Source organism: Marmota flaviventris, chromosome 17 (genome assembly GCF_047511675.1).
Source record: "Marmota flaviventris isolate mMarFla1 chromosome 17, mMarFla1.hap1, whole genome shotgun sequence".
In the NCBI taxonomy this organism is placed as follows: domain Eukaryota; kingdom Metazoa; phylum Chordata; class Mammalia; order Rodentia; family Sciuridae; genus Marmota; species Marmota flaviventris.
In genome coordinates, this window is record NC_092514.1 from 28,494,295 (window position 1) to 28,603,572 (window position 109,278).

Below are 109,278 nucleotides of genomic sequence, written 5' to 3' on the forward strand. Positions count from 1 at the left end.
GCTGCGGCCCGGAAGACACAGGAAACCTTCCTTTGCTTGACTCAGGCCCTTACTCTTGCCTTTCAGCCTCCTTCACCCACTTCCCATGCCCACCCACCCACCTCAGGGAGGCAGGGACTGAGTACGGAAGGGAGAGGAGTGAGAAGGGAGTTGGAATTACAAAGGCAGCAGAACCTTGGCAATGGGACCCATATCCTCATAGACAGCATTGTGTCAGGGTCACACAAAGTCAGCAAATTTCTGTGGACCATACTGAGCCCCTGTGCAATCTTGATCCCTTCTTTCATTAATTCAAAAGAATCCGCTGAGCACCAACCACATGCTAGGCAGAGTCCCCCTGCCCTAAAGGACCTAAATACTCTGGAGGCGAGTAGGGAAATCAGTAAAGCCCAATGTGACCAGGGCCGGGATACTGCTCAGGTCTTCTCCCACCAAGTGGGATCCAAGCAGCAGTGCTGAAAGATATGTACACATTTTAGTACCTCTATAAACTGGGGACAGTCCGTTCAACACTAAAGTACTAAATTCATATATGACCCTTTCTGAAAATAGGAAATAAACGGGTCATGAGAAAACTGAAGGGGATTAGAAAATGACCTATACGTGCCCAATGCTTGTGAATGAAGCAAACATCGCTGGAGGTCTGGGATAGTCAGAGGGCTGTAAATAGAAAAATTTATAAAGATTCAACTTCCATTTTCAAATAAAGGTTTTGTACTTTTTGCCGTTCGTTCTGTGTTGGTGAATGGTTTGCCTGCAGTGTTTTACCATGGGCCAGGGCGAGGGAGTAGCAGCTGGATCGAGAGGCAGGTAAGAGCCCCACACATGAGGCAGAGGCCAGAAGTTATCTGGTGCAGGAGAGACTCTCAAACAAGGCAAGTCGGTGGGACCAGACCCTTCAGAACACAGGCTGAAGCAGGAAGCGTTCAGCAAAGGGAACTAGAGGACAGTATCTAGGACATGCTGAGTGGGGAGGACAAGCAGGAGCATGCACTCAAGTGAACATTTCAAATTGCTACAATTATCTTTATGGGAATAAATGAATCCATGACCCTAGCATGGAAAACAGGCTTGTTTGAACAAAGTATCCCCTCTGTGCCTCAGTGCAGTCATCTGTAAAATGGGAATAATAATAAGCACTGAGAGCGATGTTCTAGTATGTGCTCAACAAAGGTTAGCATTTATTATAATTTATTTTTTTCTGTGGGAGAGGAAGGGGTGGCAGATAGTCCACTATTCTCATAGCAGACACAAAAGTATTCTCAATGGTTCTGTAAATCACATTGTGTTTTGCCTGTCGGGGGAAAAAAAGAAGATGTAAATTATTTCAAATAGACATGCACATACTTTAAAATACTGAGTTTATTTTTTAAAAAATCAGCACAGTAAAAATTGTCACACAAATTACTTCATACTACCAATAACAGGTCCTCCCATCCATTCAAGTGCATACATTTAACTCTCCAGATTACAGACCTGTAATTCCCTTGAAGCTCTTTACATTCTGAAGTTACATAAAATTGAGGAAAATGTTAACATTAAATGAAAATCAATTTTGCACAAATAAGTGTGATTGAGCAGCTTAAATCATCACCTGAAAGACTTGCACTTCAAAAACAGTCCTGGATGACAGCACTGAGCAGCACTGAGTGTGTGATAACAGGAGTCACATTATTCCCTGGGGTGTGGCTCACCCCGCTTGTTCTTCACATTTCTTTCACCAGGCCTCGGGCAAATAATTGAGGGAAACTTTTTCTAGGCAGTGGCCTTATTTTTAATGCACCTCCTTTCCTTTTTCTGAATTTGGTTTCTAAAATAACAGAGGCTTTTCCCTTGGTACCACGACCCGAGACACTGGAGGACCAAGCTGTTAGGTTTCTTACACGTCTTCCTTCCTCTGGGGAGACCCAGAGTCTTCACGCTGTCCAGCTCTGTCCCCTCTTCCCACACAGGGCTCCTCTGCAATGTGGACACAGAGAGAGTTCCGACCTTCTCAGAGGTAGTGGGCTCCACACCTTTACCAATCCCGGGAGAAGACCCGGTCCTTTCCTGATATCCTCAAACTTCCTCTGAATTCAGAGAAAGCTTTTTATACCAGAATGTGTCAAGACAGAGCAATAAAAAGACTTTGAGGAACTGAAAATGTAAAAAATTACCTAGGGATTGAACCTTAAAGAGAGGTGTGTTTATCACTATTCACTGGCAGATTCCTATTTTTAGCTGCACAAGCGCAGAGGTTTGGCAGCATAACCTAACTCTGTGTTCCACATCAGTCTGTGATCCAGGAAGGACAGGTGTCCTGTAAGGGCACAGCCAAAAATGAAAAACATGAGCCAGGTGCTGGGACTCGGCCTCAATGCTGATGCCACCTGGGGGTTCAACAGTAGCTTGAATCCCTGCCTGAATCATATTTATTTATCCATTACCTTTCAAAACATTGTGATCACCAAACTGAGCCAGATGAATGAATATAATACCTCCACAGGAAAATTATACATTCTGAAAATATTATATTGTCATAATTCATGTTTCCTGAGCACTGATAAATTTAACACATTCCATCATAAACTTCTAGAACCACTGATATGACAATGAGAGAACTGAAGTGAGGCTGAGCTCACTGGCATCTCCTTCCCTGCGGTGGGTAGCACCTTCTGTGCCTGGATGTACAGCTGAGGATAAAGGTTTCTTGTAGCCTAAAACACAGTGCAGTGCCCTCTCTTCTCCAGTGTGGCACAGGGGGGCCTCGCCTTGGGAACCTTTATGGAGCAGCTTCTAGGAATTCCGAGGTGAACACGGCCTCTGCATAGTCTTCACACATATCCTGAAGTTCTGCAGCCACGGCCCCCAGAGCTTCATCTACCAGCTCTTCTGAAAAGCTGGAAGACAAACAACAGAGCTAAAGGTATGGACGGCCAGACCTGGAGCCATTCTGGTGCTCAGCTGGGGAACTTAACAAGTCAATTCTAAAATTTAAATAGAAATTCAAAAGGCTAAGAGGTAGTTTTGAAGAAGAAAAACAAGATAAAAGGCATCTCTCTCCTAGATATTAAGATGATGGAGTGCAGATCCCAAAGTCGTGTTAGAGGCCTATGACAGAATGGACCTCCACCTCCAGAGGGCTGAAACCAGAGGTGACTGGAAAATAACTAGTGCAACCCAGTTTAGATCCACCTGGGACTAACCACCTGATAGAAGAGAGGCTGTGTGTCTTCTCTAATAGGGAGGGGGCAGGAGATTCCAAATTGTGTCCCCCCCCCCCCCGCCCTTGCACATCCTTTTTTTACTCTGAACTGTTTCAAGAGGTAAACTGAAGACGTGATATCCCCGAAGTACTCAGTGTGTCCTAGAGACAAGGACATGCTCTTAGACAACCACGGTGCAGTGATAGAATCCGTAAAATTAACATCCATACAAAACCATCACCTAATCTTACCTACAGACCTTATTCAAAATTTGCCAAATGTCCAAACAATGCCCTTTATTCAGTGTTTTCTAGTCCAGCATTCAGTCCAGGATCAGGGGCTGCATTTACTTGTTGAGTCTCTTTTAGTCTGAAATAGTTCCTCCGTCTCTTCATATTTTTAAAGGAATAAAGGCCTGTTTTTGCAGAATGTTTACGGGCTTGTCTGCTGTTTATTTATGATCAGCATCAGGCTATACATTTCTGGAACAGATGCCACAGGAGGAGACTGTGTCCCCTCAGTACTCCACGGCATCTATTGGTCCCATTACTATGAATGGTGATTCTGAACACCTGGTTTCTCCCCTGTAAAGCTGCCGCCCCCCCCCCGCCCCGTAAATTAATATTTACAAAGTGTATTGTTGGGAGGCACGCCAAGACCATGTAAAAAATACCCCTTTCTCATCAAATTTGCCTAAATCAAGTACTACAGGGTTTCCAAACAATGATTTCTTAATCTTATCATTCCTTTTCCATTCCATACTTGGCATTTCCTTATAATGAAAAGCTTTCCCTTCTCCCTTATTTGTGTATTCATTCATTCATCAGTTTGGCCTTATAGACTCCTACTTGTGGGTGTTCACTATAGATTCATTTTTAGAATCCATTACTATTACCTAATTTGATACTTAGAAATGTCTCAAGTCTGAGAATGTAGCTGGTGGCAGAATACTTGCCCAGCATGCACACTGCCCTGGGTTTGAGCTCCAGGATCATGAAAACAAAACAAAACAAATTTCCCAGATTTGGACAGTCAAAGCCCCTTAGAGTTGGCTGACTGTCCTCTTGACATGTTTCCATCATTCTTTGAGCACTTCCTGTCTGACACAACATGATACTTCAGGATTATCTTACATTTCCCAGACCCAACCCTGGTCCTGAAATCAGGAGCCTTGGAGTGCAGTATTGAGAAACCAAGCTCTAGGTACCAGGTGTGCTCACTGCTACTGTGCCTCTACTCCTAGGCCCTCTCAGCAACACACACACACACACACACACACACACACACAGACACATACACCCTCTATTTTTCTTTTTTCGGTATTAGAGATTGAACCCAGGGGCATTTAACCACTGAACCACATCCCCAACACTTTTTCTTTTTTTTTTGGGGGGGGGGGGAGGACAGGGTCTCACTAAATTGCTGAGGCTGGTCTCAAACTTTTGATCTTCCTGCATAAGCCAAGTTGCTAGGATTACAGGCAGTACCATTCCTAGCTCCTAACCCTTGTTTTTAATTTTCATCTTTTGTGCATGTGTGTTGTCTCCATGCATTATTCTGCATATTTTCTTCCTTCCTATGTTCTAAGCCTCTAATTTTCTCTTCTGTTGTGTCTAATCTGCTACTGAGTCCATCCAATGAATTCATTTCAGAAATTAAATCTTTCATTCTAGGATGTATTTTTATATTTTCTTTATTTCCCAATTCTCTGCCAAAATTCTAAGTTGTACCTTTTATTTCTGTGAACATACTCGGCACAGTTATTTTAATGTCCATGAAATAGCTCTAATATATGGACCTGCTGTGGACCTGTTCTTGTTATTGTCTTATCTCTTTATTAACTTGTTATTTTTCACCATATGCCAGACATTGCATATGAAAATTGTAGAAAAAAGTTGAGTCCTAAAATGATGTCATCTTCCTCCAAGGAAAATTTGTTTGCTTATGCCTAGAGACTGGGAGGCAATAATAATCTAGAGTCACTCCACTCCAAACTCAGGAAATGAGATATTTTGTTGCTACTTAGCAGGCCAATTTATATCTGGCCACCCATACTTGCAAAGTATAACATTTTTGGGTCCCAATCAAAAATGAAGAAAGTTTACCAGGGCAATTGCCTTACTGTGGCAACCCCTGGATTCTGGCTATCAAAAGTGCTACTTTTCTCCCTCCAGAATTAACTATCCAGTGTCACGTGATGGGCTATCTTCTCTGGGTCTCTTCTGTTCTCCATGATTCTGTCCTAGTTATTCCTCATTGCCTAGTTAACTTCTTGGTGCCTTTAAGTGTGTATGTTTTATTTTTAATACAGCTGTTCTATTAACAGTTATCCTCAGTGGGAGAAGAGGTCTAAATTACCAAGTGTGTCACTGCTAGAAGCAGAGGTGGTCTCCTTGTTTTTACATTTGCTTTGCTTTTATATTCCTACCACCAATTCATCACCAAATTATGAAAGAAATACAAAGGTACTCTCAATACTTCCAACATAGCAGGTAATGTATCTGTTTTCTTCTTCTTTTTTTTTTAACCTTTTTCACTCTGCCTTCCCTCGCTCCTGGGGTCCTCTGCCCTCTACTCCAATGTGGACCAGTAACTTTCTATGCTTGCTGAAAAATTCTCCTAGAAATGGCTTTTGTCATTTTTCTGGAAGTTCCATGGTGGAATCTAAGCTTCCTAAACCCCAACCTTCTTTTTTTCTTAATGTACATTTTGTTTTGGTGTCATTCATCCTCTAGTATGCAGTAATGCAGGGAAACTAAATTTTTGGACATTTTCAATGCTTAACAATGTTTTTATTCTACCCTTAATTGATAATTTAGCTGAGCACAGAACTCTAGGTTACACTTTGGAACTGTGTTCAAATATCTTCTAACTTCCAGTGTTGCTATGGAAAACAATATGTCATTCTCTTTTCCGATTATTTGAAGGGGTCCAGTTTTAACTCTCAGGTATCTTTTGTCATCTTCTTAAGCTGGGATGCTTCCTTTTCATAGTGATGTGCCATGGTGGATTTTTATTCCTTCCATCCATCCATTTCTTCATTCCATTTTTCCCTCACAGTGAACAACTGATGAACCCTTTGAATTTAAAGACTATAGTCTTCTGGGAAATTTTCTTATAGTATTTCTTTAGTAATTTCCCATTTCTCCTTTCCCACATTTTAGAACTCCTATTATTCAGATATTGGTTGTCTCACAGGACAATCCTCTAATTTTTTTTTTTATTGTTGTTATTTAGCTCCTTGATTTTTTATTTGACGGCCTTATTTTTTTTCTTTGAATTCTTCTAGTGAATTTGTTTCGACTATCATATTTTTCTGTCTTTCTCTTTTCTTTCTTTTTTTTTTTTTTTTTTTTCACTAGTCACATTTTGGTGGGGAGACTGGGGATTAACTCGGGCACTTTAGCCCTGAGCTATGACCTCAATGTTGTTTTTTTCTTTTTAATTTTCTGAGACAGGGTCTTGCTAAATTGCTGAGGCTGGCCTTGAACTTGTGATCCTCATGCTTCAGTTTCCAAAGTCATTGGGATTACAGTTGTGTGCCACCACACCTGGCTATGTTTCTAAGAAATTTTTCATTCTTGGAAAGTTCATTTTTTATACTAGCCTGTTCTTGTTTCATGATATAACAGCTTCATTTAGTTCTCTGAGAATATTAATTCTAGTTTGTTTTTAATATTTTACTCAGTTCATTGCATTGTCTCCACCTCATTAGAGTTCTCTTTATCAGTTATCTCACTTTTCAGTATTGTTTTCATCAAATGTCTGCTCATTTTCAAGAATAAGAATTTGAACCAAACCTCCTATTTTCTGGCTCACCTACAACCACGCCTTCACAAGCACATCTGGTGCTTCTAGTTTCTAAGTCTTACCGAGGTTCTTCTGTACAGATAAACTCGGTTCTTCACCTACTAGGTATTTTTCTTTTCCTGGTCTGCTAAATCATTTGTCATTTATCTTAACTGCTTTAAGGCTTCCAAATTCTTTTTGATATTCTTGCTTGCTATCATTTATAATTTTATACTTTTTTTCTTTGTTGTTTTAGTGACAAACAGTGAGAGAGACAAAGGAAGTAGAGATAAATACATATATTCAATTTGTCCTTTTCACCTAGAAATCTCATTTTTTTAAAGCCCGTAAATCTTTAAGAATTTGCTTTTATCAAAATCACTATCACAACTGGATGCAATGACATATGCCTGTAATCCCAGTGACTTGGGAGGCTAAGGCAAGAGGATCGAGATTCAAAGCCAGCATCAGCAACTTAGTGAGACCCTGTCTCAAAATAAAAAAATAAAGAAGGGCTGGGGATGTGGCTCAGTGGTTGAGTGTCCCTGGGCTCAATCCCTAGTACCAAAAACCAAACCAAAACAAAACAACAACAACAACAAAAAAAAAAAAAAACCCACAAATACCTTCATCTTTCCCTTTTACTTATTTACTTGTATCCAGTTTATATCATATTCTCCCTCTGAGCACTGGAACACTGTCTTTCTTCAGGAATAAGGAAGAATAGACATACAGAAAAGAAATTCTTTGCTAGAAGAATTTCTTACCCTAGAGACTACTACCAGATGAAGTCAACTGCCTTTGGATGCTTTTTTCATGATTTGATCAATACAAAACTCTCATCTTTGGAACATTCAGAAGTTAAAACAGGATAAATTAAAAATAATAATAAAACAACAGAACTAGAATGTTCAGATACACTGTCACTTGGTGCCAAAGGATGCCAGAGGAAAGCATCTGTAAAAATCCAGTCAGATTTTTTAATTAGTTCCGTCCTTTATATTTTAACCTATTATCCTTATAGACTGGGAGAATTTTGCCTACACCTACAAAAACAACTATGAACAAAATATATCATTTTACTATGGTGTAAAAACAAACAAGGAATAGTCTATCTTCCTAGGCTTGCTTCTGGATTTCCCAATACGGTGGTTAGCCTAAGGGATCCTGACAGGTTATGGAAAAATGAGTATGTATGCTACAGAACTATAAGTGAACACATGGAAGCAAGTTGAGTTAACTTCTCTCCCCACAGAAAATCCTCAGAGCACATGTCACAACAGATGTGCATCTGAAGAGTCACCCAGAACAAAGGGTTTTATAAGCTTCAAAGGCTACCATATACTAAAGAGCAGTGTTAAATCTTAACATAAGGCTTGAATGTGAGTGATTATCCCTGATTCTGCCTAAATCCCACTAAAATAAAAAGAAATATACAAACAAATACATACACATACAAGGAAAAAAAAAAAGAGAGAGAGAGAGAGAGACACAAAGTATATGAGAAACGTCCAAAATTTTCAGAAGGCAAAAAACACATGAAAAATCATGACTGATTTAGCAGTACAGAGGAAATATGGAGGAAACTGAAACCGAAGTCTTTGAGGGAGACACCAGGCAAAAGTAAGCTGACTATCCCACCAGACATCAGAAAGGCTCAGGAAGTAAGAGTACCTGAAATCAGGAAGATATAATGTGGTAGGGGATAGAAAAACAAGAAAAAGGGTTGAAATTTAGAGAACAAAAACAAATTTTCTAGAACAAGAATAAGAAAATTTGTTTTTGTTCTCTAAGAAAATCTGCAGATCTATCAGCAGTTAGGCTGATAGATTTCCACTCCTACTCTTGCAGTGAACTGACAATCCCTTCTCCAACCCCCACAAAAAAATGAAGGTATATTCTTTGGAAAAAAGGAACCAGTAGGGGCTGGGCTGTGGCTCAGCAGTAGAGCACTCGCCTACCTCTTGCGAGGCTCTGGGTTCAATTCTCAGCACCACATAAAAATAAATAAATAAATAAAATAAAGGTATTGTGTCCAACTACAACTTAAATAAATAAATAAATAAATAAATAAATAAGCAAGCAAAAGTATCAATCACATATGAAGGTATATATTTTCAAACTTGTAAGTCTCAAGAAATTGCCTCCAATACACAAAGCAGGATAAGTTCCATCAAAACGAGAGAGTAAAATACAAGGGCACGAGGACATCAGGAGGGGGCTAATTCAACACTCAGGCTGCTGATGAAGTTCCAGGACAAAAGCCACAGAGCAGAGCTGCAGAACAGCTGGGCCAGATTAGGGCAGGAGGAAAGGGAGTCCAAGCAGAAAATGGAGGGCTGAGGCTGGGAAGCAGGGGTCAAATGCTACTTCTGTTCATCAGGAAAATTATATTGAGAGATTGTTGGTAGCGTGTACAGAAAGATGATAAATATATAAAGCACAGGCAAATAAAGAGGTGATTATTAATTCCTGAAACATGTTTAAAACCTGTTTAAGAAAAAAATATAATAATCATAGTATAATATTTATTCTTAATGACAAAAAATAACCTTGCATGTCTATAATAAAGCGATACCCATGAGAAATTTAAATTTTGGTCCTTTTTCAAAAGAATGAATCTACACATATCTTTTAAGTGTGGTATACATAAACAAAAGAAGGCTATCCAACCTTCTAACTTTAGTAGCTGCAGGGTCTTGTTTTATGAGTCATAAAACTACTTTTCCCAGGTGAGACGACCTGGAGGAGGACAAGGGTTAATAACAATGTGGAGTCAGAACTTGCTGCTTGCAAAGGCAAGCATGTCCCGACCATGCAGATTTCATAATTATGATATTTCCTGCCTAGCCATATTTTGTGTTCTCGGATGGGACACCACCCTCACTAGTTGCAACAGGAAACCAGCCCCGACTGTACTCCTGAATACTGTATCTGCTGTTAGGGGCTGAATGTTTGTGTCCCCACCTAAATTCATGTGTCAATGCCCTAATTTCCCATCTGATGGTAGGACCTTTGGAAGGTAATTAGGTTTAGATAAGATCATGAAGGTGGAGCCCTCAGGATGGGGTTAGTACCTTTATAAGAGGTGGAAGAGAGACCACAGCTCCTTTCTCTGCCATAAGAGGACACAGCAAGCAGGCCACCATCTGCAAGCCAGGAAGAGGATGCTCACCAGACACCTTGATCTTAGGTTTCCAAGCCTCTAGAACTATGAGAAATAAATTCCTGTTGTTTTAAGTCCCCCAGACTGCAGCATTTTATGGCAGCCTGAGCTGGCTAGGATACTCGCATCAGAAGAGGCAGCAGCAGAGCAGTAGTAAAGCCTGTGCAGTTTTAGTCTCCTGCATCTGAAAAAAGGCAGTCAGCAGGGAAAGCCTGTCCACTAGCAACAATTGGAATCCTAGGGCCCAAAAGCACAGTATGAGACCTTGGCTGGCCCTCTCTCCAGCTTTTCAATGAGTCTAAAATTTGGCACTTGGTTCCTAAACACAGGCACATACATTTTACTGACCTTTCAGCTATCAGCCATGGGTTGAAGGAGCCTACGGCCTCATGAGCTATGATTCGGAGGTACTGTTCAAAACGGTTACAGTAGTCGCCAATGCTATGCTGCATACCAGGTGGGACAAAGAGGGGAGTCTGGCCTTCTCTCTGTTGGGAATCTTCTGCAAGAGAGGGAAGGGAAGCCTCTCTTTTCTCTGATCTCTCCTCTGTTCCCACACTTTCATCCAAGGAACTGAGAAGAAATAAAGAGGATGAAGGCATTCAAACTTCATTGGCAAGCAAGGGTGAACTGTTAATTTATCCTAGTGGTTTCATAACCAAAGGCTCACCTTCATTTCTCTTTCTCACACTAAACAAAGCTCAATATCCTATCACCAGACACTGTTCTCCTTCTCAGTGTACTAACCCTCGACACCGCAGGCATTAGTTAGTGTTCCTTACACAAAGCAGTTCTGTGAGCAAATCTTGCAGTAAGTATCAGCACAACCCATATACACTAAAGTAATGCTCTCAACATGAAAAACCAGATGCATGGTATGGTGTGCTGAAGGGCTCAAGATACAACATGCTCAATGGCCTTTCTATAACCATGCTGTTTTACTTAGTCATCTTGGAGTTTGCAAGATCTTGCTCAAAAGAACTTCTTTGTTGCTGGGCGTGGTGGCACACGCCTATAATCCCAGCAGCTCCAGAGGTTGAGACAGGATAACTGTGAGTTCAAAGCCAGCCTCAGCAACAGCGAGGTGCTAAGCAAATCAGCGAGACCCTGTCTCTAAATAAAATACAAAATTGGGCTGGGGATGTGCATCGCTCAGTGGTTCAATCCCTGCTTACCATCCTCCCCACCTCCCCCAACCCCTGCCCCTCCAAAAAAACCTTCTTTGTCAAGTGGGAACTGAAGAAACTTGGACTTTAATGACGTCAAAGGCAGCCGACCACCATGGAGACTAACAGCATCCTGGCACTTACTTGCCATTGCAGGGCTTTTCTAACATGATGTTCACAGCTGGATCCTTGCGAGCTGCTGTCTTTGTGATCCTGATTGGATGGGGAGACAGAGGAGGAGACAGAGGACTTTCACTTACTGTTGGGATTTTCTGATCTAGAAAAGGAGAAGCATAAAATGACGGCATGTAAGGAAAAGTTGATGTCCATATTAGAGCCGTCCTAGTGCCAATAACCTGTGAAGATGTCACATCACCTCTCTTAAGCATAAAGCGCACAGAGAGCATGCAAAGGGAAAGAATGCTCATTTTACATGCAAAGGTAAATTTTAAAAGTTACAGAGAAACAGATGAAAAATCAGTCTTAAGAAATATTAAGCTCCTTCAGAAATCTCTGCCAGCTCTGAGGAAGACTTCTTGACAAGGCGTGTGGGGGCCCCAGGCTATGCAGGTTCCATTAGGACCCAGTAAGTCATTCAAGGAGTCTGAAGCGGTTGTTTTTTAACCTTTAAATGCTTTGATTATTAAAGAAGAAGAAGGGAAGGAAAAAAAAAAAAAAACACTCGAACACTTAATTAGCTAATTTGTTTCTGGGCAATGCTGGAGAAAAATCTACATGATGATAGTCAAAACATTAATTTATTAACCACAACTTGCAGGCTTGACAGCTCTTTTGAGTTTAAGATTATTTCTAATTTTAAATGTGTTGCAAGTATAGGAAGAAAATCTGTCCTTTTCTTAGGTAGGAAGCATCTGTATGTTAAGTAACTTTCTCTGACTCTCATTTTTAATCCTTATGGTTTCTTACTGTCAAAACAAAGACTAAACAAGTCAGCTTTTGAAAAATATTATTTAGATTATTAAATCAATTTTCCAATGGTCACAGAGAGGATAAGAGGTATAGATACCGCACAATCCAAAGAGCACTTTAAATTTGGTTCTGTGATACATTTCATCAAACAAGCAGAACAAAATAAACTGAAAACAGGATTCTTCTTACAATTTCATAATTCTGGAATTACAAGTATGCAAAAACTAATTTTTTACTATTCTAAAGAGGTCCTTTTCAATGCATACCTAGATTTTATGCAGAGTCAGATAGTGATAATTCAAATCATCCTTGAAAAGAAGTCCTCCCAAGACTGTCTTCAACATGATGCAACCTAATTTAGTGGCCAAGGGCCAATCGTAAGTAAAACAAATTGCCCTTCGTTTCTCTTTACTCTGTTTCCTGAAAAGAAGCTAAAATGACCACTGATTGACTAGATAATAATTAGAAAGGTCTTGCTGTGCTAGCACAGTAGAAGGCAAAAAGGGAAACATGATAAACCCTGAGAAACTCTCCAGCCTCAAATAATTGGTAGCATAGTTGGGAGAGATAAGACACCTTACCAAACAGTTCTAACACATGATAGAGCATGCTAGAATGTGTTATGTGAATTCATCAGCAATAAATGGGAGGAAGGGAGCACAGTTCTAATACAGAGATAGAGGTTGAATGTCCATTGTCCTAAATGCTTGGGATAAGAAGCGTTTGAGATTTTGGAATATCTGCATAGACTTTACCAGTTAAGCTTTCCCTAATCTGAAAATTCAAAACTTTAAAACTTTGACAGCATTTTGGACTTCAGATTTTTGGCTTAGGGATGCTCAACCTGTATGAGGAAAATCACTTTATAAGTAAGGTCACATGAGCCGGGTCTTGAAGGGTCACTGAATTGGTATGCGATGATACAAACGGAGGCTGGAGGACTGTTAGAAAAAGAGAATAACTTCAACAAAAACCAGTACTTAAAATCTACATAAAACAAAAAGAATTCTTTAATATTTTGTTTGGATGGCTCATCTTTCTGTCAGAACAAAACTGACACAGAGGGGGAAAAATGACATGGAAATTATTTTTTCTTAAGACAATACCCCAAACACATATTTTAAAATAATTATGTATGACATATGCTGTTGTAAACCTTCTTTACACCCAATTTCCTTTATGTCTCTTAGTAAGCGTAGACAAATAGTACTTAGATTCCTTTAAAGGTAATACTTAACCACATTTTATTCTCCTCCTTTCACTGAGTAAGGCAGTAACTGACAAGTGTGAGTCAAAGAGAATTTGATTAACATTTCCCAGCCAAAATTGTGATAGCAACCTAGCAATTGAGGCCAAAATGTGTATGTATGAATTCCAAAAAGTGGAAGAGAAAAACAAACGTCTTCATGACAAATGGTGCTAGAACAAGTAGCAATCCACTGGGATAAAAAATAAATGAGCCTTGATTTCTACCCTCAAACCACAGGCAAATTTTATCCAACAAAGATCACAGACCTTAATATAAAAGATAAAACCCAAAAGCTTCTAGAAGAAAACAAGAGAACATCTTCTAACCTCAGAGATAGAAAAAGGTTCCTCAGACCACAGAAAGCAAAAATCACAGAAGAAAAAAATTAGTAAGTTAGACTTTATCAAAATTAAAAATGTAATGCCTTTGAGAAAATACTCAGATAAACCACTTACAGGGAAAAATATTTGCAAAATATCTAGCTGACTGCCAGGACAGAGGGAGGGAGAACGGGGAGGGAGGACTAACAGATACAGGGATTTTGGGGGGTGATGAAAATGTTCTGGAATTCAGAAAGTAGTGATGGTTTGTACAACTTTGTGAACATATTAAAAACTAATGAATTGTATACTTTAAAAAGGGTGCATTTATGTGAACTATATCTCTTTAAAGCTATTAAATTAAAAAACAAAAACAGAGATGAAGATGTAGCTCAGTGGTAGAGTAGCTGCTCAGCATGTACAAGGCCCTGGGTTCAATCCTCAGCACCACCAAAAACAAAGTAAAACACGTAAAAAACAAAAACTAAAAAACAAACAAAACATATTTGACAAGAGCTTGTATCCAGAACACAAGAATTTCTACAATTAAAAATAAAAAGACAATTTAAAAAATTGGATAAAAGATATTGGATACTTCACAAAGGATGCTATACCAATGGTTAATAATCCCTTGAAAAGGTTCTGTATTTATTTATTCATTGGGAAAATGAAATTAGAGTCACAATGAGAAACCACTATTCCCCTACAAGAATGGTTACAATTTAAAAAACTGACAAACACCAAATGCTGGCAAGGACATGGAACAACTGGAGCTCAGTGTAAATGAAAAGGTTAACAGAGTGTAAAATGGTACAGCCTCTTTGGCAAAAGTCTGGCTGTTTTTTATAAAGTTAAATACACCTATCATATGACTTGGCAAGTGTACTCTTAGGTTATTTATCCAAGAAAAATAAAAACTCATATTCATACAAAGGCTACCCATGTATTCATAGCAGATTTACTCCTAATAGCAGCAGATTTACTCTTAATAACTCCAAACTGGAAGCAATCAAATGCAGATTCACAGGTAAATGCATAAACCAGACGTAGTACCTTCATACCACAGGATACTACTCAGCAATACAAGAGAATACAATAGAGTAGCAGGATGAATAAAGCCCCTCAAGACATCTACAACCTGATATCTGGAACCTGTGAATGTTACCTTCTATGCCAAAAGGACTTCAATTAGGCTGAAGACCATCCCCCACCCCCCGTACCAGGGATTGAACCCAAGGAAACTTACCTCTGAGCCACATCCCCAGCCCTTTTTTTTGTATTTTATTTTGAGACAGGGTCTCAATGAGTTGCTTAGGGCCTCGCTAAATTGCTGAGGGTAGCTTTGAACTTGCAATCCTCCCGCCTCAGCCTCCTGAGCCACTGGGATTACATCTATGTGCCACCAGACCCAGCAAGCTAAAAATCTTGAGATGAGGAAAGAATCCTGGATTACTGGAGCCTTAAATGTGACCAGAAGGGTCCTTATAATAGACAAACAGAGAAAGATCTGATTACAGAAGAAAAAAAGACAACGTGGGAATGAAAACAGAGGCTGCACTACAAAGGCCACAGATGAAGGAATGCCAACAATCTTAGAAACTGCAAGAAACTTAAGGAAAAGATCTTCCCCTGGAGCCTTCAGAAGGAATTAGCCCTCCCATCTCCCACTTTAGACTTCTGACTTCCAGAACCAGACGAGGATAAACCTGTTTTAAGTCACTAAATTTATGGATTAAACTTGTTAAAAACTTCAATTTGCTCCAGTGGCAACAAGAGAATAAGCAACATAAATCTTTAAAACACTTAGCTGAATGAAAGGAATCTAGACAAGAGTATATACTATGATTACATTTATATAAAATTCTAGAAAAGTCAAAACTAATTTAAAAAGCACAGTGGTTGCCTGGTGGTGGGGAGCTGACTGGGAAGGGCATGAGGGGACTTCCTGAGATGACGATGTGTGCTATGTCTGGACAGTGGTTGGGTAACAAACATGTACCCATTTGTCAAAACTCATCAAATGACAATTAAGATCTATATATTTTATTATATTTAAATATTAAATCACAAAAGAAAAAGACTATAAATAAATATTAAATTCTAGCTGATTATATATATGCTACAAAATTAGGGATAAACTACTGATATCTGGCAACACTGAAATGTGAAAATGCATCTGAAATGCAAAGACAAGATGAACTGATAGACAGAGGGATAAACACATGGATAGACAATCAGCAAAATGTTCATTTTATAGTCTCAAAGGTGGGTATACAAATATTCTCTGTATAATTTTTCTAAGCTTTTCTGGGTGTTTGAAACTTTTTAGAATAAAATGTTGGGGGAAGGAGTGGGGGGAATACCTACCATTTCCTACTTCCTGAATCCATAAATGAGGATCGGCATATACAATTTTATTATATCTTTGGCGAACCGTCTCCTGGTATTTCTTAAAAAAAAAAAAAAAAAGTTTAATTTATGAGAAGAGATGAGTTTCATTGTAAACAGAACTAGTAGGGATGGAAAAGTTCTTCAGACATGATTAATACAGACACAGGGCCAGGAATAGGTGGTTGCCAGGATAGGAAGTGATTAGCTCATGAAGTGAAGAAGTGATTAGCTCATGAGGTGAAGTAAAATAAAACAAGGTGATTAACATGACTGCAATCTAGACCAGTACTGCCCACTAAAACTTGCTGTGATGACAGAAACATTGCTTATGTGCCCTGTCTAATACAGTAGCTACTAACTATTGAGCACTTGTAGTGCATTTTAATTTTAATTATTTAATATTTCTAGGCACATGCAGCTAGTGGCCATTGTTTGGGATGGCTTAGGTCTGGAAAGTTATCCTCAACAAGGGAAAATCAGTTCCAAGACCAGAATAAAGTATATATCTTAGAATTTTCAAAAATCAACAAAAAATTGTGTTCCTTATAATGCTTCTTTTAGGCAGCAAAGGTCAATTGAAATTTAATCATGGCACAATGAAAAGAAAATGCTGAACTTGCTGCCAGGAGAGCTGAATTCTCATCCAAGCTCTCCCTGTAATTTTTTGTTATTCCCTTACTGGATCTCAACTTATTCCCTTACTGGATCTCAATTTCCTGCTCTGAATAATCCAGGGAATGGGTTAAATTTTTGAGAAAAGCATAAGTAATAGTATAGCAAGTAAAGGTAAAATTATCTGTGATTTGATATGATCATACTACAGAAGAGCAGAAGAGACAAAACTTATAAGCTAATGGATGAAAAAGTCTATGGTCCCAGTGTTTAGGGAATCACAAATCATTACTATTAAGAGGATAATAATAGTTATCACTTAATGCGTTATGCATCAGACTATATGCTGAATGCTTTATACCTCATCTTATTCATTAGACAGGGTAACTGACCATAACAAAGTCATACACTTAATTGGCAATATAGCTGGGACTTAAAAGAAGGACCACATGACTCTGGCTTATTAAGCTCCAGAGGCACACAAGGAGGAAGAGGTGAGCCCAAGCAGCAAACCAGACCAGCAGCCCTAGACCTTACTTCCATTTCCTCCATTCGGAGCATCATGATCTCCAGATTTGGGATGTCCTTGCTGTCCCTCAAGGTGGGTGAGGTTTCTGAACCAAATATCTTAGCATGAGTCATAGCCCAGAGCTCATGAGCAGTATCTTCCAAAAAGTAATCCAACTGATGAATATTGATAGATTCAGAATTAACAGCTGTAGCCTACAAAATAAGGAAAGGGTAGAAAAGTGATTAAAAACTTAAAGATTATTGCTGATAATAATAAACCAAAAGCATAATGATCAAACTGGTAGAGTTTCTATGTTAAAACTTCTAAGTCACTAAACATCAAAAGCACTAACATCAGTACAATTTTTATCATAGTTATTTAAATGATGGCATTAATCAAGTAATAGCATTATTGTCCATATAAATTAGATAATTTAGATATTTTGCCCATTAGTAGAACAATCTCCTCCTTCTGCTATATTCAGGAGAAGGTATCATATTGTACACATTATAATAATGTACACATACATTGTACAATATGGTACCTTCTCCTGAATATAATAATAATGTATACAATATGGTACCTTCTTTTGGGTCAATAGTTTTATACTATATAAAAGACTCAAAACATCACAAAGTTCAGAATTCTTTATATTTGCTTGAGATTCTGTAGTTGTAATCTGGGAGCATTTCACCAGCCTTTCTTTACCATGTATCCTTAACATGTACAAAGCATTTCTACATGCATTATATTGCTCTTGATCCTAATATATGTCTTGCAAGAATGTCTGCTGGGTAAAGAATGAGACGCTCTTGGGACTAAAGCTTGGTGCAGCCCACTCATCAGCTTGCAACTTTGGACAAGTTTATTCAATCTCTCTGGGCCTCAATCTTCTCATCTGTTCTATGGAAATAATAATCTTGTATTTCAGAGGTGAAAGGTTTCAGAAGAGCTTGGGTATTGGGACACTTAGCACAGTGCTTGGCATGAAATAAGACACCCAGCAAAAGGTTACAGCTATAGCATTTAAAAAAAAATCTTCTAACAGAAGAAACTATATTAATGGCCAATAAAGAAAAAATGCCCAACTTTAATCAAAGTTAAAAAAACAAAAATCAGGGGAATAAATGCAACAAAATTACCAAAAAAAAAAAAACAACCCAACAACTAGAAATAACCAACAACACAAACATGGTTAATTAAGGTGTGTGTGTGTGTGTGTGATATGTGTGTGTGTGTGGTATATATGTGTGTGGTGTGGTGTGTGTGCATGTGTGTTGTATATGTAATATTTTCCATCTATAAAGAATGGAATACCAAGAACACCATGTTCTATTAAAAAAGATAAGGACAGCCAGATGTGGTGGTGCATGCCTGTAATCCCAGCAGCTCAGGAGATAGAGGCAGGAGGATTGAGAGGTCAAAGCCAGCCTCAGCAACTTAGCGAGGAGCTAAGCAACTCAATGAGAATACAAAATAGGGCTAGGGATGTGGCTCAGTGGTCAAGTGCCCCTGAGTTCAATCTTTGTTACCCCCTCCCCCCCACCACCTCCACCAAAAAAAAACGATAAGGGAAATCTCAATGTGCTGTCATGGAAAGAGTGACAAAATATAAAGAAAGCAGCATGGTACAGAAAAGCACATGGTCTGTCTTTGCGGAAGTTTTATTTTTCATACTATATTTATTCTTTCCTAATTTGAATTTTTGATGACAAGCATATACAAGTTTAAATTCTAAAACAAAAACCTCACATATTTTATAAAAATAAATTTCAAATGCATGTTTAATGAAAACAGTAACTGTAAGAGAAATATATTATCATGGTCCCCTTTTAAGAGCTTTTTCCTGATATAGAGATCATCTGGTTTATAGGTAAATCTACTGAGAGCTAAATCTATTTACAAGTGAAAGGGGGCAAACTATCTTCTCCATTTTAAAGAAAATTACTCTGAGAATTTGTGTTTAAGGTCCTACAGCTCTTCATAAGTTAACATAGTAAAAGAAAATTCTACTTTTATCATGACAACTTGCATGAATTTGTTTGTGTTTATTTTTGTCCAGTTATTTATAAACAATGACTGTTGATAGTACTAACTGGAAAACTCTTAGCAATGCTGCTGCTGTTTATAACAGCCCAGAATTCACTGGGTGTGGTGATGCACGCCTATAATCCCAAAGGCTCAGAAGTGTGAGGCAGGAGGATCACAAGTTCAAAGCTAGACTCAGCAACTCAGCAAGGCCCTAAGCAACTCAGCGAGATCCTGTCTCTAAATAAAATACAAAAAAAGCTGGGGGTGCTGAGGCTGTAGCTCAATGGTAAAGTGCTTGCCTCACATGTGTGAGGCACTAGGTTCAATCCTCAACCCCACATAAAAATAAATAGATACTGTGTGTTCATCTACAACTAAATTAAAAAATATTTTAAGGGGGGAGGCTTGGGGATATACCTCAATTGGTAGAGTGCTTGCCTCGCATGCACATCACATCCAAACATGATGGTTTCTATTTGTATAGTGAATCTACAGGACCTATAGAATTTAGCTCACTGTTTAGGGGAGGATGGCACAACCTCTTGGTGGTGCTACATATTATTTCATCTTCAGGAAAGTACTGGTTTGTGCAGAGAAGTGTCATACTCTCCCTCTCCTAAAGCCAAATTTAGCTCTCAGTAGATTCAATTCCCAGCACCACAAAAAAAAAAAAAAAAAAAAAAAAAAAAGGGCTGGGGATGTGGCTCAATGGTTAAGTGCCCCTGGGTTCAATCCCTGGTACAAAAAAAAAAAAAAAAAGCCCAGAATTCTAAATACTCTCTTTCAATAAACTGTATTGGAGATTATTTAATGCCTACAGAATAGTTCAAGGCTGATCATTCCTAGCAATATTCAGACATGTCTATTCCACTGTCAGCATTTATAATCACTATACTTTTCCTTCAAGTTAAAATGCAGTACAGAGAAAAAAAAAATACAGAACAGAGTTGCCTCCCTAAGTTAGATATGAGCACATTATTTTGCTAGGAGAAAAATCATTTAGTGGCTATGCTGCACAAAACACCAACCAGAGCATAAATGATTTTGTAATGACCAAATGTGGTTTTAGCTTCCAGTCTTAGGAGTCTCACCTCACATGAGATTTGGTCATACGATAGTGGTACAAGAGAATTATGATCACAAAGATTATGAAAATATGGTGCAGCTAAAATATTGCTTAATAATTAGAATAGGATGGATATCTTCTCCAAACCTTTCTTCCTGTTCCTGAGGTCATTGGCTGATGATGTCAGTTCAACTTCCTTCTAACTCTGAAGTCTTTATACTTGCCTTGCCCTTTACTTGTTCTGAGTTAACTGAAGCAATAAATATCTTTCCAACCTCTGCAAAGATTAAAAGGATGCAACTTGCACTTTCTAAGCCTATGCAAGGAAGGAGCATTCCCCCCAAAGATGTTTTTATTTTTCTCAACTGTTTTTATTTCTTTCCTAGACTTTTTTTTCTCTCTGCCAGACTAGACATTGGTCACATGCTAGGTACTCAAAACATGCTTGCCTAACAAAAATATTAGGCCCTAAGTATAAAGGAAATTAGGCCAGCAATGAGCACAACAAAGCTGAATGAAAGGAAATGAGGGCAGCCATTCTTCTGCTACAGCCATCAACATTCAGGGCCACATGCACCCGCATTCTGTCATCAGGAGGAGAGATGAAAGATCCACTGACAAAAACCTGTGGCTCCTGAGAGGTCTGTGTGCTGTTTGCAAGGGTGATCTAAGCCATAATGCTAAATATACAATGTAAGAATTAACATGCCAGATACGAAAAATAATTTCACCCTCCTTGAATAGGATAATGTAGTGTTTGCAAAGTAATCTGCATATCATTTTCCTTCGACTGGAGACATCATCATGTAATAATACCAGAACACTACAACACGCACCTGCTCTGCAGGCTGGGCTGCTGCTGTGTTAAATGATGGATGATCCTTCAAATGAGTATTTGCTTCCGTAGAAGAATTAACTCTCTATTAAAACAGACAAATACATTCATGGATTATAAAAACTTACAACTCATATTAGTACAAATGGATGCTGTTACCAGAATAACTTCAGCTGTAGCAGTACTAGGTTTTTTGCAGCAATTAAAGTACTTTGTCTTCATGAAAATAAATGCCATGTGTTGCTCTTGGCTCACCATGCTTTTTCCTCCCTCATCTTTGTAAATACTGCCACAGTAGCTGTGTCCTTTTATGCAAATCATTCAACTTCTATGTTCCACAGTTTCCTCAATGATAAAATGAGGAGGCTAGATGATTCGATCACTAAGAGCCCATTAGTTCACTACTCCTGAAGTTTCCATGGACTTGAATAATAATTTAACATTCCTTAACTTAAAAACACAGAAGTTTAGTGGTCTGTGCAGGGACCCAGATGGTATTCATCCTATTTAAGCTTCATCTATTCATCCAAACATGATGGCTTCTATTTGTACAGTGAGTCTACAGGACCTGTAGAATTTAGCTCACTGTTTAGGGGAGGATGGCACAACCTCTTGGTGGTGCTACATATTATTTCATCTTCAGGAAAGTACTGGTTTGTGCAGAGAAGTGTCATACTCTCCCTCTCCTAAAGCCAAATTTAGCTCTCAGTAGATTCAATTCCCAGCACCACAAAAAAAAAAAAAAAAAAAAAAAAAAAAGGGCTGGGGATGTGGCTCAATGGTTAAGTGCCCCTGGGTTCAATCCCTGGTACAAAAAAAAAAAAAAAAGCCCAGAATTCTAAATACTCTCTTTCAATAAACTGTATTGGAGATTATTTAATGCCTACAGAATAGTTCAAGGCTGATCATTCCTAGCAATATTCAGACATGTCTATTCCACTGTCAGCATTTATAATCACTATACTTTTCCTTCAAGTTAAAATGCAGTACAGAGAAAAAAAAAATACAGAACAGAGTTGCCTCCCTAAGTTAGATATGAGCACATTATTTTGCTAGGAGAAAAATCATTTAGTGGCTATGCTGCACAAAACACCAACCAGAGCATAAATGATTTTGTAATGACCAAATGTGGTTTTAGCTTCCAGTCTTAGGAGTCTCACCTCACATGAGATTTGGTCATACGATAGTGGTACAAGAGAATTATGATCACAAAGATTATGAAAATATGGTGCAGCTAAAATATTGCTTAATAATTAGAATAGGATGGATATCTTCTCCAAACCTTTCTTCCTGTTCCTGAGGTCATTGGCTGATGATGTCAGTTCAACTTCCTTCTAACTCTGAAGTCTTTATACTTGCCTTGCCCTTTACTTGTTCTGAGTTAACTGAAGCAATAAATATCTTTCCAACCTCTGCAAAGATTAAAAGGATGCAACTTGCACTTTCTAAGCCTATGCAAGGAAGGAGCATTCCCCCCAAAGATGTTTTTATTTTTCTCAACTGTTTTTATTTCTTTCCTAGACTTTTTTTTCTCTCTGCCAGACTAGACATTGGTCACATGCTAGGTACTCAAAACATGCTTGCCTAACAAAAATATTAGGCCCTAAGTATAAAGGAAATTAGGCCAGCAATGAGCACAACAAAGCTGAATGAAAGGAAATGAGGGCAGCCATTCTTCTGCTACAGCCATCAACATTCAGGGCCACATGCACCCGCATTCTGTCATCAGGAGGAGAGATGAAAGATCCACTGACAAAAACCTGTGGCTCCTGAGAGGTCTGTGTGCTGTTTGCAAGGGTGATCTAAGCCATAATGCTAAATATACAATGTAAGAATTAACATGCCAGATACGAAAAATAATTTCACCCTCCTTGAATAGGATAATGTAGTGTTTGCAAAGTAATCTGCATATCATTTTCCTTCGACTGGAGACATCATCATGTAATAATACCAGAACACTACAACACGCACCTGCTCTGCAGGCTGGGCTGCTGCTGTGTTAAATGATGGATGATCCTTCAAATGAGTATTTGCTTCCGTAGAAGAATTAACTCTCTATTAAAACAGACAAATACATTCATGGATTATAAAAACTTACAACTCATATTAGTACAAATGGATGCTGTTACCAGAATAACTTCAGCTGTAGCAGTACTAGGTTTTTTGCAGCAATTAAAGTACTTTGTCTTCATGAAAATAAATGCCATGTGTTGCTCTTGGCTCACCATGCTTTTTCCTCCCTCATCTTTGTAAATACTGCCACAGTAGCTGTGTCCTTTTATGCAAATCATTCAACTTCTATGTTCCACAGTTTCCTCAATGATAAAATGAGGAGGCTAGATGATTCGATCACTAAGAGCCCATTAGTTCACTACTCCTGAAGTTTCCATGGACTTGAATAATAATTTAACATTCCTTAACTTAAAAACACAGAAGTTTAGTGGTCTGTGCAGGGACCCAGATGGTATTCATCCTATTTAAGCTTCATCTATTCATCCAAACATGATGGCTTCTATTTGTACAGTGAGTCTACAGGACCTGTAGAATTTAGCTCACTGTTTAGGGGAGGATGGCACAACCTCTTGGTGGTGCTACATATTATTTCATCTTCAGGAAAGTACTGGTTTGTGCAGAGAAGTGTCATACTCTCCCTCTCCTAAAGCCAAGCATTCCAAATCGCTGTGGTGAGAGAGGACAGCATTAGAGTGGAAGCAGGAAACTAAATAAATTTTCGGGGTTAGGAATGGAAACTGCAATCAAAGCTTGTTCCCCAAATTAAAATCTCACTTCTCTCAAAAGCAAGTCTTTCCTTTCTTCCCCCTATCTGTTTCCCTTCCCCGTAACACAGGACATACCAATATAGTGTGCAGTGGTCTGCAGGTGTCTAGAGAGGGCTGTGCTGTGCAATGCAGCTTCAGGCTAAAGAGACACTTGACCCAACAAAGGGTCAGTACGACCTCTGTGGCAACTCTTTTTATTCTAGAACTTCCAAAGACAAGCAGAGGAGATGAACTAGATTACCTGGGCCTTGACCAAGAGGGGTTTCAAACGTTCCAGAACTGCCTCCTCTACCTTGTCCGCTAACTGGCTGGCAGAAATGCTATTTAGAAATAAAATTGAAAATTCATGTCAAAAGCAAGAAAATGTCCTGTTTTGCATACCCACCCACTCTAGGTGAAACTAAATCTAATGATTATAAGACCCAGAGTACTTCTCTAACCACAATGACCATACAAATTCCTGGAGATGTTATTAAAATGTAGACTCTGATTTAATTGGTGGAATGAGGACACATTTCTGCATTCCCAAAAGCTCCCAGGTGAGGCAACACTGCTGGTTCTAGGCCCCACTTTGTGCACAAGGGCTTAGATAACATCTAAGGAAGTGTGTCAGAACTGGGGACATTGAAGACAAATTAATTTCCTCTAAATAGCTAAAGAGGGTAGTAGTTAAACTGTTCCCTTTTAAAATCTCACTGAAAACAATAGAAGAGATAGATATACACACTCAAACACGAGGAGGAAAAACAATGGTTCTGGAAGACAAAGGACAAAATGATAATTAACTGAGCTGACCTGTGAATGCCAAAATCTAGGCCAGTGATAGAGAAACTAAGAACACACATAATTTGCACTTCTGACTTAAACAGGCATGCAACTAGTGGTGCAAGGTATGTCTAAGTCTGAGGAAAGTGGGAAAGGGTAACTTAAAAATGGAAGAGTTTAATGATATCTGAGAAGTCAGATCCCCAGGTCCCCGTCCTACTTCACACAACTGGACAACTGCCTCTCTAAGAGAAACTCTAACAGAAGGTCAGTTTGCTCATTCTCCAGAGTCTCCAGACTAGTGGTGGCCAATCACAGTTGTATAGGTGCCATACTCAAAAGAGGGGAGCAAGTGTGCGAGCTAAATGCTGAGTATGAGACCCTCAGCCCCCTCCTCCAACTGAGCTCTTGGGACACCCACATCCAGATCCTTACCCTCCAGGCAGAAGATCAAAAACCCCTTTTCTGGGCAGGCTGACCCCATCCCAAAGGAAAGACTTCAAGACCAATACAGGGGTCAATTCACATGGCCCCAGAAGAAAGCTCAAGTTCAATAATCCTTTCATCAGATGGTGCTGGAATAGCCAGATATCCATAAGAAATAAAATGTAACTGTGATCAGTATCTCATTTCAAATACAAAAATTAATTCAAAATGAATCACAGACACAAACATAAAAATTAAAAAGTTATAGGCATTTAGAAGAAAATATCTTTGATATCTTAATTTGGGCAATGATTTCTTAGTTCACCAAAAAAAAAAAAAAAAAAAAAAACCACGCAAAAGAAAAATTGATAAAAATGGTCTTAATCAGAATTTAAAACTTTAATCACCATTCGAATAACATTAAAAGATACTTAGGAAAGCCAGAGTATTGAGAGGAAATATTTGTTGCACATATATCTGGCAAGAGGCTTATATCCAAAAACTATGTATAAAGAAGTCCAACCAATAATTGAAAACAATGGTGACCAAAAACAATGGGCAACTTATTTGAACTGACATTTCACCTAATAAACACTAGGAAAGGTGCTCATCACCATTAATCATCAAGGACATGCAAATCAAAACCACAAGGAAAGATCACCACAACCTCACCAGAAGGGCTAAAATGAGAAAGATCGCAAAGACAACAGGTAAGCAAGGAAACAGGACAACTAGAAAAACACTCTTGTGTACTGCAGATAGGAGTACAAAAGGTTACAACTACTCTGGAAAGTTTGTACGATAGTTTTATAAACAACTGCCTATCTTACAACCCAGAAATTCTACTCCTAAATATTTACCCAATAGAAATGGAAGCATGTCTACAAAAAAAAAAAAAAAAAAAAAAAAATGTGTAAGAATGTTTATAAAAACTTTATTTAAACTAACTAAAAATGGGAAACACTGCCAATGTTAAATTGCAGAAGAATGGATAAAGAATATGTGGTACATTCACCCAGTGGAATACCACTCAGCAATACAATGGAATCAACTACACTGATATAGGCACCATGTGGCTGAATCCCAAATACCTTTTTCTTTCTTTTTTTAATTTAAGGCAAGGTCTCACTAAGGTACTTAGAGCCTCACTGATTTGCTGAAGCTGGCTTTGAACTTGCAATCCTCCTGCCTCAGCCTCCTGAGCCACTGGGATTTACATGCCCAACTCAAATATCTTGTTAAACAAAAGAAGCCAGAAACAAAGGAATGGACTGTGAAGATTCTACCAGAGTTCAAGAATAGGCAAAAACTAGGCCTGGGGTTGTAGCTCACGGGTAGAGCACCTGCCTGGCCACATGGGAGACAGTGGGTTCAATCCTCAGCACCACACATAAATAAGCAAAATAAAGGTATTGTGTCCATCTACAACTAAAAAATAAAATAAAATAAAAATAAATAATAGTCAAAACTGGTCTATGGGGCAAAACATCAGAAAGTGGCTGCCTCTGTGAGGGATTTGGTCATGTGGGGGTAGGGAATGACCAGAAAGAACACCTAGGAATAGTCTAGATTGATGGACATTTTCTTTATCTTGATTAGGGTTTTGGTCACCCAGATATATACATCTGTCAAAACTCACTGAAGTATAAATCACTGAGTTCTTTGCATCTTACTACATGTAAAGTATACCACAAAAAAACAATTTTTTTAAAAACCCTAAAACTAAATACAAATTCTAATTCAAATGGCAGAGTTTTCAATCAGTAATCAGTCCCCTCCATTTAAACACTAGAAGATAGCCAAGGATTACCAGCTGAGAAAGGAAAAGATTATGTAGAGCAGTAAGGAAAAACTATTGTTAATGTACTCAAAGAGAAGAAAAATAGCATAAAAGGAGACTAAGAGACAGAAATTTGGAAAATATAATAGAACTCTTAAAATTTAAAAACACTGTAGCAGAAATAACAAATCTAATAACAGGTTAAATGCTAAGTATGAGGAAATTGCCTCCTGGGGTGCAAGGAGGAAATAGGAAAAACAGATAAAAAAAATTTGAGGACCAATCCAGGAAGCCCAACATCCAAGAACAGAAGTTACAGAATAGGAGAAGAGAAAACAGACAAAGAAAACAAGTGCAAAATAAAGCAAGAACATTTGTCAGAACTGAAGGAAATAAACTGCCAGATTGAAAAAGGTCCACTGATAAATGAAAACACATGCACAGCAAGTTCTGTGAAATTTCAGAACACTGCGGGGAGAAAAATGGTTGCTTCTAGAGAATTAAAAAGCAAGATTCTGATTTCTCATTGAAAACAAGACAATGAAATAATACTTTAAAAAAATTCTGGTTAGATTTCTGCTTTGGGACAGGAGGAATATATGTTCTTTTCCCATTTTTTTTTTTTTTTTTATTAAGTACAACTAAGAATCTTAGACATTAAATGTAAACTAAAGAAAAGGACTAGAAAAGGTAGAGCAAAGATAGATCAGCAAGGGACTCTGGGAACCAAAAAAAGACAAGGTTGCGAGTTCCCTGGGTTTCCTTTTTGCCTCGGATATCCCAGAATCAGACACTGGAGAAGCCAGCAATCAGAAATGCCAATAGGTACAGACATACTTATGCACATAAATGTATAAGATTAAGTAAGATATAATAAAGGCCCACTCTCTCTAGCCAAAGGGACAGTTGAGGAAGATGGAAAATTGTCAGAAAATAACTCCCCAACTACAGCCAAACACCACAAAAGAAACCTGTGCCATTAAAGAGAGTAGAGAGCAAATAAGTACATGAAAGGATGTTCACCATGTATTAAACACTTATCACAACATCAAAAAGAAAACAGTGAACCAATTGATGCTAGCAGAATTACAGAGCGACTGGACCCCTCAATCCTGCTGGTGGGGGTAGGGAGCCACTCTAGAGAACAGCTTGGCAGTTTTATATTAACCCAAACACAACTGCATATGACCCAGTAATTGCACTCTGGCATTTATTCTAGAGAAAAGAAAACTGTTCTTGAGTGTTTACAGAAAACTTTATTCATAACAGTCACAAACTAGAAATAACCTAGATGTTCCTCAGATGTTTAACCAGTGAACAATTTAAAAAACAGTGGTATATCCATAACATGGAGTGTATTTAACAACAAAAAGAATGAACAAATGAAACATGCACAACCTGGATCAATTTCCAGAGAAGGATGTATGGGTAAAAAACAGTCAATTCCAAAAGGTTAGGCAACTATGTTTTCATTTATATAAGACTTGAAATAACAAAATCATACACAGGGAGAACAGATTAGTGGTTGCCAAGGGTTACAAGCAGGTGTGCTATAGATGGACAAACATGAGGGAACTTTGTGGTGATGGAAATGTTCTTGACTATATCACTGCCCATCAGGTGCTCCTTGACCGTGTCAAGGTCAATATCCTGGTTGTAGCACTATGCTATCGTTCACTAAAATATTGTACTAGGGAAACTGGGTAAAGGGTTCCAAAGACTTCTTTGTATTATTACAACTTTGATGTGAATGTATAATTATCTCATAATAAAAAGTTTAATTTAAAAATTGTCAAAAATAATCTTCAATTAAGAGTTCTATACACATTAAGAAGACTATTAGCAAATATAAGAGTAGAATGAAGACATTTTTAAGCTTGACAGGATTAAGAAGATTTACTTTCTATTCATCCTTTCTCAAGAAGCTAATTTAGGATTAAGGAAGCTAAATTTTCTATCAAAACAAGTAAGTAAACAGAAAAAAAAGTACAAGATGTGAAAAACCATACAAGCTAAACTGGCCTAGATGCTTGGCTCATCTTGCCCTGAAACTGATAAAATTCCCAATCCTCGTGCCCTAGTGTCTGCTGAGGATCCTCGTTTTACCCCCATTAAAGCTGTCAGAGGAGCTGAGAAGCAGAGTGTGACAGGGCAGCCTACGCCCCTGGTGAGGCTTCTTTCGAAAGCCCAGCAGATCCGGTTCACCTGTAGCCCAGACATGGTGAGCACGATCCCTGCCAGAACTCATTCATGATCTTGCTCACTGATTTCCTGGGACAAGGCTCCTAAAAATTCTCAGGGAAGTGCATGTCAGATTATGATCCAGACTCCATGCAACCTCTTTTCCCGAGAGCCTTCATCTAATGCCAGCAACACTGTTACCTTGGTTTAGCTAGATTAGTTATTCTCAGTTTTCGAAATTAAATAATATATTGGTAGGAATGCATACACAGGTGGTAGATTTATTTTTAAAAAAGGATAATGAAAAGATTAATACAGGAATCAGAAAAGTGGCTACCTCTGGGGGAAAAGAGGATGCAACTGAGGAGGGGGTCATTAGAAGCTTCTCCATTAGTGGCAATGACCTATTTCTTGGGTTGGATTGCAAAGGTGTTCATTTCATGTTCTGGATTGTTCAAGGGTATTTATTATGTTCCACATGTCTGATATGTTTAATTTTAAAAAAATTTTTATTAGTTCTAATCAGTTATACATGACAACAGAAAGCTTTTCAATTCATTATACACAAATAGAGCACGACTTTTCATTTCTCTGGTTGTATATGATGTAGAGTTGCACAACATGTGCAGTATTTTTTTAAAATAAAAGACACACAGAGGGATAAATGGGTACAGAGGATTAAGCTTTTGCTATGTGGTTCACCTATGTGTGGGTAGGAATCACAGGGAATCAAATTTTACACAACCTAAAGTTGCACCTTCTAATAGCTATAGATGACCAAGGAATGGAATCCCTCTGACAGTAGTAACCAGCTTGTCACAGAGGGTGTGCATACATATGCTAGACTGTTATTTTGTGGAGACAGTGTAGAGTGGCTTGGAAGCATCAGTTGGGGAAAAACGATCCTTCAAGTCCTAAGATTTTGATTGTATGACTTGAAATCTTAACTACAGACATCCTGGCCCTCTCATGAGAAACCACAACCCTTATAACCGGGATTGAATGTTCTATCATGAATAGTGTCAGAAATGCAGATGTTTCAACAAGTGTTCTATTCATTTTGACTGCAGGACGAATGATTGTCAGAGCTGGAAAAATGAGCCAACTATAGCAGCAGCAGCTCCAGAAAATCTTTTACTTTTAGTTATACATGCCAGTAGGATGTATTTTGACATATTATGGGAGTTACACTGGTCATGTATTCATATGTGAACACAGGAAAGTTATGTCTGATTCACTCTACTGTCTTTCCCATTCCCATCCCCATTCCCTTCTCTTTATTTCCCTTTTTCTAATCCAATGAACTGCTATTCTTCCCTAACCATGTCCTTCAGTAAATCTTAACAAATCTCTTCAAGCCTATAGTTAGGTGGTAGCATTCTTAGGAGATGAATGGAAAAAAAGCAGTCTCATTTGAAAACACTGCATTCAAGCTAACATGGAAAAATGAAAGAATCCATACACTCACACACAAGTAGAACACACACAATGTACTAACCTTCTGCCCTCAGAAGGACTGGCATCTGGCTAGAGAAAAGTATCTTTGAGGTACTTTTAAGACTCTGATCTTTCAGACAGAATTCCCTCAAATGATAGATGTTCTTTTCAATTCTTCTTCAAACTGCACATAAAGGAAACACTTCCTAGCAAAAACATGGTATAATATACATGTAGGCATGTAGGTGCTCATTCATTCACTTATTCATGTAATAAGGTTAGGCCTAAACAGTCCAGGCTGGTTGTTAAAACCCTGGATCAATTAGAATGGGAAGCTTCCCCTATTCTTCAAAAGCAAACACATACCTTAATTTTTGGAGTCGATCCATTTCTTCAGTTTTCAGTTCATTCAGTTCCTTTGTTCTCCTAGAAGTTTCAGCATCAAGCCAGTCGAGCCTAGACAACAGTACAAAGGGTCACCCCAACTCTCCTCAAAGCAGCCAGGACTCCCTGGGTCTACCTACAACCAGGGCTCCACTATAGGCTTCACAGAATTTTAAGGAGGTGGAAAGCCAAGAAGCATAAGAAGCATGGGAGACCTTCAACTCTCTTTTAGAGCTAGATGATACAAAACAGGCCTAATTACCCTTTTCTACCTCAGAAACAAGTATTTACCTCTGTTTTTGCATTTGATCCATTTCTTTGGCTTTTAATTCTTCTAATTCCTTCAATCTTTTGGAAGACTCAGCATCAAGCCAAGCAAGCCTAGCAGACAGTACAAAAGAGTCAAATCAATTATGCCTTTACACAGCAGGGCATCATTACCAGAGAAACAGCGTAGAAGTAGGGACCCTTGAGCCCCAGCACCAATCCTGGCTCCATTAAGGACTCAGTAGGTAATGTAACTTGTCTGTACCCATAAAGCTCTCTGTATTATGTTCCTATAAAGAGACATTTATGTATAAAAGTGAGTTAGTGTGTAGAATAAGGAAAAGCTGCCTACAAATGTTCTCAAGAAAATTAAGCATTGCTGTATTCAGAATTTCTTTTTTTTTTTTTAATATTTATTTATTTTTTATTTTTTTAGTTTTTGGCGGACACAACATCTTTGTTTGTATGTGGTGCTGAGGATCAAACCCGGGCCGCATGCATGACAGGCGAGCGCGCTACCACTTGAGCCACATCCCCAGCCCCTATTCAGAATTTCTTGTTTGACGAAAACACAGCCCTTTAGGTTTAGATAAAGAAATGAATCCCCATGTAGGAAGAGAGTGAAGTCAAATAAAAATAAAAAGGATAGTGTTAACTCTAAACAATTTTATTGTGTATGAAAGGGCTTTGATTCTTTTGGTTTAAGTTATGTGAATATTATCAAATTAATTAATGACCCCACTCTTTCTTAAGGTGCTGGGGATCAAGCCATGGCCTTTGCATGGCAGGCAAGTGCTCCACCACTGAGCTACACCCCCAGCCCCAACAACTTGCTTTCCCATAGTTGCAAAAATAATTTCAGCCCCAAAGTGCAGAGCAACCTCTTTTCACCGTTCTTTCTTTGGAATGTTTTCCCCATATCCCCCCCATATTTAAATCCTGTGTGAGTTCTAGTTCAATTTCCATCTCCTTCATGAAGCCTAGATCTTGGCAGTAAGAAGTAACCTCTCCCTCTTTTAAACCCTCTTTACTCTTCCGCAGTTTGTAGGGTATGTACCATGTTCTATCTTAAATTATAGCTAATTATACATTTTCCCTGCTGATTATAAATAAGCAGGTGCTGGAATTATGTCTTATTCACTCTTTTTAAAAAAAAACATCTCCAGAGAGCTCACAATTGTGCCATACACAAAACTAGCAATGGATATACAATCGACACACATACAATTTTTTAACAAATTAAATAAGAAGGAATAAAAGGGGCTCATTATAAACTGGAGAATTTAACAGAAAAATTTAGTAATCTACATTTTAAATAACCAACTTCAATCATAAGAAAGACAAGAAGGAGCTTACTTTAGAGTCCACATAAAAGGAGCCCTTCAATTTTCAAAGATTTGAAAAATACCAGCACAAACCTATTTGCTTCATGCTTGACAGCACTCAACTGACTTCCCTCATGAGTATCTTCTTGCTGGAAAGACTGTTCTTTTGCAGCATCTGTGGGGCTAGATTTCACCCTTAGCCATGCAGCACTGCATAAAATGGAAAAGTAGACCTTTATAATCATTCAGTCCACATCCAGTGACTCATCCAAAGGTGCTGGCTCAGAGGAGACAAGAGCATTAAAGTCATGGTGATCTATAGCAAAGAGCCCCAAATTAGAAGCTGAACCTGAAGAAGTCTGAGATCTTCCAGCAGTCAGGGCACAGGGTCAAAGTAGAGACATTCCCTTTGCTTCAAAGAAGCTGTCACTACTTTAAATGAAACAACACTCAATTATAGGTAACAGAACTTCATCAAAACCTGCTTTTATATATAGAGAGATTTGAGTCACTAATAATATTCCATATTACATTACTAGATGTATCTCTATAAGGCCTAGCACCACTGTGAGCCAAAAAGCCTTATCCTCCACCTGCCATACATACACTAGAAGACAGTCCACTGCATATTTGATTTGCAATACAAACCTCAATTGCTGATGTTTTTACAAGGTCATCAAATGAACTCTTATCTCTGTATTAATACTTACATATATTAAAATATAGAAATGAGAGTAATAAAAACAGACAAACAAAAAGACATAATAAAGCCAGTTATGGTATTAATCCTAGCTACTCAGGAGGCTAAAGCAGGAGGATGGCAAGTTTGAGGCCAACTGGACAAATTGGCAAGACCCTGGCTCAAAATAAAATTTAAACGACTAGTTCAGTGCACAAGGCCCTGGGTTCAATCCCAAGAACTGCAAAAACAAAATAAGACAAAATAAAGATCAAATCAGAAGACCAAATTTTAGTTCAAGCTCTGTTACATGAGCAAGACATTAAATTCTCTCAACATATTTTCTTCCATTTAATGAGGGTCAATAAATAAGTATTACCATTGATTCATTCAGAACCCACTTGGAATCTTCAGGAGAATCTTTTGAGCCAGGCTGTTAACCATGTCTATTGACAGCCTCCCCAAAGCTGGAAACCTCTAGTCACCTACATTCCCCCTTCTCCTCCTCAAAATACTGTTTTTTGCTTTCTTCTTCGTATTATTCTACGTCCTGGTTCCTTCCATTGTGTTGGCAAGGACTACTGAATTATGGCAAACAAGTTAGTTCTGTGTTACCTTTAACTGAGCTCCCAAAAGACTATTTCCTAACTAGACCCCGCTCCCCCTTGAATACAATGCTTCTCTCTAGCCCCATGGTACAGTAACTCCTTATTTTCCAAGTACCATGAATGATGGTGACAAGACAGTAATCTCGGCACTATCCTAACTGCCTCCTGCAGTTCAGAAAGTGTCAATGAGATCTGAATAGTTTTATGGTTCATAATTATCTCAACTTACAATTTAAATTATCTTAAAACATTTACTAATTTGGCAAAGATTTAGTGAATGCCTATGATGTTCCAGGCATTGAACATTTAAATATAAGAAAGACACAGGCAGGGGCTGGGGCTGGGGCTGGGGTTGTGGCTCAGTAGTAGAGTGCTTGCCTAGCATGTGTGAGGCATTGGGTTTGATTCTCAGCACTGAATATAAATAAATAAATGATAAAGGTCATTAACAACTAAAAAAATATTTTAAAAAAAGACAACGACACAGTCTTATTGGGTACAATAGCACACACATATAATTCCAGCAGTTCAGGAGGCTGAGGCAGGAGTACTATGAATTCAAAGCCAGCCTCAGCAACATAGCAAGGCACTGAGCCAACTCGGCGAGACCCAGTCTCTAGATAAAATATAAAAAAGATAGCTGGGATGTGGCACAGTGGTTAAGTGCCCCTGGGTTCAATCCCCAATACCAAAAAAAAAAAAATACAGTCCCTGCTGAGAGCAGTGAGTATGACTATAATCCTAGTGACCTGGGAAGCTAAGGTAGAAGGATTACAAGTTCAAAGCCAGTCTCAGCAACTTAGAGGCCATAAGCAACTTAGCAAGACCCAATATCAAAAATAAAAAAGGGCTGGGATGTGGCTCAGTGGTTAAGCATCCCTTGGGTTTAATCCCAGGTACAGAAAGAAAGAGAGAGAAAGGGAGGGAGAGAGGGAGAGAGAAAGAGAAAAGAAAAGCAAAGAAAAGAAAAAGTTCCTCGTCTCAAGTAACTGTTGGGGGAAAGACAAAGGAAGCCCACAATTTTCTCTATACAGTGATTTGTGTCCACTGGTCATTAGGATGCCACAAAGAAGGCTACTCTAACCATAACCAAATAGAAAAAGGAAACAGCAGGTTTTTGGACAAACTTCTCATGTATTAAGCATATAAGTACTTCTTTTTTTCTTTACAGTACTGGGGATTGAACCCAGGACCTCACACATGTCAAAGCATCTCTTTTTCTTCTTCTTTTTTTTTTTTTAAATATATTTATTTTTTTTTAAGATTTTGATGGACCTTGATTTTATTCATTTATTTATATGTGGTGCTAAGAATTGAACCCAGTGCCTCACTCACACTTGCTAGGCAAGTCCTCTACCACTGAGCTACAACCCCAGCCCATGTTGGGAAGAATTAAAGCTGCTATTCCATTTGTTCTAAGCTATATGTCACCTTTGATCTATGGAGGAAAATAAATTCACATACCCAAATCGTTCCTTGAATTTTTACATACCACTTAGGAGATGCTGGTGGGGATGTAGGGTTTGCAGGTATCCAGGGAGCCCTGTGGCTTTTCACAGGCTGTTGGTTCATTTTTAATCTGGATGAAACTGTTGTCTGCTGCACCCTGCTTTTGCTGGGAGGGTGGCTGGGTCTATTTCTTTCAGCTTTGTGGAGTCCCTAAAAGAGGGAAAAATGAATTACAAAGTTATACAAATATCAAATACCCTAGCTTCAACCTCTAACTAAAGCTCCAAGTACCTCTCTGCTACTCAGCCATCTATTCAGTAAAACCTAAGCAGAAAGCACTGTGGCAGAGAGTAAGGAAATTAGACTGAAGCAGCTCTGGAGACAGGAGGTAAAATTGGAATCCCTCACTCCACCACCTTTTCACTCTCTCTCACACACACACACACACACACACACACACACACACACACCCCAAATATATATTTATTTATTTATATGTGTTTTTTTCCAATTAAACCTCAATTTTTAAATTCCATAATGTTTAAAGGGAAATTATAAAACATTCTTGATAAAAATACTTGCTCTCTCTGAGCCTAAGGTCTAAATAGAATAAATGAAGCTATTTTATTTTTAAAAATATATATATTTTTAGTTGTAGGTGGACACAATACCTTTATTTTATTTTTTTATGTGGTGCTGAGGATCGAACTCATTGCCTCACACTTGCTAGGCAAGCACTCTACCACTGAGCCACAGCCACAGCCCCTGAATGAAGCTATTTAAACACCTCAGAGCATAAGACTTTGTTTCTAGAGAAGAACATCAAGTTGAATTCTTACAGGCTCAATCTGGACTTCCCAAAGAACCCCATCAGAGTTTGTTTTGGAAGGAATGAAGACTAGATCCTAATCCATGATGTCAGTAACTAATGACAACTTCCAAGTCTCATTTTTCTGATGCCACCAGACAATTTATAGGTTTGCTGTAGAAGTACCATCAGTTTTTGGGTTTTTTTTTTGATTAAACTCAGGGGTGCTTAACCACTGAATAACATTTCCAGCCCTTTCTAGATTTTCTTTTGAGACAGGGCCTCACTAAGTAGCCGAGACTGGCTTTGAACTGGTGATCCTCCCGCCTCAGCCTCCCGAGTCACTGGGATTATAGGCAGTCGGTACCATGTCTGGCTAGACAACACCATCAAATGGTAGTCACACTGTATAGGGTATATACAGGAGGAGGTACTCTTCTGGCCAGTTTTCTACTGTATGACATTAAAGAAGTTTTAAATCTAATTTAGTTTCAAACCAAGTTCTAACTCCACATATGCTCCCCTATGCCATATTAAAAAGCAGTCACACGGGGTAGAGTTGTGGCTCAGAGGTAAAGCACTGAACTAGCATGTGAGCCGAGAGGCACTGGGTGCCTCAGCACCACGTGAAAATAAAATAAAGATATTGTGTCCACCTATAACTAAAAAATAAATATTAAAAAAAGCAGTCACACAAAGATACCCTTTTAATATTCAGTGATTACAATTGATCAATATTTATCTTTGTCAGGAAACAAATATTAAATCCTCTCAAATCTCATACTTCCCAGTTGGAAGCAGAAAACAAATAAGATGCCTGAATCTTAAAATACCCTGCCCAATTAGGACCTTGTTATCAAATTAGTTAAGATCTTATTGAACCAGGACAACAAAGAATGCTCTGTCCTAGTAACAATATTAAAAACTGTTTTTTTGTTAGAATATAAAAACAACCTGGACCTAAGCTAAATCAACTTGTGGGAAAAATGAAATGCTGGCCATACCACTTACTAGCCTGTATGACCTTGACAGTGTCAGACTAATATATGGGTCAAAAGAAAGGAATGGTGTCTTACTTGCTGTGGTCTTGCCGGCTCCAGAGTATCTTTTTTCTTAAATGGCACACTCTCAGTCACAGGCTTTGTTTTCACCACTCCTGTTTTCGCTAGGGTTAATGCCTCGTCTTTGAAGCTTGCATTTTGGTCTGGAATTAATGGGACTTCTTCCGGAAGGATATCCACATCTAATACATCAAGCTCCCTCTCCAACCTCTGGGTCACTGGAAACTCTGCATTTGGCTGATTCTTATCTACACAGAGATTTCAGAAAAATAAAGAGAGGGAAATATTATTCAAGGCATGCTGGTTGAGAATGATTATCTGTAACATCCAATCTCCAAATACCTAGCATACCCCTGCTGAAAACCAAGGTGTTTTGCTGTCAACTTGCGTTCCTGTGATGAATACTAGTAAGTTTTAAAAGCGGGAAACTGAAGCATCACAATTGACTTCCTGAGTCTTAGCGCCCATATTTACTCATCTCCCTGGACCCTATGGTCTCTAACTCTAAAAACCCTCTTGTGCTATTTCTGCCCTTCCTCTCCTTCTACTACACCCTAAGGTTGGCCCTGCAGTTATCTTTCAACCATAATAAGAGCATCTCCTAGCTGATTCCTAGTCATCTTCCATCACACCTTCCCCTAGCTACCAAAACTATTTTTCTAAAATATGAATATTTTAATGATGCTTCTTTATTCAACATCTTTAAGAGCTCCTAATCTGACACAAAATAGTGTGAACTCTATATACGACATTTTAACCCTCAATGGGAAATGCAAAAAAAAAAAAAAAAGAAAAAAAACCTGTATTTGAAGAGGAGATAAAGGTATATTTAGAAAATTCAAGGAAATCAGAGTTCAAACTCTTATAACTAAGAAGAGGGTTTAGCAAGGTTTCTAAATATAAGAACAACACAAAAGTCAGTATCATCCCCATTTTTCAAATAACTAATTAGGAAATATAAGAGGAAAAATATCCCATTAACACTGGCAACAAAAACTATATGGCACTTAGGAAGAAATCTAATGAAAAATGTAATAGACTTTTACAGAAAAAGTCTGTAAAGTTTTGTTTTGTTTTGTTTGTGGGACTGGGGACCAAAAAAACCGAGGATCTCACACATGCCAGGCAATGCTCTAGCACTGAGCTATATCCCACCCATTAAAGGGTATTTTTAAAGGGCATTAAAAGAATGTCTGAATAAATTGTTTTCATGATTGAACAGACTTAGTAAAGACGTCAACTCTCCACAAAGTAATCTATAGTTCTGAATGCACATTCAGTTAAAATTGATTTTTTGGGTAGATCTAAATAGATTGATCCAAAAATTCACATGAAGAGTAAATTCCAAGAAATTATCTAAATAAATTTAAAGAACAACAAAGTGGGGAGAGGGGTGGAGGTGGGAGTCTTTCTCTAAGGGAGATGAAGTCCTGGTGATAGAGCTGTAAGGCTGGGACTGCGTGGGAGCCATGCAGGAAAGAGCAGAATTGACATGACAAATCAGCGAGTATGAACTAGGATGTTCAAAAGCCAAGCTAAAACCACTGGTCTCCACAGATGAAAACTACTTAAATGCCAAATGGAATGAAGATCTGAATGTGCAAAGGAAATTTCAAATTAGAAAACACAGGAGGATATCATCTGACATCAGGGCAGAAAAGCCTTTCTTAAATTCAAAATATAATACTGACATATTTGAATTTAATTATACTAAACAACAACTTCCTCTTGACAGAAATTCATCATAAAGTCAATAGTAGCTATCTGTAATGCACATAAGCTTAATATCCAGATGATAAGAAGACCTTCTAGCCGGGAATGGTGGAGCACACCTGTAATCCCAGTAGCTGGGGGTTGGGAGTGGGGCTAAAGCGGGAAGATCTCAAGTTCAAAGCCTGCCTCAGCAACAGCGAGGCCCTAAGCAACTCAGTAAGACCCTGTCTTTAAATAAAATACAAAAAAGCTCAGTGCTTAAGTGCTTCCGAGTTCAATCCCCGGTACTCCCACACACATACACAAAAAGAAGGCCAATAATCTACAAGAAAAATAATCCAAATTGAGAAACAGGCAAAGTAATGAAACCAGCAATTAAGGCAGAAAATATCAATTGTCAATAAAAACATGAAAAGATGACTGGGGCTGGAGTTGTGGCTCTGTGGTAGAGTGCTTGCCTGGCATGTGTGAGGCCCCGAGTTCAATCCTTAGCACCACATATTAAAAAAAATGAAATAAAAGATCCATTGACAAAAAAATTTTTAAAAAAAAGAAAGAAAAGATGACTGAACTCACTAGCCATAAGAAAGATTAAGTATAACGAGATACCATAATATCTACCAGGGTGGGGGAAATTTTAAGTAAACTGATACCAAGTACAAAGAAGCGGTGGAAAAACAAGTATTCTCACAAACTACTTGTGCAGGAGTGAACAGCCTAAGGACTTTGGAGAGCACCTTATGGCTCTAGCAGAGTTACAATTTGTATACATTGCAATCCAGCAGTTACACTCACAGGTAAACACTCAGCCTAAATGAACTCCCACACACATGCACTGGAACACAGGCGCACAGGTATTCACTCCAATTCGCTGCTGCTTTATAAGCAAAAAAACAGTCAGTGCAGTGGCATTTGCCTGTAGTCCCAAAATGGGCGGCTGAGGCAGAATAGAAGGGTCACTTGAACCCAGGAGTTTGGGGCCTGCCTGGGAAACATAGCAGGACACAGTCTCATAGAGGGAAAAAAAAAAAAAAAAAAGCAAGAAACTGAGAGCAACCCAAATATCCATTGATACATAAGAACAACTAAAAAATAAACTTGTATGTCCATATAAGGGAGACCTATACAACAGTTAAATTTAAAAATTGGAATTCACCTATCAATATGACCAAATTTTCAAATATTAGTGGAGGTAGGCAAACAGAATGGCACATACTGTAAGATATCACGTGCACACTACAACACTTTATATTTTTCATGGATAGATATAAAAGAAGTACAAACTTAAAAATAGAAAGGATTTGCCTTTATAATGATAACAATAGTAATCTCCAGAGAGGGAGGGAGGAAAATGGAATGAGAAAAATATTTAAGGGATTTCAACTGTACCTATCATATTTTATTTTTCAAAAAAATTTCCAAAGTAAATAAAGCAAAAATGTTTAAATCTGCATAGTGGATACACAGAGATTATTATTTTCACTACTTTCTATGTTTAGAATATTTTACAATCAAAGAAAACCTACATCCAGACTTCCTTAACAATAGCAAGTCAAGGGTCAGATTCCTCTGTATCACTTTTCTTTTAATCAGAGATGCTTTTCAAAGCTACAGAAATTACACAGCAAGGAAATACAAGACAACAGAATACTAACACTGGATCCTCCGTCTGTAATATATTTATTACCTTCCCAGTTTACATACATTGAATCACCTCTGTCATCTTTTCCAGTTAGGCTTTATGTAAATAAGCAAGTAAATGCAGTACAAGTTTCAGAGGTAGCTGAGTTTAAGGTCACTGGCAGTGGTAGGGTGGGAGCCACCAATCTTTTGGCTGACAAGTTATACTAATGCAATCAACCATTGCAAGTACATAGGAGAAGTCATTAACAAACTGCACCAGCCAACAATTATGTAAATCACAAGATAGGTGATCCAATCAGGCTCAATTAGATATCCTAAATGAAGAAAGCACAAACAGGTTTTCCCATTCATGTGGCTCTCCACACAAATTTTAGGGGTCAGGTGGAGAGGAGAAACCTTAGGAAATTGGAAGTAAGAATTAGGTGAGTTATATTTAAAATGATAGAGAAAAATGTGACCTTCAGATTATAAGGGCAAGAAAAGCCAAAAATAAAATGAAAGTCACCATATTCTTCCCCATGAGCAAATGTATTAAACTTGCAAAGCAGTTAACAATAACACATTTCAATTCATAATAATGATGACAATGATGATTATAATCATCCCTCACATTTTGTACACTTTTCCCATTTAAAACGTAATTTGCACTCACCATCTCATCTGAGCCTCACCACAGAGCATGACTTACCCTAGAGCAAACAGAATGGGATTACTAAAATTTTTCAGATGAGGAAATAAAAGTGTTTTGTTCAAAGTCACAAGGAAAGTAAGTGGAGAGTCAAGTCTTCTGACTGGGTCCAGGGCCAGGCCCATTCATTCTGTGATGTCAGGGACTGTGGATCTTTTCCACATAAATATGTTTTCCAGAGAATAAAAGCTTTTTCATAACAATACAAAATTCCTTCCTGCTTTCTTATTTAGAATGTGCCTAACATAATCTAGACTTTATAAATTGGAGATTAGTAACAAAAATAACCTCTTCCATTTTCATAGAATTTAATAATTATCTAATTTGCTACTTAACAACTAAGTCACATGGAAGAAGGACTATTATCACCATTTGAAATTTTCACCAGATGAAAACTTTAAGGTTCACAGTGATTGTGATCACAGGTCTACAAATTTCCAAAGTAAGTAAAGCAAAAATATTTAAATCTGCATAGTGGATACACAGAGATTATTATTTTCACTATTTTCTATGTTTAGAATATTTTACAATCAAAGAAAACTTACATCCAGACTTCCTTAACAATAGTCAGATTCCTCTGTAGCACTTTTAATTACAGATGCTTTTCAAAGCTATAGAAATTTTCCCCATTTGTCTTTTAGCTTTCCTACATTTGACCTCATGATGGGTTTTAGATTAGCAGGGTTGGGTTTTTTTTTTTTTTAATGGCTTTATTTATTTTTATGTGGTGCTGAGGATCGAACCCAGTGTGCCTCACACATTCCAGGCAAGCTCTCTACCACTGAGTTACAGCCCCAGCCCCAGATTAGCAGGTTTTTCAACTTCTCTCTGAAGCTGGTCTTCATTTTTCACTAGTCAGTTGAAATCATCTAACTTTTAATCTTCTAAATCATTTAGGAAAACACTTCACTGTATAGAGGCCTGGAATGTTCTCTGAACTTCCTCTAGAACATCAAAAGTGAGCTTCCCAGCACCCAGGATCCACATCACTGTAATCTATTGCTTAGGAGTCCTTTCTTATTTAATTACATTTCTTCATAGAGTCTTTGAACAAAAGCTTAAGTGCCTAACTATGTACTAGACAGGGCTCCTCAGAGAGACTTATAAAGACAAATAGACATGATGCTCATTCTCAAGGTAAAGGCTAGCAAAGGCCTTCTGATTGAAAGGAAGGATATCCCATAACAGTGAATAAATATCTAGTAATTAAACAGATTTTGTCACTGTGATATTCTGTGTGTATGTGTGTGTGTGTGTGTATATATATATATATATATATATATATATATATATATATATATTAATATATTTATATATTTGGTCTCTTCCCCAGTTCCCGACATAAGAGCCCCTAAACTCCTTATAATTTCCCCAGCAATTGAGGTGCTAGGTGTACCTTTTGTTCTAATATTAACTCTGGTTCCTGGAGTTTCCTGGCAGATAAGAGTGTCTTTGATTCCACTGATGTGACTCTTGGGGGCTTCTGGAGGGGGTGCTGGTCACCAGAAAGTCCAAGCCATGATGAGAAGTATGGAACCTCCAGCCCCACTCTCATCCTCCAGGAAGGACAGAAGGGCTGGGGATTGAGTTATAATTGATAATACCTATGTGATAAAACCTCCAGAAAAATCCCTAGACTATCAATTTCTAAGCAATTTGGTGTTGCTGAGTACATGGAGGTTCCTATAGGGTGATGCACCCGGGGAGGGCACGGGAGCTCCATGCCCTTTCCACATACCTTGCCTATGCATCTCCCCTACCTGGCTGTTCATCTTTATCCTTTGTAATATTCTTTATGATAAATGGGTAAATGAGTTCTGAGAGCCATACTAGCAAGCCTTGATTTATTAGAGAAGCTGGTCATGACCTAGGACTTGTGATTGATGTCTAAAGTAGAGGTGGTCTTCTGAAACTGAGCTCTAAACCTGTGGGATCTGACTTTACCTAAAGTAAATAGTCTCTAAATTGAACTGAATTACAGGAGAACTACATGATGTGGGGAAAACCCCACATACAACTGAGTGAACTCTTTGCTCGTTTCTTACAGTTGCACTCATGTAAGAGGTAGAGAGCTAAGCTATTAAGGTTCCACAAAATAGCAACAGATGTACAAATAAATCAACAGAAAGGATTGGGATTGTATCTCAGTGGCAAAGTGCTTGTCTAGCATGGTGAGGCACTGGGTTTGATCCTTAGCACCGCATAAAAATAAATAAAGGCATGTTGTCCATCTAGAACTACAAATCAATGAATCATTCAATCAATCAACCGAATACAAATTGATAAGTAAATTTCACATCACTAGAAAAGAAAAACGAAACAACAACAAAAAAAAAAACATGATAAATATAGTCAATTACAACAAAGAAAAAATACCTTGGCAAATGAAACACATAAAATAAGGTAAAGCAAAGTTCAAACATGTCATTAATCTCAGCAAATGTAAGCAGGGTAAGTATAGAGCTCTACAACAGGGATCACAAAACCAACAATAAACTGTGTATAAAAGGCATTCTTAAAACAGCAAAGAAAGACTCAGTTTAAGGGAATAGAAAATTATTCCAGGCAAATGCCAAACAAGTTAAGTAGGTGAAGCAATATTAACATCAGACAAAACAGAATCCAAAGTGAACATGATCCTAAGGAGATAAAGAGAATATTTAATAATAACAACATATAAAATCCATGAAAAAAAGATTTAAGTCAGGAATTTTTTTTTTTCGCCACTTAACCCAAGGGCATTTTACCACTGAGCTATACCCCCAGCCCTTTTTTATTTTTTAGACAAGGCCTCACCACATTGCTGAGGTTGGCCTTGAATTTGCAATCCTCCTGCCTCAGTCTACCGAGTCACTGGGATTATAAGTGTAAGAACAACATTTCAAAACACATCAAGAAAAAATTAACAGAAATGCAACAAGAAATCAAACAAGTCTCAAGTATCACAAGAATCTTGAACCTCTCCTTTTAATCAGTCACCCACAGGTCAAGCAAACCAAAACAGAAAGATTAAAGAAAAAGAATAAAGATTGAAAAGAAGGAAATAAACTAGTGATTATTCACAGATGATATGATTATATTTAAGACAAAATTAAAATAATTCTACAGATAAATGGCCAGAAATAAGCTTTTAGTAAATTTGCTAGATACAAGGTCAATACACAAAAATTATATACACACACACACACACAAAATCAGCAATACATATGAGAAATCAAATTATAAAACATAAAACAGATATCATGTGTAAGAGTATTAAAAGTATCAATACCGCAGAATAAAAGTAATGAAAGACAAACAAACCCATACACACACATACGCACACCCAAATTACTGGGATTAAAGACAACCTAAATAGCCGGGTGTGGTGGCATATGCCTGAAACACCAACTACCTGGAGGCTGAGTCAGCTATTGCAAATTGGAGGCCAGCCTCAGCAACTTAGTGAGACCCTGTCTCAAAATTTAAAAAAATAAAATAAAATAAAAATGTAGCTTAGTGGTAAAGCACCCCTAGGTTCAATCCCCAATACCAAAAGAAGAAAAAAAAAAAATACAACTTAAATAAATGGAGGGATATACCCTGCTTGCAGATTGGGAAATTCAATACTATAAAAATGATAATTTCCCATCAAAATTCCAATAGATGTCTTTTGGCTTTTTGGAGTCGGAAAGATGTTTGGTGGAATCAACAAATTCTGATTCTAAAATTTCTATGGAAATGCCAAGGATCAAGATTAGTCAAGATACTCTAGGGGAAAAACAAGTGTGAAAAGTTGTTCCATTGGATATGAAGACTTAAAATAATTCAATTAAAGTAGTTTAGCACTGATAAAAAGACCCACATTCAGATCAAAGGAAAAGAATGGGCCCAGAAACTGACCCACACATATATGAACACTTGATTTCAATGCATGCGACTTGGGAGAAAAAAACAATCTTTCAAACAAAGAGGGCTAAGTTATCTGGATCTTCATTGGGAAGAAAATGAAACTTTAATAGGAAATAACATTAAAAAATGTCTTAACTTTAACATTAGGGAAAAACTTCTTAGAATACCTCTCAAAAAAGTATATGGGAAGAGAATGATTCATTGAACTACAGTGATACTAAGAATTCTGTTCATTAAAAGATGAACATTTGAGATATTTAAAAGCAAGTCACATCTTACTTCTAAGATATCTAAAAACACATATGACTAAGATCCAGTACATATACAGAACACTCCTAACAAATGAATGGAAAAAGAGAGAGAAGCTAGGGGTGTACCTCAGTGGTAGAGCACTTTCCTAGCATATGTGGGGCCCCTGGGTTCAATCCTCAGCACCACCAAAAAAAAAAAAAAAAAAAAAAAAGAGAGAGAGAAAGGAAGGAAGACAGTAGAGAGTTAAGAGAGATAAAAAGAGAAGAAGGGAGGGATATATGGCCAGGGACCTGAACTGGTACTTCCTAAAAGGCTTCTAAATGGCCTAAAAATACATGAAAATGTGCTCATACTATTAGTTATTCAGAAATTTAAATTAAAACTAAAATGCCTGATACGACTAATATGCCAGCTGAGTAAGCCATAATTTTAAAAATTAGTAATGAAAAGTGTGAGCAAGGATGAGTAGCCACTGTTCTAGTATATTGTTGGTGGGAATATCAACTGATAAAACTACTTTGGAAATAAAACTATATTACAATAGAACTAACATTTACCTATGACCTACCTAACAATTATACTCTTAGAAGCATACCCGACAGAAATATGTGTGCACAGGTACCAAGACACACATGTAAAAACAATCATAGTTGTTTTCTTTATAATCATCTAAGACTGGGAACAACCCAATAATTAAAACAACAGATAAAGTATGACAGAGTGATACAATCAATATAACAGAGCAAAGAACATAACATAAACAAATTAGCTACACAGAGTAGATGAATCTCACAAAATATAACACAAAAGAAGTCTATCCCAAAAGAGTATCTATTGTGAAATTCCATTTTTATAAAGTTCCAAATCAGGCAGAACCAAAATAAAGCATTAAAATCATAATAATAATAATTTGGGGGAGGAGGAAGAGAGACTGGAAACAGGGTACAGTGAAATTTCTTAGGCACTCCTTGACTTGGATAATAATTACACAAATATTTTTGTTTTCTGATATTAGCTGAGCTGTAAGTTTATTTTTTGTGCACATTTCTATCTGTTATGTTCTACTTCAGTTAAAAAAGAAAAACTGTATTGGGGATGTAGCTCTGTGGTTGCTACATATGTGAGGCCCTGGGTTTGATCCCCAACACTGCAAAGAAAAGAATAAAGAAAAACCAGTTTACTGGGTTTGTCCAATATTTATAAGTAATTTCACCTATTTGGAAAATAACAAAAGAATTAACTATTTAAAAAAATATTTCATCAAATCTAAAACATCCATTGTAAGATAAATCATTACTTTATGTGTCAATATGAATTTTAAAATGTTGTTTAGGCATTGGAATTTAAAATTTAAAATGTTACGATTGTAATATATCAATGCCCCCTTTCAATTGTGTACCTCAGACACAACAAACTCCACTATCAGAATAAGTTTTCAGGCTAGTATCATATATAAAAATAATATATAAATCCAACAGCTTTCCTTTAAGTAACAATAACCAATTTCATAATGTAATAGAAAAAGATCTCATTTATAATAGAAATAAAACTTAAATATGAAAACTAAAAATAAATCTAGCAAAAAAAAAAAAAAAAAACCTAGCAAGGAATTTATAAAACATATATACCCAAAATTCTCTTTCTGACAGGACAGAAAAAGGGCATGAATAGATAGGAAGACTTAATATTATAAAGATATCATTTCTCCTCTAATATAAACTTAATGTAATAACAAACAAAATCCCAACATCATTTTTTTTTGGTGGGGAGGGTACCAGGGATTGAACTCAGGGGCACTCAACCACTGAGCTACACCCCCAGGTCTATTTTGTATTTTATTTAGAGACAGGGTCTCATTGAGTTGCTTAGCGCCTCACTTTTGCTGAGGCTGGCTTTGAACTCGAGATCCCTCCCAAGCCACTGGGCTCCAAAAGCATTTTTCATAAACTTGACAAGCTCATTATAAATTCCTAGGAAGGGGCTGGGAATGTAGCCCAAGGGTTAAGTGCTTGCCTAGCATGCATGAAGCCCTAAGTTCCTGAGGAAGATGAGCAATGACTGGTAGCAAAATTTTGAAAAAGAAATACAAAGACAAGAGAATTGTTTAATCAAATATTAAATATGTAAAAAAAAAAAAAAGATGGATTTGCCCACAAAATTAAAATTTTCTGTATTTTTTCAGAAAAAAAATATCATAATCAAATTTCAAAAATAGTGACTAGAGTAGGAGAAAATATTTTAAAAGAGATTAGGATTCGGAATATATTAAGAACCTCTATACATGCATAAGCAAAAGACTTGCAACTCAACAGAAGACAGACAAAAAATATAACCAACAGGTAAACTAAGGAATATGTGAAAGAAGTAATCCTTGACAGAAATGAAATATAAAGCGGTAAGATTTGATTTTACACAAACTGGAAAAAAAATTACATTTTATTATATAAATTACTGGATGAGGATATGGGAAAATATATACTGATGTCACTGCTAGTAAAAACATAACTGTATGCCTACTCTTAAGGTAAGTTGACAGAATCTGTTTAAATGCATATATATATATATATATCAAATTCATTTATGTATATCTATATACATGCATATATCTACCATTAAGTATAATAAACAACACTATTATGTAGAAAAAGAGAATTTTCCCTTCTTACTTTCCTCAACAGAGTACTCCAGTCTTCAGCATAAAGAAGAATCTTGGATGACATTTGCTGATCCTAGTTGTTGCTACTGTTGTAGGCTAGGTTATAAATCCTGAGTTTCCCCCTCAGTGCACTAATTATTTTGGCCCAGACAACTTGAACAATAAAACATCTCACAACAAATACTTTAAGACACATACCAGAAAGAAGCTTCTTTGCCACCGAAGGTCGAATTGTATCCTGTGGCAATGTCTCTTTTGATACAAAGGGTCTCCTTTCACCCTTTGGCAATGTATCTGGCCATTTCCCTAATGTCCTCTGGTTACTAATAGGATATTTCCGATTTTCACTGAAACATTTCTTCACCTTTTTTGGAGATAGTTTCTTCTCCAGGAGAGATTCCAAAGCCTGTCATGAAACAGTCAATTATTCTCTTAGTTTATCTTAAAATAAGTATGACTTCTAGCCACAAAACTGAAAAATAAGGACTCCAAAAAAACTGGGTAATTAAATGGCCAGTAGAGCGGGTAGAGAGAGAAGAGGGGAGGGGAGGGGAGGGGAGGGGGGATAGTAGAGGATAGGAAAGGCAGCAGAACACAACAGACACTAGTATGGCAATATGTAAATCAATGGATGTGTAACTGATGTGATTCTGCAATCTGTATATGGGGTAAAAATGGGAGTTCATAACCCACTTGAATCAAAGTGTGAAATATGATATATCAAGAAATATGTAATGTTTTGAACAACCAACAATAAAAAATTAAAAAATAAATAAATAAATAAATAAATGGCTATCTCTTAATGGTTAATGAAATGCACTTCAACTTAATTTGAAATTTTCATTATTTAAGACACATAATTAATTAGTTCTTTTACATATTTAACTCACTAAAACCAATAGCAAAAAGAAAATGAATAAGGCTACTTTTTAAAGGCTATTTTTAAAGGTATCCAAATCCTAAATTTAAAGATCATCATTTCAAAAATTAACTACAATCTCCAGAAAAGTATCTTATATATTTTAAAAACATTTTAATCTTGACAGAAACTTCATAAACTCAAGTAGGGTTTTAAAAGGGCAAACATACTATATTTAAAATATATTTTTTGAAAATAAAAAAAAAAATGTAGTAGATTCAGTGGCCTTAGTCTACTACAGTAATGGCAGGAGATCTGTCTGTGTCCCCCTTTCCTAAAAAGGCACATCTTCTAATAAATGTATATCCACTATTACTGGGCAGTGAGGTCTGGGTCTCCATCTGAGCAGTACACGATCAGGACAACTAGACACAGCCTGGGAGGTTGAGTTCAGATCATAATAAAGGAATAAGAAGATAGAAAGCTATAAAATGGCATAGAACATCAAGAGAGATTAATTTCTTGCATTACTGAATATTTTTCAAAGTAAGGAAGAAAAACTTTACGTTTAAGAAACATAACATTAAAGACACTCTTGCTCAAAATTTGAGAGAACTAGATAATCTCTTGAGATACTTTCTAGGATTTTGAAGATAAGTCCTCTAAATAAAATCATTTTGGTTGATAAACTTTTCTTATGGGTTAGTGTAACAAACATCACACAATTTGATTTGCTGCCAAGGTTTTGAGGTTTGCATTTGACAATAACATTCCCAATGGGGAGTTCTATCTATATGAATGTAACCAAAGCAAATCACAAATATATTTGCTAAACAATGGGACTGTAAAGGCAGAAAGGGCCTTCAACACCACCAATAGCTAGGTAATAGGAGAACCTGCATGTCACTTACCCCCAATTCTCCCTATGATACCACCTTTCCTCTACAGCTAACAGTTTACTATGCCACAGTAACATAAAGACTATCCTTTTATTTTTAAAATGTATGGCACAGTGGAACTAACACTGACATGGAAGTCAGAAGACAGGAATTTCATTTGCTACTCTCAAGAGAAATAATTGTGTCATCTCTGTGATCTCTGCTTTTAAAAATATTTTAAATGATAAAACAGTAATAAAATCAACTATACACCACAGTGTCACAACAAGGATGAAATGGCATAATTATGTGATAACACTTTGCAAATGTCAAGGAACTAAAAAATTAATGGGCATACTGTTATTATTGCCTTTGTTACTAATGAGAACTAAGAACTTTGTACATTCATGACTGTACATGCCATTTGTGATTCAGAGTGTCTAGTCATATCCCAAGATTTGAGGCTCTGCTTGAAGCGTTCCTCCCTTTCTATAATCCATTTGAACGATGATATCCTAATCTAAGCAATAATCTAAGAATACTTCACTGTTTTCCTTTTCTATGCTAATAAATTCTTTATTAAATGGCATGACTTGATAATGGAACATTCTATTGAATTGATGGACCCGGCTTAAAGTCATTACATGTTTCGTACTCAAGTTACCAATTCTCAAATAAGTGAAATATAATAATATAGACTAGACTATAAAAATAATAAAATAAAAATAAAGGGCTCTGCAAAGCTTTAATTTACCAGGTGGCAGTTTTGTCTTGTATTCTCACCTAATGAAACTATGTGACCATAAGCATTACTTCCCTGCTTGGAACCAACAGACTTTTAAGAAAAATGGGAGATAATTTCCTACCTCAATTTGTTGCAGGATATCTATAACCACATCAGGAACAGAAGGATCTGCATCTAGCTTGGCAGAACACAGTGAAAGCTGGCGAATAAGGCTGCCCAGTTCCTTACACTGAGCAGAAACTGGGTGCTCCCCTCTGTCGGTAAACTGAGTAACAAACATCTGTAAGGCCCGAATGGCTCCTCGATGGGCAGCAGCCAGCCTAGACATTGCCCATGACTGGCAATAAACAACATGTGAGAAGTTATTTCAATATTTAGAACTTCCTAACATTAACACAAGCCTTAAGAATATTTGTAGTCTACTCTTTTCTTGTAAAACTTTTTCATAGTAAAAGGAATTATAAAGCTTAAAGTTTCTAGTAATGAATTAAGTCTTTCCCTTTCTATTATTTCTTTATGCTAGTAGCAACTACAACAGGAATATATTTTCAGAAGCTGTTCCTTGAACAATAACCCCATATTCAGAATATTTAAGGTGCTCACTTCCTCACAGATTTCTATTAGCACTGACAGTAATATTAGTGCAGAGAACCCACACAATACTAACAAAACAATGGAAAATGTACTTGATAAATAAGTACTGGGATGGAGGGTAGAGTTTGGTAGTAGAGCGCTTGCCCAGCATGCATAAGACCCTGGATTTCACCTGCAACACTGAGGAAAAACAAAGTATTAAGCATAATTTAATCATACCTTCTTGGTGTGTTTAATTTTATGTGGACTCAATTTATCTAATTCTTCCTGGATTTCTTTTACCTGTTTGGTAAAGGAGAAAAAATGAAAAGTTCAAACCTTTCCATTGATGTATTTTTAATAATAATAATAATAATAAAAAGACAAATACAACCATTTTTAACTCAAGTTACTTGAAAATGAGAAAAACTCTTCATCTGTGTACCCAAAAATCAGTACTGATTTCAACTCAAGATGGTGAATATAGCACAGTGTTCACCTTACAGCCTTTGGTCCCCAATATAAGGAGCGAATGTGGAGATGATTCTGGAAAGGTAGGAAGGCTAGGTCAGGAAGTCTTAAGTGTCCTGCTAAAGAATTTAGCTTTCATACTCTAAGTTACAGAGAGCTACTGAAGTCTTTTTTTGGGCGGAGTTGGGGGGATACCAGGGATTGAACTTAGGGGCACTCAACCACTGAACGACATCCCCAGCCTTATTTTGTATTTTATTTAGGGACAGGGTCTCACTGAGTTGCTTAGTGTCTTGCTTTCTGCTGAGGCTGACTTTGAATTCACAATCCTCCTGTTTCAGCCTACTGAGCTGCTGGGATTATAGGCATGTGCCACCTCACCAGTTGCCACTGAAGTCTTTTAAGCAAGGGTCAGAGATGGTAAGATTCGTGTGTTAGGACATTCTCTGTGGCAGCATTATAAAATAATACAGAACAAAATCTAACTCAAGCTTTTAAATGAAAAAGTACAGTTTTTGGTTCAAGTAATAAGATCAACTTGTGATTCCAGTGACCAGAAATGAGTCATACATATTTTTATTTATTAATAAATAAAACATACATTTATAAATAAACATAATAAATAAAACACATATTTTTAAAAATCCATCATAATGTAAAGAATATAGATACCAGATATCAACCACTAAATGTGTCCTGAAAAATATTTAACAAGGCCTTGATTATTTATCGTTTAATAAAGAAGAATCAAATTATTTGTTACCTACTATATTTTAAATATATTATAAATCTGAGACAAATGGCAAACCAAAGATGGTCCCTTTCCTTTAAGAGGAGGGTTCATACCTGGGGATGAAGGTCTATAAGATAATTGATCTACCTGATCTCATATACAAAAATATGTGCTGTGTAATGTATAAGCATTTTTCCCCCAGAGGAAAGAAATGGTTTTTAATAGATTCTCAAGAGACTATATGACCTCAAAAAGTCAAGAGCCACTGTTTAAGGAGCTTGACCATACACACATAATACACCCACATACATACACACACACACACACACACACACACACAGATAACAAAAAGGATAAGAATTACTTGTTTATGTGGTCAGAAAATTAAGCCTCACAAATCTGTTACAATAAATGTAGGGTACTTTGATATTAAACTTTCTGAGACAAAAGGAAAATGGAAATTCTATAAGAAAGCCATCCAGGCTGCTAGTCCTGCTTCTCCCTGGGCTTTTTATACCTGCTGCTGAAGGACGTAGAGCATCCGGGCACAACGAACAGCTTGCTCCTGTCTCCTGACACGGATTCGTCGCTCTTCATCTGGATCCAAAGCTTCTTCTAGTCTATCTGGAAATATTTTCCCCCAAAGAGGATTATAAACCACACAGAGAAACTTAAAATTATTTAAAGAGGTACAAAGGTTGAAACTCTCTAATTTGATTTAAAAAAAAAATAAGGCTATCATAATAAAAAATTTATCTTTTATCAGTTGAGAAACTAAGAATGAGCCAGTTGCTGTGGCACATGCCTGAAATCCCAGCTACTTGGGAGACTAAGGCAGGATGATCGAAAATTCAAAGCCAGCCTTAGCAATTTAGTAAGACCCTCTTTAAACAAAATAAAAAAATAAAAAGGGATGGGGATGGAGCTCAGTGATAAGAGCATTTGAGGGCTGGGGAAGTGGCGGTAGCGCGCTCACCTATCATGCGTGCAGCCCAGGTTCGATCCTCAGCACCACATACAAACAAAGATGTTGTGTCTGCCAAAAACTAAAAAATAAATATTAAAAAATTCTCTCTCTCAAAAAAAAAAAAAAGAGCATTTGAGTAGCATGAGTGAGGCCCTGGGTTCAATCCCCAGTATGGAAAGGAAAGAAACAAGCAGGAATGAGTGCATGGATCTGTATACTGTCTCAGAGGTAGAGGGAACACGAAGACAGTGGCAAGCTCCCCATCCATGCCGGAATTCCCTGAGCCAATTCCCCAGAGAGCCCACGGTGAAGCAATTCTTACTACTTATAAAATTTTTATATTGAGGCAAAATCTGTTATGCTATTTTTTCCCAAAAAACTCTTTATTGGACATTTTTATGTTTAGCAAGATTATTTTTACATGTTCTTATCTTGATTCCAAGTGAGAAATCCTTTCACTAACACATAGCAAATGCTAAAATCATGTAAATATCTAAAGTCTTCATATATTTGCCAGGAAGCACACATACATTTTGGTGCTCCATAGTTTTATTTATTTTATTTTTTTAGGGGGGTACCAAGGATTGAACTCAACCACTGAACCACATCCTCAGCCTTATTTTTTATATTTTATTTAGAGAGAGTCTCATTGAGTTGTTTAGTGCCTCGCTTTTTGTTGAGGCTGGCTTTGAACTCGAGATCCTCCTGTCTCAGCCTCCTGAGCCGCTGGGATTACAGGCGTGCACCACTGTGCCCGGTGCACCATAGTTTTAAAAGACTGGTTCAAAGAAACTGTTTCTAGAAGACTGCCTGAGGGAGATACAGTCTCTCCATTCTTTCCAGTCTGTGGTTTTCAAATATACAAAAAAATATTTTTTTATAAAAGTCCAATACACAGTCAGATAAAAGCCTAAGTGTATTTTATTAATTCAATTTTTTAATTATTTACTCATTAAAAAGTCAAACAAGGAGGCCAGGCATGATGGCACCTGCCTGTAATCCCAGTAGGTAGGGAGGCTGAGGTAGGAGGATCAGGAGTTCAAAGCCAGCCTCAGCAAAAGCAAGGCACTAAGCAACTCAGTGAGACCCTGTCTCTAAATAAAATATAAAAAAGGGTTGGGGATGTGGCTCAGTGATCAAGTACCCCTGAGTTCAATCCCTAGTACCAAAAAAAAAAAGAAAGAAAGAAAAAAGAAAATCAAACAAGGAAAAGAGTAAGGCTACTTGGAAGAATGTAAAACTTTGGAAGTCCGGAGTTATACTTATAGACAGAGTTTCTTAGGAGCCTATAAGCCAAATTATTTCTCTTTTTTATGTTGCACAGTGGGGAGAAAGAACTATATTCATATAATAAGAATATAAATAGTAACTGGCTAAGGAAGGGTTTTTTTTTTTTTTATTTTGTTTTTGTTTTTATGGTGCTGGGGATTAAACGCAGGGCCTATGCATGCAAGGCAAGGACTCTACCAACTGAGCCATATCCCCAGCCCTAAGGTAGGGTTTTTAACTGCTCACCTTGCAGATGAGGGCTGGCGATGCAACCAGTCTACAGAGCAGCATTTGGGAAGCACAAATGGGCACTTCAGGCCTACTGAAAGAGTGGTCTGCAACTAGGAGCCATTGCAAACTATTATTAGTCCACAACAAGGTAAGTGCAGCAGTTGAAAATATGCATTTACAAGTCTTTAAAGCAATTACCATAGTTGTGACATTTTTATTATAGTTTACAAAGTATTGGTTCATGATAGACTGAAATTTTAAATAAGATAAATTAATCCAGTTTTTCCCCACAATGTTGAAAAACTCCATTCTACAGGTCCCCCTGTATTAGGCCAGATCACTAAAACAGAGGGCCTCACGGCTTTGTTACCTTGCATGACTTCTGCCTAAGGTATATGGTCATGCCACAGACTAAAACTAGGGAAATATTATAACAAGACACAGCTAGAGGGTTTCTGTTGGAATTTTGAATTCCTCATGATATTACACAACATACTCCACAGATGAAGCTTCTTTTTGGCCACAAAATGTGGAAGTTGTTACACAATTTTACATAATTGTTTTTTCTGTTTTAAGCTGTAAATTCTATAACTGATTGCAGTACACTCTGTAGCTGGCTCCTACTAAACTCAGAAATAACTTTTTAACTCTCTCCTAGTAAATCTTTTTCCTTTCCTTATTTTTCTTATGCCACAATATCCTCAGGTATGGAGTTTTATCTTATTTAAATCAACAACTATTTTCTAAAATATCTTAAATTCTTTATATAGTATGCATATGTACACATATGCATACAGCAGTTAAATTTAAAATGCAAAATATAATTCTAGACTATGTACCATCCTAGCACAATGTTCCTTTCAATACTCAACTCCTTTCTCCTTGTGGTCTAAAAGTTAGGCTTGAGTCTCTACTTTGATAACAATAGTAACCCAAAATTTTCCATAGGAAACCAATCCTCTACTCCCTAGGGAAATGCAAGGATACTGAGATTGCCAGACAATTGCAAAAAATAAGTATATGATCACTACATTCCTTCTTTTCCACCCTGTGGTGAGATATTTTCTACAGGTATCTATGACTTCCCTTTTCACTGGTGTGTACTCATCATAACATCACCCAAGCAGGAACTGGTTTTATCTACAATAAGCATAAAATTTTTAAAATTTTGCCAGAAGAAAAATATTATAGGATAATTTGTACTTTGGTGCCTAAAGACCTCAGAACTAGACAGCAGAAACTCTAGCTTTTGGCTGAGGCCTGAGTTACAGTGTTTATAGTGAAGGAATAGGCAGGGTAAACTCTTCAGAGAAAGAAGATACCAGTCAAACTTATGAAGGCTTATGCTCTAGGGAACCAACCAAAAGACAGGAGGTGGTAGAACTTGGTAGAGGGCATAGGGAGCCCAGATGAATGCATCTTAACTATCCCATACTCATGGGATTTTATCAAAGAGAAGGATCTATTTTTTCTCACCTTTTTTAGTTACCTCTTCAATTCTATGGATACAATTGCTCAATTCTTTCTGAAGTCGCTGAACTTCGAACAGGCTTTTCTGTTCACATACGTTTTTGTGGTCAGCTATCCTGGACTGTAGTTGAAGGCCTGGATCACGGGTGGGTGGTGAATTTAGCAGGGTAAGATCTGAATGTCCTGGATGAGATGTGTACACATACACCTTGGCACCTGAGCTGGAAATCCCTACTTTGGATGGCTGGTGGCTGCACCGACAGACTTCTTGATCCTTTGCATCCTTCCTCTCCACCTTGTGATCAGATATTTTATACTTAGTATGTCCACATTTCTGAGAGCTTTGGGGTTGACTTTTGAGATGATGTTCTGTTACGTGTTCTTCAAATTGTCTTCGCTTCACATCTCTTTTGGCTAGGTGGACAGCATAGCTAAGTCTCTCTTCTGATATGACGGAAAATGAAACAGAACTGCTCAGGTCAGGACCAACTCTAAAATCTGAATCTTTACCACAATATGTTTCATTGTACGAGTGCTTCAGTTTTTCAATTCTAATTGCATGTGGGCAAGAATATTGGACTGCCAAGTTGCTTGAATGTGGAGGAACATTTCTATTAAACTGCAGCTGGTTCTTTAAAAAGTAAACAAAATTAAGCACATGTTAGAAAAATAACATATTGCTTAGTTGATATATGTATATAATCAAGCTTCTAATATTTCACCCACAAGATTATTTGTGTGAAAAGACATTTTTCCATTGTACTTACACAATCAGCTGCTCTCATACACCTTTAGTTCAACACATGGCTGTGGTTCTATCCTACATCATTCAGTCCCATGGTTTTATCTTTCCACTTACTAACATCATACCGAGATCCTCCTCTAAAATCTCTCCAGAGAGCTTGCAGCAGTAACCAGTAAATTCCTCAACTCCCAGCTAAGGATTATTTGTCCTGTTTCAAAATGTCAAGGTCCAGCAAGTGACCAATATAATCCACTACAACCTTCCTAAAAACTACCCCAGACATACTACCCTGGGTACATAATGTGATGGTGTTTCTGCAGACCTTCCTGAAGATCTTTCACCCTGTGGTTATACACATCCTTCACCCTGCACCTAAGTAAATCTTGCTTTAAAAAGTCCACTTACCAAGTCTAATAGAGACTGAAGTTTTTGTCAGTTTTCATCACAATACAAGTTTTGTTATGTATGTTTTCATATTCCTATAGTTTTAAATTTTCTCTCATTACATTTTCAAAAAGCCAAACAATGGACTTTTCTTACTTGGCCTAACTATAATGTCACTATTAAACTTAGATTGTTCCCATTTTTCCACTAGTAGAAACATTAACAATTAACATCTCCATATATTTAGTTTTTTCTTCTTTTAAATTATTTTCTTAGGATAAATGATTTGATCTAAGTTTACTAGGTCAAAGGAAATAAATAATTTTATTGCTTTAAATTTTGAAAGTTACTTAAATGGACCTTGTCATGTTCCAAAACTAAACACTCAGGTTCACTCCAGGTGAACTGGGCTGAATGAAATAATCACAGAGACAGAGAAATGCCTTTTTCTTTGGGTCCTGTGACAGCTCCTCTGACCTTAGGGGTCTGTGGAAAGAGAGAGAGAGGAGCAATGCTGAACCCTTTTATTGGGAAGAAGCCATTTTATGGGGAAGAAGCCATTCAAATAGGGCAAGGGGTAGGATCACAAAGGAATAGTGAGTGTAGCTCAACCCCCCCGAGGTGACGCCTACACTTGAAGACCCGCCTTGCTATCAGAGCTGGGACCACACGCAAATCACCACAAAATGTAGTGATTGGTCAGAGCCTCGAGCTTCAGGACTGGAAATGGTCATTCAGAGCAGCTCCCCACAGGACCTGTCAAACACAATAGGAAAGTAGGAGAATCTATGCTTCTGAATCCAATTGACTTCTGTCTTGGAATGCCTTTTATCTTGGAGTTGTGTTTATATAACCATATGTGTGAACAGTCAGTTTAAAATAACCCACTGTGATAAAACTTCAGAAAGTATTTTTTGGGAAAAAGTGAAAAATCTCACTAGATAACCAAAAAAGAACCATCTGAAAGGAGCATAGATTGATGAACAATATATTTTTTAAGTACTATACTTATGAAGACAATTTTATTAGAAGTGACACATACAGGGTGAAGGTAGGGGGAGAACGCAGGTTTTTTTTTTTTTTTCTTTTAATTTCTTATTTCTTTTTTTGGTACCAGTTATTGAACCCAGGAGCAATTAACCACTGAGCCACATCCCCAGCTCTTTTTCACATTTTATTTAGAGACAGGGTCTTGCTGAGTTGCTTAGCACCTCGCTAAGTTGCTGAGGCTGGTTTTGAATTCAAGATCCTCCTGCCTCAGCCTCCAGAGCTGCTGGGATTACAGGCATGCAACACTGTTCCCAACATGAACAACTGTTGAGACCTACGGCCTTACTTGGGGAAAGCTTTTCCTCTAAAAGTAAAAATACCAAAATATCTTAGGAATTTGATATAAGTATTAGGGAAAAAACAAACAAACAAAAAAACCACAGGTGAATTCCTTTCTAATATAGGTATATGGAAAGTCTTTTTAACTATGACTCAAAATCTATATTCAACAGAAAAAAAGAACAATAAATTTGACTACATTAAAACAACAAAAAGATTATTTGAAACTTCTGCCTGTTTAAAAAAAAAAAAATTATAAAGTCAAGGGCTGGGGTTGTGGCTCAGTGGTAGAGCATTCGCCTAGCATGCACAAGGCACTGGGTTCAATCCTCAGCACCACATAAATAAAGATATTTTGTCCACCTAAAAAACTAAAATATAAATATTTTTTAAAAATCATAAAGCCAAAGGCACTGAAAAGCTAAAAGAAAAATATTTGCTAATACAAAGGACTCCCTCTATATAAATAAATCTTTAAAAAATCAAGGTGACGCACCTGGTACAGTGGTGTATATTAGGGAGGTTGAGGTAGGAGAATCACAAGTTCAAGATCAGTCTGAACAACTTAGAGAGACTCTGTCTCAAAATAAAAAATATAAAAGGACTGGAGATATAGCTCAGTGACAAAGCACCCCTGGGTTCAACCCCTAGCACTGCAAAAAAAGAGAGAGACGAAATGATCAAAACTCAATAGAAAATGGAAAAAACAACAATTTACTGAACAACAGCCAAAAAAGATATAAATACAGCCCTTAACTAGATGAACATTTAAACCTCATAAAAATACAAATTAAAAGTACACTAAAATCCAGTTTATCTCCCAAAAGATAAACAAAAATTAAAAAGCATAATATTAGATGCTTTGGTGAGGTTGCTGGAACAGAACCCATCATAGAGTGCTGACTGACGACAAACTGGCACACCCAGTAAGGAGGGAATTTGGCAGTATTCATTCACCAACCAGCAGTCTCACTTCTAGGAACTTACCCTGCAAAAACAACCCCCAAAATACCTATGCACAGACTTGCTCATTGCTGTATTGTTTGTAAATGCAAATTATTTGAACCAATCTAAATGCCGATGTAAGAAAGTAACTGAATAAACCCTGGAATAGCCATACAATGGAGTTACTATGAGGATGTAAAAAAATGAGAACGATCTCTATGAACTGATGTGGAGAAATTTTTTGGATATATCATTTAGAGAAAGCAACAAAGTACAAAAAGAATATCTGGGGCTGGGGATGTGGCTCAAGCGGTAGCGCGCTCGCCTGGCATGCGTGCTGCCCGGCTTCGATCCTCAGCACCACATACAAACAAAGATGTTGTATCCGCCAAAAACTGAAAAATAAATATTGAAATTCTCATTCTTCTTTCTCTCTCTCTCTTAAAAAAAAAAAAAAGAATATCTATATACATTGCAGATATATGTAAAAAAGAAGGCAACATGAGAAATATATATACATCTGATTATTTGTGTGCAAAGAAATACAGGAAAGAAAAATTAGAGACTGATAAAATTAGATATCTACAAGGAGAGCATGGGAATTGAATGCAAAGAAATACACAGAGGATAACACTTCTGAAGATATCTTTTTATACAGGTATATTTGCAACCATGTTCCTACTTCACATTATAATAGAGATAGGTAAAAAGGAAGAAATGAATGGAGGAAGGGAGGAAAAAAGGAAACACACAAAATCTGTAAGGATAGAAGGAAAGCCCTAAAAATGAATATTCAAAGAAACCAATGAACCAGATTGAATTTCAAATAAAAAACTACACTAAAAAGTGAGAGTGGAAAAAAGGTAACCCAATTAACTTTTGAACACAGCATTTGGACTATACACCCTTAGGCTAAAGACCAAAGCACTCTAAATAAATATTAAACTCAATTGGTAGGCTTCTTTTCTTCAGGCATGTACTACAATTCTGAAATCACTTTTTATACACGCTAGAATTAAGCAATTAAATAAGTATATGTGGATAAAGAGGGCCAGATTTTGTAAAACAAGGGAGTTACAACTATGCAGTGCTAGACTGGGATCAGAAGATATCTGTGTGAACTCATGAGTTCTCATGACAGACAGCAGATAGAAAGACACATCAATATCAAATTAAATATTTGTACATCAAATTAATGGCAGTAAAAGATTATCAACTCAATGAAGTAACTAAGAGTCTACACTGAAATAAATAAATAGGAAGAGAAGGGAAAGCTCTTCTTTATAGTAGCAATTCAACTGATAAATGTAGAGGAAAGGATAACATTGGAAATCACCATTGCCAACTACTGTAATAAAAAAAAAACTGTCTCAACAAAGAATCATCAATGAATGCTTAAACTAGTAAGTAAATGTCTGGGAAATAAAAAGATATTAACATAATCTCAAAGGCAGACAGACACTCTTAGTTACAAAACGTAAAAGAGTAGCTTTATAATGGAAAAACTTGGCAGATATCACTTTAATAAAGCCAACACTGCCAACAATGGTCTAAATCTACACAGCATGTACTTTCTGATACCATACACTGATAAGTACTTAGCTTTACTTTGGTGATTTTCCTGCCCCAGGTGCATAATCTAGAAGATAGTTATGAGAAGACATCAGACAAACCCAAATCGAGAGAAAATCCTCAAATAATTAGCCAGTAGTCTTCAAAAATGTCAAAGTCATGAAATACAAAAATAAAGATTCAAAAATCATTCAGATTAAAGGAAACTAAAGAGATAGAACAAATGAATACAATTCATCATCTTGGATTTTCTGCTGCTCTAAACATTATTAGTGTGATAGTCAAGCCAAAGTGACTCCATTTTGTTTAGTAACTCCATTTTATAAAACAACCATGCCAAATAGAAAGGTCATGACTGGGAGAAGTTGTCCTTTTCCTTTTTGCTATAGAAACCCTTAAGAACCCGGAACTACCTAAAGTGGCATTGTTTCTGTAACTAGAGTAATGGGGCTGTGTTTCTGTAACTGGGGTGACTGGGCTAATTGTGATTGGTTAAGCTTCCCGCCGCCTGACTGCAATCTCCCATTTCCGTAACTTGGCTTGCTTGCATTGGCTGGACCCCCAAATATCCCTTTTGTGGTTTTCAGGCTTAAAAGGGGTGCTCTTACAACGTTAGGGGGTGACCACAGGAACAGACTTTATGTTCCCAGTCAGTTGCCACCGATGTGCTTCAATAAAGGCACATGAGTGGTCTGGAAGTCAATTTATGAAACCCCAGGATGATGCTTTAACTATAACACAAGGACAGCTTACAAAAATCTCAATAAGATCAGTAAATTACAAAATGGTATCATTTGAATTGTAATTTGGAGATTTTGGTAATTACGATTATATAAGAGCATTCCTCGTTTATAGGAAAGACAAGTACTTAGGGATTTAAAAAAAGGCAATATATCTACAACATACTCTTAATTAAATAGTTTAGAAAATAATATGTGTATTTGAAAAGAGTGAAAGAGGGAAGGGATACGTAGTAAAATGTTAATATTTGGAGAACCTAAAGAAGAGTATCCTGGAATTGTGTATTATTCCTGCAATTCTTCTGTCAATCTGAAATTATGTCAAAAAAGTTTTTAAAACGTATTTGTAAACCAAAATAAGATATTACTACATGCCATGAAATAACTAAACTTATAGCAACTAGATTTCTCATACATTGTCAGTAGGAAGGTAAAATGGTACTATCAATTTGTAAAAAGATTCAATGATTAGTTGTAAAACTAAATACCTACCCCAGGACCCAGCAATTTCACTTTTAGGTTGTTTACCCAAGAGAAATAGAAATATATTAATAAAAAGATCTGTACAAGAATGCTCATAGCAGCTTTATATATAATCACAAACTGAAATAGCCCAGGTAGCCATCAATTGAGAAGGGATAAATAAGCTCTGGTACACTTATACTATGGAATCAGCAAGAAGGTTACAAAAATGAAATACTGATACATACAAGAGCATAGAAGAATCTCAAAAAATTCACACCTAGTTGTTATGTTTGGGATTCTGAAAATAACCCCTGAAAAGCTCATGTTTTGACAGCATGATCTCAATGCAGAATGGTTCAGAGATGGGGCATTTAGGGAATGATGAGAATTGTAACCTCATCAAGGGATTAAAAATTTGAGAAGACTACTGGGTGGTAACTAGAAAGATGGGGTATGGCTAGAGGAACAGGCCACTGGGGGCATGCCCACAGGGATTATATCATGTCCTTGGTACCTCGCACAGTCTCTCTCTTTGCCTCCTGGCTGCCACAAGCTGAACAGCTTCCCTCTGTTATGCCCTTTTGCCAGATGTTCTCCATCACTTCAGGCCTAGAACAATGGGTTCAGCCAATCTTGGACTGAGCCTCTAAAACCATGAGCCCAATTTTAACTTTTCCTCCTCTAAATCATTGTTTTCTGATATTTTGGTCACAGAAATAAAAAGCTAACGCACCTAGTGAAAGAAACCTTATACAAGAGTACATACTGTGTGTTCACAATTATATGAAGTTCCAGAACATGCAAAACTAATCTACAATAGGAAAAAAAATCAAAATAATAGTATCCTCTGGAGAACAGAAATGGAAATGGGACATATGAGAGTTTTCTAGGGTAACTGAAATCTCTATTTGCACAGAAGCAAAAGTTACAAACGTGGATGTGTTTGTCAAAACTCAGGAAATGTGATAAGATGCATACATTTCTGATGTAAAATTTATATCAAAAGAAAAAACTGGCAAACAAAGAGTGAATTCTAGAGGACAATATGCATGCACAAGTAGTTATGAGTACTCAACATTTGCATAACTTTCAAATGTGTCAAAAAATAAAATGGGGGGGGGGGGGCGGGATTGTGGCTCAGTGGTAGAGTGCTTGCCTAGCATGCAAGAGGCACTGGGTTCAATCCTCAGCACTACATAAATGTAAAATAAAGATATTGTGTCCACCTAAAACTTAAGAATAAATATTAAAAAATAAATAAATAAAATAAAATGGGTTTGATGGATGGATGTCTAGAAGGATGGATCAAAGAATAAATGACTGAAGAAAGGTGAACAATGACTGGCTATTAGATAAATATTAGGGTATTATTTTCTGTCTATTTTATTTGGTGTGACAATGGTATTATGAGAAAATATAAGAGTTTATTTTTAGGAGAAAGCATGCACAAGTATTTAAAATAAGGCATTTATAATGTCTGCAACTTACTTTTGTATGATTCTACAAAAATTTTAGGGAGACAGACAGGTAGAAAAACAGGACAAATTGTTAACAACTGTTAAATCTAGAAGGTGGTTCAGAGTATTCATTGCCCTTTCTTGATCTTTGAAATATAATAAACATCTGAAGAAAAACAAAATAAATAAAATTACCTGGGTCTGAAATTTCCTGAGGTGACTTGTTCCATCTAGTTGGGTTCTGGACATTAGATGAACACTGGTAGGAGCTGGATGGCCTGGTCCCATTATGTTAGATAGTGAAGAACAATAGCAATGGCCTAGTCATCAGGCAAGTCTTCCCTAAAAACCATTCCTAAAATGAAACAGAGCTAATTTCAGACCAACAGTATTCAAACAATAAAACAGATAAACATACATGTCATGCTCATTTAACAATATTTTAAAAGTAACTCATACCAACATCATGCAAAAAATGATTGCTTAGAGACAGTTTCTTTCATTTATAAAAGCAAACACACTTTTGAAATTCTCATTTTCAAAAGAACAGGGGAACACTTACTATTTTAATGACAATCTCTTCAGCCCTTTTCATTCCAAACTTCAAATCTTAATGGTCTCCAGTAAGACATTATTCCCAAAACAGAGCTCTGCTAAGATAAACTAACATTTTGAGGCAGGGTGGTTTTATGGGTATATATTCTATACTAATTCTAACCATGAGTCAGAAAGCAATGTGCTTCACTCTTCCAAATAATCCAAATAAACATAACTTTGAATGACTCTTAGGTAAACCTGGGGGAATCAGAATTCCTAAAATTTAAACCAGGATCTGCCATTAATTAGCTGAGTGGCCCTTCTAAATCTTCATGAGGACGTAGACACTAAAGCATTTAGTAAGCTGAAAGGATCTATGTCCTTATCATTATTGTTGCCTATCCTGAAGGCCTCTGTATACTTTAATAGCTCTGCCACTCAGGTGCCTGTCACACAGTGTTGTTTCATACTGTTATTTACTTATTTCACAGGTAAATGTCTCATCTTGCCAGCTAGACAAGGTTCCTTGAGGTTAAGGGCCCTGTCTGTTCTATTTCCCACAACACAGTTCTCTGAGCATAGTAGACAATTTAACTCAACATTTCTTGAGTAGATTTTTTGAGAACAGACTAGTTTTAAATATACTAGGAAATAGTTCTCTCAAAGACTCTTATGGTAAATCAATTGGAAAATTAAGGGTTAGAGAAAAAAAAAAATTCCTACTTAAGCCGTTGAATAAATTCAAGGTTTACACTCTACATTTGCCCAAAGACAGATAACACCTCTAGAAACATAAAGACAGCTATCCAAGATTCCTTATTTCTAAGGCTACAGAGGCATGATTCAAGAAGCAGATGGGAGGGGTACATGATTGAAGCAATGAAACGGTCTTCACATCACCAAGGGTCAGGGACTAAAGCCACAGAATGCACTGCAGAATTGGGGCCAGAGCACTCACAACTTTTATATGATAAGTACTTTTCCCCTGGATGCTTCTTTATGCCAAAGGCCTGACAGTCCATTCTCCACCAAGAAAAAACTATGTGGTCCCAGAGTTCCAGGATACCTTGAGTGATCACACATACACACACATACAAACACATAAAGTTCAGGGACACCCCCACTAAATTGTTCCCCTATACAAAGTCCTGGGACACTCCTCTCCTAGCAATCAGCCCATTCCCCATTGTTCCAAGAAACCTCCCAATTTGTCACCCTACATATTCTGAGACATCTCCATCAAGTTATCTTTCCCCCTGTTCTGGCACTGCTATGGCCTGTGCCTGCATCCATAACCCAGGACAAACCTCCCCACAATCTGTTCCCTCCCATAGAGCCCCAACTTGTTCCCTTATACATACTACTGGAATCCCCCCCACAGTCTGTCCTCCCCCACATAACTGTCTCTCAAATCATTCCCCCTCACCCTGATTCCAGACCCTTCTCCAACCTGTCTCCTCCCTCTATGCTCTGGGGGATCTCTGAAATGGCTGAGACCCATCTCCTGCCTTGAAACTGGGGGAACCACCAAAGCCAATCTTGTCCTAGACACTCCAGGAGCATTCTCACAGGCTGTTTCTTCACCCACAGACCTTGGACAGCTCCATAACCTGGCATGACCCCCACAAGTGTGAGACACCCCGACAGCCTGGCATGTCCCTGACAGTCCCAGGATACCTGTACCTCCTGACTCCTCCCCTAAGGGCCCCGCTCCCTCTGTGGACTGCCTCCTCACTACTGTCAGGCCCGAGACATCTACACCTGCTTCTTCCCCTGAGGACCCAGTCACCCACACAGCAGCAGGCACACGCCCAGCTGTGGGAACTCCTATAGCTGCAAGCATTCCCAGAGGCACAGGCACCCTCACAGCCTCAGGGACTGTTCCACTGGTTCTCCTTTGCCACAGGCCCGAGACACCTTCAGAACCCATCTCCTCCTCCACAGATCCAGGAATACTGGCAGCAGTGGGCACCTCAGTGACTCGTCTCCTTCCCCATATGTTGGAGTCATTGCCAGAACTACTATCTGGCTCCATCGGGGGCCCAGAAGTTGTGGGAATTCCCATGGCCATGGACACTCTAGCAGTCACAGGCACTCCAGCAGCCTGTCCTCTCCCCGATAAGCCCAAGAGACCCTCGGAGTGTCTCTCCCCTCCCAAGGGCTCAGGGAATCCCATAGCCCTATATATCCCTGCAGCCTGCCTGACCCCTGACAAGCCTGAGATGCACCCAGAGCCAGTCTTCCCCTCCATGGGCTCAGGCATCCTGGCAGAAGTGGGCATCCTTGTGGAACCCTTGGTATCTGCAGGTCCTCTCACTGTCTGTCTCTCCTTGCATAAGCCAGAGACACTTCCAGCTTCCTCTCGCATAGGCTTAGTTGCCCTGGGAGTCAAAGACCCTCTACTAGCTGGGGATACTCCCATAATCACAGGCATTCCTACAGTTTGTCTCCTTCCCAAGAAGCCTGAAGAACCCCCAGAACCAGTCTGTACCTCCAGAGAACCAGGTACCTCAGGAGCCATGGGAATCTCAACAGCCTGTCTTCTTCCCCAAGAACCCGGAAAAGCCCCAGAACCATTATCCTCTCCCACAGACCACAGCTCCTCAGGAGACATGGGGCCCCCTGAAGCTACAGGCATCCCAGCAGTACAAGCTGTTTCCCATGGGTTCATGACATCTCTAGCACTATCTTCCTGACACACAGGGCCAGATGCCCACACTGCAGCAGGCACTCTGGCAGGTACCTTTCCAGGCCCGGGCACTTCCCGAGCTATGGGTACCCCTGCTGGGGCATACCTGTGCTTGGGCACACCAGCTGCCTGAGGCACATCCACTATCTCAGATACCCCCACTGCCTGCCTACTCCCACACAGACACGATACAGCTCCAGAGCTGGTTTCTTGATCTGTCCCTAAAGCTTCCGGTACCAGGTCCTCTTGCCCTTCCATTGTGCTCCTCCTTTTCCACAGGTTCAGGACATTCCCAGTATGTGTCTCCCTAACATTAAGCTCTGGCACTGCCTCAGTCAGAGGCGTTCCCAGAGGCTGCTGCCTCTCCCACAGGCCTGGAACGCCACCATAGCTGCTCTCTTCTTCCAAAGTTCCTGGGACCACTACAGCCTGGGACACCCTAGAAAGCTGCCCTATTTCCCACAATGCTGGGATGCTTGCACAGCCTGTCTCCTTCCCCAAAGCCCTGGGTACTCCCACAGGATGTTCTATACCCCACAGATCCCTGGCACCCTGAGAACCTGTCTCCTGCTCCCTGGAACCAGACAGCTCTGCAGTCTGTGCAGCTCCCAATATCCCTGGGTCACTGCCAGAACCTGTCTCTACCCACATAGCTTGTCCCCTTTCTCTTAATCCTGGGTCACCCACATATCTAGTTTCTTCTTCAGTGGCACAAGGTACTCCTACAGGCTGTCCTGTGCCCCATAAGGCAGGAATACCCTCAGAGCTTATATCATCCACCTCTTGTCTCCTCTGCCACATGCCTGGGGCACACACAGGGGTAGTTTCCTCCTCCTCAGCTCTGGGCACCACCATGACATTAGGGACTCCCCCAGTCTGTACCCTCCCCCATAAGCCTGGGGTATCCCCACAGGCTATATCTTGTGCCAGAGCCCCAGGAACTAGCTGTCCTCTGCCCCACAGACCTGGAGGCTCCCCACAACCCACCTCAACCTTGACAGCTCTGGGCACTCCCACAGCTTCAGGCAACCTCATGGTCCCTGGCACACCCCCAGTCTGTCCTCTTTGCCAAGGACCTGGGGCACATGCAGAGCCTATCTTCTCCACAGCCCCAGAAAAGCTCAGGGGAGGCAGCACACTCCCAGTCTGTCCCTGCCCACAGACTGCCCTTAACCCCATGGTTCTGGGCAGTTCTGAGGCCCGGGGAATTCCCCTCGCCTGTCCCTTTACCCAGGGTCCTGTGACACCACCTCGGCTTGTCTCTACCCAGGAAGCCCGGCCAGGAACACCTCTTTCTACTGGCCCCTCTCCTGAAGGCACAGGACAGAGCTCCACTCTGCTTCCATCCCCACATCCTGAAGCTGCTCTCATAGCCTGCACCTTCAACCACAGTTCCAGAATGCTCCCATGTCCCAGAGCTCCTGGACGACCTTTTCTCTCACAACCTCGGGGACTCTTATCACTTGCCTCCTCCCCAGATCCAGTCACCCACACAGACCCTGTGGGTCCCACCACCTCGGGCTCGCCCAAAGTCCCGTTCACCCACACGACCCTGCGGTCCCTTGCAGCCTCAATAAAGCCTGCAGCCCCAGGTGTTCCCAAAGCCTCGCTCGCTCCGGCAACCTCCGAAGACTGTCTCCTCCCCAATGGTCGCTGCCGCCTTTCGGCACTCACACACCGCGTCTCCCACACCGAGGACCTCGCCCGGCGCCTCGCTCCAAAGCCTCGAGACGTCCCTGCACCCCATCTCCTCCCCCAAGGCCGACGAACTTCGCGTCCCAACCTGCTAGGGCCCACGCAGCGACCCAGCATCTTTGCCGCCAGGTCGCCCCTGCGCAGCCTGGGCAAGGACCCACGGCCAGTCGTCCCACTCATAGCTCCAGGACAATTCCGTTCCCCAACACAGCTCCGGGGCACTGTGTGTCTTAGCACCTGGCCCCCTAGGCTGCTCCACACACGCACTCACACATTCGGTTCCGGCCCTCGCAGCCTTTCTCCTACCCAGCCTCCCCAACCACCCCCGCCCAGTCCCGGGCTCCCGCCCCCCGGGCCCGGACCCCACTAAAGCTAGATAGGAGAAGAACTCATCGGGGAAATGAAACAGAAGGATCTGCCGGGTCAAGATCTCCTTCCCCTCAGGTCAGTGACGCCTAACGCAACTTCCCAGAATCCCCCCAGCTCCAGCTCAAGCCCACCTGGCCCGGGGCGAGGCGCGGCTACCAGTAGGCGGGCAGTGGGGCCCCCAACTAGGCCTCGCTTCCGGCCGCTCTCCCAGTCGCCATAGCAATAGGCGCAAGGCTGCTTGGGAGCCGAAGAGGCTCCCCAGCCGCTTGAGGGGTCCAGGTGTTGCAGGGCTGCAGGTTTTGCAGCTAATCTCCATGGGGCCGGAACCGGGACCCAGATCAGGGAAGAAGCCTGAGTTTGGGTGGGAAACCGCCCTGAAAGAACTGAAAAACAACAGGATAAATACGGTGCTGGTTAATTATGGCCTTCACAGGCTCCGTAGCTTGGCAGAGCAGCGCTAGATCCCGAGGTACGGTCCTATTCCCGCCCACCCGGAAATGGCTCCTCCCCACCCGGAGGGCGACCCGCCCAGCGGCAGCTGCAACGTAGACGCCTCCAGTACGCAGTACTCATGGCTATCTACGAGGAGGTGAGCGTGTCGGGCTTCGAGGAGTTCAATCAGGCTGTGAAGCAGCACCTGGGCAAGACCATTTTCGCCTACTTTACAGGTTCTAAGGACGCCGAGGGGAAAAGCTGGTGTCCCGACTGCGTGCAGGGTGAGGCCGGAATCTGGGTACTGCCCAGAAGTGGTGGGAAGACCGAGGCTACAGCCACAAAGTGGGGTTCGAAGTGGTATAAGAGGGAGCCTTGGTCCTGGACACCTGTGAGGCCATCTGAATTGCTCTCGTTTCGCATCAAGTCCTTCCCCGCCATACCGAGTGCTTTTTTTTTTGGATTTGTGACCCAGATGATCTTGAAGCCCGGTTCTTAAAACTTCATTTCCCCAAATGATCTAGTCGTATACGTGAGTTGGTCACTTTTCAGTCTGCAAATATTTCTGCTTTTCATTGTTTTGGGCGTGTGGCGTAGATCAATGTGGCTCCAAGACCAGAAGAGAACACCTGACTCTGTTAAACTCCTCTGTTAAGTGAAAAGTCTAACTACAGGTTAAAGTCTGAGTACTTATCAAGACTGGGGAAGAGGGGAGAGGATTGTGGAGTTGATGTGCAATTATTTTATGTTAATTTTTTTGTTTTTTTAAGCGGAACCAGTCGTTCGAGAGGGGCTGAAGCATATTAGTAAAGAATGTGTGTTCATCCACTGCCAAGTAGGAGAAAAACCTTAGTAAGTAACAATGTATATATGTTGTGTTTCGGACATGCACTAGACTTACAGGTGAAAAGGCCCTCAGATTTGCACAGATTCTTTGTTATAAGATGAACTGTAATAAGTTAAAACAACGGGGACCTATTAAATTCAAATTTATAATGCATATATTCAGACTCTTGAATTAAGTAGAGGTAACTGAATGAATGTGGCCTGTTTCAGTTCAGTACTTAACCGGCTTTATAGTATTTTGCATCTTAGTCACATTTTAAATTAAAAATTGCAAAGGGTAGTAATTTATAGTCCTCAACTTTTTAAAATGTTTACAACATCAGTGATTACTAAAATACTAAATATCAGGACATATCACATACTAAGCAAACAGTATAACCAAGTAAATTTTTTTTCATAACTTTTTTTGGGGAATAGTTGGAAAGATCCAAATAATGACTTCAGAAAACAACTGAAAGTAACTGCAGTGCCTACACTAATTAAATATGGAACGGTGAGTGTATTTATTCTTTTGATACCAGGGACTTAATCCAGGGGCATTTACCACATCCCACTCCCTTTCTATTTTGAGATAGGGTCTTGCTAAGGTAATTAGGGCCTCATTAAATTGCTGAGGCTGGCCTCAGCCTCCCCAGTCACTGGGATTACAGGTGAGGTTCTGAGCCTAGCAGGTTATCATTCTTTAAATACCTTAGGAATTCGAATTCACTTTGTCAAGACACTTTTAACTTGTTCTAGAGTCATATTTGAAAAGATGTTGACATTCCATCTCAAACATCCCATTGTTGTTCAGCATGCTTTAAAAGATATACAACCAAGCTGACTGTCCCCTACTCAATCCCAATAAACTGCTAAAATAATGCAAATATTTAAATACTTGATTTTTTTTTTTTTTTACATTTTAAAAATCCCTTTTCTTTAAAAATTTAATAGCCAGAAAGTTGGTTGACTCACAATTCCTTAAAGCACTAATATAATGATTTTCTGTTAATACATTATTCAGGTTTAAAAGAAAGGGCAACTCCTTTATTTCAGTCATGCACTTGGGATCCTAAATTAAGGAGTTCAGGGCAAAGGACAGCTTTGGGCTTGCTGTCTCCTATTTTGGTTAGTGGAGCTTCCTGGTATTTGGGGTTTAAGGCCTTTAAGCCAAGTATTTTAATGATTCACCTTAAGGCAAAATGTCTTAACTGTTTTTATAAGACTTGTTATTCTGGCAGGTTTTTTATATTCAATGATTTGTGTTATTCAAGCTAAAACTTATTCCACTCCTAATAACACCTTGTGGCAATGCTTAAGACTTGACTGTTCTTTTCTTACAGCCTCAAAAACTGGTAGAATCAGAGTGCCTTCAGGCCAACCTTGTGGAGATGCTGTTCTCTGAAGATTAAAATTTAATGATGGCAACTGTATCTTGATTTCCTGGTTTGCTCTAGTTATAAATAATGACTTTATTTTAGCAGTAAATAAATGATATGAAAATTTGCATTCATTTTAGCAGTAAATAAATGATACGAAAATTAGCTTATGTCTAAACAATAAAGAATGCTTTTTAAAAATACTCATGAACCTTCAATTTTCTTGTAACATATAGCCATCTTAAAGATTTGAGTAAAATAAGTTCAGCAGTGGCAGTCATAGTTCAAAGGAATATATTATTGGAGGTTAAAAAAATAGACAACTTCCAAATCTCTGAAGGGATTAGGATCTTAAATTCCATGAATTTGCAGAACAATAGATATTTTTAAAACCACTTCTTTGCTTTTGGAATGTAGAATTTAACCACTTAGAGAAAGTACAGCATGAATCTAATCCAGCTGCTTAATTCAGGCAGTTCTGTTTTATAGCTGTGTGAATGTGCTTCACTTGAGGAAGACTGGAGACCAGATAACATAGTTATAAGAACTCTAGAATGTGAGTCAGACACACTGATTTTAGTGCTTAATAGCTTTTTTCCTCCTTTACAAGTAAGGATCAATGAGAATGCAAGGCAGCATTTAAGGTGCATGTGGTTTGCAGTACTGGCCAAATATTAACTTTCCCAAATGAACACAAGCATTTGAGGCTCATCTTTGTTCAAACTTGAGGTCAAGAGTCCAAACACCAATCTTCTCCATACCTTTCACTAGGTCAGTGACATACTAACAATTCTTTCTTAAAGTTGCTATCTGGCTGCTGGGATTGTGGCTCAGCGGTAGAGCATGCGTGGGGCATGGGGCGCATGGGGCCCTGGGTTTGATCCTCAGCACCACATAAAAGTAAATGAATGAAATAAAGGTATTGTGTCCAACTACAACTAAAATCTGGCAAAGTATTTCCTTTCCTATAGAATGTAAAAACCTTTATGGGATTTTTGCTTTGTGATTTAACAAGAGGTCCTCCACTCTAGTCCTTTCTTTCAGTAGATAAGAGGGGTGGAAAAGGCGATCCAAGAGATAAAAAGATTCAAGAGAGGACTTGCCCCAGGGACTATTGTAAATCATGAAATAGGCTTAGAGTTAATTACATTTGATAGCCCAATCCCCTGCACCTAACATTTCCATTCTTTCTTGATTCTGTTAAATGTTAATAAAAATTTACAAATCCATCCGGAAATCAAAGTAGAACAAGTTTGGCTTAACAGAAATAATGTATTAACAATAAAAAGTTAGCTGGATTTAAAAGCACACTAAAGTATCCAGGTGCTACCACGATAAAGGTAGGCAGGAAGTCTCTTGTTTTGTCTTCACTGTATAATGGAAATACATTATATATAGTTTTAAGAGCCTGATCTGTTTCCAGCTTTTCATTTTCCTGACGTGTTATTTTGCTGTTGCTGTTCTGCCAGGGCTTGTTGAAGGCGCATCCGCTTCCGAGAATAGTGTTGCCAGTGTAGAATCTGCTGTTCGTCAATGAATTTCGCACACTGAGCATTCACCAGCTCCTTTCGAAAGTGTTCATATTGGAGCAGTTCTAACATATGTAAACACTGAGGGTACCTGGGTTTAAGTTTATAAGTTAATGACCAACATAATTTAAGTCAATAATGCCAGTTCTAATACATCTAATTGTACAGCCTACCATTTCTATTAACATTAACTTAGTGCACCTTGGTAGTATAGTATAGGTCCATTGTCCACTCCCAAACCCCTTCCTTATGTAGAGAAGCTAGTCAACAAAAGTCTTTATTGAAAAAAATTTTCAAAAGCAAGAAAATTTAAGTTCAGAGTAGTTAAATAACTTGCCCAAGACCACACAACACAGTGATACACAGAGTCAAATTCTGGAGATAAATCATTCTATTCTAATAGCCAGAAAGTAACATGAACACTTTTAATTTTAGCAATTATGTATTTAATTTATAACTATTGGTTTTCCACCAATAGTGAAAAAAGACAATTTTTATTGTGAGTCAGCTTCAAAAAGAACTATGTACAAACACTGTTCTATAGATTTTCACAGGTATTAGAGCAATTCTAAAATTATTATACTCTCAATTGAGTTAACAAGTATATTGTGGATAAGCAGAGCCAACTTTTTGGCAGTCAGAAAAGAAGTTATAGATAAGAAAAGCAGGGAGGCTCCAATGAACCCTAAGTTATTGAGCTAGAACTGAAAACACTAGTATGTACTCATGGCTTTAAATGTATACAGACATAGAAAACAGATGTGTATGTGTGTGCATGTACACAATTTCTAGCTTTGTGTTCGTTCTAAAAGGGCTTAGAAGCAATGACGAATGAGCATGCTTAGTGCCCAGACTGTGGTTTTCAAACAGCATTTTCCAGAGTTCTTTAGAGAAATGAGTAATTCCAGGTCTAGGATGGGAAAAATAAGGATAAGCTTGGTATGCTGTGCCAAAAAGAAATGCTAAGCATTGATGGGAAACTGTCGAAAAAGCACTTGGAAGCCCATCTGAAGATGCTCTCAGTGGCCAAGTTTGGAATAGAATAGACATAATCTACAGGATACAAAAAAACCCAAGTCCATAGTGATGTAAATAGGAATGTAGAATACATAGGAATTCTCTTTTCTATTCTTAGTTATTTTGTAAGTGAAATTATTTCAAATTAAAAAGAAGTAAAGTTTAAGACTATTAAAATACATTAAATCATATAGGGAGTACACAAACCCAAACTGCAAGTGATATGCAAACTGACTAAAGTTTGTTAATCATTTATAGACTAGGGCATTGCTTCTTTAATGTGCATAAAAATCACTTCTCAAAATGCTGATTTAGGAGCTAAGGGTACAGCTCAGTGGTATTACTCTTACCTAGCATGCATGAGGCCCTGAGTTCAGTCCCCTGTACTACAATCTAAAAAAAGAATTAACAGATTCTGATTCAGTAGGTTTTTGAGGCCTGACTTCTGCGTTTCTAACAAGCTTTCAAATGAAACCAATACTGCAAAGGTCTGGAAAGGATACTGAATAGAAGGGATAACACTACAGATCCTTCCAAGATGTTAAAGATTTCTATTCATACTCCAAAAGTAAATAGTTGCCTGTAATTATTGGAAGAAGCCTAGAATGCTTTATTCACACTGTCCTGGCTAATTCCTTTCCAAGACATCATCAGCAGTTAAAAGATCTGGCCCACAGTACCAGCTGAGTGACCTTGAAACAAGGTACTTAACACTCTAAGTACCATTTCTTCATCTGAAAAATAAATAAATGTGACAGACAACCAAGAAAATGGTCTCAAGAAGCATTTAGTCAATAATTGGAATTGAGACACAGTTATCATTTATCATATCAAACTTGTAGAAAACAATGCTCAGAAAAGACAGCAGTTCTAAGACTCAGATTTACTTCCTCTAGCAAACACCGTCTATTCAAATACCGATTCCTGTGTGATCTTTAATTTTCAGTCTATGGGTATGTCACTTCATTAGGTTCCTTGGGATCAGAAACTCAGTGAGATGAGGACAGTGGTAAAAAGACAGGTCAAACAGACCAAGTAAGGAATTATAAATAATTTGAAAGGATATTAATATTCTCTGATAGGTCATAAATCCACAAGATGAAATAGAAGAGGCACAAAAGGGGAGTCTTACAATTAGACTTTTTCAAAAATAAGATAAGGATTGAACCCAGGGCACTGAGCTACATATTCAGCCCTTTTTATTTTTTTTTATTTGGAGACAGGGTCTTGCTGAGTAGCTTAGGGACTCGCTAAGTTGCTGAGGCTGGCTTTGAATTGCAATCCTCCTGCCTCAGCCTCCCAAGTTGTTGGGATTACAGGTGTGCACCTTAACCTGGCATTATTCCTGATTTTAGAGTAGCTAGAAATTTGGATTATTATATAAAACCTTCCCATTTTTAACCCAGCATGTTCATGCTTGTCAACCTAGGTGCGTGAGATGCATAGGCAGGACGATCTCAAGTTCAAGGCTAGCTTGGACAACTTAGACACTGTCTCAAAATAAAAAATAAAAAAAAAGCTAGGGATGTAGCTCAGTGGTAAAAGGCCCTTGAATTTAATCCCTAGAGTTCCACCAAAAGGAAAAAAAAAAAAAAAAAAAAAACCTTCCCATCTTCAAATTGGTGGCTATTATTTTAAAAATCTAAAAACCTGTGCAGATGGAATGAAATGCCCAGTGGATTAATTTGCAAAAGTTTCTGAATTCAAATATCTATATGGCTGTAGTCTCCAAGAGGTGATAAAGTGATTCTGGACTAACCCAAAAACAAAACTTGGAAGAGGTTAAAGCTGCAAGGAGGTTTATTTTATCACAATATAAGAAAGAACTTTGTTAACATCTGGAGTCAGCTCTCCCTGATAGAGTAACACAGTCACTGGAAATTTCTAGGCAGAGTGTAAACAACCAACTCTCAGCAACAATGTGAGATTGAATTGGATGGTGCCTAAGGCTTCCAACACTAAGTCTGTAAATCTGCCTACATACAAACATATAGTAAAGTCTTTTTTTTTTTTTTTCTTTTGGCTTATTAAATGAATCAATAGTTTCATAAAGAACCAGTCAGGGTGCAGAGTCTTACAGCAAGCACATGGGATGTTTGCTTTATGAATCAGGTCAGGAAAGTGATTTGGACAAAGAATAAGTTTGAAATTTTTCTTCTCAAACTTTTGTTTTTTAAAAAGATTTCATGTTTGCTTTTTGACTATCTGGTTAAAACAAATCACAAGTGTGAATTCAAGGTTTATTTTTACCATTACAAGAACTTAGGTCTGTGGTTACAACATGCTTCTTAAAATCTAGTAAGTCTTAAAATGAAAGTATCTGTTGAATCTGAATGGTGTGTGTATTTTCTTAAGTGAATTAATGGATGTGAAGTATTTTACACAGTGCATGAGGCCATGAAGAAAAGACAGCAGTTCTAAGACTCAGGTTTACTTCCTCTAGCAAACACCGTCTATTCAAGTATCGCTTCCTGTGTGATCTTTAATTTTCAGTCTATGGGTATGTCACTTCATTAGGTTCCTTGGGATCAGAAACTCAGTGAGATGAGGACAGTGGTAAAAAGGTCAAACAGAACAGAACAGATCATAATATGACTTTAGCTCAAGGAGACTGGACTTTTCCTGCATGGAATGGAAGGCCACTGAAGGTTTCTAAGCAAGAAAGTGACATGTTCTGATTTTCATTTTTAAGAGATCAAACTGGCTTCTGTGCAGAAAATTATTTTGCTTCATTGAGTTTGAGAGGACTGAGGTAAGAATGGAAGCAGAAATAACCAGCAAGTAGATATTCCAAGTTAGAAATAAGGGAGTTTTATATTAAGGTGGTGATAACTAAAAATGGAGATTCATATTTTTTCCAGTGTGAAACTAAGAAGTCTGCTAAATACCAGTGCTTCAGATTAAATAAAGTACATACATATTTAGAATTATAAAAATTAAACTTACTTTAGATACTTGGCATATTCTGGTTCTTTCCAGTAAAGCAAGTACTTAAGATAATTAACAAAAGCTTTGTCTTTGAAGTAACCTCTTTGGGCAAGAACTGAAAAGCATGAAAAAAAAAAAAAAAATCTGTAGGTCAAACCAATCCTTGGACTACAGACTTGTGACCCCCTGATATAAAGAATCTACTTATTTAACTTTCCCACAAATGAATTCAATTCACAAGTCCTAGTTTGCTCATTTATATATATAAGCCAGCATAAGTAAAATTCCATTCAATTGAGAATGTATAAAAAGCAAATACTACTATGAATTGCATCTCTTCTGTCAGAAACCATGTACAGCTAGCTCCTTAATAATCAAATGACTTACAATTAAGGTAATTTGGGTTGGCTAAACACTGTACAAATTCCAACTCCAACTGAAACCGAAGTCGATTTCCAGCATCATCTAGGAGAAAAGACAGCAAAAATCAACCAAAATAAATGTTACTGTATGTAATATTGATTTGTAGACAAGAAACAGCAATGGGGAAACCTAGGAGATCTTTGTATAAAGAAAAGCATATGGTGGTCTTCCTCGACTGGGTGTAAGAGAAGAAAAGCTTTCTTAGAAATCTATGAAAAGTGGAGCCCTGGTTAAAAGGAATAAATTAGGAGTTTCTCTACAATTAAAGAGAAGTCATTTTTTTTTACCTTTTTTTTTTTTTTTTGGTTGTTGATAGACCTATTTATTTATATTTGGGGCTAAGAATCGAACCCAGTGTCTCACACATGCCAGGCAAGTGCGCTGCTGCTGAGCCACAATCCCAGCCCCAAAGAGAAGTCATTTAAAAAAAAAAAAGGAAAACAAATGGCGGCCAGAATGCTTAAAACTACAACCTTTAGGGCCACTAGGAAGGCATGTGAACAGCAATCACTGGGGTAGATTATAACTGTGTCTTTCCCTATTTTAATAATAGGCAATAACCACAATTGCTAACAGTGATTAAGTCCAGCAAAAGCCAAGTGCTAAGTAAATTTTTTAAAAAGTTCAGAATTCAAGCTGAAAAGAAAAACTTCAGAGTGAAAAATCGTGAGAAGTTTCAGAGATAGAATGATACACAAGTTTATCGACGATATTTCAAACTTATGTAAGCTCATGTGAGAAGCAGAAAATTAGTGAAAGAGACGGTTTAAGATCTGTCTTCTCAGTCTCGCCCATACCGGGGAGATGGTGTCTACAAAGCATGTTATGGAGAAAAGATGTTTAAACAAATCAAATTCTGAAAAAGGCAAATCTGCCTTCGCCCTTCTTCCAACGCTGCTCGCCTCTCGGTCCCAACTCTAACCCTGCCGAGAATCAGGCCTGAAAGGAACTCCCGGGGAAACGGGAGAAGGGGTATGGTCGGAGAATGGTTCGATCCGCGAAGATTCGAGGCTCAGAGCAGTACTCACCTGTCTCCATAGCGACGGCAGCGGCCATAACAAGCAGAGACACTAAATCGCCAGCAGTCTGACAGAGGAACAGCCCCGAGTGTCGGGGGAGGCTCCGGAAGCCATGGCTCCTCCTTCCGGTCGCGGGGCAGTATGGGATTCGGGGGCGGGCACAGCCTCGCTAGGAGGCGGGCGGCTCCGCCCATCCCTGGCTTGCCGGGCCTGCCCCGCTTGGCTCGCAGAGGCTCACTACTGGCAAGGGGGCGGTGCCGGAGCCGCGTGGTGTCTGAGGACCAGGGTCCAGTGTTTGGAGGGACATTTCAGCCCTCACAGGACCGTGGTGCTTCTCCGTCATCTTGTCGTAGCACTCTTACCTGTGACAACTTCGTAGTTTTCGAGTTTTGCGCCTAGAGTGATGTGACATGCCATTCTGACGTCATTTCTTATCCTATGACGTAATCATGGAGGCTGTGGGCCTCCGGAAGCCTCATTGACTCTCTTGGTCCTCTTACACCCGCAGAATGGCCTCGCCCCTTGGGGGCAAGCCGTCTACTCCACGGGTGGAGACTGCCCACTACAAGGAGACGTCGACAGTCCGCGTGGAGACATCGTCCCATCGCGTGGAGACATCCTCTCTACAGGTGCGAACGTCTTCCCGGCAGGTGGAGACCTCCCACTCCCCCTCTGGAAAGCAGTTTCCTCGTGTCCTTGATGTTTCCTCCCAACACGTGGAAAGCTCCTCACAGCGCAAAGAAACATCGTCCCGCCACGTCAGGATCTCGTCTTTGCAAGTGGAGACATCTCTGCAACGTGCAGAGAGCCCGCCAGGCGGGACAAGAAGGCCTCGTGCCAAAACATAAAACTGGCCTGTTGAAATGCTTCCCAAGGGTCGTGGCCCATAGCCAGGGCAGAATTGTTTCCACTTTCCAGCTAGCCAGCTGTCAGGAGGACCAATCATATTTCGTTTCATGGAAACAGCCCATAAATCAATGTAAGAAATAGCCAAGCTGCGGTTTCTGGATTCAGCCAACATTTATTGACCATGGTGCACCTTGGATCATTCCGCTTTTGACCCAGTGAACTATTTAACTTGAAGCCAGCATAAAAGGTTTTCAGGCCCGTGATACTGTGTAAAGTAAGTTGATGGACAGAGAGGCTATTTGAAACTCTGAGCCAGGTGAGTTTGGGATTCTTTAGTGCTCAAATGGGCCATCACCATTTGAAATGGGAAGAAGGACCAAACTGAAGCCATGACCCATGTACTGATCATGTGCCTGCAAGTGAATTATATGCATGCTGAAAACCTGGGGGGGCAAGGAACAATTTCTCATGTATTATTCATTGGCTTTTATGTTTCAAAATAATGTGCTAAATCTTTATACGTGGTACCCCCAACCCACACAACTTTCTAACAGGTCAGATGTTAAAAACTAATAAATCCATCGACAATCAAAAATAATCTTAAAAAGAAAAAAATAATTTAAAAAAAATCTTAGAAGAGAAAGCAAGAGGAGGTCATTCAATCCTCACCTGAGGTCTGAGGAAGGTAGAGAAGAGCAATATTTATTGAGTACCTACTCTGTTATAGACACTGTTCTCAGCACAAACTATACCAGTGAAATGTCCCTCCAAAGTTCTTACTCTGATGGAGCTTACACTTTGGTGAAGAGGCAGACAATAATAAGAAAATAAGACAATTTTCTATTGTGATTAGCACTGTGAAGGTACAATGTGATAGATAATAGACGTAAGGCAGTTCTTTAGATACGGTAGTCAGGGAAGGCCTTGCCAATTAGATAACATTTGACCTGAGATATTTGTGAGTAAACAGTGAGCCATATACAGATCTAGGGGGAATGCATTCTAGGCAGAAGGAATAGCAAGTTCAAAGCGGGATGGGAACAAGCTTGTGATATTTAGGGAACAGAAACACTTAGTACAGCTTCAGTTTAGAGAGGAAAAAAAAATGTGGTATGGAATAAAAGAGATTAAAAGTAAGCAGGGAGCCAGACACAGTGGTCCATACCTGTAATCATGGCAGCTCTATAGGCTGAGGCAGAAGGATTGCTAGTTCTAAGCCAGCCTCAGCAATTTAGCAAGCCACTGACTCAAAATGTAAAAAAGTAAAGAGAGTTGGGAATGTAGCTCAGTAGTACAGTACCCCTGAATTCAATCCCCAGTTACTACAAGGAAAAAAAAAAAAAGGCAGGGGCCAGTTTATAGAGGGTCTTGTAAGTCACAACTTTTATTCTAATGTCAGTACAAAAACATTGGAGGATTTTAGCAGGCAAGTGACAGGATTCAATTTACATTAAAAGAAAAAAAAAATGCCTGTTTTCTGTACGTAGGCTGTAGGACAGTGGTTCCACTGGGGCCGATTTTGTCTCCCAAGCATACTTGGCAATGTCTGGAGATATTTCTTGCTTGGGAGGGGGTCATAGGAGGCACTATCAGCATCTAGTAGGTAGAGGCCAGAGATGCCACTAATATCCTGCAGTGCACAGGTCAGCACCCCATCCCTCCACCAACAAACCATTACTGGATCCAGAGAACGTCAATAGTGCCAATGTTGAAAAATACTGAAGATTCGGGCAATTTGGAAAATTGCTAGAGCATGATCAACTGGGAAAGCACCCCACTTCTGCATAGCAGGATTGTGGGGAGGACTAAGAAACACTAAGGAAAAAGGGTTAAAGGTAGTGTCGTTTGGTAAGTAGCAGGGTGGGAACTCTCAGAGGAAAGGTATATGTTGCTTTTTGAGGAGCCCTCCATCCCTGCTTTCAATAATTTATGTGATATTTACCCCAGGAGGACAAAAGGGTACCATCTAGAAGTCTGCTAATGAACCTGATCATGTGGGACCTTGTGAATTAGAGCACTTGCTATTTCCAGGCACTGGGCTAGATCATCACTCACATTTCTTCATTTAACTTGGGGGGGTGGGGTGCACTGGGCTGTTCCCTAGAATAGTGACTCAGGCCAAGAGAAATGTTATAAAACCCCAGAGGCTACCCCACTGCTCTGCCATATAAAACTTCTGCTATAAATGAATAATTAGCCTTTAGAATTTTAGTCTTTGGTGAGCTTACTAATTATTTTTAACATGACAGACAGTGTATACCTTATGTAAAAACACTCTTTATAAGTGTTCTTTTTTTTTTAGAATACTTATTGTTTTACATATAGATGGACACAATGTCTAAAATAAAGACATTGTGTCCATCTATATGTAAAAAAATAAGCTTTACATGGTGCTGAGAATCAAACCCAGTGCCTCACACATGCCAGACAAGCACTCTACCTCTGAGTCACAACCCCAGCCCCTATAAGTGTTCTTTAAATGAACAAAGTAGTTGCTTCTGTTTAATGCTATTCCTCATTTTTTTTTGTTTTTAAATTTTTTCATCATGGGATAATTTTTCATATTTTTATTAGTGCAGTATAGTTATACATAGTAGTGGGGTTCCCTATTAATGTTTTTATTACAAAATTGATATATGCTTAACAAATGAAATAATTCTGGGCTGGGGATGTGGCTCAAGCGGTAGCACGCTCCGCTGGCATGCGTGCGGCCCGGGTTCAATCCTCAGCACCACATACAAACAAAGATGTTGTGTCTGCCGAAAACTAAAAAAATAAATATTAAAAATTCTCTCTTTCTCTCTCTCTCTCTCTCTCTCTCTCTCTCAAAAAAAAAAAAAGAAAGAAAGAATTCTAAGATATGTGAAGAAAAATTTAATAATTTATAATCTTTCCATTTCTGTCTTCTGGAAATAACTGATATCAGAAACTTGGTATATATCCTTCCAGGTCTTTCTCCATTAACTGACTGCCTGTATCTTCTTTTTAATAGTTACCTAGAAGACCTGTTTGAACATGACTCTGAAAAAGACAAAACACCTGATTTCTGGATGATTGATTCTCCAGGAAGAACACAGGATCCTGTTAGTTTCTTCCTGCAATCTTTGTTTCATAAGATGTTTTGTTTTGTTTTTTTCTTCTTTTTTTTTTTTTTTTGGTATCAGGGATTGAACTCAGGGGCACTCAACCACTGAGCCACATCCCCAGCCCTATTTTGTATTTTATTGAGAGACAGGTTCTCACCAGTTGCTTATTGACTCTTGGTCGCTGAGGCTGGCTTTGAACTTGCGATCCTCCTGTCTTACCCTCCCGAGCTACTGGGATTACAGGTGTGCACACAATGCACTGCCTGTAACTGACTGCCTGTATCTAGGTTTTATCTAGGTTTTTTCTTCCAATTTTTATTTATTCATATTTCAGAACTTAAATCCAAAGAGACATGCAGAGCAAGAAAGTGTTGAAGAGGACAAAGTCCTGAAGAAAAAGACATCAGCCATACAAATATCTTTTACAGATTCCACAGCTTTAAAATGATTCTGTATGTTGGAGAAACCTGTTTGTCATAATTGTTAATGTACTTACTGCATTTTGTAAATGTGTGTTAGCCATATTGTGGGTCATCCTCCTCACATGGTTGTCTCTTGGAAGCTCCAAAGGAACATGGTGCTGTTGTACCTATGACATGCTATATAATGCTAAGCACAATGTGTGTACTTAATAATGAGTGAAGAGCAGTATTCTATCCATTCCCAGCCAAGAAAGCCTTTAATGGCTCAATCTAATAATCCATTGGATTTATTGTGGTCTGTAGTAGTTGTGACTTGCCTTCAGTCACAGCCAGCCAGGTTGGTTTGAGAAATTAAGTACAAGTCCATCTAAGGAAGAAGTTAGCACTTCTTATTCTCCTCCGAATCCCCTCTCATTTATATATAAGCTATGGGCAGCTTACGAAATTGATACATCTGTTGTATTGAAAAATACTTGAAATGAAAAAATGATATTGATGGGATTCTCTTTCCCCAAACTACACAAACCATGGGTAAGAACCATGAGTCTAACCAGCAAGGTTTTTGGTTCAAGTCCTGACCTGTATTTTCCAGAATTTCTGTTCCTCCATCCTTCTGTTACTCCCATCCAGTATGGCCAATACAAATATCCAAGCCTGGATACTTGATCCAGCCTCTTGGTTTAATAACCTTTAACTATGTATCTCCTACAAATAGCCTCAGCCCTTTCTATTCTACCTACCATCCTGAGCTATCTATATGGTTAGAATTGCATGGCTGCAATAACAAAAACCCACCCAAAGTGGCTGAAACAAGTAGGAATTTGTCTCACACAAAAGTAAGTCCCATGGCATTTCATCCCAGTAATGCCATCAGAGGTCCCGTCAGTTTTTCTGCTATACCATCTTTAGTACATTATCTTTGCCTTCCTGCCTGCTTCCTCGTGGTTACAAGTGCTTTTGTACCTCCAACTCTCCCACCTGCATCCAATCAGACAAAAGGGACAAGGGAAGGGATTGAGTTGTGTTTTTTTCCTACCAAGATTTTGCCTTATTAGTTGGAAAGGCAAACCTTTCCCAAGGACTTCTGTTTGTATTTCATTGGCCAAAACTGAATCATAATGGCTACCCTTAGCTGCAAGGGAGGTAAGGAAATCAAGTATGGCACTTCTTTCAGGTGATCGTTAGTAGTTCTCTCAAATGTCTTAGCAGTTACCTTGCTCTTTTCATCTTTAGGGTATCATTGACCAGAGTAAGTCCCTGAAGACTGTCAGAAGGCCTTCCTTATGGCCTTTGTCTCATATTGGTGCTATGGATTTGAATATCTGAAATATATTTTTACTGGATAAATTACTCTCTTTTTTTTCCTTTCAGAACTTTAAAGGTGTTGCTTCACTATCTTCTTATTTGCATTGTTTCCAACTAAAAAATTAGCTCTCTCCTATCTTTGTTCTTCTGTACAATGCTTCTCTATGACTTCTTATAATTTTCTCTTTATCAATGGTTTAAGCAATTTGATTATGAAGTGCCAGAGTGAAGTTTTCTTAATGTTTCTTGTGAGTTTATTGTACCTTTTGGATCTTTGGTTTTAATAAAATCAGAAATTCTTTAGTTTTTCTGTCCTTCTCCCCCCCCCCCCACGGGTGTCAATTACGGGCATATTAGGCTTCTTGAAGCTATCCCACATCTCACTGATGCTCTGTTCATTTTTTTTTAAACTGTATTTCATCAGATAGTTTTTTTTTTCATCAGATAGTTTTTATTATTTCAAGTTCACTAATCTTTTTTTTTCTCTTTTTTGCATTGTCCAATTTATCATAAACATTACCTCATGTTTTCTTTTTATCTCACTCATTATTGGTTTAAATAGTTGAATTTGGGTCTTTGCAATATTTTCCATATATAAATGATTTCATATATTCTGTGTATATCTATTTGGCATGTTCAACCTTTCCTCCAGTTTCTTAAACATATGTGATATAGTTTTAATAACCACTTTAATACCCTGTCTAATTCTATCATCTTTGTTATCTCTGGACAGTTTCTATTGATTGACTTTTCTCTTTATTAGAGTTGTATCTTGTTTGTTTCTTTTCATGTCTGGTTATTTTTGTTTGAATGCCAAGCGCTGTGAATTTTAACCTCACTGAATGTTGTATATTTTTGTATTCTTACAAATATTCTTGAGCTTTGTTCTAATAACTTTTAACTTTAAGTTATTTGGAAATAATTTGATCTTTGAGTCTTGATTTTAAGGTGTTCGTTGGGTCAGAGTAGTGTTAAATGAAGGGTTAATGTTTTCCTACTACTAAGGCAAAACTTTCTAAGTCTCCCCTTGATAACCCCTGCTCTTAGTGCATATGAGCTTTGGAGTGGTCCTCTGCTTCAGGTGGTACTTTTCTTGCCTTTGAATAGTTTTCTCATACACATACAAGGATCAGCCCTCAGCTGGATACTTGATGGGGACCTCTGCTTATCTCTCTCTTTCTGCATAACTTTCCCATTTTCAGCATGCTGTTCTGTGAATTCTAGCTATGTTGGCCTCTTATCCCAGCTCTTATCTCAGAGAAGTGAAAGTACTCTGCCAAAGTTCCTCCTTACGTTGCAGCCTGAAAGCTTTCTCCAAATAGTAAGCTGGGGCAATCATAGGGCTTGCCTTTGTTTCTTCAGCTATTCCAGGTAAGAGGATAAATCCAGTCCCTGTTATTCCATTCTGGTTGGAAGCCCTCTCCTCCTTATTATTTAACATAAATTTTGTTGGAGATGAACTTTGCCATTTAGTTCCCATGTAACAGAATATTCAGATGAGACTGTGACTAAATTTATGGAGTAATCATTGTAGCCTAGAGATGGATGGTATCACTATCTTCCAGAGATGGATACAATGACTGTTGAGACTTTGTGTCTCTCTTTTTTGAGGAGAAAGTATCTTTATTTCTCTGAACAATCATTGCATTATGTTTCTAACACAATGTAACTATTAGATTAATTAGATCGGGGAGTATAGAAGTTTAAATATAAATGCTGATTGGCCAATATAATTGACTGTAGCAGTTGGAATTTTGTCCCTTGACTCCAAACACCCCTTCTGTACTCAGCTTTGTGGCTAAGACTAGGTCTCAAGGTATTTCTATTGAAATACCTTCATGTTAAGCTCAGGGGACAGGGAGGCACCAGAGGGAGCATTCAGTCTGGAGGAGGACAGTAAGTCTTCTCCCTGACTGCTATGTTCTTCCTCCCTCTTCCCCCATGTGCTTCCTGTGAGCATACTGACACCAGCAACTAACTCTTCACCCAGGAAGCAGCAATGTCTTCCCTTAGTGGTGGCTGAATATTGTTTTTAATTCTCTATTTGAAGAACCCATTTTACTGCGCCCCTCTTCAAAATACCAGTATTCCTCCAAGTTTCTAGGTTTTAGTAATTCTGATCTCAGTTCTTTCCTGGAGGTAATGTAAGGAAAGAACTGAATGAAGGACATCAAGAGAGAGGAGAGGTGGCTCACAGTAACACAGGTTTATTCAGACAAACCTGCAGAGAGGGCCCAGTGGAGAGTCCTTTCTTCCATTTACAGCCTAGGGTAGTTATAGGGGCATGAGGCAGTGGGGGATTTTGCTAGGGGATTGTCAGGGAAGCATGCTTGTAGTCATCACCTCCATTGTTTTAGGTGGTCACTGTGACATGTCAAACCCAGTGCTTTTCAGAATTGCAGTCTCTCAAAACAATTTTCTTTCTTTGCATGATAATGGAGTATTGCCTAGGGTTTAGGTCAGGGTGATTCAGGGTGTGAGATAACTGTTGTTCTAAGATGGAGGATATGTTTCAAAATGGTGTTGCCTGTGTCCAGTTCTTCCTAACAGGCAGGGCATCTTTTCCATATGCTTATTATCCAGGCAGGTTTCCTTTTCATGTGGATTGCCTATTCATATCCTTTGTTCATGTTCTTCTTTCTAATTTTTAAACTGATTTTTCTGAGTCCTAAATATTCTGAATACAGATTTTCATTTATTTGCATTGTAAGCAAAGTTTGTGGCTTGCCTTCCTCTTTTTAAGTTTCAGAAGACAGTTCCTCACTTTCCACCATGTGCCTCCATCTTAACTGGCTTCCTTTCATAATGGCAGCCATGTGTATCTGTCTTAATAAACTGACCCCCTGGAGTGCTATCCCAGGGTTTTTTAAGCTTCTAGTCAAAACTATCAAAGGCTGGTCATAACCAGCATTTTAAAAAAGTAAAAAGAAGAAAATATATCAGAGTGCTTCACACTGTTTAAAATAGAGAAGAGAAAGAAGGAGAGATTTGAACAATTCAATTATGATTCAATGTCAAAAGTACTATGTTACTAGAAAGGGAATAGGCTTCTGCTGGGTCAATCCATCAAGCACCCATTGGTAAGAACATTTTGCAAAAGAAGAGAATAGTAAGACAATCACTGTTAGCCTGGATACAAGCAAAAAGTTCTAGTTAAGGATTAGTAGATTTACTGAAAGTTGTTAAAAGACTTTCATGTCCTGTAAGGTTGACATAAGCTAAGTGTACAAGAAATTAGTTTCTCAGAAGAGGTCTTCATCCCATTAAATCCATCAGAAAATTGCTTAAGTATTTTATCAAAAGATAATTGATCCCTTTGGCTGGGCACGACGGTATAAACCTGTAATCCTAGTGACTTGGGAGGCTAAGGCAGGAGGATCACAAGTTTGAGGCCAGCCTCAGCAATTTATTGAGGCCCTAAGCAAGTTAAGTGAGACCTTCTCTCAAAATAAAAAAAAATAAAAAGGTCTGGAAATGTAGTTTGTTGGTTAAGTATCCCTAGGTTCCATTCCCAGTAAAAAAAAAAAAAAAAAAAAAGATAATCCCTCAAAAGAAGTTTGTAGCTCCTATTCCCAAAACATCCCTGAGCCAGCTAAGGTGTGGGATAATTTCATTTTATAGTGTAAAGGCATGTTTCATGAACATTGTTTCTGAAGATGCGTATCATGTCTTGAAGTAAACTTTTACTGTGCATGACTGTTTAAAGTGGTTTGAAAACACTATGCTGTTTTTCAGAGCTGATATCTGTTCAAGGCCTCAGAAATTCCAAGGGTACCAGTTTCTATTTTTTGGGAAACTGCTCCATCTTTGCAGGCATCTGGGTGTTCCTCTGGATACCCTCACAAACTTATCTGTATTCCTGGTAGACTCAAATCCACCCCAGTTCTGTTCTTTCCTCATAAGAACTTCCTCATAAGGCTTCATTTCATTTGTTAAAGGGTCCCAATGCTAAAATAAAATATTTGAAAACCATCAACCTGTTCTGATCCCTTTGTTGACTGTAAGGAAACACGGTTCTTGGGCCTCCTGAGATGGCCCTGCCCCCACCCATATGCCAGAATAGCAAAGCTTTTACCAGTGGAAACTCATATATTTTGTGTCACTGGCCCATTTAAAAAGACTGGGAAGAGGGGCTGGGATTCTGGCTCAGTGATAGAGCACTTGTCAGCACCACATTAAAAAATAAGTAAAGGTTAAAAAAAAAAAAGTGGGAAAGAGGTCTTAAGTAAATTGTTCCATAATATGTATTCATTGATGAGACACCTTTACTAAGATTCAAGGCCACTTCATCTAATAGTTACTAGAAGCTGTTATTCTAGGTCCTATAAAGTTTACATGAGACTCCAAAAAATAGCTAAGGTCTAAAACTTCATTGGCTTCAAAATATAAACAGAAAACAAAATTGAAATTAATAAGCTCTAATTCTAATGCACCATATGATAGGGATCAAGACCTCCAAAAATTAGGGCTGGGGATGTGGCTCAAGCGGTAGCATGCTCGCCTGGCATGCGTGCAGCCCAGGTTCGATCCTTAGCATCACATACAAACAAAGATGTTGTGTCCGCCAAAAACTAAAAAATAAATAAATAAATAAAATTCTCTTTAAAAAAAAAAAAAAGACCTCCAAAAATTAGAATGTATAAAACCCAGGAAGGTCTTCAAATGGCTCTGCCAAGGTATCTACACACTGATACCTGGGTCTCAATAGGTGAGCCTCTCTCCAAAACTGCTAAGACTGATAGACTTAGCGCAGGTTTGGCCAGGGGCAGCCTAAGACGCTACATTTCTTCTCATTGAGGTATTTGGGCAACTATGATTACTAGGTGCCTCAGATAAGTGATCTTACCTCAAGGGGGCTCACTTCCCCCACTAAAATGAAATGTTTAGAAAAATCCCTAGATCTATGATTCCCCAAGTGAGGAATGGTATGCAAGGTGATTCTTAGGAGGCATAAAAACAAGCATTTTTATTTTGATAGCTAAATATTTACTTTAGTATGCCCTGAGGGGTAAAATATAACTAGCCCTCCAAATCTGTAATTTTGCCAACATTTTACATAGGCTATAACAGACACTTAAAATGTTTAAGTGAATTGATTTAAAGAAAAGATAATTGATTCTATAAACAATTGGACTTGGATGTGACTGAAGGTTTGAAAGTGGTACAGTGCACACTGCCTGAAGTTTGTGAAACTATTGTACTCATTTAGTAACTGAAGCAGTATTTTCAAGTTCCAGAAAACCTGGCAATGCGAATCAACGTAGTAGACTTCATCTAGCCTTTTTGTTACTAATGAAATCAAATTTAAAAGTATAGAAAATACCAGAGTGCTCACTCACAATAAAGGTGAAATTTGTTCTATGAAACTTTTGTAGACAACATCACAGGGTAAAAATGTGTTTCTTGTTAAGAGTCACTCTCAGGGGCTGGGGTTGTAGATCAGTGGTAGAGCACTTGCCTCGTACATGTGAGGCATTGGGTTCGATCCTCAGCACCGCATAAAAATAAATGAATAAAATAAAGATATTGTGTCCATCTACAACTAAAAAAAAAATTTTTAAAAAAAGAGTCACTGTCAAAAAAAAAGTTGGAGAAAAGTGCATCTGTGAAGTGCCTTCCTACTAAGTGTCCCCAGGAGTCCATGACCATCTTTAACTTTGTGCAATAACAGATAGTGGACAGCAGAGGTCAGCCAAGCCCCACCTGCATTGGCATCACTTTGACAGAACTCGGAATTCTGGAGTCTTGGAAACCGTGGGTCGGGGATAGATATCTACCTGGTAGAATAGAAGCCTGAGTTTGTCAACAGGAAATCCAGCTTGCTGCCTCCAGGGGTGGCAGTTCCGAATGAGACAGCACAAGTACCCTGGCCTGCCCCAGCATTGTAGCTCTCTTCGGGTCTTCACCCCCAGGTTTGATTCTTGTCTCTAGACTTTTCTGAACCTCCTGGGGATGCTTCAGGTGTCCAGTTTTTCTCAAACTGGATCCTGTGATTCAGGGTTGGGCCATAATCATTGTTCACTTGGAAAATCAAAGCATCTTCGTGGGACATACCCACATAGATTTGGAAGGACTCATGTCCTCCCCCAGTTCTGGAGGAATGTTTCAACATTCCCTTCCCAAAGGTGCTTGGGCACCTAAGAACAGTGAACCTGCGCTGAGCACTCACCCCAACACCGCCACCCCCACCCAGCACCGTTCAGAGCACTCTGTATTCTAACTCATGCCTCTGCACATTTGGGTGAAGTGGGTCAGGATACTAGGGGTGGGGAGGTTAAGTGCCTTGCCCCATGTTCTGGCCAGGATGAAGCAGAGCCAGAATCCAAACCCAGGCAAGCTGGCTCCAAGCCTGGTACTCTTAACCACCAGCTGCTGTTGTGTAAGGGTCAATGCCTTGTCCTCAATGTGACGTTTCAATTTCTAAGGACAGTCAGGGTACAGAGCTCTCAAGAGAAATCCTGGGCAGAGGTCATCAGAAGAGCAGGGATGATCAAGCCCAAGACAGAAAGACTAGAAAGACAGAAAGACACTGCTTCGTTCTCTATCTGAAGGGCTGTCTTTATCAGAGGCAGCCTTGAGAGCAAAGCTGCCTCTGCTCAAAAGATAGGATCAAAAGGTAAAAAAAGTCAAAGAGACATGTTTGGGCTCAGAAAAAAGGAAATGTTTTTAAAATATATTTATTATAAAATCCTAAATCTACAGACAGACCTAGAAAGCAATACCCATCAGCCAGCTCCATTTGAAATCCCAACCCTATGCCACATGGTGTCAGATCCACAAGGAAATTTTCTCTAAGGGTTGAGCTGTTCTAGCGATGGGCTTGGCTGCTTCCTGACACACAACAGTGAGCGCACTCCATCCCCTTCAGCAAGAACAGACAAAGGCTGGGTAACTTACCGAGGAAGACAGGCACAGAGGGAATTTATGTTGTCATCGCCTGGGATGCCTGGAAGATCCCCCGCAACTGGAGGAGGGAGAGAAAAAGGAAGCCCTGGGTCACATCTCCCTGGCCAGTCTTTGGCCTTTCCCCATCCTCCTACTTCCTCACGAATGGCAACACAATGTTTCATCACCGGCTCTGCCCAAATTGGAGACCCTTTTCTGTACCTCTGGCCAGCCCCACCCCACTCCTTAACCCCCCAGTTCATTTTATGTTATTGTCTCCCAGATTCTTCAAAGAGCTGTCTGTACTCATTGCTTATATGTCCCATCCTGATTATCTCTCTCCCCAAATCTGTCCTCCCTGATGTCTCTTCCCACTAGTCTCAATGTCAGATACACTGGTCTCTTCTCAGTCTCCATCCTCCCTGAACTTCCAGTAGCTTCAGACTTGGGAAATTCCTTTCTCAAAATCTTATCCACCACTGTTTCCATGAACCTGAACTGTCTGACCCCTCATCTTTCCATGTTCTCTTCTCCCACCCCCAAACCCTGCATATGGCCCCAGAATTCTTGTCTTGGCCTTATTTTCTTATTTTGCACATACTGCCTCAGTACTCACAGTGTCAACTGCTGCCTGATTGCTGATGTCCCTCACATCCAGATGCCTCTCTTGAGCCCCAGACCTTCACAGCCCCAAGGTCTCATCCTGGATGAAGTAGATTCCAAGAGTCCAAAATGCCCATCTGCTTCTTGTCCCCAACTCTCCACCTTTGGCCCTATTTTTACATTCCTCTGCCTGCCTTTCCTCAGTAGAATCACCTGTAGTCAGCTACAGATTGCTAGTAGAATCCCGTTACCTTTGACTTCTCTCTCTCAATCACCTCATGACCCACGGGAGTCAGCCCGATGGATCTGTCCACTCTGTTTCTTGAAGCCAGCCCCAGAGTCATTCATTGTCCAAACTCAGGGTTCCATCCTCTCTCTGCCTAGTTTCCTTCCCTCCTTTCCGAGCCATCTCCAAAATGTTTCCAAAATCATGTTTTTAAAATACATGTCACACCTTCCTTCACCCCCCTTCCTCAGACACTTTTGAGGCTTTCCTGCCTCTCACGCTGTACCTAGCCTGCTCTTCAGTTCTCTGGCATCACCTATTACTGGGTCGCTCTCTCCGCTCTCCATGCTCCAGCCACATGTTGCCAATGCTCACTTCTGAGGGGCACACTCAGTGTGATCTGGCTTCAGGAACAGGAAGAGGAGAGCCCCAGGCATGGGAGTTGGTGAAACCACAGAAACTACAGGGTCGGGTGTCCTGTGGAGGCAGCATGCTGGGCTTGTCCATTGTCCTTATCTGACCCAGCAGGCACTTCTGGATGAGGACGTGGACCATACCAGCACCCAGTCAAGCACATCAGTGTACAGAGCCCCGATCCAGTCCCGAGACCTTGAACATAAGGCAGAAGCTGGCTGTGATGCAGGAGGTGCTGCGATTTCCTTGAGCCCAGGAACCAGCCCCATGGCCTGGCCTGGCTTTCCACTGCTTCTGTTCTCATCACCAGCCACCTCCTCTCCTTCCCCCTTGCCCACTGCTAGAGTGTAAATGATGAGTACCACCACCCTCAAGGCCCATGTATTAAAGGCTTGGTCCTTGGTAGTGCTGCTGAGAGGTGGTGGAACCCTTCAGCAGTGGGGCCTAGTAGGAGGTCTTTAGGTCATTGGAGGCATGCTCTTGAATAGAATTGTGGAACTCTGGCCCCCTTCTCTTCCTATTTTGCTTCCTGGCCGCAAGGCACGCAGTTTGTCCCCTCATGCCCCCTCCATCATTACCATCTTAAACTCCTTCCAGAGGCCTAAAAGCAATGGGTCCTCTGATTGTAGACTAGAACCTCTAAAGCCAAGAGCTAAAATAAACCTTTTTTCTTCATAAGTTAATTATCTCAGAAATTTGTTACAATATCAGAAGGTTAACACATCCACCTTGCTCACCTTCAATAGAATTCTTCCTTCCTTCTTTCCTTCCTTTCTTTCTTTGGTATTAGGGATTGAACTCAGGGACACTCAACCACTGAGCCACATCCCCAGCCCTATTTTGTATTTTATTTAGAGACAGGGTCTCACTGAGATGCTTAGCGCCTTGTTTTTTGCTGAGGCTGGCTTTGAATTCGCAATCCTCCTGTCTCAGCCTCCCAAGCTGTTGGGGTTACAAGAGCGCATCACCGCGCCCGGCTCATAGAATTCTTAAACATGCCAAGTTTATCCCTGCCTCGGGACCTTTACATTTGCCATGTATGCTGCCAAAAATGTTCTTTCCTAGATTTTTGAATGGTTTGTCTCATCACATCAGGTGTCACATCAAATATATCTTCCCTACCCAGGTTTCCCCTGATTAAATACTCCCTCTAGGTCTCCTACATTCACCAATCTTATCTCCCAACCCTTATTTTCTTTCTCCATAGCACTTATCACAATGGGGTCATTTCTATTATTTACTAATTGTATAATTGCTGATGGTCTTATGTTCCCCAACAGAGGACAAGGACTTTGACTTTTAACCACTAAATTCCCGAACCTATAATGGTACCTTGTACAGAGCAGGTGTGCAGTAAATTTTGAGGAATGAACAAATGAACAAATGGCCCAGGTGAGTTGCAGGGCCCTTAGCAGTCCAGATGCAGACTGAGGCCACCATCATATTCTCTGCCTCAATCTGAGCCAAACTGGCTGGCACTGAGCCAAGGTCATTGGTGGGTTTAAGGACCAGAAGCTGGGGGAGGCCAAGGTGCACTTAACCCTTGCCCCAGGACCTCCCATGTTCCTCATGTCTGGTAAACTGCTTGTCCCCAAGGCCCTATTCCATTTCTACGTCCCCAAGAAGCCTAGCCAGCCCTCTGCCCCACCTGAGCCCACACCCTCCGTGTCTACATTCCTGCTGCTGCCACCTCTTTTCATAGCCCCCATGTGACTCTTCCATCAATTATTCTTCGCCATTTACTCCTGTCTCTCCCATGAGATTGAAAGCACATCAAGGGCAGGGGTTGTCATAAAGCCTCTTTGTGTTCAGCAGTTTCCCGTAGAAAGAACGAACAAGGTTGGGCTTGTCTGGATGCGGGTATGGTCACCGAATGTTCCCAACCTCTGTATGGCCAGGGCATCCCTTGGCAGTAAGCAGGGCAGGCAGAAGGGGTGTAGCATCCCCAGAACATGATTAGGGGCACATTTGGAAACTGGACAGGCTTTGAATAAAGAGGGAATTGTCCGATGACACATGCTCATTCACATACTGCACGGCCTTATCCCCTTTGCCTTTTCATTCACCCACGATTTACTGAATTCCACTGACTCCCAGCTGCTATGACAGATGGACACCCAGATGATTCAGGTTCAAAGTCACTAGTGCCTACTATTGGGTCAGGGGAGGTGGGGAAAGGTGATGGATGTCCCTCCCTCCTTCTGACTTCAATCTGTACTAAGCTGCCTTCACCCCATGATGGAACAGCAGCGGGGCAGGGAGCCCAGGAGGCAGCCGTCAGCCAGCTTAAACAGATTGCTGTGCTTGCAAATAGCAAGACACTTCAGAACCTGCAAAACCACTTTATCCCTTTCCTTTCCTACTGCACCATGCCTTTTCTGGTTTGGCCTCTCAAGGTGTGACCTCAGCATCCCTCCAAATCCCAAGGGGTCACCATATGAGCTGGCCAGGTGGGCAGGCTCCCCTGAGGCTGACTCCCTCCCCATCAGCCTGAATTCTGAGGATGAGGCTTCAAGGAGGGGCAGCTCCAGACAGGGAGCGGCAGGGCAGACCTCCCCCCACCACCCCACCCCTGCAGGTAGACAGGAGTGTCTGGATAGCCAGCCAGGGATCAAGGAGGCTCACTGTTCACCAGCAAGAATGGGCCCCGCAAGCTCCGGATCAACTGCCTTATGTAACTATTAATGTACAGATGTTTTTATTTTCCACTTACTTTCACATAAAAATCCTGAAATGTTATCATGTGGTCCTCTTTTAAAAAATATTCCCTCTTTTAAAAAATATTCATAAAGGCCGACTCCAGAACATTGGATGCCTTACAAGGCACTTTACTTACATCTTTATGCACAAATCCTTTATTGTTGTGTTGAATTACTTCCTTGCAACACATTCCCAGCAGTGGAATTACCATGTAAAAAGGTCTGAGCATTTTAATAGCTCTGGAGCCCCATTGCCCAACTCCTTCCCTAAAAAGCTGTGTTAATTTACACTGACACTGGCAGGGTGCTTAGGCTGGTCTTACCACAGCCTCAATAGCATGAGATGTTATAATTTTGCTAATGTTTGCTAATTTAGTAGGTGTAAAATGGCACATCAGGGTTCCTCTAATTTGCATTTCCCTGATTATAGCGAGGGTGAGCCTGTCTGTAGGTGCTGATGTAAGTCTGCCCTTGTTGATGTCCTCACCACTTCTCAGCCTGTTTTGTCTTTTTACATTTGTCAGCCTCTGGCTGCCTTTTGTCATATTCATTCTCTCTCTCTCTCTCTCTCTCTCTCTCTCTCTCTCTCTCTCTCTCTCTCTCTCTGTCTCAAACCTGCCTGTCTCTGTCTCCCACCCAGTTCTTTCTCTGGTTCCTAATTGGCCAGGCATGTGGCTGGTTCCTGGAGGTCCAACCAAGCCCTAACAAGCCACCAGCAAGACCCTGGGCACCAAGCTCTGGGCACCCATCTCTAGGCATGAGGCTCTAGGCTCTGACCACTGAGGCCTCCCTCCCTGGGGAGGTACACCACTGCACTCAGATGGTGCCCTTCCTTCTACCAGGCCTCATCAAGGTCCTCTTTCATCTCTCCAAATGGCTTCATCCAGGCTGACCAGCTAGGTCAGATCCAGTGTTTCTAGATTCAAGAAGTAGCTGAGAGTGTCAAGATCGTCCTTCTGTGACCCCCTCCAATAAAGTATTCCAGGTGCTCTACCAATGCAACTTGCTGCTATATGGAGCTGCATGCCTAGGCAGTTGGGAATATGTGCTCTGAGGAACCAATGGGATCTCCCGAATCCAGATGTCCATGCAAAGGGGTTTGGAGGTGGCAGTGATTATGCTTGCCTGCCTGCCTGCCTGCTGCACCAACAAGTTCCTTACCTGAAGTGTCAGAAAGCTCACATGGAGGGCCACAAGCAACCCTTGGAACAGCTGGGGCAGAGCAGGACTCTCATACTGCCCCACTTCCAATGGCATTGGAAAGACTTCAGAAAGATTAAGGAATGTGGTTGACCTTGAGGGAAGTCTATGTAGATGCCCTAGGTGAGCCCCATGGCGGGCAAGCTGACTCCCAGCACTGGACCTGCCCTGCCGCTACTGGTCAGAGAGGCTGGTGGGTTGTGAGAGTTTGGGTCTCTGCTGTCACCCTTCAGGCCCTGCAGGTGATCCTAGAGCACTAGAATCAGATTGTTGAAAGTCAGAAGGGAACTCAGACATCGAGTTCTATTCTCATTTAACTTTTAACATTCATCTTTTTAAAAAGAAAATCGTTATTAAGTAATATAAGCCCATTTCTTGGATATTTAGAAAATATAGAAAACTACAAAAAAGAAAATAGCACCCCCCTTAACAGCTCATCAAAGATAACTGCTATTATATTTCCATCTCAACTTTGTTCTATGCTCATCTATATTTTTATTATCACTGAGATCATATGGCATATGTAGTTTTGCATCTGCTTTCTTTACCTTACATTATAAGCATTTTTTGACATAATAAAATACTCCGCATAATCACTTTTACTGACCACATAATAGTCTTTAGCTGACACACTTTACTGTTACCCAGATGCTGGGCGATTAAGAACTCAGGGTTTTAAGAATCTAAAAAAGATACTAACCTAATTCTTCACACATGAATCTTTGTCCACAATTCAGTTTTTCCCTTAGTTTAGAGAACTGCTCATGGGATATAAATATGTTTTAAGACCCTGCATATGTATTTCTATTTTGCTTTCCTGAGAAGTTGAACTAACACAGCCCAGCTCACCACACACCACCAATTACACCACAAATACCATTAAACACACACACACACACACACACATTTACTGATTTGAAAGTAAGTCTACTGCCTCCTTTTCATGGTAAGGTAGTGGAGGTTTGGAGAGGAAAATGGACATCCCTAGTGCCATGAGGAATGTGTTGTCTCATTCAGACTTGATGGCAACTTCCCACCCCCAGTGAGAGGTGCTGCCATCCTCTCTAGGTGGAAGAGTTCAAGCACACAGACAAACTCCCACGGTTCTTACCAGGTAGAGCCTGGGCAGGATCTCTGCAGTGGGACTCCAGGGCCCTCATACTTCACCCGACTCTATTGCCACTCTAGTTTTATGGGTTTACCCTACAGACAGAGGTGCACCTTAGTGGATTCTTAAGCATCAAGGCCAAGTTTGACAAGGACATTTCTGGTGGACTGGCCTGGGGGAGATTGGAAACAGGGAGACCAGTTGGAGAGACATGGCATACAGCTAATGGACTTGACGTAGAGGACTGGCACAGATGCATACGTGTATGTGTGGTTGTGGGCAGGGGGCAGTCGGGAACATTAGGGGTCTGGGGAGGCCTCCCACCATGTCTTCTTTGCTGGGAAAGGGCCATTTTTATCTGCTACACGTCAGGCAAAAACCTACGCCAACTGCCAAAGTCTTCACCTCAAATCTAGCAAATAAGAGAGAGGACGGTATGGATTACGTTATATTTAAAACAAGCCCACACAATGCCTGTAATTTTTTATTCTGACTCCATAATTATAGCTCAAGACCAGTCAGATCATAGTTATCCCCACACCGACCCACTGTTGGGACACATTGAATTAAAGGGTTTGCTGCCCTTGAAGATTCTATTTTGGATGCCAAGCACTGGCAGGTAACAGGGCTCTCACAAGGCCCATCTTGTCGGAGTCCCTCCCAGGGCAGCCTTCATGAAGGCCAAGTCAGCACCAAGTTTTCAGAAGACCACTGATGGTTTGCGACCCGTTGGGATGCTGTGCATTACCCAACCTAAGCCCTGGGCCTCAGGTCTGAGCCAGGGGCCTGGAGGGCTGAGGTGAGCATTATCCTGGGAGCAGGCCTGGGTCAGGCCCTGGAATGCTGCTCTCTCCTTGACCCTGATCTGGGTCCCAGGGGTGGGTGGGCCAACCCCTGATGTTTGGCACAGTAGTCCCGGATAGGCCAGTATTGCCCAAAAAGACTAGTTCACAAAAGAAGGAAAAGAAGGAAAGAAGAAAGATCAGGGGAGACGGGAGAAATAAAGATAGAGACAAGGAAGAAAGAAAAAACAAAGAGACTCAAAGAGTTAAGCTTATGTGGACAGCCCCTGTGACTAACCATACCTGGGCCAACTAAGTTTCCCCTCCTGATGCAGGTCCATCAGAGAACACCAGCTCTCAGCCCCTCAGTGACACCCTAGACAGAGTAAGGGTGGGATTGGGTCCCACATATTGACCTGGAGCAACAGAAGGGTCAGTAGGACATACTGCCCTTCCACCTGGGCCTCCCAGGAGAGTCTGGCCCCACCTCACATCCCTGCAAGGAGGTAACACGCCTCCCATCCATCCATAAGCTGCAGGACCCTGCTCTGCCCAAGGCCACCGGCATATGCATTTTCTCATTTACTCCTCACACAACCCTGCCAGCTAGGTGTGACCAGTGTCACCTCAATTTCCACTAGAGACATAAGGACATGATGCAAGAAGAGAAGTGTGCTGCTCAAGGACACACAGTTCAAAAGTGAAGAAGCCAGGCTGGGACACAGTTATCCCAACACCCCCAGCTCATCCATAGACTGAAACCACCAGTCCTGCCCCCACTGCCCTTTGGCTGCCCCCATGCTAAGCACAGGATCTGTCTCTCAGGGTGACTTCTCCTGGTACTCATTGTTCCCTTGCCCCTATCAAGCCATAGGACAAGCCAGCACCCCAAACAGGCCCTTGCTCTCCAAATGGAGTGGTGGTTCCTTCTTCCTCCTCAATGCAATTTACACCCACACCTACTTTTACCCAGACAACATCATATCACCACCATTCACATGACTATCTCCGGCTAGACTTCTCAAGGCAGGGTCTGCGCCTGTCTCTTTGTGACGAGGTCAATACATGGCGCACGTTGTATGCTCAGTAACCGTTCTTTGCAAGAAAAAAGGAAAGTCTGAAGAATGAGTTGTCTTCAAAATTCTGCTTGGAATCCATCTGAGGAAACCTCTCTGGAGTCACAAGATTGACCTTGGCCTCCCCTGTCTGATTCAATCCATAGAATGATTGTTGACTTAGGCATATCCTCCAGGGCAGGGACAGAGCCTGCTTCTTCTCTGTGACCCCCATCCCTCAGCACAGACCTGGCAATTAGCAGGGGTCAGTCAAAGTAGAACTGAATTGTTCTTTGCAATTGCAAACACTTTCTCTCTGTGCCTCTGTCTCTCACACACACCCTCACATAGGTTCACATACACACTCACATGCATCTACCATCTCACACAACCACACATGTACATGCACACACTCATACACACTGCCTCAGATTAAGGGCACCATGACCCTAATCAGACAGCTGCCCGTGTCACTTGACTAAAACCACCCCAGTGGCACACCAGGGATGTTTGTGGAGGAAAGGAACACTGAAATAAATCCTGACTTTAAAAAAGACACACACACACACCCCATAGGTGTTCTATTTATGTGACAACCTTCTCCATTTTTAGGTCGCAGCCCTCTGGCCTCACCTCCTCAAGGTGGGCCCTGCCCTCCCACAGATCCCTTCTACTCACCACCCAGTAATCACGGCCCTACCTGCCCTCCCTCCCTCTTCATTTGCCCTCTGGGGTTTCCCTGGATTGCAGGGTGTGCGCTTCCAGACATCACAAGAGCCATTTCCTGCCTGGCCCCAGACTCCTTCTCTCCCTCCCTGCCTCTCTGACCTGGGAGTTAGTGAGGAGCAGGTCAGAACCAGGCCTGGGGCAGATGGGGCAAGCAGGGACAGGGGAGAGTCAGGCTGCAAGGAGATGTGTCCTCCACTGACCCAGAGCAGGCAGGGTCATGGCTGGGTGCACAGGAGTAGCCAGGCCTGCTTCTCCCAGCTCTCAGGCCAGGTCAGACAACACGCAGTGGTACAGGAAAAGGAAAGGGAGCTCTGGAGTCAGGGTTATGTCCCCATCCTTGTTCTACCATGGTTGCCAGAGGACTCATCTACCTCCCTAAACCACCCTGAGTCTAGGACTTCTCGATGATCGACGATCGATGACCAATGATCGAGGAGTGTCACCTGCTGAGAGGACCAATTGAGTCATATTGGGAGGCAGGGAAGTCACAGGACTGGCCAGTGGCAGGAAAGAAACCTGGACTGGAGAGCAGCAGCTTTAGTAGCTGGGTCATCATCTTGATGTTTCCTGATTTTTTCTCAAAATCAAAAGAAGCTCAAGTATTAGGTGACCAGCCCTGGTTCCGTGAGCCCCATGATGAGCCCACCCTGGCTCCTGGAAGCAGACAAGGAGCCAGTGACTCTGAAATCAGCACTGGCTTGGCACCATGGGGGCCAAGTGGCCCTCTGTCACTGGCTCCTCTTTCTCTAATGCCAGCTCCTCCACCCATTCCCTTGGGTTCAAGGGTCCCCCTGGGGCTAAAGGGGCACCCTGTGCTCCGACAGAGTTCCTACTTCTAACAGAACAGCAGATAGGGAAGGGGTTCCAAGGGACCTTCAGTATGCTGACAGTTTCCACCACCCTCGGCAAGGACCTAGGAAGAGACCTGGGTAAGCCCAAGGCTGGGGGCTGGGCCTCTCCAACCCAGGAACATTTTGAGCCCCCCCCTCACAGCTCGGCACTTGGGCAGCCTCCCAACAAACCACAGCTGAGGTTTCTAGAGAGCCAGGTCTCCCACCGCAGGGACAGTAAACTGAGAAGCTCTGTAGCTATAAATGTGAAGTGGCGAACCGCCGGACACTGCCGCAGCCCAGCAGTGGGTAGGAGCCTGCTCCCAGCCGCCCTGCAGGCTGCAGGCCTGACCTGCCAAGCCTCCCAAACAGCCCAGACCGCCCACTAGGTCCTAAGCAGGGCTTCTGGGGTTCCTGTGGAAGGGGGGTCCCGGAGACAGAGCAAGGCCCAGCTGGTGGTACAGCAGACAGGATGCCATACAACACTTCCTACACCAACGGTCAGTGACAAGGATTCATCTCACAAGCATAATCTTGCTTTCTGTCGACTTACCCAAGAGAAGGGGGCGAGGGTCCCATTTTGGTGCCCAGTGCTTCTCAAGGTCTCATTACCTCCCCAGGAGGCACCAGGTCATAGCTTCAGGCCTATATCTATGGTGCATGGGGCACAGTCAGGGTTTCTTTTGGTGGGCCTGAGACTCAAGTGGCCTTAGCAGGCATCTCATCTGGACTGTAGAAAAGGGGACCCTGGGAGGAGCAGCCATGAGAATGCTCTCAGAGCCTTTGAAGTAGCCACTTCACAGGCGAGAAACTGCACCCAGAGGAGGGTCTTCATCCAGTCTCCCACAACATGTCAGGCCTAGACAAGAATGGCCCATCTGGAAGAGTCTGGGGAAATGGAAAAGGCCCCTTCCCCTCTGTCCTCTCAGAGCCCTCCCAGGCAAGCTCTCTCCTCCAACAACCTATTCCACTGGACCATCTAGGGAAGACATTGAGGGTGTGAGCAGTCATCTGGCAGGGCCCCTCCTGTTGGGCTAGGGAACTGGCCAGGATTCGTTCTCCTGAGTCTGTTCATCATCTGGCCTTCAGAACTCCAATGAGCATCATAATTTATAGAAGGGAACCCAGAGGTATACCAAGCAGCCCTTCCCAGAGGCTGACTTGCTGAGGCCAGTGTCCTTGGGGAGGATACTGCAGTAGGATCATCCTCAAAGTCTCTTCAATGTCCCATGGGTACAGTCCCCTTAGATGGAGGGGTGGAGATGGATACCTAGGATGGCCAACAGAGGCTGTGAGCAAAGAACTGAGGGGAAAAAAATTCCAACTTCTCATTCATAAGAAACTTTTTAATGTTACAGGGCTAGGGATATGGCTCAGTGGTAGAGCATTTGCCTAGCATATGTAAGGCCCTGGGTTCCATGCCCAGACTGAAATTAAAAAAAAAAAAAATCAAAATAAAGCATTACAGAGGAGAGGAAAGAAAATTTTAACATAAAGGGAAATGCCATTTTCTGACATAAGATATGTTATTGTAAAGACATAATTTCATCACCAGACAGGGGTCTGTGTTGGTCCCTCTGAGGGGACAGTAGGATCTCAACTCAGCCTTGGGTTCTTGACTTGCACTGTGGAAAGAATTTTAGGATGTTTCAAAAGCAAGGCACCAGCAAAGATCAATTCCAAGACAGCAAAGCAAAGATACACACACTCCAAAGGCAACATGTGGATGGACGCCCCTTTTTTCTCAGAGAAGAGGAGATGAATAACACATCGAGGGTTTGACCTCTCCAACTATATATGGGACTTTCTTGGAAAGAAATGTGCAGGTTCTCAGGCAAGCTCTTGTGAAAATCAAATCCCATGTCCATCATTTGATATTTGATATTTCAGAATGTTTCTTCTTGTTTGGGTAGTCTAGCCATAAATCAATTGTGGGCACATTGTGTGAGTCTTTGAATCTGATCACATTTAAATTGATTTTGGTTTTTTCTCGTTGATCTGGTACAAGCATATGCTGGAGGTCTTTTTCATCTAACTAAAGAGACAGGTGTGACTGGTCACACTCATAGATCTGGGGCTCCCTGAAAGCCTATCTATCTCAATTTTTCACCTAATAAGCCACAGCCAACCTGATGCATTCATTCATCCAATACTGATGGTGTACTTGCTGATGCCTGATGTATTCTAGGCACAAAAGATCCTGAGGTGGACACAAGCACCCTCAGGCTTATGTTCTTAGAGACAGGGGAGTCACAGACAAATACAGAAGAAGTAAATTACATAGTATGTTAGAAGGTGAAAAGGGCAGTAGAGAAAAATCAAGGTCATGATGGAGAATGCTGAACAGGGAGGGGAGTTACTATTAAAAATAGGCTGAGAAGACGTTTAAGCAAAGAATCAAGGCAATGAAGGGACAGGAGTAGATTTCTCTCTCATGCAGCTAGATCCGAGGGAGTCGGTGGTTCTCAATCATGGGTGGTTTTGTCCTCCAAGAGACACTTGGCAATGTCTGAAGACATTTTTCATAGTTACACCTGGAGTCAGGGAGAGGGTTGCTATTGACATGTAGTGAATTAGAAGTCAGGATGCTGCTCAGTATGCTACAGCGCACAGAACAGCCCCATACAACAAAGAATTATTTGGTTCAAATGTCAGTAATACTAAGGTCAAGAAACCCTGCAGTGAGTGAGGGGAACAGGAACAGGAAATAGAGACAGAGAGGTAAATGCCAATTGGAGAATCAGAATTTTTTTTGAAACTGGAGAAGCTGATTCAGAAATTCTTATGGAAAAATATGCAAGAGTAGCTAGGGGTGGGGAGTGAGAAAGAAGAATACAGAGTAACTAGCATCAGCAGATCTTTGCATATAAAAATTCCTATGATAGACAAATGGCTGATTTCTTTAATACATAAAGAGTTCTTACAAATGAATATGAGAAAACCTGTTTTTTTTTTAAAGCTCTTGGAAAAATGAACAAAAGACAGGGAGATCTCAGAAAAAGACCCACAAACAGATCATATACATGTGAAAAAATAGCCAACATTACTTACTTATTTAAACAAATACAGGGTTGGGGATATAGCTTAGTGGGAGAGCATGTGCCTAGCATGCATCAACACTCCAACACCACCAAAGAGTAAAAAATAGAACAATTAAGAAATGTGAACAAAAGTCACAAAATAACATTTTCAATGAGCCAAGATTAAAATATAATTCTACATGGAGTTGCTAAGGGTTGCCAAGATCTACTCTTATGCACAGTTCTTAAGAACATACCTTGGCACAGCCTTTTGGAAAACCATTAGGCAACATCTCTCCCAGAATTAAATACACATCCCTTGGAGCATCATGTTGTTCTAGGAAAGCATTCTTCTCACAAAATAGATGCACAGCATAACATATGCAAAAAAAAATATGCACAGCATCATTTATGATAGCATTAACGATACACTGGAAGCAACCTGAATGTCCATCAATAGGGGACTGTTTATTTTACAGTACGTACTTACAATGGAATACTGCACAGCTTTTAGAAAGACTGAGGCTCAATCTTAGGCACATATCCAAGAGAAATGAAAACCCATGCCCACCAAAAAGAATTGCACAGAGGCATGTATAACAACTTTACCCATAATAGCCCCAAACTAGAATAGCCCAAATGTCACCAATCAGAGACTAGAAAAATTTTGGTATATTCATACAATAAAGCACTACTTAGCAACAACAATAAGAGGAATGAATAGATATGCACAGCAACAGGAGTGATGTTCAAAAATATTCTGTTAAGCAGGAAAAATCAGGCACAAAAGACTGTGTACTGGGTGACTCCATTTATATTAGGTTCAAGAGACAAACCCAATCCATGGTGACAAATCATAGCTTACTTGCCTATGGGAGGAACAGATTGCTAGAAGGGACAGGGAGAACTCATGGGGGGAGGGTGATAGAATTGGAGTATTGCTTGCAAGGTATACGCCATTCGTCAAAATTATTGTGGAAGTCACTGATTTGATTTTATCTCAATTTAAACACCAAATTACCTATTGAATAAAAAAAAACTAGCTAAACTTAATGTGTCCTGAGATAGAATGATCTCCAAATAAATATTAAATGTAGGGTGGAGGGGTAGAAACAAAGACAAACTATATATAATATACTCCCATATGTTATAAAGAGATTATGTGTCTGTTGCATAATCATGTATATGGAAATTTGTAGAAGGATGTTTAAGAAATTGTTGACAGCAGATTCCTTTCTGGATGGAGTCTGGGGGACTCAAGTTTTGAGGTGGGAGGGACATGTTTCAATATCTTTTTGTAGTATTGGAATTTTTTCTTACATTCATATTAATTTTTTTTTGCTATGAAACCTAGTTAAACATTCTTGATTGGATAAAAACACAAGGATGCTTTGAGTTGAATTTTGATATGTCTCTACCTTTGAGAGCAGGACGCAATGGGCAGCTGTATCTCCATGAGGGGAGTGGACATCTGGACAGACAGACCAGGGAAGCATGTGGAAGATCCTCTTGGGGGCAGGGAAATGAGTGTCAGAGTCCTGCTGAGGGCTCCAAATGAAATACAGAAAATTTCAGATTTCAACCTCAATGGCAACCTTCTGGGTGCACAATGTCAAAGCTCATCCAATGATGTGCAAGATTTATCTGGGTGAAACTTTTCTTTTTTAATGTGAAAAGATCAAAAGCTTTTCTGGTAGATTTGAAGATTAGACATTTAAGAGGCCATGGGACTAAGGGAGAGTCTATCTGGAAGAAGAGATTTTGCACTAAGAATGGAATAACCAGGTGTAGTTTTTAACCTAGCAATCCAATATCCGGTTTATTTATTTTTATATTTTTATTTTTTTAATTTTTGGGGGGTTATCAGGGATTGAACTCAGGGGCACCCAACCACTGAGCCACATCCCCAGCCCTACTTTGGATTTTATTTAGAGTCAGGGTCTCACTGAGTTGCTTTGCACCTCGCCATTACTGAGGCTGGCTTTGAACTTGTGATCCTCCTGCCTCAGCCTTCTAAGCTGCTGGGATTACAGGCGTGTGCCACTGTGCTTGGCAGTATTTGGTTTATTTTTTAATGCATTATAGTTATGCATAATAGTGGGGTTCATTTTGACATATTCATAAATGCCTATAACATAATTTACTCCATTTTAATCCCTAGTACCTCCTCTTTCCTCCTCTCTGCCCTCTCCCTGGATCCCTTTACTCTATTGGTCTTCATTATATTTATTTATTTATTTTTTAATTGGTGCATTATAGTTATATATAAATTTGACCTTTATTCCCACAAAAAAGAACCTTCCAACAAGGGTCTTACCAAGAACATCCTTATTCATTTCAAGGACAAGAATCTGCCAGTGAGTTAATGTGCTGCTTGGAGTTTTGCAGCCAGTCCTCTCTAGAGTGTGCAAGAGATGCCCAGAGGAGAAGAGAGAAGATCTCACCTGTTCTAAGCAGATGGATGGCCCTGCCAGAAGGGGAGGCCCCAGTCCTCCCCAAGAAAGCTCTTGGCTCAGGGACAGACATGTGGCCTGCTGCTCCTAATTCAGGAATCAGAGGGTAAGGAGCCTAGGGGCTTGACATTCTTGTGGAGACGTTGAGTCCCGGCAAAAACAAACAACGGTAATTCCAGTCAGAATTATGTGCTCAGTTAACCTTGGGCCCAGATGTCTGATTAAGACACCAGGAAGAGAGAACTCAAGCATCTAGGATAGAAGTTCTTTACAAAATATTTCAGGCAAAATATAAATGGGGAAAAGGCCCGAGACGGTAAGTGGCTGAGCCCCAGATGGGAGCAGGGAGTGGGCCCGTGAAATAGGCTATAAACTGAGATTTCGTGGGAGATGGGCATGGGGGGTTGAGGGTGGGGAACTGCATCTGGCACAAGCAAAGGGAAGCCAGCTGGGATAAGGAGATCTATGACTCGGGGCAAAGGCCCTTAGAGGCCCTCTAGTTTGTCCCCTTCTGGATGGAAATGGAGTCCCAGAGAAAATGGCTTGCTCATTGTCGGATGTTAGGACTGAGCTAGCCATGGTTCAGACTCTGGCCTCCAAGTCTAGTGGGTCCCTCAGAGGAAGACTGGCCTTTGGGAAATGGAGGCATTGCTGAAGCTCTTAACCAGACAGCGACAGGCTCTCTTGCTACCTAGCAGCCATGTTTCTACTGAATTCCACAAAAATGGGAGCCGCTCAAACAACCTAGAGCAGTAACCCCAGGCGCTGTCCATCATCTACCGACAGCTTCCCCGACCTCCCCTCCTTCGCTCTGCCAGAACCCAGATTTATTATTTATTTATTTGTTTGTTTATTTATTTATTTATTTATTTATTTTTAGTGAATGGAAATACCTTAATTTCAGGAAGCATAGGCCAATTCCCCAACAGCGAGAGACAAGTCTCTATCAGTCTTACAGTATTCCAACCCTCCTTTGTCAATGATTGCTGAACGGATGGGTCTGTGACCTGGTTCGAGCCAATAAGGCACAAAGAGGAGTCTGCATGGAGCTTCTGAGGAAGGTTTTATTTTCCTAATAAAAGGAGAAAGTGCACCCTGGCACCACCAAGCTTCACTTACACCTCTCTCTTCCTGCCTTGAGGGAACTGAGATGCATACACAGTCTGAGGGTCCAGCCTGAGGGTAAAGTGAGATCTCCTGAAGATGACAGAGTGAACTATGGAGCCCAAGTTCTTGGTGGCCTAAATAAGTTGCTGGACCATCTCCCTCCTCCAGACTTCTGTTAGGTCAACATTAAATGTCGCTATGGTTTCAGCCACTGGACACGGGTTTTCTCTTATTTGCAGTCAAATGCATTTCTCAATAGCACAGGCCATAATGTTTGGGCAACTCCTATTGATTGCAAGAGACATTGCTTAGAAATAGCCTTTGCTCGACCTCCTCAGCTGTGGGTTCTGCTCTCCTGAAGCCCTCCACCCACCTCCCTTGTCAGCCCTCAGCCAGATCGTGTCTGGTAGAGTCCCTTCACACCTGGCCATCACTCATATTTTGTGACCACCTTGGATGATCTTCACTGACCAACAACTGTGTGCCCATTGAGCATACAGATCAATGACCACTTGGGTCAATCGTTCATTTATCAGTCATATTCATCATAGCCTGCTCTGGGTCAGCCAGAGTTCCTGGCTCTAGACCCAGCGAGAGTTAAAGTCCTCAGTCTTGTGGGCCAGGCCAGTCAACAGTGATGGTGGCAGAGCAGTGAGATGGGTAGATAAGAAGGAAGCAATCATTTGACTTTGGGGTGTGTGTGTGTGTGTGTGTGTGTGTGTTGGTGGCGGGGGAGGTAGCCATTTCTACAACACTCTTCCCAGTCAAATACTTGATGTCTTAGGGCAGGGATTGGCTCTTATTTAGCACAGTCCTGAGCCCATCTCAGAAGAGGCAATAAAAAAAGGACTCATGTTTGGTGATCTTCCCTGGACAAGCAGAGGTTTAAGATGGACTTGCTCTTGGTTACTCACCTTTCTCTACAAGACCTAGAAAGCCAAAGCCCTTAATGACTAGCGGGATGAACAGTGGGCACAGAGCCGAAAGATCTTTGCTGTAACCGTAACTGCCACTAATTTGATGCGTGACTTAAGACATATCACTTTGGCCCCTCTGAGCCTTGGTTTTCCTCAGTGACAAACAAGGATAATAACAACTGCATGTCTCACAGGGTTGCTGCAAAGATCAACTAAGATAACTAGTGGATTCACCAGGTACAGGAGAGAGACAGCGAGGCAGTGTCCATTCATCCACCTCCCCCATCCCCATCACACAGCAGAAAACCAGAGACCAGTCATCACAGTGGAACTTTCCATGGGAGATAGAGCATTTAACGAGGGTAAGACCTTGACAATGTGGTCAGGAATCATCCCTCCCAAGGAACCTAGACACACATTTGGTCCTTTGATGGGGTTTCCTTAGGTTTTTATACATTTGCCTGCCCTGGAAAATGCCATCCAGGGACCTCATCTATCTGCCCCTGCCCCTCTTCAGGGCAATACAAGAAGGAAAGAAAATGGAATTGAGGAACGAGAGGTGGTTACCTCTCCTGTCTCCCTCATGGGCTTCTGAGGGTTCTCATGGCCGGTCTGGAGTCATTGCCCAGTAACTTCAGGAAGATTCACTCAAGGGCAGGAGTATGTACTCAGGGACCTCCAAGCCCTGATCATTTTCAATGGTGCTCTGCTGCTGTCAGGCTGGGCTGCAATGGCCAGTCAACAAAGAGGAGGCTTTCCAGAGTACCTCAGACTTTAGCATGACTAACTCTGAGGTGACCCAGCTATTGGAAATTAACTGTGGTGTCCACTCTGGGTCTGCAGTTGAGGGATGACCTAGATACCCCAC

At 40.1% G+C, this 109,278-nt stretch overlaps 5 protein-coding genes across 5 annotated transcripts; 2 read left to right on the top strand and 3 right to left on the bottom strand.

The window, feature by feature from the left end:
• Positions 1-1,344: 1,344 nt before the first annotated feature.
• On the bottom strand, positions 1,345-65,759 carry Kiaa0753 (KIAA0753 ortholog). Its single transcript, XM_027922688.2, has 19 exons — positions 64,441-65,759; positions 64,074-64,233; positions 56,248-56,872; positions 52,822-52,928; positions 51,341-51,403; positions 50,649-50,864; positions 48,244-48,451; positions 37,217-37,449; positions 35,376-35,542; positions 32,690-32,806; positions 31,296-31,385; positions 30,987-31,076; positions 24,273-24,351; positions 23,223-23,306; positions 17,346-17,531; positions 16,173-16,254; positions 11,451-11,583; positions 10,489-10,713; positions 1,345-2,879 (listed from the first exon to the last, which is right to left on the bottom strand). The coding sequence occupies exons 2-19, from the start codon at positions 64,164-64,166 to the stop codon at positions 2,762-2,764; spliced, it is 2,916 nt and encodes a 971-aa protein (XP_027778489.2). The 5' UTR covers positions 64,167-64,233; positions 64,441-65,759; the 3' UTR covers positions 1,345-2,761.
• LOC139702463 (collagen alpha-2(I) chain) lies at positions 65,755-69,093 on the bottom strand. Its single transcript, XM_071603711.1, has one exon. It carries the CDS (start codon positions 68,977-68,979, stop codon positions 65,776-65,778), a length of 3,204 nt encoding a protein of 1,067 aa, XP_071459812.1. The 5' UTR covers positions 68,980-69,093; the 3' UTR covers positions 65,755-65,775.
• Positions 69,094-69,664: 571 nt separating this feature from the next.
• On the top strand, positions 69,665-72,007 carry Txndc17 (thioredoxin domain containing 17). Its single transcript, XM_027922676.2, has 4 exons — positions 69,665-69,884; positions 70,371-70,452; positions 70,864-70,939; positions 71,769-72,007. The coding sequence occupies exons 1-4, from the start codon at positions 69,740-69,742 to the stop codon at positions 71,835-71,837; spliced, it is 372 nt and encodes a 123-aa protein (XP_027778477.1). The 5' UTR covers positions 69,665-69,739; the 3' UTR covers positions 71,838-72,007.
• Positions 72,008-72,081: 74 nt separating this feature from the next.
• Positions 72,082-78,847, bottom strand: Med31 (mediator complex subunit 31). Its single transcript, XM_027922675.3, has 4 exons — positions 78,730-78,847; positions 77,666-77,743; positions 77,297-77,393; positions 72,082-73,424 (listed from the first exon to the last, which is right to left on the bottom strand). The coding sequence occupies exons 1-4, from the start codon at positions 78,755-78,757 to the stop codon at positions 73,232-73,234; spliced, it is 396 nt and encodes a 131-aa protein (XP_027778476.1). The 5' UTR covers positions 78,758-78,847; the 3' UTR covers positions 72,082-73,231.
• Positions 78,848-79,187: 340 nt separating this feature from the next.
• On the top strand, positions 79,188-83,504 carry C17H17orf100 (chromosome 17 C17orf100 homolog). The gene is given in 3 exon segments (XM_027922593.2): positions 79,188-79,524; positions 79,527-79,885; positions 82,562-83,504. Coding segments are annotated over 2 exon segments (351 nt in total). The 5' UTR covers positions 79,188-79,229; the 3' UTR covers positions 79,583-79,885; positions 82,562-83,504.
• Positions 83,505-109,278: the final 25,774 nt, after the last annotated feature.

What these genes read in the sequence shown, in the direction of transcription:
- Kiaa0753 (XM_027922688.2), bottom strand. Translation starts at nt 64,166, where the DNA reads ATGGGACCAGGCCATCCAGCTCCTACCAGTGTTCATCTAATGTCCAGA. An exon ending in TCAGGAAATTTCAGACCCAG is followed by an intron (nt 56,873 to 64,073) that starts GTAATTTTATTT and finishes TACTTTTTAAAG; the next exon opens with AACCAGCTGCAGTTTAATAG. An exon ending in CCACCAGCATCTCCTAAGTG is followed by an intron (nt 32,807 to 35,375) that starts GTATGTAAAAAT and finishes CATTTTATGCAG; the next exon opens with TGCTGCATGGCTAAGGGTGA.
- LOC139702463 (XM_071603711.1), bottom strand. Translation starts at nt 68,979, where the DNA reads ATGAGTGGGACGACTGGCCGTGGGTCCTTGCCCAGGCTGCGCAGGGGC.
- Txndc17 (XM_027922676.2), top strand. Translation starts at nt 69,740, where the DNA reads ATGGCTATCTACGAGGAGGTGAGCGTGTCGGGCTTCGAGGAGTTCAAT. An exon ending in GTGTCCCGACTGCGTGCAGG is followed by an intron (nt 69,885 to 70,370) that starts GTGAGGCCGGAA and finishes TGTTTTTTTAAG; the next exon opens with CGGAACCAGTCGTTCGAGAG. An exon ending in CAAGTAGGAGAAAAACCTTA is followed by an intron (nt 70,453 to 70,863) that starts GTAAGTAACAAT and finishes TTTGGGGAATAG; the next exon opens with TTGGAAAGATCCAAATAATG.
- Med31 (XM_027922675.3), bottom strand. Translation starts at nt 78,757, where the DNA reads ATGGCCGCTGCCGTCGCTATGGAGACAG. An exon ending in TGCCGTCGCTATGGAGACAG is followed by an intron (nt 77,744 to 78,729) that starts GTGAGTACTGCT and finishes CTTTTCTCCTAG; the next exon opens with ATGATGCTGGAAATCGACTT. An exon ending in CAACCCAAATTACCTTAATT is followed by an intron (nt 77,394 to 77,665) that starts GTAAGTCATTTG and finishes CATGCTTTTCAG; the next exon opens with TTCTTGCCCAAAGAGGTTAC.